Source organism: Crinia signifera, chromosome 3, assembly GCF_055691185.1.
Source record: "Crinia signifera chromosome 3, ASM5569118v1, whole genome shotgun sequence".
Classification (NCBI taxonomy): domain Eukaryota; kingdom Metazoa; phylum Chordata; class Amphibia; order Anura; family Myobatrachidae; genus Crinia; species Crinia signifera.
In genome coordinates, this window is record NC_139219.1 from 280,661,726 (window position 1) to 280,805,904 (window position 144,179).

General features: G+C 46.5%; 2 protein-coding genes across 8 annotated transcripts in view; both read left to right on the forward strand.

The window, feature by feature from the left end:
* The first annotated feature begins 4,659 nt into the window (after window positions 1–4,659).
* YEATS2 (YEATS domain containing 2) lies at window positions 4,660–63,064 on the forward strand. 7 transcript variants are annotated; one of them, XM_083178261.1, is made up of 28 exons: window positions 4,660–4,808; window positions 5,039–5,158; window positions 6,028–6,125; window positions 6,712–6,804; window positions 7,401–7,631; window positions 13,285–13,394; window positions 14,764–14,925; window positions 15,807–15,918; window positions 16,603–16,647; window positions 18,870–19,026; window positions 25,676–25,900; window positions 27,259–27,356; window positions 30,047–30,154; window positions 33,021–33,176; window positions 33,317–33,575; window positions 33,715–33,876; window positions 35,903–36,012; window positions 37,962–38,117; window positions 40,076–40,252; window positions 42,576–42,768; window positions 43,548–43,647; window positions 44,558–44,631; window positions 46,306–46,388; window positions 47,594–47,795; window positions 50,501–50,724; window positions 50,961–51,035; window positions 51,307–51,380; window positions 62,742–63,064. In XM_083178261.1, the coding sequence occupies exons 2-28, from the start codon at window positions 5,059–5,061 to the stop codon at window positions 62,863–62,865; spliced, it is 3,708 nt and encodes a 1,235-aa protein (XP_083034387.1). In that variant the 5' UTR covers window positions 4,660–4,808; window positions 5,039–5,058; the 3' UTR covers window positions 62,866–63,064. The 7 variants fall into 7 exon arrangements, with proteins under 7 accessions (XP_083034387.1, XP_083034392.1, XP_083034388.1 ...); XM_083178262.1 differs by having other exon boundaries at window positions 4,717–4,879; window positions 30,050–30,154; XM_083178260.1 differs by having other exon boundaries at window positions 4,718–4,879.
* A 35,076-nt stretch (window positions 63,065–98,140) lies between these two features.
* LOC146064585 (claudin-19-like) overlaps window positions 98,141–144,179 on the forward strand; it is a 71,637-nt gene continuing 25,598 nt past the window's right edge. Inside the window, exons 1-3 of the mRNA XM_083178267.1 lie at window positions 98,141–98,239; window positions 98,559–98,801; window positions 137,798–137,962. Coding sequence (XP_083034393.1) covers window positions 98,582–98,801; window positions 137,798–137,962 — 385 coding nt within the window. The 5' untranslated portion in view covers window positions 98,141–98,239; window positions 98,559–98,581. The remainder of the gene's footprint in view (window positions 98,240–98,558; window positions 98,802–137,797; window positions 137,963–144,179) is intronic.

The window sequence follows — 144,179 nt, forward strand, 5'->3', positions numbered from 1 at the left end:
TGATGAACTACACATCCCAGCATGCCTTGCATCAGTTTCAGCATGGCCACATAGCAAAACTAATGCAAAGCATCCTGGGATGTGTAGTTCACTAACATCTGGTGGGCCGGTGTTGCCCAGCCCTGCACTAGACGATATGCACGGAAATATTATTAGCGATGGTCAGAATCGTGCACAGGAAGGAAACCAGGATAGCAGTGAGGATGTCTTAGCACATAAATGGCTTCAGTGTCAAAAGATGAAACCACCATGGGACATTTCTGTGACCACTATAATAAGCTACAATACACATCTATAATACAACACATTTTAAATAAAACATGTCTTATTTAAATAACCATCAGCTATGTCATTTCATTTTTCTATGTATCTGTTTTCAGTTTAATGTGTAGTTTCTTTATGCTATATTCTGTTTTATTAAATCCATAACTTCTATTTCCCTCTTATTCTCATTGATCATTCTCTAAGGGACCTATTTATACATTAGTTCTAGCTATTTAAAATTCATTCTGTATGATAAATGTTGCTATTGCCAATAAGCTCTTAAAGGGGCTTGGCCAATCTGTGAAACAAAAGCCATCTGGCCAATCCAGGAGAGTAGGCTAATATACAGGTAACACATTCCATCTGGGATGAGAAAGCCTCTGGACAGATTATGGCATTAATGGACTGTCAGGTGGAATTATGGATGGGTGGTAACCAGTGGGGTTTTTACCCATGGGCTGCATCCCATCTTCAAATTGACCTCCCATCTTAGTACAGTAAATAAACTTCAAATCCTATTGCTATTACCGCCCCCCCCCCCCCCCCAGGTAAAATCCGCCACCTCCTCAGGGTTAGTGAAGCCAGTGACTTCACTGTAACTGGCAGTGACTCCCTATTGGAATTCCTACATTCTAGTCACCCACATGACCGGCAGTCCCATTAGGAGGTATTCCCTTCCTCCAGGGCTGCCAGTCCGGACTGCAATGGACAGAGAGCTGGCTTCCCGCAGGAAGCCACTGCCTGCCTTTCCGTGCAGCCCTAGCCAACTTTTATGGGCTGCAGCTGACGCAGTCCACAGAAGCCAGGCTTTTGCGCATGCGCAGTATCACTGCTGGTAATAGCAATAGGATTTGAAGTTTATTTACTGTACTAAGATGGGAGGTCAATTGAAGATGGGATGTTGCCCATAGAAACCAATCAGAATCGACTTATTTATTTAGCGCCTTATAGAAGATAATAGATAGAATCTGATTGGTTGCCCATAACATTCCATCTTCAATAGAACTCTCATTTATTATTTATTTATTTACTTAGTTTCTTTTATAGCACTGCACATTCGGCTGCTTAACCCCAAAGTGCTGTACATTTGCCTTACCCACATAAAGGGCCTAATTTAGCATGGATTGCTAATTAGAGAATTCACAAATTGAGCGGTTATCGAGCGAATGCTCATGCGTATATCAAGGGTAAATAGGATTTTGCATGCATGAGTGTGTATAGCAATCTGCGATGTATTGACAAGTTTGCACAAGGTGTTTTCTCTTTCGGTCTGGGCAGCGGCTTACTGCTTACCGGCAACTGCAATTTCTCAGATTAAGGACCCATGCAGAATTAGTCCCAAAATACAAAACAAGTTTAACAAGGGACATTAGTGAAATGCATCTGTAAAAAGGTGAGTCTTGATTCTAAGGGTTCTAGTGTGTAGGCTATGGCATTTCTCATGGCATATTCAGAAGTGGCCACAGACACGACTGTCAATGCATGTTTTCACACCCACCCATGTAAGTACTAATGCAATTGCCACTACACATCCTTCTCTATTGTACGCCCTGTATGTGTGAATGTGCAAGGCGTCCACTTTGAAGGTCTTAAGATGCCACCATCAGTTGCAACATGGAGTCTTGCACCAGTCCCATAGCAGGCAATCATTTTTTTTGTCTGAAAATGACATCATATGTAAACGATTAAGCAGCTGTGAATGCAGAGTTCAGTGACATGCTGATGACACGTCCATAAGACGGACCATCTCAGTACCTCTGATTGGCCCCGTTGTATTCACCAGTCAGAAACGTCAGTGCTTTTCCAAGTCCTGTTTCATACCATGCATCTCAATGACTGGGGACCCACTTCACCTGGGCAAGTTCAAAGGCAGGGCGGTACTTGCGTATTGTCAGCGTAGCCAGCGCCGTGATAATACAGGAGGCAGCAGGGTGGTGTGATTTATACATACCCTCCTCTGGCCCGGGCACCGCGTCGATCCCTGCTGACTCTTCGCGATCCACGGTGACTCCTTGGCAGTCGCATTCAGTCCCCCTGCTCCAGCACTCACAGCGGGCGCTGTACGTAATTCAGCGTAGTGCCGCTGGTAGTGCATCACATGGTTTCCCTGCTCCCCCAGCGGCACTACGCTAATTGCGTACAGCGTCCGTGGCGAGTGTCGGAGCAGGGGGGACTGAATGCGACTGCCGGGGAGTCACCGGGGATCGATGCAGTGCCCGGGCCAGAGGAGGGAAAGTATAGACCAGCCATTTTACCCCCACTATCCACGTCATACCCCAGTATCCACGTCGGCGTGGAGTTGATTTTATAAAGTGTGGCGAGCCCGCCATGCTTCGGGCTCGGTGCCACTGCAGCTCATGTCACATATTTAATATACTTATTTATTAAATATACTTATTTAATATGCCAGCAGCCCACCAAACCGCCATGTGACATGAGCTCAGCTGCATCAGGTGCTGGGCCGTGGGGCATGGTGTATATGAAAGGAGACTTTGCCACGCCCCCTTTTCTATTGTGTACAGAATTCTTACCCTCAGATGTTGGAGGGTATGTTATATTATCTCACCATGCAGTAATGCGGGCCTTTCCAACCTTGGGCCCCACCAGCTGTTGTGAAACTACACATCCCAGCATGCCCTGCCAACTATTGCTATTAGAAAATGCTTACGTTAGCTGCTACATGAATCGCGATTGTCCCCTCGCGGGCTCGCTTTGCTCACCACTAGGGTGGCCAATCCCGGGATCGGCGGGATCCCGGGATTTGGCCCTAAAAAGTCCGGGATTTCAATCCCGGGATTGGAGTATCCAATCCCGGGATTTCGGTATTAGACTGCGCATGCGCAGTCTAATACCGGGCAGCGTCTGAGCACTCGCTCAGACACTGCCCAGTGCCCGGCTGTTCCAGACCCCTGCGTGCGGCCTGCGCAGCGTGACGGTCATGCTGCGCAGGCCACGCACGCCGCCCACACTACTGTTAGTGTCGCTCCTCCTGGCCGCCCGCCCCCCCCACCTCTCCTCCTGCGCCGGCCAGCCCGCCCCTTCACCGACGCCGGTCCTGCGCCTTACTCCCGCTGCAGTGCACTGCTGATGAGGAGGTGCACGAGCCCGACGGCACCGTGCACCTCAGAACCCACTCCACTTCCGGCCGCCCGCCCATGTAAGTAAATCTGCGGGTCGGCTGGTGTGGGGGTGGGTATCGGGTACACGCCAGCAAACTAAGGATGCCAATCCCGGGATCCCGGGAATCCCGGGAATGAGCATTTTTCAATCCCGGATCCCGGGATTGAAAAAATGCCCCGGGATTGGCATCCCTACTCACCACGCTTTGGGCTCGGTGGCTCACTCCTCTTCATTAACCACAACATTACTAAACCATACCTGCCAACTTTCGAAGCTCTGTAGGCGGGAAGATGCTCCTGCGCGCCGGAGGCACGGCGGAATTTTCGGGGGCGTGGCCTAATTTGGGGGCATGGCCTATACACGCGGCTCTTCCGCGAGGCCACGCCCCCATTTTGCCGCTATGGGGGCATGACCCAGAGGCTCTGTGAGCCTCTAGCCATGCCCCCAGTCCCCTGGCTGCGGGAATAGACGCTGTGCGCATGCGCACAGCGTTTATTCCCCGCTGCTTAGCAGCTGACAGGGGGGACTCCCAACAGCCCCCCCACACCGCGGGACACTGCCGCCCGCGGGTGGGACATCGGGACAGGCCCTGACAATCGGGACTGTCCCGATAAAATCGGGACTGTTGGGAGGTATGCTAAACGTAAAGGATGGTGGCGTGGACACACAGGAGAGTGGTGGACCCCCCAAAAAACCTTGCGGCTCACCGTACGCTATGTAAGTTCCATAGCATAAGCGGTGGCCCACAAAGATGAGGAAGTACCCAAACAGATTCTGTCATGCAATAGAGAAATGAAAGACAGAGGGCCAGATTCTCTAAGCTTCAAAAGTGATAAAATGGAGAGTGATAAACAGCCAGCCAATCGGCTCCTACCTGCCATGTCATAGACTGTGTTTGAAAAATGTCAGGCAGGCCGCAGGAGCTGATTGGCTGGTTCTTTATCACTCTCCATTTTATCACTTTTGAAGCTGATTGGGTGCTCGGGGAACATCACCTCTTTTCATATCTGTCACTGTGTAAGCTTTAGTAAATTAACCCCCAAGCTAGAGGAGCTCAGGAAGGCGTGTAATGTGTATATACTATTAGCACAGAGCTGAGCTCAGCTGCCCAGGGAGCATCCTGACTCCTGTCTGCCGGGCGCTGGCAGCCGGCACCTACCAAAAAGAATCAGGTGGCGGCCATTTTGGTATCTGGCAGAGCGAGTCACGCCCTTTGGTTACAGCACTAATGTTTCCATTGCCCACGTGGTAATCCGCTGGGGAACGAAGGCGGGGAACTTAGTAGATCGAATAGATCGGCAATCGTCATACTGGCTGGATGTAAACACAAAGCAGGGACTACTGTTGAGCCCAGAGTATCTGTGTGAGTTCGCCAACAGTCACGTGATCTCGACACGCGTGGGCCCTTCCACGCTACAAGCCGGGTGAGCGGCAGCCTGAAGCTCATTAACCCTTTTGAGATACACTCTGAACAGCCTGATGTGCAGCACTGCAAGTAGGCGTTGGTGGCCCTGTAGCAGCATCTCAGTGATGTTCTGTCTTGGTTTATTCAGTGTTTCAGTCACTTATCATTGTATACAGCGTATAGATGCTACTCTTGTGTTGTTATTATGATGTGGGGTTATTCTTTCTGTCTCTGTGTGTCATTATTCAGTCAGCTGTCACTGATTCAGAATGTCTGGATTAAAAAGAACAATTGAAGATAAGGACCCAGATTATGAAGACATATCAGTCGTGCACCAGAATAAGCGACACAAGGCAAATGAGACCTCAGGTACGCAGGAACGTAGGCATTTCATCACGTTGCATACACTGATACGTTCACTTTACTGCTATTTTTTGTTTTAAATGGGTTTGCGCACATTTCAGGCTAGGGGTTATTCAGAGTTGATCGCTGATGTGCAAATTCATAATCCGTTCTATTATTGAATGACTGCGCATGATGTGTATAGTTTGTAGCCTGCATGTGTAAGGCCAAACTGCTACAGAAATAGCAAAAATATCTATTCGCAGTCCCCTGGCGAAGTAACTGACATTAAGTCGGCATTTGGGGATGGACACCTGAAGGTTTCTGGGAGTGTCAGAAAAACCACAAGTGTGCCCAGGCATTTTAAGGGAGGGTCTGTGACATCAGAGCCGGCCTCAATCAGCCGGTCTGTTGCAGAGTTGTGGTAGGGTCAGACTTACTCACATTTGTTCAGTCTGGGAAAAACCATTCGATGGTGAGTGAATTGCGTATGAATGCGTGACCAGATACTGGATAGCGATATTTCTGCAATGCACTCGCAGATTTACACAGGGATTTTCTTTTTTGTGTGGGTGGTGTAGTCATCTGTACCTTTGCAGAAGAGCAATCAGGTCTGAATCAGGCCCCATGTACAAACCTGCTCAAAGGTGCAGGTAGGTTTTATGTTTAAGCCACCTGTAGTGTGTTTCATGGCACAAAGTTTCCAATGTGCATTAATGCTTAGTGAGTAGCGCAATATAACATGTATATAGTAACGTCAGTCTCGCTTGCACAAAATAGCAAAAAAAAAAAAAAAATTCTCCAATTACATAAATGTTTGTACATAATAAAAAAATAATATAAAAAAAGTGTTGTGTGTTTTTTTTTTTTTTTTTTCCTTGTGCTTCGAAATCTAGCTCGTGATGCTGCAATCTCAAAGATTGAGTCCATTGTTAAGGACCAGTTTGCTCTTGAGTTGAAGAACAAAGAACATGAAATTGAAATCATAGATCAGGTATTGTCTCCGGCCAGGAGGTTTGGGTAGGGGGCTTGGAGGAGCATGTTGTAGTATTTGGTAGTGCAGCTCTGATGAAGACCTCTCAGGACAAATGTGGTTCCCCATAAATAAGCTACACTCTCATTAGCAGGACCGTGATGTCCTATATCTGGATTTAAGTGCCAACGTTGCTGTGAAAGCGTCACTGTTATTTTGTTATTTTTTTTTTTGGGGGGGGGGGGGGGGGGTGTAATATTTAATTAACTTGGCTGTATTTGTATTTATTTATACTAAAGAAACAGTCGCTGTGGGTGACGCTGGCATTTTTTGTGTGGATATTTTAAAGATCTCTCACAGCAACTGTTTATATACCATATACAAAAGTATCCTTCCTGTAGCAGGTAAGATGAACGAATGCAAACATTTCCCATCATCCTGTGTCCCTATTGCATGGCCATTTCTGTCAGGTAGATTTACTTTTTGGTTTTCCAAAGATCTTTTGGGCATACAAAAATGTAGAACTCTCTCACCTCAGAATCGGGTCCCTTCTGTTCTGTTGACTAACTTAATTTTTTGTGTTCTCTACTATCTCTTTTTAACACAGCGCCTGAATGAAGCTAGGCGTATGATGGATAAACTTCGAGCATACATTGTGGCCAATTATTATGCATCCGCTGGGTTCAGCAAAGGCCAGGAGGTAAATGTCTTTATTTATCCTTTCCATCTATTTCTATCATTGTGTACGTGGAAAGTAAAGTTGGGTACACACTATACAATGTATTCTTTAACAAAGCATTTCAGCTCTCAACTTAACCCACTGCTCCTTGCTCGCTGCTTCTCCCCTTGAGACTGTAAGCTTTGTCAAGCAGGGCCCTCTTCCCTTGTGTGCTTTTGTTTCCTTCACCTATAACATACTCTCCCTCCTATTGCCTACAACAATGTCTAACCCTTGCATCCTGGCGCCCTGCTGCTTGTTTGACTGTTATGGTTGCTGATGCAGCAATGTTTTTTTTTTGCTCTAGTTCATACTGTACATGCATTTTACTTGATCATGGGGCTTTTTACATGAATCATAGCAAGTTTGTCCCCTGCATGCTTAACGCTTGGCAGCACGGATGGTGTAATGGTTAGCATTACTGCCTCACAGCACTGAGGTCATTTGTTTGATTCCCTCCTTGACCCTAACTCTGTGGAGTTTGTATATTCTCCCTGTGCTTGCATGGGTTTAACCCCTGAAGCCATCATTGTAAATGAACCCCTAAGAGTCATACTACAGTCTCTTTGTGTCTGTAGGGAACTCCTGCATGTGAGCCAACAATTCTAAACCATCCAGCTATTAAGAAGTTTTTGGAATCTCCTTCCCGGGCCTCTTCTCCTGCGAATCACCGCTCGGACACACCTTCTGCCAATAATTCAGAGACTGACTCGGTCTGTGCGCAAAATGAAGTATTGGACAAAGACAGCCATGTTCCGGGCAAAACCGTGCACAAAGGGACCTCTGCCACAAATGAAACCCTTGAGAAGGTATGCTAGAAATATTGTGCTGAAAATAGTTATTAATGGATCAAGCTTTGGACAGGACTAGTGTTACATGTGGTTCTATCTGTGGTACAAAATGTATAATAGTTTTGTTTATAGTATATAAGACATCCTAAGGATTTCCAAGAGAGGGAAGTAAGATTGCACATGATGTTAATTTGTATAAATGTGTTTTCCACGCTGTTTGCAGTGGCACTAGAAGTGGGGTGTGAGCTTCACACAGGTGTCACCTTTGGAAGAGGCGACACCAAAATACCGGCTTCTCCTCAGTGACAGGAGCCAGGTGCAACAGTGTTGCATTCTCCTGCAGCTCCTGTCAATGAGGAAGTGCCGATGGTGCAGGCATTGGTCTCTGGGGGCAGCATCCCCGGAGACGCTTGGCTCACCCATGAGTGATGTGGTACTTGTGTACAATCACGGCTCCCACGATGTCCATCGTATAGTAAAGCATCGCATGCGATTTTTAACAGAAATGCATCCAAAGGCATTGAAATTAGTATCAAACATGTTCAATGGCCCCCAAATGTCATTTTTGAGGCTGTACCACCCCCACTATCAACCCGAAGCGTGGCGAGCCCGCGAGGGGCGGCGGTACGCGTCCTACGACCTTTTCATACCCCCACTATCCACGTCGGCGTGGAGTTGAGAATAGAAAGTGTGGCGAGCGCAGCGAGCCACCGAGCCCGAAGCGCGGCGAGCGGACACGGATACCTTCACAGGTATACGCGTCCCCTCGCGGGCTCCACAGGTGTCTGCGTCCCCTCGCGGGGCTCGCCACGCTTCGGGCTCGGTGGCTCGCCACACTTTCTATTCTCAACTCCACGCCGACGTGGATAGTGGGGGTATGAAAAAGTCGTAGGACGCGTACCGCCGCACCTCGCGGGCTCGCTGCGCTCGCCACGCTTCGGGTTCGCGTTGATAGTGGGGGTGGTACAGCCTCAAAAATGACATTTGGGGGGGCCATTGAACATGTTTGATACTAATTTCAATGCATTTCTGTTATAAATCGCATGCGATTTTTCGAAGAAAAAAAAATGCATAAAAACGGCAAAAATCGCATGCCACTACATTTGGCATGCAATGGGAGCCGTGAAAGTACACAAGTACCAGTGATGTCATTGGAATTCCCGATGAAACCACGCTCCTTAACACTTTGAATTCCAAGTGAATTTGTCAAAATTGGTGTAAATATTTGCAAGCAAACCTCTTTTTTTTTTTTTTTTTTTTTTTTTTTTTTTATGTTGCAATACCAATTTTTGTCAGGCAGAGAAAATAGTATGTAAGATTACTAATTAAAATAAATAATTTAGCGAAGGCTCCACAAGACTCATAGATAAAAAAAAAATAGATTACTTGACTTCAAATATTGAATTAAAATATTGCCTCTTGTTAAGCACTGGAGAGTTCTCCTGTTAAATTGATTTGGAGAATTTTTGTCCTTGCTTCATTATTCAGCATCGGATCACAAAAAAGTAGCAGCTCTGGGACTAGAGAAAGTAGATGTATACACAGTCAAATAAATGAGCAATACAGCTGTTGTTTAAGCCAGAGAAGAGATCTTTAACACTGATGCATTTAAAATAAAGGTATAGAATCACAGTTAACAGAAAAGGCTCTTTACTGTAAGAACAGTGTAACTGGAACATATGCCCACACAAATGAGTACTAGCAGGCAATGTAGACATTTTAGCAAATAAGAAAATATTTAACGTATTAATAATTTTTTGTTCATCAATGGTGACACTGGAAACCATGGGAATTGAGTGGAGCTCTGGAACTGACACCAAAGGGGTCAAAGCTTCTTTTTGGCTGCAGCACAGTCCCTGCCTCCACGCCCGGAAGGTTAGGATTTACTTTGGTGCCCAAGGAGCTGGGCATGGTTTTATGGGGATGCATTTAGCAGCCTGGAGGTTTTATTATATATTTTATTTTCTTCACTTTCTCTATTTTACAACCAGCCGTAAGCATCCTCCACACTCGAGCTGAATTATCCAACACCTGTTCCAGCAGTCTGTACACTAGTGAACTGGTTGGTGTTATAAGCCACCTCCTTCGCTAAGGCGCTGGGAGCAGCTTGGGTGCAGTTAAGTGCTTCTCCGCACTGCAGGGAACTGTGGTCTACAGTGACTTAGCCTTTCACCTAACTTCTGTTCATAGACACATTGTTTGCCTAATATATGTTTGCGTGAGATTTTCATAAATTTAAAAAGCGACATTCAGTAAATGCACAACTAAGAGTCATATTATGGTTTCTTTGTGTCTGTTATGTTTCTTACACTGTGCCTGTTAATTAAGTAGTAACTGCACTGTGGGGCCTCACCGTATTTAAGCCACACAGGACCACTTATTAGTATATTAGTTTCTTATCATTTGGTTCTCTACACCCCATACTACCACTTAGATAGTGTACTGTGGGATTGTGTGTACATTTGGACCGTTTTGTCTTTCAAGGGAACCTTGTCAAAGGATTCCCAGGGGAGGTTCTGCGTGCTATACACTTGCACTTCCTGTAAGGTAAACCTCTACTGTGCGACACAGGACAACACTGGCTTATGTGATCAGTGCTCTGCGGACTCCTGTGCACGTGATTAGTCTGCAGAAGATCCCACTCCTCAGCCTGTCTGGGCAACCTAGAATTCCCAGCGCTTTTTGGGGATAGATGGTATGTCCTCCCAAATGGAACAAGTGGGTGAGCGGGTGGGTTCCTACTCACTCCCAGGTCTCAGATGTTGATAACCTGTAGACGTTAATAGCACTTGGTGATTGAACCAAGTGCTATTAACGTCTACAGGTATCAACATCTGAGACCTGGGAGTGAGTAGGAACCCACCCGCTCACCCACTTGTTCCATTTGGGAGGACATACCATCTATCCCCAAAAAGTGCTGGGAATTCTATCCTTTACTGCGGGACTGAAAATATCTGTCCAATTCTGCGCAATTCGATCATCCAATCAGGACTTGGGCCCTTATTCTGATCGGTGCGGATATTCCCGCTTGCGTACGGGCCGCCGATGTTTATCGTCTGCGCATGTGCAGAGGTCACTCTGCGCATGTGCAGGCGATTTCGCCGCATGGATTCTTTATACGCCGCACAGGGGGCGTAGAGGGGCGTGAGGGGCTACTTATCCTCATTACCCTATGCATACGCCCCGCGTTTCATGGGCGTTCCCATGCAAACGCGGGGCGTATGCATGGTAATGAGGCCGTGACGCGTGGGTACGGGGCGGGCATCTGACATCGCCGGATGTCAGCTGCCCGCCCCCATACAAGATTTCACACGGACAAGTGTCCGTGTGGTCTTGTGTTGCGCGGGACCTGGTGGAGCGTGCGGCCCTGCATTCGATGTTTGGCGACCATCGAATGCAGGGGCTGCTCCCACCATGGAGGAGGCGTATCCCCGTCCACATTCATGCGGACCGCCACATATCCGCATACGGACGGAGGTGGCGATCCGTATGGAAGGCGGGGATTCGCCAAGACGGACATCACCGCATATTTCTGATCGGGCCGCACCGATCAGAATAAGGGCCTTGGTAACTATAGGATACTTTTAAAACGCAATTGCATTGATGTGGTTATTTTAATTGTGCAATTTATTGTTTTATGTCATTTATTAATTAAATTGTTTCTTTTGTGTACATAAGGGGCCTACTGGATCTTCTTTTTGTATTTCTCTTTGTTGAGGGCGGCATCCCTCTACCAGAAGGCAGCCACTTGTACATAGTACATAGCACACAGCACTTGTCCCTAGCGCTCATACCTTGCTATATATGTCCGGGCAACCTCCCTATCTCAAGCTATGCGAGAGCTGGCCTCTTAGTAGGCAGGTTTTCGCTTTTACCACAAGAGTAGGCAGCTTTAGGCTGGCAATCTGCTACAGTGTTTCCTCGGCCACCTCTTTTTTTCATGATTTATCACAATCCGTCAAATCTACCTCTCTACAAAATATACTAGACCCCTTCATCCAGACTAGGGGCAGGATGTAATGATGCCCTAGTTTGGTGGCTGTGCCGAATGGCAGCCGAACTCTGACTAATAAGTGATTGCCACTTTAAAAAATGTCTGAGTTCAGCAGGCATCATTGCAGGTGGACAGGAAAAAGTGGGAACCTCATCCTCCATGGATGCCCACATTGCATGTTTGGTCACATCTACTATACTTCCAAGTGAGACTTTCTTCGGTTTTCAGTCCAGAAATATCCCTTCCAATTTTGTGCTTGACTATCCATGGCACCCAGACTGTTCACAAAGGTCATGACCGTAATGTCTGCAGACTTTCGCCAAAGGGGATCCAAATTCTTCCTTACTTGGACAATCTTTTTCTACAGGCTCAATCTGCAGAGACCCTTCATGACCATCTACGTCTCATAAATGACTTTCTGCGTACACATGGCTGGGGAATCAATTGGTGCAAACCCAGCCTTGCATCGTCTTAGGAAATACACCAGATCCCTTCCCAGGGACAACAGGACTCTTTCTCCAGTCTTTAGTCTGGTCATTCTTCATTGAAAGCAGGGCCTCCACGAAAGTTCTGGGGAAAAATATTTTTCACATTCGACATGTTGGAATACAGTATGTTCAGTTTTATTCCTGCACCCTACAGCTGGAGCTCTTGGATTGGCAGAACCGTCCTTGGCTCCATCTCAAATCTTAGATGATTTTCCTATCACAGGAGATAACGGCTATCCCTACTGTGGTGGTTCCAGTCTTCGCATCGCATCAATGGTCACCCTTCTTGATACTGGGCTGAGTTCTCCTCACAACAGACCCCTGTCTCCGGGGGTGGGGAGCACTTAGCCAAAGTCACACATTGCAGGGTCGATGGTCATTTTGATGCAAACCTGTCCATCATCATTCTGGAACTTTGGCCGGTCTGTTGTGCACTTCGTCATGCTCAGTCCTACCTACAGCACAGACCGGTGAAAGTACAGTCAGACAATATGAGTGCAGTCTCCTACATCATCAGGTATTTCCCACATGCAGCGGAGCCTCCAGTGATCAGAACGCTTCCTTACTGCTGTCACAGTGGTGTACATCATTCTGGTTGTCAAAAAGTAAAGGCGCGCCTTTCCTCCGCAGACCATTATGTACGCTCTGGGGAGTGGCCGCTGCATTGACTGACTGGGCATTGATATCATGGCCTCCAGACAAATTGCAAGCTAAAACGCTACAGTTCCTGCACCAGGGACCCAAATGCCTTCTTGGCAGGTGCTCTCGCAGTCCCATGGACCTTTTACTTTATGTACTCCTGCTCTGTTTTCTGGTCCTTGGTATTTTTTTACCATAAACTGACTTCCCTGATTTGGAGAAAGGGTACTGGGGAGGGGGAGCAGGTGCGCAGCCAAAAAGATGTTTGCCCACCTTTTGGAGCTAGTTCCAGTGCTCCACTCAATACCCATAGATTCCAGTGGCCCCCATGGACTCAGAAAAAAAGGTATTTACAGGTAAATTTCCTTTATGTCTGGATTATTTATTTATTTTTTTATGACAAATTTTATCTGTTCTAGTACCCTAAATGAACATTTTTTTTTTAGTTCAAAGAATTTACTTTTTTTGCAATTATTTTTGAATGTTCTATAATGAAACTTGATACAGTTGTTAGATGCTACTTCGTTAAATAAATCGCTTTTTTCTGTAGGATTTTGTAGCCTCTGAAAATCTAGAGAACAAAACTTCAGGGTTTATCAGATCTGAAGACACATCTCGGCGTTTTGTGAAGAAAACAATTGTGGTTGGAAACGTTTCAAAGTAGGTTTGACATTTGTCATTGATCTGAATGTGTGTAAACATTTGGCTTGTGTTCGTTAGGAAAAACTTTCTGGATTTGGACTGCTGGCATCTTAAGCGCCTGTATCGCTTATCACACCTGTCTTTTCATATACACACATGAATGGATTGTGATGCTGCAGTTGTCCTGTGCTTCCCTGATTTTCTGTGTTTGTCCACAACGACGGGCCTTATTCAGACCTGTTCGCTAGGCTGCGTGTAATCGCAGCCTAGCAAACTGGTAAATGCTGCCCAGCCGCATTCCAATCCCCTCGATAGCATGCGAGGAGATGTGTACGTGAACACACCCCCTCGCATGTGGCCAAACTGGTGAAACTTTTTCTCCCTTTTGATAATAAGTCAGTCTAGACCACCGGTTCTTAAACTCGGTCCTCATGACCCCACACAGTGCATTTTTCCTCACAGAATCACAAGTGAAGTTATTAGCTTTTAAAATGTGTCCGTAATGAGTGCACCTGCAGGGTGACCTGGAAAATGTTAACCGAATTTGAGAACCTCTGGTCTAGACTAACTTTTATTTTGGCTGCTGTCCGCCAAATTCGAGGAGGGTGCTGATGTCATGTGACATCAGCCGCCCGGCCCGAGCAGGCATCACCATGCCTGTGTTCTCAGAGGAGCTCCCAGCATTTTTATGTAGACGCTCCTGGGGCGCCCTGTACCCGCCTCTCCCTTCCCGGAGCGAACGGCTCGGCGAGTGTGGTCGGCAACCATTGAATGATTTCTCCAGTGCTCGCAGATTTGAGACACCTCTGTGGTGTCTCAGATCTGCAAGCTCCCTGTGCGGGAAGCCCCCGCACTGCCAGGTGCAAGCGGGATGGCATACATGTTTGCTGTGCCAGCTCACACCCAGCATATACACATGTGCCGAAAGGTGCATGTGCAAAAAATTGATTCCCCCCCGTGCGATTGTGCGGGGGACCGATTCAATTAGAATAACCCCTAAGGTGCGATTCTGGCTAACCCTGCTTGGTAATTTTGACTGTGTACATGGCTTTTAGGGACAAAAGGAAAAAGGCAATGATCCCGTATGAATCACACAGCACATAGTTATACTAATCTGCTTATTCCTTTGTGGAAAACTACTAATCCTAATTTGAGTATATACTGTACTAGCGACTTAATACACTATTTGGGAATTAAGATGCATCATTGGGGAAATAGTACATGAGTATAGGAATTGATACCTGGGGTGGAGCGTCAGAGCCAGGCCCATATTGCACAGAAAGGTTAGGTATTTAATCACAAGTCTGTATTTTCCCTGTAACTACTAGTATATGATATATGGTATCTGCTCTCTATGTAAATATTGTTCTTATCAATTCTGTTTCAGGTACATTCCTCCAGACAAGAGAGAGGAAAATGATCAGTCTACTCACAAGTGGATGGTTTATGTACGAGGTTCTAGAAAGGAACCAAGCATTAATCACTTTGTGAAAAAGGTCTGGTTCTTTCTTCACCCGAGCTACAAGCCCAATGACCTAGTGGAGGTCAGGTGAGACCTACTGTAGCATTTGAGACACTCTGTAAGTGGAAGCTTGTCTCCAGAGCATGTTTCATATAAAGCTGCTGACAATGAATCGAATCAGGCAATCAAAATGATGAAATACGTTAGGATCAAAACTTTGATATATGGTAATACCTATAGCATTTGCTATGTTGCACTTGACTAGATTTTTTTTTTTTTTTACATTTAATAATTTATGGTGAAAGTACAAATGATGTACAAGAGTTGATGACTGTAGTATCATCCCTGTAGTTAATTACTGCAGCCTAAGAAAGTGTTTTAGATCTGTGAGGAGAATGCTAATACATTTTCTTCTTTCATTTGCTATGTATTTGTACTCTATTCCTTGGTGGTTGCTGTCACTGGGGATTATTGGGTCTAGTTATGATTTAATATTTTGCTGGTAAATTACCTAAAACGCCCAAATGTATGTAGGAGGCACTGCGGCTGCAATCTCCGATCCCTCCTGCCCGCCGCATCCTCCATAGGTTACTATGGGGATGCAAAGCTGCCCGATGTTTCAACATTGGGCAGCATAGTTTCAGGTCTCTAGGGGCTACAGCCATTCTGAGATGGTGGTAGCCCATTGTAGCCTATGGACTACAGAACCAGTGTCTGCGTGGGGCCAGCACTAACTGTGCATGCGCAGACCCATCTAAGAAGCCCCATCATTAATACACCATGACTAGATCTGTTCTGCAGCGAGATAAAACCCTTAAACAAGGTTCGGATAGGTTTCTCCTGCTCCCATTTCCATTCTCCTTTCATACATTGTTAAATTAAAGAACATACACAAGGTCGTATGTATAGGCCTTTGTGCACATGCTCATAGCTCTGGTTATGGGGTGACTGATCATATTCTGTTTCAGGGAGCCTCCTTTCCACTTGACGCGCAGAGGTTGGGGCGAGTTTCCAGTTAGAGTGCAGATTCACTTTAAGGACAGCCAAAACAAGCGGATTGATATCATACATAACTTGAAGGTACTTCCTCTTATGTGAAAAAAGGTTTGATATAATGCGCATTGGAATATTCATCATTTTATACTGCATATAAATACTAGCCGAAACACCCGGCGTTGCCCAGGTTTAATTTTCCGGTTATCAATGAGATGGACAGGCTTCCTGGGGGAACAAGGTTCTGTCTGGTGCATCCCGCCATGAGGTCTGACCGATCCCAACCCCCTAGTATGTCTTCTGTGATCCAGTGTCACCACTCTGAAGTTTTCTTCCAAAAACCATGCAGTGCAAGGCCCAGAACAGGCTCCCTGGTTACAGGTTTCACCAGTGCATTCGGCTGTGAGGATCCTAGCCCCACTAAAGCCTGTCCAGGATCCAACAGGGCCACCTCGTGTTGGTTTCATCACATTCACTGCAGGGGTGTCCATATGCAGAACTTGACAAACAGACCACTGAATTTGCAGGAACTCCATTCCTGAACCTCTAATTAAATTACGTCATCAGGATCTGGGGCAAAATGTACTTTCCATAAGATCAGTTTTATTTTAAAAGTCCCCTGTGATTGCCTTCGTTTCTATATACAATTTATGTCTTTCTTTTCTTTTCCATTGTGTCCAATACCCTTTATAGGGCATACAGTAGGTCCACTATGAATATTTGTTCAATAATCCGTTTCTTTCTCTCTTGTTTTAATCTCTTTTTCTGTAGCTGGACAGAACTTACACTGGTCTGCAGACTCTGGGGGCAGAAACGGTATTTCCTTTTTGTTATTTCTTTTCCTTTTTTTTTTTCTGATGATAAACCAAATTTTTATTTCTTTCAAAGCTCTTATTTTGTGACCTTGAATATATTTTGTCAGTGTGTTGCATCTATGTAATCATCTATCATGTGGTGCAAAATGAAGCCTATCCCGGGATTGGCATCCTTTATATTGATTATTGGCCTTGCTGAAAGTTTCTCTGAAGTCCTGGGGGCTTTAGTGTAAACTCTAAAATAAAAACACCGCTATAGAACAAAACAAAGGCAGGAGCGAGAGCATCAAGGAATCAAGAAATTGTCGAACCTGTGAGTAGACGATAAAGTGGCAACCTTGCAACGTTTCTCTGCCAAGTCCACATGCCAAGCTCCTGACCAATAAAGTTTAGAAAAAGTGTATACAAATGACCTTGTGATTCTAGGGAGATATCGTTGTCTTGGACACAGACCGACTTCTCTTCACCATGGATAGTCTGACCCGCAAAATTCCCATTCCATATAGATGTTGAGCACACACCACATCTAGTGTGGCAACAGAGGACAAGGCATCACTGGTACCATGGAAAGAAGGAACCTCTATCTCCTAGTTGATGTGAATATGAACTTCTGTATAAGCCACTTGATTTTCAACAGATTTAAAACTGCTCAAAGGGATATTTTTGGACACCTTATAGCGCAAGAGCTAAATCTCCATGATCAACTGTGGGGTGCAAAGAGTGGTTGGAGATAGAGAACCCCCTGTAAGAAGATATGAACAGATATAATAGCTGATAGGAGCCTTTGCAAATTAACAGAGCTGAGACTTGGCCCTTAAGTGAAGACAAAGGCTGCCCTAAATTAAAACCTGACTGTAAGTAGGACCAAGATCTTAGCTATCCTTAAAATTTGTTTTTAATGTGACGAGCACACCAGGCAAAACAAGCTTTCTGCACCCTGAAACAGGCTTTCTGACGGCACATCTAGTGCCGATTACTGAAGCTGAAAAACATCTGGCCTTCAGGAAGGCTGTTTCACCATCAACCCTGTCAAAGGCAAATTTTGAGATCTAGGTGGAGGGAAGGCTCATGAGATAAATGGTCTGGTCTGAACAGAAGGCTCCAGTAGGTCGCAATTCAGAGATGCCTGAGATCTTCACACCACGTTTGACTCACACAATCTGGGGCTACCCCTTCAGTTTCAACTTCCACGATACCTGAGGTAGAAAAGACAGTGAAGAAAAATGGCCCATTGCACCAGTAACACATTCACTAGAAATGCGATTAGGTCCCACATTCTGGAACAATACCTAGGGAGCTTGTAATTCAGTCAACATTCCAGTAGGTCTATGCAAGGGCAGCCTTTTTATAGACTCTACCAACTGCTGGAAAACCTCTGGGTGAAGAGACAACTCTCTGTGGGAGCATGTCCTGGCAGCTGAACTAGTCAGCTTACATGTTCTCCACCCTGTAGATCACACACCGCTCCAAGATATGGTAACACAAGATTCCACCATGAAAAGTTGTCAACTGAGTGATCATTCCCCAGCCACTGAAGCTGGCCTCCATAGTCACCAGGACTCATTGGTGGGCCAGAAAAGGGTGGTCCTTGTTCACATTGGAGGTCTGTAGTGGTCAAAAGAGTGACTGGTGACCTGGTGTGAACTGGAAAGCTGTCCCACTTGGAAAGGATCTCTGTCGTGGAGGGGAACTGAGTAAATTCCACTATATAAAGGGGGAAATTTACTAAAGGAAATTTGTAAAAAAATAGGTGTATTTGTATTTAGAAAAACACTTATTTTTGACATTTACTATCCCGAAAATACGGCAATTCGTATTGATAGCACATCAATACGAATACGAATTGCCGTATTTTCGGGATAGTGAATGTCAAAAATAAGTGTTTTTCTAAATACAAATACACCTATTTTTTACAATTTTTTTACAAATTTCCTTTAGTAAATTTCCCCCATAATGTCCAATTTTCTGTCCAATCTTTCTGGCTGGAGTGAAAAATCCAGTACGGTATGGAAGGAAAAGACAATCGGCCATTTGTACCCAATGGCCAGATAACCTCTAATGTGGACTTAAAATGACCCAGTTATAAACCTGTAACTCATTTTATTGCATTGGAAGCACAAATGTTGATCATGTTAGTGTTACTTTTTTCTTTTCTTAATGCAAAATGAGCTGATTATCCTTTGTGTGTGTTTTTTTTTTTTTTGTGTGTGTGTGTGTGTATAGGTTGTTGAAGTTGAACTTCTCAGACATTCCATTGGGGAGGAATTTCTCTACTCACAATCTTCAAATGAATCTAGTCAATCAGAGGGGTGCACGTCTGGACCAGCCATTGTTAAATTATCTTCTCCAGTAAAAGCTGCTCATGAAATAACAGACAAAGGTAAATGCCGCTTTTATGAGAATACTTTTTAGAATAGAATTTAAAACCTTGCAAAACCCATGTTTTTATATGTATCATTGTGTAGCTTCTAGCGGGCATTATAGGGCAGATGTGGTTACCTGAGATGTCTTAAGGCCCCCATACACTAGAAAGATTTGTCTGACCTATAAATTGCATCTGATTTCCCTTGAACTTCCCCGGCAGCTTCCCAGGAAGGCTACATCCAATTTGACACATGATGTGCCATTTTTTACATCCAATTTGCGTCAGATGAATCTCATGTGATTTATCTGATGCAAATTGGATGTACCGTAATTTACCGTATTTTAAAATACGAATTCACCTGTCACTGACTGTGCGCTCTCTGTATATGCTGTAGCAGTGCACACCGGTCTCCACAGCTCGACAGGGGGACACCAGCGTGTCCCGCCCACCAACCCCAGCAACAAGTGAGTTGTTCTCTCAGTACACTGAAATCAGGCTTGCGCTCCATTGCAGCACAATACCTGATTGGTTCTGCGGCTGTCCATGGACTCCTGTGCCGGTAACATCGGTACACTGACATCAGGCTTGAGCTCCGGTGGAGTACGGCGCCTGATTGCCTTTGCGGCTCTCCATGGACTCCTGCGTTATTAAAATGTAAACACAGTCTATGGAGGGCCGCATAAGCAATCAGGCGCCATACTCCGCCGGAGCTCAAGCCTGATGTCGGTGTAATGTATACAGAGAGAACAACTCACTTTCAGCTCAGGACAGTGCAGCAGCGGTGGTTCCTCTCTCCCATCTCCCTGCTTCTTCCGGTGACGTGCTGCGGCTGCTGCGCGGGGGGGGTCAGGCGGAGGAGGGTCTAGAGCTACGGAATAGATATATCTGATCTGACCCATCATGGGTGCTTTTAAGCACCCAAGATGTGCCCAGATTCCGATATATCTTATCTTCAGCAGGTCCGACGCCCTGATCCGATCTGATGCGCATGGGACCGCGCATCAGATCAGATCAGATGCGATTTTCGGCCGATATCACCCGATTTATCGGCCCAAAGTGCCGACATAGGGTGAAATCGGCCGAAAATCGCATAGTGTATGGGGGCCTTTAGTCCCATTTTTTCAGAACCATTTCGATGCCTGTGTATTCCATTACATGGGTGAAAAATTACTGAAAACTTTGACCTAAAAATCGTGAAAATTGCAGCATCAAATGAATACCCCCCAATAGCTGTGTACAGCACATGTACACTTTAGCCAAAAGACAGAGAAGCAGAGGATTCCTTCTGCAAGGAGAAAAAAAAATCACATTTTATGGTTTTTGTTTTTATTAAAAATAATTAATTAATTAAAAGAAAAAAAGTTTGTGCTTTTATCCCTCCTTTACAAATGTTCCCTGTGCGTCAGACTCATCCCCTCTACATCTTCCCCTTTTCAATTAACTTACACACCATAAACTCACACGTTTGTAAAGTTCCCCAAGGACATAGAAACATAGAAATTGATGTCAGATAATAACTACTTAGCCCATCAACTCTATATCTACTGTATTTATATAAAAAGCAGTGCTCTATCACCTCCGGGCTGAGCTGCAGCAGCGTAGGTGTCTGTGCGGCTCTCTGTGGACTCCTGTGTTAAATTCTTACAGAGAGCCGCGCAGGCAATCAGGTGGTGCCGTACACTGCCGGAGCTCAGCACAGAGGCGACGCAGCACTTCTTCTTTTGCCGCTCACTGCGTTCAGCGCTCCCTTCATTTGTGACTGACAGCCTGACAAGACGCTGCGGCGGCTTCTGTCTTCCGGCTTCCGGTGATGTACGCGTGGGGGTGGGAGGAGGGTCCAAACATATGATATATCGGATCTGATACATCATGGGTGCAAAAGCACCCACGATGTGCCCATGATGGGTCAGATGCAGATATATCTTATGTTCTGCAGGTCCGACCACCTGATCAGATCCGATGGGCACGGGACCGCGCATCAGATCAGATCAGATGTCAAACACATCCGATTTTTGGCCGATTTCACCCGATATATCGGCCCAAAGTGCCAACATCGGGTGAAATCGGCCGAAAATCGCATAGTGTATGGGGGCCTTTACACGTTTTTTACTCCCAGGTTAAAATGCCTCCTGCTGTAAGCAATAATGGTGGCCAACTGCTACCTCAGGGCTACTCTCTCGACTTTACCCAGGAGAAGAGACCACAGAACTGTAGCTAATTGAATTTGAGGGTGTATGAGCGCCTTAAGGTGCGTACACATGGGGCAATATGATCGCTGGCCATATATTGCTAGCAATATATTGCTCAGCAATCATATTGCCCTGTGTCCCGTTTTCATCTGCGACCAGAGATGGTCGCAGATGAAAATTTAAACACTGCTGGGCGAAGAGGCAGGGGATGTCGCTGGTCGGAGGAGCATGCACCTTCGACCAGCGACCATTCAGGGGCTGAAAACGGGAGCGCGCACCCGGCGATTTATCGCTGGTGCACACTCCAATGGTCGCTCAGCGACCATATTCCCAGCAATTTCAGCCCCTATCGCCCCCGTGTGTACACAGCATTAATGCTGGCGTCCCAGCTAAACAAAATAAATAAATAGTGAAAATGGGCTCCACCTGGCTGTTCAATTGAAAAGTTAATGGTCAGCGTCTGTTTGCTTGACCAGTTGTTAATTTGGCTTTGTTCTGGGATGGGAAGGGTTAATGGGTTGTTCCTACAGCAGCAGTTCTTCAGATCAACAGACAGAAAAAGAGTGATTGTTAGTAGTGCTGTTAGTTTTTGATTTAATACTGCAGAAGTTTGGAGCATTTGTTTTAGAACAGCAGTCACACAGGTGTTAGTCAAACTTAGCTTGCAGTATGCAGTACTTGTAATACACTCACCTCTCCTGGCAAGGAAGGGAGCGAAGGGGTCCCGCCTCTGTGGGCTGTATTTGCAGTGGAGCAGCAGCATGTGGGTGAAGATGGCTCGTACAAGAGGATGTCTTATTGTGCGGCCTTCAGGCAGGCTCACAGACCAGGTGGGGGCGCAGGACCTCAGCTGGTGACTCAAAGTGGGCGGAAACTCACACCAATGTAGGCAGTTAGAGTTCATCTGTATCTTCCTCCAATTTGTACGTGTATGCCAGGGATGGGGAACCTTCGGCCCTCCAGCTGTTGTTGAACTACACATCCCAGCATGCCCTGCTACAGTTTTGCTCTTTGGCCATGCTTAAACTGTTGCAGGGCATGCTGGGATGTGTAGTTCAACAACAGCTGGAGGGCCGAAGGTTCCCCATCCCTGGTGTATGCCCTCATTGAAGATGATAGTCTGCAAACTATTTTCATTATATAACGAACTTAAATATTTTTTGCAAATGAACTTAAATGTGTGTTTAGAGCCTTGTGGTCTATCCAGTCTTTTCACACAACTATTATGCACATGAAGATCCATGTTCAAATTTTGTTTAAAAAAAAAATGGGGCACTTCTAGCATCTAGGAGAAAACCGTGTCACAGTGGAACGTGGAGCATGTCGATAATTAGGGAGTACTTAGGTCCTCCATCAGGGGGAGTGCGGCTTTCACTCCAGTGTATTCTTCAATGCAAGAATTCCCATAGACCACTCTGGAATCCAGGGCCCCGGCAGTTGATGCCTTGGTGTCGTAATGATCTTTTCAGCTGGCTTAAGAGTGCCGCCATTCCTACTTCTCCCAAGACAATAGGGCAGTAAAAGGTCACCTTCATACTGATGGCTCCACAGTGCCCTCACAGCTTTTTACATGCCAACTGGCTCCTTCTGCTTGCTGAGGAGACTTGGACAATGCCTCTTCACGGTTTCAGTATTGAATCCCGGCGGTCGGGATCCCGGCGTTCAGAATCCCGACGCCGGAATCCCGACAGCCGAAATGCCGACAAGGGGGGGACGTGGATCGCCCCCCCGGTGCCACGCTACGCTCGGCACACTAATTTATTCTCCCTCCAGGGGTGTCGTGGACACCCACGGAGGGAGAATGTGTCGGCATTTCGGCGTCGGGATTCTGAACGCCGGGATCCCGACCGCAGGGATTGTAACTGCATCCCCTCTTCACAAGGATCTACTTTATCAGTACTTTTGTCTATATGGACTTAAGGTGGCTACGTTTAACGGCTTGGCTCGGTATTACATCTGTGTTTTTTTTTTTCTTACTTAGATTTAAGCGAGCAAGCTAGATGTTTCTACAAATTACTACAGATTTTGGAAATTGTTGACCATTTCAGTTCAACGGCCTCTTCACTTTCCTTCAGACTGGTGTGAAGGCTGCATTGTTGCTTACCCTCGCATCCCATAGGCTCTGTCGTGTTCTTCACCTTCTCTCATCTTTCATGAGGAAAGGGCGGAGCTTAGTACTCGTATGTTTTTTATTTTACTGTGAGTGGTTTTGGTTGTTCACAGTAACCAACCTATTGTGGTTCAAGTTTGCCTTAAAATTTCTAATATCGTGCTCCTCCGGAGGCTGTATGGGCCATAAAGAATTTTAAGTGTGCAGTATGGATTTCTACAAGAATTGCTCCTTTCGAGCTTATCACTGCATAAATATGCTGGGAAAACTGGCCACTAGACTCTAGTTAGGTTTTTCTAGAAGTGAAACTTATAGTGCAGCCTTATGACTGATTCGTACTTTGCAGTTTATTCCAAATGTTCGTGGTTTCCTCTTGGGCAGTTGCCCTGGGTGTGTCGTGACATATTTTTTTTGGGTGGGCACGCATACTTTTGTAAAATGATATTGTGTTGACAAGTTTGGCATCTTCCAGTCAGTTTGGCTGCAAAGTTTTGCAGGATTCTCAGTGCTCTTAAGATTCCCAGCGTATCCTATGGATGAAAGAGAACGCAGTATTTGGTACTTACTGATAAATCCCTTGCTCTGATTCCATAGGGTACGCTGGGCACCCACCCTGCGCTGTTCCTTCCTGCAGTTGGTGAATGTGCTTAGTTGTAACTGTATACTTGGTTACAGTTCTTGGCCTGTGGTATAGCTTGTACATGTGTGTTTCTGCTGTTCATATTTCCTATGGTATCTCCTCCTCCGTTGTTCATATTACCATCTCTATTCGGGCACAGCTTCTTAATTGGTCTGAGGGGGAGGAGCAGGTTACACACTAAAAAATTTGTTAAGACTCCCGGTGTACCCTATGGAATCAGAGAAAGGGATTTATTGCTAAGTACCAAAATCCTATTTTTTGTTTTATAAGTACAGTCCCCTGTTTTCCAGGGCTCACCTGATTGGAAAAATAAAATGTTCGCTTTGTCAAGGATCCTTTAGACATCATCAAATGCTGGCTTTTCGGTACTTGTTTCCTAGCACGGCGCCAGCGATTTTAATTGTATCCATCGGGTCCTAAAAAATCGCATCCATCGCATGCAACCAAATCACATGCGATGCGATCGACGTGATTTTTACATTGGAACCAATGTAAAATGGTCCCTGAGACCCGATTTTACATTGGGCCCAATGTTAAATGCCCCCCAGACCCCAATTTGCATTGTATACCCACCCTGATGGGTCAAACCCCCCCCCCCCCCCCCATTGTTAACGCCACCCCACGATGAACGCCAACCCGAAGCGTGGCGAGCGCAGCGGTACGCGTCCTCAGACCTTTTCAACCCCCCACTATCCACGTCGACGTGGAGTTGATTTTATATAGTGTGGCGAGCCACCGAGCCTGAAGCGTGGCGAGCGGAGGACGCTCATTACTTCACATGTATTACGTGTCCCCACGCAGGGCTCGCTGCGCTCGCCAAGCTTCGTGCTCGCTGCGCTCGCCACACTTTATAAAATCAACTCCACGCCGACGTGGATAGTGGGGGTATGAAAAGGTCGGAGGACGAGTACCACCGCCCCTCGTTGACTCACTGCGCTCGCCACGCTTTGGGTTCACGTTCATAGTGGGGTGGCGTTAACAATGGGGGGGGGGGGGGCATTTGACATACAAATTATGTATTTCAACAAGGAAAAATGCGTGCTTGATCAGGTTGAGAACAGGTGATTGACTCGGCCATTGCAGAATAATCCTCTTCTTTCACTTAAAAAAAAAATATATTCGCACCACTCTATTGAGCTACTTTTAGTCATTGTACTTGCCTATGCTTCATCTTCCGGTGGAGGCCATTAGATCCTGATGCAACGGCAGTTATTTGCCAACATTGGGTTCCTGGTCAAAGATTGGTGGTAGTGGTAGTGACCAGATAACCACTCGTAAAGCCCCCACTACAAAAAGCCTGTGGATGATTTGTGTTTTTAAGCATTCTCAAAAAGCCACAAATGAATCAAAATAAAAGTTATTAAAATTAAATTAACAATAAATGGCAACTCTTGCTGCTAAAGGAGCAGATAACTGAAGCACCCTATTGCATGGACACTTACATAAAAATGATTGAATGTTGGAAAGGGGATAGAGAGGAGGATATTCAAATCTTTTATAGAGTCAACAAAGTGCCTTCCCTAGCACAAGCCATCTAAAGATTGTCCTTCACAATGGAAGTCACAGAAATATAATGTGTGGAATTATCCTTTTTAATGTTTCTATGGCACAGTTGTGGCTGTTTTTTTATTTTATTTTTTATTTTAATTTGTCATTTTAGTATCCATTTAATTTGATGTGTTATTACTGATCTTGCTTTTTTTTTTCCCCCTCATTTAATATAAGGTTTTAACATGACTTCAGAACCCACATTATACACTCAGCCCTCATCACTTGAACGCACACCTACAAAAATGACCCAGAGGTTCACTATTGGAGCTCATGGCAGCACCGCTTTCCAGCCCATCACTACCAGCTGCAAGATTGTCCCCCAAGGCCAGGCAACAAGCTTTGCTGAATCCCCTGGGAAATCTTTCCAGCCAATCACAATGAGCTGCAAAATTGTGTCTGGTATGGCTTCCTTCCATGTCTTTGTTGCCTTACACTGGTGGGAATATTGCTCTTAAATTCTCCAGTTGCTTTCCTGCTTTGTTATGTCTTTTGCTTATTCTTCTATTTTCCAACTATCAAAATGACTCTGTAATGCAAATCTATTTAAAGGGCTTGGGACCAGCTGTTACCAGGGCTTTCATATTATGCCATACTGTAAATAAAATATTAGATTTTTTACAATTTTCAGACCCATTTCAGCCTAGCCATTACATTTACGTGCCACAAATACAGTAGAACTATTTTTGTATGAAGACAAAATAACTGACCAGTGGTGTTGAGTGTGGGTGGAAAGTGGAGCACCTTGAGTGGCAGCCCAGTTGATGCCTTGCTAAACTACCAGTGTTTTAGGCATCTGTGCCATTTAATGGTTCCGGCACTGTTCCTGTCAGGTCAACTTCTTCCCATTGCCCTCTCATCCCTCTTCAGGATGCCTGCCAAGGAAACACTCCTCACACAGAGGAAGCCATCTTGTACAGCCACACAAGCTACTGCAGTGAATACTGGCAGCCAGGCTATGTGTTGAATCCTTCTCTGTACCTGCATCAGGCCAAGAAATCGGGCAAACCACATGTGTTTTTGATCCGCTCCAATCTTATGTGTGGTCCCGTGCCCATCGGATTGGTGCTCCTAGATCGTAACGACCTGTTGGAGTTACACAAGTGTCAAACATTTTTTTTTAAAGCGGCAATCATTTACACTGCAAAATCAAACTGGTTTTGCCGTGTAAATGATTGGCGCTTTAAAAAAAACTGGAGATTTCTTACCAAATCTCTCACTTTCTGGTTCTCTCACCAATTACATTTCACCCCAGGTGGTTCACACTTTTTCCTTTTTTATTTTTTTTATGGAGCTATCCATTATGGAGCACCCTATAAAAATCACAGGTTCTCCCGAAAACATGGTTTTATGAACATTCGTGACCGCTACTTAGTACTAACCTCTGCTGAGCAGGCTGCACTGTGTATGTGCGATGGATAAATTAAAGCATATTGGAGAACCGTTACAATATTAACAAACCTTATTTAGTTCAGTTTTAAAACGCATTCTTCCAGAGTTTATCTGCTTGAACAAATGAATGTGTGTGTGTGTGTGGGGGTGAGATGCCTTTTTTTCCCCTTTCATTTCTACATTTGGACTTTTGTTGTCATGCTGTTAAAAATGCTATCTCTTACATGTGCTGGTATCCATTTTTCTATTTTTCTTTCTCCCAAAAATTATATTTTATATCGATCTTATATTACAGAATGTACTTAATATGTCTGGCAATGGCATTGAAATGGGTTTTTGTTTTGTTTTTTTGCCTTTTAAACATACAGGTAGCCCTACAAGCAAGCACTCCAGTACCTCCCAGGCGGGAACCCGCTCCCCACTGCCCAAGATACATGGTAGCAGTTTCATAACTCAAAATATAAAGGTGACTATTCATATATGTACAGTATCGCTCTTCCCAGTGCAAATAGTATACATGAATCTGGTTCTTATATTCGCCTTATATATTAGTGTATGTTGGATCTGTGTACCAGGGTGGTCTGGTTCTTATATATTAGGGTGTGTGGGATCTGTGTACCAGGGCGGTCTGGTTCTTATATATTAGGGTATGTGGGATCTGTGTACCAGGGTGGTCTGGTTCTTATATATTAGGGTATGTGGGATCTGTGTACCAGGGTGGTCTGGTTCTTATATATTAGGGTATGTGGGATCTGTGTACCAGGGTGGTCTGGTTCTTATATGTTAGTGTATGTTGGATCTGTGTACCAGGGTGGTCTGGTTCTTATATATTAGTGTATGTTGGATCTGTGTACCAGGGTGGTCTGGTTCTTATATATTAGTGTATGTGGGATCAGTGTACCAGGGTGGTCTGGTTCTTATATATTAGGGTATGTGGGATCTGTGTACCAGGGTGGTCTGGTTCTTATATGTTAGGGTATGTTGGATCAGTGTACCAGGGTGGTCTGGTTCTTATATATTAGGGTATGTTGGATCTGTGTACCAGGGTGGTCTGGTTCTTATATGTTAGGGTATGTGGGATCTGTGTACCAGGGTGGTCTGGTTCTTATATATTAGTGTATGTGGGATCAGTGTACCAGGGTGGTCTGGTTCTTATATATTAGGGTATGTTGGATCTGTGTACCAGGGTGGTCTGGTTCTTATATGTTAGGGTATGTTGGATCAGTGTACCAGGGTGGTCTGGTTCTTATATATTAGGGTATGTTGGATCTGTGTACCAGGGTGGTCTGGTTCTTATATGTTAGGGTATGTGGGATCTGTGTACCAGGGTGGTCTGGTTCTTATATATTAGGGTATGTGGGATCTGTGTACCAGGGTGGTCTGGTTCTTATATATTAGGGTATGTGGGATCTGTGTACCAGGGTGGTCTGGTTCTTATATATTAGGGTATGGGGTATCTGTGTACCAGGGTGGTCTGGTTCTTGTATTAGTCTATGGTAGATCAGTGTACCAGGGTGGTCTGGTTCTTGTATTAGCCTATGTGGGATCTGTGTACCAGGGTGGTCTGGTTCTTCTATTAGCGTCTGGCTGACATAGATATGGTTGACGTTATCAAAAGAGTGGCATGGCTATGATTGACATGAGTTTTTGGGGGGTTTTCTTTCATTTTTATTTTTACCTTTTTTATACTTGACCATCCACACGGACTCTGTCTGGGAATGGTAATGTGTGCTGAGCCCAGCAGTAGTATGGAGTACCAAAGTATGGCAATTGAAGAGCTACAGGTAGAGCCATGCTTATCTGTCTCTTTAATAGGATTAAGTGAGCCAGGGCTGTCGGACTTAATCCCCTGCTGTATTGTTCTATGTGTTGTATTGCAGCTGAGAACAGTATATGATAATAAGCCTTGGTTGAGCCATGTCTCACCAGAGAAGGCTAGTTGAAGAAGGCTCCATCTGTACACTAATTAGGGTCCACATGTTTAGGGTGTCAACATTGACACCAAAGAGTTTTTAAAAAAGCTCATGTCAACATGTTCATGTGTTGATCTTATTGCAGTGTCGGTTGCATGCATATTTATTTATTTACAGTTTCTTATATAGTGCAGCAGATTCCGTTGCGCTTTACAATAATAGACAGAGATAAAACAAAGTGGGTAACAACAGACAGACTTGGGGGTTAGAGGGCCCTGCTGCAAGCTTACAATCTATAGGGCTATAGGAGGGAAACACAAGGACAGGCACCAGTAATAGCATAGCTTGTAGGTCCAGAAGGGAAGCTATATACATCAGTGCCTCAGAGGGTTATGCGTGTAGAACTTATATATGATTGGCCTGCCTGAAGAGGTGAATTTTCAGGGAACACTTGAAAGTTTGGAGGCTAGTGGAGAGTCTTATTGTGAGTGGAAGGACATTCCATAGGGTGGGAGCAGCACAATGAAAGTCCTGTAATAGTGAATGGGAGCTAGGGATCCGCTCAGATGAGACGCAGATCTTGTGCAGAGCGCAGTGGTCGAGATGGGAGATATTTTTTGATCAGTAAAGAGATATATGCTGGTGCAGTATGGTTAATAGCTTTATATGCTAGCAGAAGGGTTTTATATTGCATATGGTAAAACACAGGTAACCAATGGAGGGACTGGCAGAGCGGATCAGCAGACGATGAGCGTCTTGCTAGGAAGATCAGCCTAGCAGCAGCATTTTGAATGGATTGTAGTGGTGAGTCTGTTCTCGGGAAGACCAGTTAGGGGACTATTGCAATAATCATTGCGTGATATAATGTGTTGAACTAGACATTGTAAATGTTCTGTACCAGATCCTGGATGCACAGTGTGGGTGTCCATCTTGGTTTTCTGGCACAATTTCATATTGTTTTCTTTGTGCTTCTCTAACTGAAATGATTGCATTTGCTACATATACTTCTTGTGCTGTATTATGCAGAGTAAGATGGAAAGCAGTCATAAGAATGTATGTGAACAGGTGTTCAGAGCAATGTGGTTACCATAGCAACAACTCTATTTCAATTGATTATTTTATAGAAGTTTAATACTTAACTGATTTTGTGCTTACCTTTGATTGGAGTTTAGTATTCCAGCCGTTACTATGGGGCTTACTCAGCCCTGATCTCAGGTAATTGCAATGTCTGTGTTCTTCTTAGCAGGAAGAGTCTCTGTTTGCAGCAATGCCTCCGCTATGTCCTATTGGAAGTCATTCCAAATCCCAGAGCCCAAAAGCTACGGCAGGAGGACTTGGCGCATTCACAAAGGTAACGGGTGATGTATTTAAGTTTCACAGACCCTCTCTAATTAGTTAATTGATGCAAAGAGTATGTTGATGTAATGGCTTTACTCTGACCTCAGAGAAGAGGACACTTGTAAAGGAAAGCTACACGGTGGGAGAATGATGTTAAATTAATTATTTATTTATGAAAAGAATACTATGTCAGGCATGTCCAAACTATGGCCCTCCAGCTGTTGTGAAACTACAAGTCCCATCATGCCTTGCCACAGTTTTGCTATTAGATAATGCTAAAGCTATGGTAAGGCATGCTGGGGTGTGTAGTTTCACAACAGCTGGAGGGCCATAGTTTGGATATGCCTGCTATAAGTGTTGTATAGATCAATTATGTATTCTTCCATCCACTAGGGCAGTGGTTCCCAACCCTGGTCCTCAAGTACCCGCAATAGTGCACGCTTTCCAGGTCTCCACACAGAATGACAAGTGCTATAATTAGCTCCACCTGTGGATCTTTTCAAATGTGTCTGAATAATGAGTGCACCTGCTGGGTGACCTAGAATACGTGCACTGTTGGGGGTACTTGAAAACCAGGGTTGGGAACCACTGCACTAGGGACATACGGAAAACTGGGTATAGCCTGGAGAAGAGTCTGGGCACCAAATGTTTTCAAATTCTTTTTTTTTTTCTCAGCCGCCCCAGACTCCCTCTCTGCTTATACCAAGCCACCAACCAGCAAGTTTAAGCTTGGCAATGGCAGGAGCGGGTATTTTTTTTTTAGTGGCGGCTATTAAGTGGCTCCCCAGCTACTTTTTCATTTATTGTTTATTTAGCTGTGTTAGTGGCTCATTCCAGCCAGTTGGAGGGGCCTTCTTTGCTCCACATGGCACTTCTTCTGCAGTACAGTTTTGTACAGTGCAAACGTGATCTTCCGTCTACACTTTTATTTGGGGCATAGAGGCACAGGAGGAATAGTTCCTATAGTACCAGTCCCCTGAACGCCTTTCCTGGGAGTATGTTTGCATGTATGCCTGGTTTTCTTCTCCTGCTGTGGGCTTGCTAATACCCCTTTTACACCAAAAACCCTGGTCCGACCCTGGTCTTTGAACGCTGGAGTTTCAAGGGTCTGACCCTGCTTTATACTGCATTTACACAGCACTTCGACCTGGGTCGGACCTGGGTCTGCACCATTTACACTGAACCTGGGTCAGCCCTGCCTTTCCTTGTTGATATATATATATATATATATAGATATATATAGATATCTATAGATATCTATATATATAGATATATATATATATATCTATATAGATATATATATATCTATATAGATATATATATATCTATATAGATATATATATATATATCTATATAGATATACATATCTATATAGATATATCTATATATAGATCTATATATATATATATATATATATATATATATATATATATAGATCTATAGATCTATATATATATATATATATATATATATATATATATATATATATATATATATATATATATATATATATATATATATATATATATATATATATATATATATATATATATATAGATCTATCTATATAGCTTGGAGGGGGTAGAGGGGGGAAGCTGTCCCCGGGTGCTGTGGGGGTAGAGGGGGGAAACTGTCCCCAGGTGCTGCGGGAGGAGGGGGGTCCCTGCGGCTACTACGTGGAGATGGGGTACCTGTCAGCGGCCAGCCTGACACGGCGCTGCCACTGCTGTATCTCCCCCGCTGCTGTATCTCTTGCGGCGGATGGCGGTGTCGGCAGTCCCTCGGCGGTCAGTGTCGGCGGTCAGTGTCGGCGGTCCCTCTGGCGCAGGGGAAAAGACCCTATGATTGCCGGCGCTTCTGTATCTCCCCCCGGCGGCCGGTCCTTGCGGCGGATGGACAGTCAGTGTCGGAGGTCCCTCTGGCGCAGGGGAAATAGTACTATTTCCCCTGCGCCAGAGGGACCGCCGACACTGACTGTCCATCCGCCGCAAGGACCGGCCGCCGGGGGGAGATACAGCAGCGGCAGCGCCGGCAATCATAGGGTCTTTTCTCCTGCGCCAGAGGGACCGCCGACACTGACCGCCGACACTGACCGCCGAGGGACTGCCGACACCGCCATCCGCCGCAAGAGATACAGCAGCGGGGGAGATACAGCAGTGGCAGCGCCGTGTCAGGCTGGCCGCTGACAGGTACCCCATCTCCACGTAGTAGCCGCAGGGACCCCCCTCCTCCCGCAGCACCTGGGGACAGTTTCCCCAGCGCTGCACGCTGTGGACCCGCTGCGGGTGCCTGGACCCGCAGCGGGACCATTTACACCGCCATTTACACGGGTCCCATCCGTGTTCTACCAAGGTCAGGACCTGGGTAGAGGACCCGTGTAAATGGACACGGATACCCCCCATTTACACCGCCGAGGATCCGGGTCTGACCCGCCGCTGACCCGGATTTTTCGGCGGTGTAAAAGGGGTATAACTAACCTGGCTGTCTGGGAGCAGGGAATAGTGGAGGGGGGAGTCTGGGGCTGCTGGGAAAAAAATTAACCATTTAGTGCCAAGTCTATACACCATATTCCCTATACCCCCATTGACTCCTAGAAAAGGCATTAACAAGGTAATAATATAAATACTCTTATTGCTAGGCAACCTGTGGCTTTTGTGGACTCCCAGCACGTTACGGTGTTGAAATCAAACACCCGATCCCAGATGACATTATCAGTAAACTCATTGAGCATCGTTTTATTAGGCTCACTTCTGAAGTGCTGTAAAACCTTGCCACCTATAACAGAAGTCTACTAAAATGTTGATGTGTGATCATTTTGGGGCTACTGGCATTTGCTTATTTATAGTAACTTTGCTGATGTATGTATTTTGTTATTACAGGTGATCATCAAACAGGAGCCTGTGGAAGGTTCTCAACTACAGCCAGAAACTCCTTCAACATCGCAGCCATCTCTACAGCAAATTGTCACCATGAAGGGGAACCAAATGATTTCCGTGTCTCCCCAAAAGAGCGTAAATGCTGCAGAGGGCTCTAAGGTATTTCATCACGTACAGTATATAATCAAAAGCTAAATGCGCAAGAGCTTTATGTAGGTCATACATTTTTCATATAGTCTAGCACATGGTTCATTTAACTGTATTTGCTGCCATATTCTAGCTTTCTCCTTTTGTTGCAGGTTGTTGGACTTCCTGTTGGATCTACTGTCCAGCCATCTATTAAACCTTCTGTAACGATTAGTGGTGGCCAGATCCTTGTAACCAAACCCAGCTCCTCAGCTGCCAAAGCAGTGGGGGCAAAGCAGATGGTTGCACAGGGTGTGGCAAAAGCCGTAGTAAGCAGCGGAGGAGCGAGTGTGTTACCGCAGTCCTCCCAGAGCTTATCCAAAGCACAAGTTGCATCTGCTATAACAACAAAAACCGGATCACAAGGCTCCGGTATGGACAAAGCGTTTTCTGTTATTGGTTTGGATGTATATAAAAGGGTATATTGATACTAAGGGATTGAGGGCGGCTATTGAAGAGGCTGGGGGCAGAAGTTTTTTAATAGAAAAAAGTATTTTTTTTTTTCTTGCAGTTATGGCAACTCTTCAGCTGCCATCAACAAACCTAGGAAACCTGGCAAATCTACCTCCTGGCACCAAACTCTACCTCACTACCAACAGCAAGAGTACATCCGGCAAAGGGAAGCTGCTGCTTATACCCCAAGGAGCGATACTGAGGGCTGCAAATACAGCCAGTAAGTGAAATGCCGTCCCTCCCTGTGTTGTCAGAGCTGCTGTTCAGTTCACACATTTTGTGATTGTAATGAGAACACACACCAGTAACTGCAATAGCTGTTTCTATTGTTCCTTTGTTTTCTTGGCACACTGTTCACCTGTCAAATTGTTGGTTACCAACAAGTTGTTAGACAGTCATTAGGTCGACATGTGTCTAGGTCAACAGGGTCATTAATTCGACAGGAGTAAGGTCAACAGTGAAAAAGTCGGCATGGTTGCTTTAAAAAAATGTTCACCCTTATGTCGACACAGTCATTCTAAACACTAAAACGTACCACTGCGTCCCCTCGCATCGCTCACTGCGCTCGCCATACTTCGGACACACTATTCTCCCACCACGCCCTAGTGGATGGTAGGGCATCAAATACCGCCTGTTGGCACATGTTGTGTCCACATGGACAACGAAACGTACCACCGCATCCCCTTGCATGGCTCGCTACGCTCGGCACACTATTTTATTCTCCCACCACGCCCTAGTGGATGGTATGAAATACGGCATGTCGGCTCAAAAAACAGTAAAAAAACAACCATGTTGACCTATCTGCATGTCACCCTAATGCTTGTCGACCTACTTGATGGTGACCCAATGACCGTATCCCCGTTACTCAGGTGTCTCAAACACAGCACTCACTGTCTAAGGCTTAGTACATCTGCCCCACAATAATGATACATGGGGGTAGATTTAATAATGTGGGCTTAAGGTTCTTTATGGTCGCAGGATCGCTTCACCACTTTTTCGTGGTGAGACTCACCTGCAGTTCGCCCAAATTTATGTACAGAGTTGGCTTCGTTATGGGAGTGTGTTATCCCCTGTTGCCAGGGATACGCTGCCTCCCATAACGTATGTGCACTGCCGTCCGCCTGTCTTATCTGCGCATGCGGGAGATACTTTTAGATACGTACCCGCCGGTGCATGCGCAGTTTTCCATGTTAGGCGCCGCTTGTTGGTCTCCGACGGCTTCAGATTATAACTGCGCATGTGCCGGGTAATGTTCGCAGGGGATGCTAGGAGGCTGTGTACCTGGAGCATCCGCAGTTTTAATCTGAAGCCACCGGAGACCAACAAGCGGCGCCTTTTAAGGAGTGGGGTTTACGGGAAGTTTGCGCCGTGGACAATAGGGGGTTTCCTTTCTGCAGAAGTGTAAGGTACACTACCTGTACCTATTGTAGTAGAAAGGGGGGGGGGGGGGGGTTTACACCTTGCGGTGTCACTCTGCGCTGGGAGACCTCTGTGGATGTTACCTGTATTCTTGAGCCGTAATTACAGCCAGCATAAATGGATATCAGACGCTTGATTTCAAATTTTATATGACATTTATTTAGCGATGTAGAGAAACACAAACAATACAGTCAAATTGGTGATGGTAAAAAACAAATTCATATACTGATTAACTACTAGTTACTCAGTATATGAATTTGTTTTTTACCATCACCAATTTGACTGTATTGTTTGTGTTTTTCTACATCGCTAAATAAATGTCATATAAAATTTGAAATAAAGCATCTGATATCCATTTATGCTGGCTGTAATTACGGCTCAAGAATACAGGTAACATCCACAGAGGTCCCCCAGCGCAGAGTGACACCGCAAGGTTTAAACCTTCCCCCTTTTCTACAACAAGCGGCTCCTAACTTCATACACAGGAGACCCGCAGCGCCATGCACTGCATGTTAATGGAGGAGCACGTGGCCACCCGGACCCTTAAATAAGGTATGAGCCAAGAGCTCATTTAAAATACCAAATATACGTTAGCCCTCCTCCCCATAGCGCTGCACGCTCAACACCCGCATCGCGGGTGTGATAGATCAGGGGAAGCGCTATCCCCTGCCTTAGCACATGGGGATACCGCATATGCCCCTGATCAAATGTTAATAAATCTACCCCTCAGTGTGATAATGGATATAATGTAAGGTCTACTCTATTTACATCTGCTGGTTTTGTATGTTATGTACACAATAGTGAATATTACTGATCATTTATTCCAGATCTCCAGTCAGGGGTGTCTACCAGTGGGGGCTCCAGTGCAGCCAGTTCTGCTAGTGGGTTGCCCCAACATCTCACCTACACATCCTATATTCTGAAACAGACTCCTCAGGTGCGTACGTCATTGATTGCACAAAGTATTAAAGGGACGTTTGCATTAAATCTGCTGTGTACATTTTCCTGTGAAAGGGGAATATTATTATTATTATTATTATTTTATTTATAAGGCGCCACAAGTGTTTCGCAGCGCCGTACAAAGGAACAATACAGGGAGACAAAACTTGGCATAACATTGAATAAATAACAAAAATACAGTACAAATAAAGAGCACCACAGTTCAATACACATTACAGCTTAAATGTAAGTAGTGAGGACCCAATCAACCTACAACTAGAGGCTTGAGGCCAATGATGGAGATGAGTATGCAGACGAAGATGGTCACTGAGTGTTGTAATAAAGGAGAGCTGTGAGTGAAATGTGAAGAGAAGTGGGCTTTGACAACAGGAGGGAAGAGGGCCCTACTCGGAGGAGCTTACAATCTAGTAGAATATATATGATGCAGGCTTTGGGCAGATTTAGGATGTTGGGAGTGTCGGCTATTTTGCCTCTGGCCGGATCTGATTCGCCCATATATTGTGGCAAAGTAGGCCCTGTATCAGCAGCATGTATTATTATGTATACAACAGAAGAGGAACAGTGTTAGCTGACCTTTCTTACGAATCCACTCCCACGCTTATGACTGCTGTGACTGGTGCTTGTATGGAGTCTGTAAAAGGGCTGGTCAGAAATCCCCCAGCAGCACCTTCATCTAATTTGGGGGGGTTCTGCATTGGTTTTGTCTGCACTATCCCTGGCTGTAGGATCCAACAGAGGGACAGTGCTCTGTGGTGGCGAAATGACACGGATCATTCATTCGTTGCATGGCATATCAGCGCCATCTAAAATCTAGAAAAGCGCAGACACTATACATACAACGCCGGAATGTTCCATACAGGGATGAGATATCTGCTGCAACAGTGTTAATTTCATCAATGAAAATTAGGACTAAAAATTTTTTTTCGGTCTAAAATGTGACGATAACGAAAATAGGAATGTTTAAATAACGAAATTGTTGACGAAATTCGTCCATGTTGTCATGACTAAAATTGACTAGATGAAAATTCTGTATAATTTTCGTCAGGGCACCACATTTTTCGAGTGATTGATTTTTTGGATTCTTTAATGAATAATACTGTATTTTATACAGTTTTATCCATCCTCTCTGGTCCTAGATTTTCTTACTTGCGATACGGCCACGCAACAACTCTTTGTCATGAAAATCACTCAGTCAGGTTATGTAGCTAGCTAATTAGTAACCTTTAGCTAAATAGCTATATATTATAATATGCATCCTTGCAGCTTCATTTTTTTTTGCAGTAGACTAGTACTGCACTACTTACTTGTATCAGACAGGTTGTATTTTTATATGGTTATTAAAATTTAACATTTTTAATAAAAAAAAAAAAAATGTATTCTTGAATTGATATTTGCCGAAAAAGAAATGACCTGCTGTGAAGGAAATAGTATTTTTATTGCTCTTGTTTGGTACCTAGATTACTAAACACATAGTGAAAGGTATACAAAGCATTCAGCGGCATGATTACATCCATTAATTACAGTATCAATAAACTGCACAGCTGTGACTAAATGAATGACTAAAATTAGACGAAAATGTTTGTCAAGATCCACTGACTAAAACTTGTCTAAGACCAAATTATAAAATAAATTTTCGTCAAATGTTAGGAAAGTGACTAAGACTAAAATTAAATAGAAAATTCCTGACAAAATGAACACTGTGCTGCACATAACGTCCTGAGATACCCCAATACTCCTTAATGGCAGGTAATACCATCTGCCCAACACTTACTTGCAGTTTGCTTTAATCCGACTCAGAATCAGGGATAATTCTGTACAATCATCACCTAATAATGAGAAAAATACAAAGTGCAGCATAAACTGGTATTTCTAACCGCTTATAGCTGTGTCTGATCTCGCATACTTGTTTTGGTGTTTACTGTATAGGGCACTTTTTTAGTTGGACAGCCATCCCCACAGACATCTGGGAAACAAGCTACCACAAACGTGGCTGCTCAGGGCAGCTCCGGATCCACCGCACAGGGACAACAGACATTGAAAGTAACTGCAGGACAGAAAAGTGCTATAATTGCACAGGTAAAGGTTGGTCTCTTCTTATGGTCTGTTTTATACGTCTACTAAACTTCTGTCTGTGTAGTACTAATCATAGCAAGCTCTTGTATATCACTGCTCTGATCTACATAAACACGTATACTATTCCTGGGATAATATCATTGGTATTGCGCTATCTAAGGATAGCGGCTGTTGTGCTCAATGATCACAATAGGGCCACAGGCTAATTTTTTGAAGGTCATTGCTACACAACATGTGTACCCAGCGATATCGGTAGGAGGGGTGGAGCGGAGGCCATGCTGCATTCTTGTTAACTATGTCCTCTGTCATCTGCACATGCAGGACAATGGATGACATTGTAAACGATCCAAGGGAACGCAGGTCATTTACAATATAGGCCCTTATTCTGGTTCACTCCCAAAGGCAAATTCCTTCTCAAATGGACAAAACCCTGTGCACTGCAGGGGGTGGGGGGCAGATGTAACGTGTGCAGAGAGAATTAGATTTGGGTGGAGTTTTACTTCAAAGTGAGATCTATATTTCAGTGTAAAAATAAAGCAGTCTGTATTTTCCCTGCACAGAAACAAAATAACTCACCCAAATCTAATTCTCTCTGCACAAGTTACATCTGCATGTCTCCCAATATGCATAACCTTAAAGTTATCCACATTGAACCTCAATTTCCATTTTTCTGCCAACTCATGTAGTTTATTTAAATCCCTCTGTAGCATGGAAAATCTTTATCTGTTCTAATTACTTTGCACAGTGTTGTGTAATCCGCAAAGAGGGATACTTTTCTTAGTATTCTGTCCTCTATATCATTAATGAATGTTAAATAGAAGCGGCCCTAACACCGATCACTGTGGTATGCCACTTAGGACTGGTATCCAACCTGAAAATGCAACGTTTACCACTACTCTGTTCTCTATCCTGCAGCCAGTTTCTTACCCATCTAAAAAATTTTTACCCCTAGACCCAAATTCTCTATTTTGTTTACCAACTTCTTATGTGGCACAGTATCAAAGGCTTTTACGAAGTCCATGTAGACCATGTCTACAGTATACCCCATATCTAGGTTCTTGCTGACTTACTCGTATAAACTTAATAGGTTATTTTGGCAGGAACGATTTTTTACAAACCCATACTGGTTTCTACTGATTGTACTCTGCCCCTCAAAATAATTCAGGATACCATGCCTTTTAAAATTCCCTCAAATTTCCCCACAATTGATGTTAAGCTAAAAGGTCTCTAAAATTGGCTGGGTCATCTTTTTCCTTTTTGAATATTGGTACTACTTCCACTCTTCTCCAGTCCTTTGTCAACATAACAGATAAAAATAATTTATCAAAAAGTGTAATATAGAGGATTTGCTAACTCCTCCCTCTGTTCCATTAGAACCCTCGGATGATTACCATCTGGAGCTGGTTATTTATTTGGCTTGATTTTGCAAAGCCTCTTGTGGATCGCTTCTGTAGTGAAATCTATAATTGGTTCTAGTGAGCACCTCCCATATGTGCCTGTCGATTCCACTGCCTGCTCCTCCCTAGCAAATGAAAAAAATGTATTTAACATTTCAGCTTTATCCTCAGTAATGCCATTTCAGTTAACGATGGTTAAGGGACCTATGTTCTATTTTCTTAATCTTTCTCTATTTATATATTTTTTTAATTGTTTTGCTTTAAGTACTATTAGCTTTTCATTTTCCTTTTTTAGCTGCTTTAATTTCCCTTTTACAAACTTTATTTAATTATTTGTACTTTGTGAATGCCTCCTCCTCCCGTTAGCCTTTTTTTTTTTTTAGCCTTTTTATACTTTAAAATGCTCTCCTCTTATTGTTTCCCTAACTTTTTTGTTCAACCATGACTGGTTTGTTCTGTTGATGTTACTCTTATTTCCCTTTTGTGATACATTTTATTTGTTAGTGTATCATTATGCTGGATCTATTGTTTGTTTTATTAATGTTTGTTTTGGTTAAAATCACTTTTTAGGCAAACAGCAGTTCGTCTGGATTGGTAAAAATATCTGAGAGTGTACTGAAGTCCTTACCAGCAACATCTCCTGCACAGAAGCCTGGGACCACACTAGTAAGGGTTGCAGGGGGTGTTATAACAGCTGCCAGTACATCATCACTACCATCTGTGTCTGCAAATGGAGCTGCTCAGCCGGTAATCACAACAAGAGCTATTCAACTTTTTGCATTTTGTGTTTGGTTTCTATAGGACACACCTATGGTGGCTGCTGCTAGCCATTACATAGATACAGGCGCTTTGTTCTTTGTGGTTGTGCTTGCTACTCTCCTCTGTTTCATAATGCACATGTGCATAGCCCATTCTAGGACATAGGGCCTGATTCAGGCCTGATCGCACCGCTGTGAATTTGCACAGCGGGCGCTTATTTGCACAGCGGGCGCAGGCACAACCTGGGCTAGTGACGGCTACTTTTTACCTTTGATTGATAAGAAGTACAGATGGAGCACCTCTCCTTCAGCGCCGGGAATCGTTAGATTGCCCCTGCTGGCGATCGCCGGCGGAGAGGCTCTACATCTGACGGAGACACGTATGCGCGTCCCAGTAATTTGGCGGCGGGGACTGGAAACCCTGCCCATCTCCACTTCAGGGAAACGGGCAGGGTTAGGGGCGCCTGATGAGAGGTGGAGAGCTCCGTCGGAAAGGGGATTTCTGGTGGTTGGCGATTCAATCGCCAGCCGCCGGCAAGGAGAGGCGCTCAATCTGTAGGCGTCTAGGGCTGGTAACCAGCCGCTAATACCCCTTTCACACTCGCAAAAATATCCCGGGTTTTTGAGCATCCCGTGTTGATTCCGGAATCTACCCAGGTCAGGACCTGGGTAGAAATCCTGGAATGCTCATCCCGGGATATTCTTTCTAGACCCTTTCACACTGAGCTAAATCGCGGGTTGACGCGCGTTCATGTGCATCAAACCTGGGATATTTTTGCGAGTGTGAAAGGGGTATAAGTGGTAGTGTCAGGGAAAACGCTGGGCTTGTGCAAAAAAAAAAAACTTTCGGTGTGCCTCGGACAAACACTTGTGTGCCAAATCGTTTTAGGGGAGGGTGAGTGACATCCCGTACCAGCCCGGATGTGCCAAGTAAGCACTGGACTAGGTGGCAGCTGCGATGACTTGTGACCAGTGTAAAATTATTCAGGCATCTATCGAATAATTTCAGAGCCTTTTCCGTGGCTATTGTAGCTGTCCACATCCAGTCGCACAGTGTCCACACTCATTCGCAAGGCAGGCATTTTATCTGGCGGGGAAGTGTGTAACTGACCGCTGGCCTCTGAACATTTGCAGCACTGCGATCTGGTCTGAATCAGGCCCATAGCGTAACGCCCCCACCAACACATTCAACATTCAGCAATTACTGTAGCGGCCTTGCACAGAGCAAGTGGCTCTCTATTGGGTGTTGCCTACAGAGCAAGTGACTGCTGGACCTGCACACACATACTTGAACACACACACACACACACAACCTAACAGTTCGTGGAGCATAATTATACACAACAAAGGAGGGATACAAATTACCCAAGAAATAGTGGGGGAACCGGTTTTGTGTAACGTCTGGAGCGGTTTCTATAAAAGGTGGTTAATTTGTATTTATTTTTAGCAGCTAAACCAGCTAATTTACTGCATACTATTAATAGGAGGAGCATGTTGTTCACCAGTGATACGGCTCATGTACATACAATGAGAAATAGATGACTGTTATTTGTGGATCTTGCACGCAATGCGGATAGATCATACATTTCTAATTGCCTCTATCTACTTTAATGTCAGCTAAAACATTATTATATACCATAAGTACTGAGTATCATCTCCAGTAATGTATGCATTACATGTGTACAGAGTCGGTATCATCGCCTGCTATTGGAAATACTTTTCAGCGTCTTGTTGTAATTGACAGTGATTGGTTGAAAACAGGGATCTGGAGTGTCCGGGCCAAAGCGTCAGCATATGATTGTATAGGATTGGTGGCTAAAGCTGGGTACAGATTAGATTATCTTTTGAACAATGGGGCAAATATAGTGAGTTTACAATCCATCACAAGGTCCCAGTGTGTCCAGCGCTCCCGTGCGTCATTCATCGTGTCTTCAGGTTGGCCTTGCATGTGATCTTGCCAGCGATTTTCAGCACATACTACCTACATATATACCTGATGTATCGTTAGGTGTGTATGCACTATATTGTTGTTCCAGGTATTAAATGGAAATCTTTGACAATATTGCGTCACTTGTGCATCGTCTAATGTGTACCCAGCTTGATGTCTCCAGTCTCTTTCACCAGCGCCGTTCTATTTTTAAGTTGTTTTGTTTCTCCTTCCATCCCTGGGTGACATTAGAACACTGCTTTAGAAAGGCTATGAGGAGCCCTTTAAATTACAGCTGAAAAATCTGTATCCTAAAACCTCCATCTCCTGGTTGGTTACGGCTGGACTTCACTTTTTCTGTTCTTCACTTCTTTGTATTGTACAGGTGGCAGAAGGGACCAGCAGCTCTGCATCCTCTGCTGCATCAGTAAGTAAGGTTTATGTACAGCAACATTCCACTGCACCTAGTACCAGCCACGTGAAGGCCCTGGGGAGCAGTAAATGCAGCTCGTTATCTATATCGGCCCTGTCATCAAGAGCCACTCTGAGCCCAGCTCCTGGCAGCTCGCCACTAGCAGGTACTGAGAACACTACTAATTTCATTATTATCCTAACACAATGTTGTCTGTGGATGGCTTTATAGAGTTTGCTGATTTATTGCAGAACTTGGTGGGCTATAGTCCCTAATACAAAGAACACAGTTTTTCCCAGGTGGTCCTGTCCGATTTTATGACCACATAAATAAGTATTTTTGTGTTTTGCTCAGTAGTGGTGGCATGGAGTGTTACATAGAGCCATAGGGGATTAGTCCATGTGTGCTGATGGTTCCGACACATCTATTCAATGCGGCCGTTTCTGACCGCATCGAGGCATGCAGATTAGATTTTAAAAGTAGCATGTGCATTGTGGAAAACAGCCACTGGATTGAAGAATGTGCAGCTGTTTTCGTCAATCCACGGTCGTTACGATGTTGTAACATTTCCGACAGTTGGAAGATTGAAGTCGGAAACAGACTATATTGACATCCGACAATCCAAATCAGCATTGAATACCCCCCTTAGGGTTCATAAGCAAAGCCTGTTAGCTTTACCTTATAACAGTGTTGTTGCTTCAGAGTTTGACCCAAAGTTATACAAAAGAGTTCCCCATAGGAATAGTAATACGTTTGTTTGTGTGTGTGTGTATGTACAGCCTTAGGCTGCACTGTTATGTCAGAAGTTTCAGAAACAATGGGGAAGCTGTTATGTATCTGCACAGTACAATCTATTGCTCTTCTGCTACTCCCTAAATAATTTGCAACCCATAATCACATTTAATTTTGTAAACTAATCTATTGGCTATTGTTTTGGTCTTGCAGTTAAAGCAGATCCGGACCCCAGCAGCACGCTGTCTTTCCACACTGCTCTTCCATCAGTGAAGTTGGAGGATAATTTAGACCTGGAATCCAGCTCTGTGAAGTAATCACCTCTGTTCATTCCTCCTTCAGCCCCTTATTCCCTCACCCCATAGAACAATAACTGGTAGCGAATCACTGGGGAGTTTTAGTGATTACGTTTTGCATTACATGATCAGTGATCTCTGGTAGGGTTTCCATCTCTCCGCTGTTCTCCTGCCAGAGTTCGGAACATGGGGAAGGTGGATATTTTAAATGGAAGTATACTTATGGGAATGGTTCTTTAATATTGGAGCAGGTCAGAAAATTGCTGCCCCTGGCAGTGGCTTGTTACACTGTGGGAAATAGAACCACTTTTCTCACAAACAATTGTGAGTCTTTAAGTGAAGGATTTGCTTGTTTTTAAGTAATGTTGTACCTAAGCAATTGTTACCCAGGAAAGGCACTTGCTGTGCCTGTAACATGCCATGTTTATGTACATAACTTGTCTAGGATAGAGGGTGGAGAGATGTAGCAAACCTCCTCCTAACTAGATCGCTTAGAAAATACCCCTACACTGTGTGTAGGGGGCGATAGCGATGCCCACCAGAGAACACTGGCCCTGACAGATCGCTCAGCACACAACGCTGACACCGCTGTGTGCTGGGCGATCTAGCATCGCTCAGAACGCTCTACAAATCTCCCAGTGTGTAGGATGAGAAGGGTGAGCTCTTGAGCAAAGTCTTTAATGCCTCCGGGGTTTAGCTCATAAGTGTTATTGCTATAATATGGCAGTTAGTAAAAGTGGAGAAGTTGCCCGTAGCAACGAATTGGCTTCTGTTTCGGAGGTTTGATACATTTCCCACGAGTGAGCAGATTATCTCACAATACATTGTTCTCTTACACTACCAGCTTTTGGAAACTCCGTACAAAATAACTTTGCAATTTAAAATCTAAAAAGAGTCTGTTGAATACATCCCTGAATATAATTGCAGGACAGAACATCTGCAGAGCTTCAAGCAGCTGCTCACTGCAACCGTAAAGAAGTTTCCGCTCATAGGAGAAAGAGGTAGGATGCGCACAATGAGACGTTTTTTAAAATTCATAAATTTTACATTATAGTTTTTTTTTTTTTTTTTTATTATGTGTGTTCCCACTTATGTGTGACCTATCACTGAGAATATAGGATGAATGTTTTAACGTATCAGTTCCAATTATGACTCAAGCAAATCTCTTGCAGTTTATAATAAAAATAAATACCCTTGTCTCTTCTAATGGACACACTCAATTGCTCAGCAACATATACAGGGCCAGATTTACTAAGCTTGAAAAGTGATAAAACAGCTAGTCAGCTCCTTACTGCCATGTTATAGACTGGGTTTGAAAAATTACAGTTAGGAACGGATTGGTTGGTGGTTTATCACTCTCCATTTTATCAACATTTCAAGGCATTGACTAATAGCACAGTCCTATAGTCCTTCTCCAGTGTCCACAATTGTCCCAAGTGGAGAGGCCTAGACTGGTCTGGTATCTAAGACCCAGGTTGTTTGGGAGGGTAGTACCCAGGTACAGGCTTGTTCGAGGGGCTCAGCAGGTGTCCTCAGCTTCTGTGGGAAGGAATGCATAGTGCTTTTATATAAGATAAGGTATGGTAACGTCCCCTGAGCCTACTGTAAAGACTACATTTAAAGAAGTGTGTATTTTTAGAAGTGAAAGATGTTGCCCATAGTAACCAGCCATATTCTAGCTATTCTCTTATAGGACAGGGTTGGCCAAACCGGTCATCAAGATCTACCAACAGTTTATGTTTTTTTCAGGCCACCTGTGGATGTATAGTAGGAATGAATGCAGCAGGTTTGATAATGTGACAGTTAGTAATGACTACAGCTGTGCACCAGCTAGGTGATTTTGGTCATGTGACAGTAATGACTACAGCTGTGCACCAGCTAGGTGATTTGGAAAACATGGACCGTTGGTAGATCTCGAGGACCGGTTTGGCCACCCCTGTTCTGGAAGGTGTTGGATAAATTATACGTAAAATCTGATTGGTTGTTATGAGCAACATCTCTAACATCTAAAAACTCACACTTTAGTAAATTTAGTCCTAACTCTCAGCAGCCCTGTCAAAAAGCAGGGTACCTACTACCCGATAAAGTGTGCCGATGTGACGGAGCGATGACCTGTATTTATACAGGGGGCTGTAACCGAGGTGTACCAAATAACACTATTCATAGTCCACAAGTGCTTCCAGGGGACACAGATCGCCTACCAAACCAGAAGTTAGGTTTTTAAGAAGTACAGACTGCCAATAGGAGATTCAGAAGATCTGCCACTTGCCATAGTCAATACGTATAAGCCCCTGGACATCTACAGCTGCTTGCTGTGGACCAAAACTAATTCCTTCCGTTCACGGTACCACAAGACTTCCGGTATTTATGTATATAAAGCCCTTGGGCTCACTACACACAAGCACTGCCTTCTGAAGAGCTTACTGCTTGACATGCATCAGGCCATTCTAGCAAGTAGTACAGCAGTAGTGCAGTTCTGATTGGATGATGGGAGTGTTTGTTACACACTGAGGGGGTTACCCTCAGGTAATACCACAGGCTGACTTCCTGCTTGCATTCAAAGCAGTTTATAGGCTTCTAACAATACTGTACGCACACTATCCAGTTAGCAGGTTTGTTTTATGACTGGATGTTTGTGTGATAAGAGAAATGTCTGTGTTGGCTTCTTTCTATAGATGAAGATGGCAGCAACCCCTTCTGTGCAAATTCACTGGAGCAATATTATAGCTGGAACATAGGGAAAAGGAGAGCATCAGAGGTACCCTCTCTTCTTCCCCTCATTTTTCTTGCCTTTTGATTAAGAAATAATATGCTCTAACATTGTTGATTACTGTGGTAAACACTGTAAATCGAGATAATTCAAAGAGACCAAACTTAAACATTTTAGTAAGTTACCACTTTAGGAGGGGTTTATAGGACAACTTTGGATAAAAGTACCTTTTCCTAATCATTAATTTGGAATCTCAAGGTGCCCATACACAGTACAATTGCTGGGTGAGATGAGATGCCGCTCTCATCGTACAGCTCAAAAGTATGTGCTGCACAGCAGACCCTATCCTACAAACAGGACCCCTCCCCAAGAGCAAGATGTCTAACGCCACCACCCACACACAAAACCCACCCAACAGCTTAGTGGACATGACCGGAAAGAGTGGGGATATAACAACAAAGGATGGGCGAAAAAATAGGGATACAGAGTAGAGTGATAGATTGAAGTGAGACATAGTGGGAAAATGAGGCGTTAAAAGAGGCTGGGGGGATGTGAAAAAGATGGGCCGGAGGATAGGTGAAAAGTGTCAGACGTGGCGAAAGATCAATATGGGATAAGAGGAGGAATATGGGATAAGAGGAGGAAAAAGGATGGGAGGTGGATGAAGAGTGGGAAATCATAACCCAGCAGCACTGGACTGAAGTGCTAGCAACTCTGCAAGTGACTAAGAAAACCTTAGTTTGCCTCAATGGCATCCATGAACCTTGCACACTATATTGATGGGCCCTTCATAATGTTGTGTAATAAGTACACCGCTGTCACTATATAAGTCATAAGTGAGCAATATATGACATTTAAAAATGTAAAGGTTACAATTAATTAATGAACTTATTCCTGCAATTCCAAAGCGTTCTATTCTCTGAAGTGTTGTCTACAGAGGAAAGAGGTGTATGTGCTGTGCCAGTGGCTTCCACACGCGGCCCTCAAGGAGCACTGAGTATATCCATGCTTGGCCACAGATGACTTCATTAGGACCTCACTATTTATACATTAATCATCCGTGCTAAGCCATGGATAGCTTTGCCACCTGGACTGCTAGTGTTCCCTGAGGACCGAGTTTGGGAACCCCTACAATAGGCTGGGAGGTGCTACAGATCATAGTATAGGCATATATTGTAGTTACAGGTCATCTTTAAGTAGTGTGATTATGAACGCATTTGTTCACCCATTGACTTTGTATACATATTGTTTAGTGGCAACGAGCAGTGGCCATGAAGAAAATGCTACACGAAATTATAGCGAAACAGCCCAAATTTAGCAACATTACCCAGCTGAAAACCAAGGAAATTGTACATTGGTGCCGTAATTACGGGTATACCCCCCCTGATCCGGAGAGTGGCAGCGATGACCGGGAATCTATTGAAGACGTACTTACTCGTATAGACAATGAGGCGGGTAAGCACAGTACAGTGGGGCTTTCTATGGGAATGTGATACTTCTGTGTCCTGGCTGTATTAAAAGTAAATGCATAAATCATAATGAACTGAACTACTGACAGAGCAAATGTGGATTTCTTTATTAGCATTATACCATCGGAATAGGTTAAATGTCTTCTGTTTCCCATGTATCGTACAGTTGGTATTGATGCCACTTTCAGTGTATAGACTGCAATTGCATTGGGTCGTTCAATGCCAAATCAACTTTTCAACTCAACCGTCTCAGATTTTTGTGAAGTTTGGTAGGATACTAGACGACTGTATCTGTCCTGTTTTAGCCCTCCATGATACACAGTGTTCATGCAACAGTTTTGCAAACATTACAGAAAATTTAAAATTTATGCTTGTGAGGTCAGTTAAAACAAATACTGTTCGAAGCAAAGGCACCCTAGTTTACATAAAACAGTGTGTTTTTTTTCCTTTTCAGGGTTCCTGGTCCCACAGGGTAGACATCGGGGTTGTAGGTGGATCCAGAGGATCAGGCACCAATCTCCGAAGCTTTGGAGCTTCCCAGCATGCCTGACTCCTCTCCCCTTATAACCCCGCCTCCATGTAGAGGACATCAGTTTTTTTGTTGGTGCCTGCAGGAGCACAATTTTATTTATTTATTTTTTTCCCCAAGGATTGCCTCAAGCAATCCCCAGCTTTTGTTTTCTTTTTTCACTGGGCGGTCAGCGCTGACAGAGCGACTTCCTGCAGTCATCCACTGCTGTCACCTGCTTTCAGGCATTACTCACTGCTGTCACGATCTTTTTACCACCCATTGATATTCCCCTTTCCCTGGCGAATTTCTCATGAAGTGCTGTCACCCTCTCCCTGTCACTCGCTGTGATCATTTTCTCCCTGCTGTTACCCATTGCCTTTGTCATGAGGCATATTATTAACTTGGAGGGGAGCCCAAGACATAGTTTTGGGCCTAGTACCCAACACTAATAAGTTCTGCAACTGCCGAGAATGCATCGTGTATCCGGCCTAAACGTTCGTTTTGATTTTATTTGTATTTATTTTACATGTTACTACTTTAGGAGGTTAATGCTCCCACTCTGGAATCTGGCGGTAGCTATGCATTAAGGATCCTTAGGGATTCTGCATTGCTGTACCACTGGAACTGCTGAATAGTGAACGCACATTCTCTTACTTGGGTGACTACCTGGACACTCAGCTGTCCGCCTCTGTCACACTGTTAGAGAGTGGCAGTAGCCAGGCCAGCCAAGAATGGCTGCACTGTCTTATGGGTCTATCCCAAGGCTCTCCCCTTTTATAGGAAAATAAGGTTGTGCTGAAAGATAAATACAGTGCTGATTCACACTCTAATAATTTATAGTATTCCCTGCCAGCTTACATTAAGGTTCTTGGTATATTTATTGGCCAAGAACTACCAGCCCACCAAACAGCATCTGGGTGACCTCGTCTCTAGTGGGTCCCTAACACTAAAGGCCCCCATACACTATGCGATATGGGAACGATTTCACCCGATTCGGATGAATCGGGCAGTGAAATCGGCCCAAATCGCACTTGTAGACATCCCCTCCGATCCGATGCGCGGTCCCGTGTGCATCGGATCGGGTCGAGAGGCCTGACGGGCTGCACATAAGATTTGCCAAATATTATGTGCAGCCCAGCCCCGGAGCCGTGCGGGGGACAGCAGCGGGGGGGGATGCCGGCTATAGAGAGCCAAGCAGGGGGAGGCTGCATATGGCGCCTGGCTGGAGGAAGCTGTTGCGGTGGGGTGACAGCGGGCTGCGGGAGGCGAGCAGGGAGAACTTGATGACATGACGCTGGCTGCCGGGCAGCGCCGCAGCGGCGGGAGCCGGGAGGAACAGATAACTTGAAAAAAAAATGCCCATAGAGATGACTAGCAAGCCATTGATTGGCTGAGACCTCTCTTGCTAGTCATCTCTATGGGCGTTTTTTTTTTCCAAGTTATCTGTTCCTCCCGGCTCCCGCCGCTGCGGCGCTGCCTGGCAGCCAGCGTCATCAAGTTCTCCCTGCTCGTCTCCCGCTGTCACCCCACCGCAACAGCTTCCTCCTGCCTCTCCCTGCTCGGCTCTCAATTAGCCGGCATCCCCCGCCCGCTGCCGTCCCCCGCACGGCTCCCTCCTCCTGCAGCTCCCCGGGGACTGCATATGATAAATCCATGTGATTTATCATATGCAAACCTTGGCACATCAAGTGCCTAATCGTGTGTCCCCCTCCCGGGGAGCTGCAGGGGAAATCAGGTCCGACTTGTCCCTAGGACAAGTCGGACTAATGTATGGGGGCCTTAAGTTTGAACCCGGGAAACCAAAAAGCTGGATAAAGAACATCAAGTCCCAAGATTATAAAAACTCCTGCAGGTCAAATGATTGAGTCAACAGATGTATTCCTGTAAATTCAGATCATATCCAGAGATAAAACTTTAGTAAATTAATAGTTGTACACTGTGGTTCGTCACTAGTATCTATTGCTTCACAGTCCGAATCCGGGTTATACAACTTTATTCTCTAGAGACAGGTGCCGGTTCTCAACAGTCGGTGAATAACCTCTCCAGATGGAATAGTTTTTATTGTGGCCACATTTATTGACTTCAATGTAATATAACTTGTTACATGACAATGCTTTGCCGTTTGGTGGACAGTTTTAGATGATGATCGGGCATGAAGATGTGTTTTATGTGTTCTCCAGCTTTACCCCCCTCCTACTCCACTCCTGAGGCTCTTTGTAGAAAAGTGGAGGGATTAGAGAAGATCCTTAAGAAGCAGAAAGAAGTGGACGAGGACGTGGATATCTTGAGCACAGCTGAAATACAGAAACCTCTGATCAAACAGGAAAGTGAAGAAGGCGAAGACATGAAGTTTTACCTGACGCCAAATCTGTCCTGTGAGTTCATCAGAGACACCGCACAGGAGGTATGGATCCCTCAGGACTACTTTACGTGTTCACCTAGAACTTCATGGGCTATTTGTGTGATTAAAATCAGTGTACCAAGATATTTTGATATTATGAATTGGACTGACAGATTCACCCCCAAATTCAACATTCATTTATATGCAGCATGAATAATAAATTGTTACAGATAATAAGTTGTGATTGCTAAATGGAAATGCTGAAGTTTTAAAATCGTGTTCTTTTTTTTTTTCTATAGATAGGAGTTTCCTTACAACCAATAGAAGTTCAGAAAAATGTGTATGCCTCCCCAGTAGAAGAGATGATATTAAAGGTAAGGGGGCTAAATGTGAGTACAATAGCACATGTGAGTCTGTGCAGGTTTTTAAAGCGGCAACCCTTTACACGGCATAACCAGGTTGTTTTTGCTGTGTAAATGATGGCCACTTTAAAAATCCGTCCCCGACTTGCACGAAATCCTGCACAGCCGTTATTTTGAGCCCAAGATGTCTGGCCATGTAACAAAATGCTAATATCTTTGTCTCTTGAATATCGATTCCCACCTGATTAGACTGTAGCTCAAGTTTTCTGCTCTTTATTTTTAGGCCACTGAACAGTTTGTCAGTGACTTAATGAGAGACGCTTTAGCTGTGGGATACCAGATGACGTCACGTAAAAGGTATGTTGATCATTATCATTGAATTGCGTTGTGCCCATGGTATTTCAAAGCCTTGTAGGCTTACGCTGCCTTTTAGGTAACCTGTCTCATGAACCATACATGTGTTTCGTAGAGTTTGACCCCTTTCTCTTTCAATGGTCCTGGTGACACAGCTCAACACTGGGATGTAGGAGGGTCCGAAGGAGCCAGGCACCTATCCTAAAGTTTTAGAGGGTAGGCTCCTCCCCTACTGCATCCCTGGACTCTTCAGTTCGTGTTAGGTGCCCACTGGAGTGGGTGCTATTCTAAAGGGCTGCAGGAGCAGCCGAAGAATTAGAGTAGTTAGGGGATTTTTATTGTTTTATTAACTTTTACCCTAGCTAGGTAGGCACAGTGTGAGGATTCTCATAGTGAATCCTCACACTGCTAGCGCAGCAGGAGCTGACAGAAGCGCGTCCTGTCAGCTCACTGTGCACAGGGGAGACACTGTCTGCTCTCCCTGTGCAGCGCTTATAGCCTTTTCTAAAAGGCTGCCTGGGCTCCGGAGTACCCTGAAACCGGCTCCACATTTAGGTGGGGATCATGGGGGACAGGCGCTCCGTGATGGCGGCGGCCATTTTATGCGGAGCTTACACGCTGAGCTCCTAGATGAGAGGACAGCAGCGTTGTGACAGGCATGTTCCAAGTGATCCCCAGTTGAGGGGGAGACACTGGAACTAGGAAATCCTACCTGAGGAGCGGCTTGCTGGGGGTGGTTGGCGCCAAAAGGTCACGGACCCCGCAGCAGCAGGGACCTGTGGTCTCTTCCTTCACTCTGACTTTGGCGCCTTTCAGAACGCTTGCAGCGGAGCTGAGCTGGCTTACTGATCCTGGCAGAGTGACTTGGATTTCCTGGGCATCGCTTCCCCGCAGTTGAAACCAACAGACAGATAAGTGACTGGGTGCATTGCCTCTGTATAAACGCTTGTACATTGTTTACACTGTGTATACTGATAGATATACATTTATCACTTGCATCATGTCTGAGCATCAGGCTGTGGTTTTGGGGGAGGGAGCCCTTAGTGCACTGAGCGCGTGCAATGTTTGCACACAAAAGTTTGTCCCTGAGCAGATGGCCAAGGGGGGCTTATGTATTACTTGCGCTGATGTGAGACCCATGGGCAGTGAACCCCATAGGGCAGAGCAGATGGAACCTGCGTGGGCCAGGGCCCTAGGCAGGTCAGTTAACGCTTTGGTGCAGCTTTTGGACAGGCAGAGTGATGGGCTGGTAGAATCACAGAGACCTATGCCATCATCTCAGCAGTCGTCTGGCTCCTTGCCTCTTACCCAGGCAGATCCTGCGCTGATTCAGGTGATGCAGGATACTGCTAAGGGGATCAACAGGTTCAGTGAAATGCTGGACAAAATGGATGATGTGGCAGGGACCCCTAGAAGGTCTTATGCTTTGACTACTGTGGTAGATGAGGAGGAAGGAGAGTATACTGACATCCCCTGGGATCAGGGTGATGATTTGGAAGAGAACTCTGCTGCTGGTATAGAGGATCTCATTGTAGCTGTGAAGCAGGCTTTAAAGCTGTCTGTGGAGGATAAGACTCCTGTTAAAGGTGTTTTTAAGCGACAGCGTAAGGAGGCTGTTACTTTTCCTTCAGATGAGGGGTTACAGGAATTGTTAGAAGGGGCTTGGAAAACTCCTGATAAGAGGCTTCAGATGCCTAAGCGATTCCTTAATCTGTACCCCATGCCAGAGTCTCATGCGGAGCTCTGGGAAAAGGTCCCAGTGGTGGACGTTTCAGTGGCACGGTTGTCCAAGGCTACTGTATTACCAGTACAAGGCGGTGCAGCTTTTAAAGATTCTGTGGATAAAAAGCTGGAGGGAAACCTCAAGGCTATCTTTGAAGGGGTGGGGTTTACCTTACGGCCCCTTATTGCTTCAGCCTGGGTCTCTAAGGCCATGATAGAGTGGGCTGGTGAATTATGCACCATGCTGCAGGCTGACCCTGGTGCGTTACTCCTTGCAGAAAAGATTAAGGCAGCTGCAGAATATGCAGTGGAAGCAGAGGAGGAAGCTATTAAAATGGCAACCAGAGTGTCCACAGTCTCCATTAATGCCAGGAGAGTGCTTTGGCTTAAAGCCTGGGAAGCAGACAATGAGTCCAAGAAGGCTCTGGAAACATTAGCCTTCAAAGGAAAGGTACTCTTTGGTACCGAATTAGAGGAGATTATAAAACAGGCCACGGGCGGCAAAAGTACATTCCTGCCGGCCTCCTCAGCAAAGCAGACGTCCAGATTTTCTGCTTTCAAGCCGTCCTTTCGGCCCTCCCCTAGAGGTGGTGCGTCCTTTCGAGGACAGTCTTTCAGGGGAAGGTTTCAGTCCTCTAGAGGCAAGACACAAAAGTCAAAATTTGGCTCTTTTCACAAGAAGCCTGCCACAAAAGGAGAGGATAAACCCTCTGCATGACTGTCAGGGGCTTCGCCCGACAGTGACAAAAGTGGGGGGGCGTCTCACACTCTTCAGGGACGCTTGGGCTTCTCTAGGCCAGGATGCCTGGGTGTTAAATATTATAACACAGGGTTACAAAATCCCTTTCAGAGGGCCGCCTCCGAAGAGGTTCATTCCCACATCCTTACCAAAGGAGGCACGGCTTCGTACAGCTCTTGTGAGAGCAGCTCACTCCCTTTTGGAAAAAGGGGTGGTTACACCAGTCCCCAGGGCAGAGTGGAAGAAAGGCTTTTACTCCACGCTGTTCCTGGTGCCCAAACCAGACGGGTCTTTCAGACCAATACTAAATTTGAAGTCTCTAAATGTTCATTTATGGGTAGACCATTTCAAAATGGAGTCCCTATGGTCAGTACTCCTGAGTCTGGACCAGGGAGAATTTTTGGCGTCCATGGATGTCCAGGACGCATATTTGCACGTCCCTATACACCCAGAGCATCAGACCTTGTTGAGGTTTGCCATAGGAGACCTGCATTTACAATTCCGGGCGTTACCCTTTGGGCTAGCAACCGCGCCAAGGGTATTCACAAAGATAATGTCAGTGATGGCGGCGGTGCTGAGGCTCAGGGGAATCACAGTAATACCCTATTTGGACGATCTCCTGTTCAAAGCAGAGTCAGCAGCCATGCTGCAGAGTCACTTGGCAGAGGCCATCAGTTTTTTGCAGGCTCACGGCTGGATTTTAAATTTGCAAAAATCTCAGTTGGTACCGTCACAAAGGCTCCAATTCTTGGGAGTCATACTGGACACCCATCTTCATCGGGTATTCCTCCCGGAGGTAAAGGCCAGGGATCTGGTCACCCTAGTCCAGGAGATTCTCAGGGCTCAGAGCATTTCAGTATGGAGGTGCCTCAAGCTCCTGGGGAAAATGGTGGCGTCATTCGAGACGCTTCAATTTGCCAGGTTCCACTCTCGGAGGTTCCAATGGAACATTTTGTCAGCCTGGTCAGGAAACACTTTGACCATGAAATCCGAGATGATAGTGCTGTCTTCGGACACTCGGGAATCCTTGAAATGGTGGACAGAAGTAGATTCCCTTCAGTGGGGTCGGTCATTACAGACCTGGGACTGGTTGGTAGTAACTACCGACGCCAGTCTCAGGGGCTGGGGGGCAGTAGTCCTGGATCTCAGGCTTCAGGGCCTGTGGACGGCAGAGGAATCAGCGTTACCAATCAACATCTTGGAGCTAAGAGCTGTCTGGAAAGTGATTTCCTTGGCGGGAGACAGGTTACAGAACCTCCCTTTGAGGATTCAGACCGACAATGCCACAGCTGTGGCGTATCTGAATCACCAGGGAGGTACACGCAGCAAATTGGCCATGTGGGAGGTGTCCAGAATCTTCCTATGGGCGGAACAGAATGTTCCAGCTGTATCGGCTATATTCATTCCAGGAATAGAGAATATAGAAGCCGACTTCCTGAGCAGGGAGGAGCTCAAGGAAGGGGAATGGAGCTTACACCCTCAGGTGTTTCACCAGATCACTTCGATGTGGGGAACTCCGGATGTGGACCTGATGGCATCCAGGGTCAACCGTCAAGTGCCCAGGTTCTATGCCAGAACGAGGGATCCACTAGCGGAGGCAGTGGATGCCATGACTATTCACTGGCAGGGAGATCTCCTTTATGCATTCCCACCAGTACCAATGTTACCGAGACTTCTGAAGAAAATACAGGGGCAGAAGGTTCCAGTGATCTTAGTGGCCCCAGATTGGCCAAGGAGGTCCTGGTACTCGAGGCTTCAGAGGTTGTCTGTGGACTCATGGCGTCTACCTCTGAGACCAGACCTTCTAAGACAAGGCCCATTCAATCACCTGGATTCCGATCGATTGATTTTGACGGCCTGGCTATTGAAACCACCATTTTGAAAAGGAAAGGGTTTTCTGAGGCAGTAGTACAGACGATGATAAAAGCCAGAAAAGCTGTATCTTCGGCAAATTATTATAGAGTCTGGAAGACTTACATTCGATGGTGTGAGAGAAGAAAGGCTCATACATCTCATTTTAAGCTATCAAGAATGATGGAATTCTTACAAGATGGTTTTTCATCGGGTCTAAGCCTTCAGTCACTGAAGGTGCAGGTTTCGGCCTTGTCCATCTATTTCCAGAAAAAGATAGCCATTTTGCCGGAAATTCAAACCTTTTTACAAGGAGTATCCAGGTTGAAGCCATACCAGTAGCACCTTGGGATCTATCGCTGGTTTTGGAATGCCTTCAGAAGGCACCATTTGAACCTTTAAGGTCGGCTGACTTTAAGTTTCTCACGGGGAAGCTAGTGTTTTTGTTAGCAGTAGCATCTGCTAAAAGAGTTTCAGAGTTGGGAGCCTTGTCATGTAAATCTCCCTTCTTAATTTTTCATGATGACAGGGCTGTTTTGAGAACAGTGCCTCAGTTTTTACCGAAGGTGGTATCTACCTTCCATTTAAATCAGGAGATAGTTCTACCTGTGTTTCAACCCCCAGAGGGTTCTAAGAAAAGGGACAAGTTGAGAACTTTGGATGTTGTGCGTGCTTTACGCATATATGTGGACAGAATGAAGAGTGTCAGGAAGACTGACACATTGTTGGTATTGTATGACGTACACAAGATTGGTTGGCCTGCATCTAAGCAGACTATTGCTAGGTGGTTGCGGTCTGTGATAGCCTTTGCATACACCAAAGTGGGTAGACCGGTACCGGCCAAAATAAATGCGCATACCACCAGGTCAGTTGCCACCTCTTGGGCGGTTCGACATGGGGCCACAGCTGAGCAGGTTTGCAGAGCTGCCACTTGGTCATCTGTTCACACATTTGCCAAATTCTATAGATTCCATGAGTTCGCGTCGGAGGACGCATCATTCGGGCGAGCAGTGCTGAGAGCTGCAGACCTGAGCGTACCCACCCAAAGGACCGGCTCTGGAACGTCCCAGTGTTGAGCTGTGTCACCAGGACCATTGAAAGAGAAAAAGGGATTTTTGTAAGAACTTACCGTTCGAATCCCTTTCTCTGATATGGTCCTGGTGACACAGCGATCCCTCCCTTACGCTCAGTAAGTATGCCAGAAGTTTCATGATGTTCATGTTAAAATGGTTAAAAGTTAACAGTTTCTGTTATAAAATGTGCATATAATATGTGCAGGCGTGTGTACTGAGGTAATGTATTCCAGTGGCTTTGAAAGATTGAACTGAAGAGTCCAGGGATGCAGTAGGGGAGGAGCCTACCCTCTAAAACTTTAGGATAGGTGCCTGGCTCCTTCGGACCCTCCTACATCCCAGTGTTGAGCTGTGTCACCAGGACCATATCAGAGAAAGGGATTCGAACGGTAAGTTCTTACAAAAATCCCTTTATTGTTGGGAAGCTTTCAAAGCTCAGCATACTGACCCTGTCCTGTCAAAACTATCCATACAGTACATGAGGGTTATATTGCATGGGATAGTTTCCATTAAACAATGTCTTAAGAAGACCCAAAAGCACACTGGGAAAGACTTGGAGTGTGGCTTCGGTGGGTGCACAATAGCTTATGTACTTTCCATATGAGATATACATATACATGAAATAATTTATCCAAATCAGAACAATATTAGGTTAGCAAGATCATCAGGCATGGTGTCAATGCAAAAACAAGTCTGTATAAATAATGTGGAGCCGGAACCACATCCTCCACCATCCTTCTGTCCATTTGTAAGCAAAAATGGATTCACCAAAGTGTTTAATCCACCCTCTTCTAATTCTCAATAAAATAAATTGGGGTATCTTCAGAGTATACCTGTATTTCATGCCAAAAGGTGTTCCAAAAACACTTCCACGTCTGTTTTCGGAGAGAATGGGACAGGTCCTATATATAACTTTCCCATCGAAAGATTTCTCAGTATACCTCTCCTTCTGTTGCAAGGCCTTCAACTGCTCCATTCTGAAAATAACAAAAGGCTTTCTAAAGCGAGAGAAACCTGGGGGGTCACAGGTTATATCTGGAGATGCAGAACACAATTTTAGCTTTGTTAATAGAAAGTTTGAACAATCCAAATAACAAGTCGCAGAATATGACAAAATTGAAAAAAAGTCTTTGATCTAATATACAAGTGGTACTCAGGTTCCAGTCACTCGGGCAGGGTAGCAGTATTATTTCAATAATCTTGGATATGTATGAAGCAGTGCCAAGTTTGGAAAAGTTGCCTATATAGACCAATCCACTTAGAAGTATCATTTATTAAGTGCATTCCATAAAATGATGCGTAGAAGCCGGTTCATTTCTCCACTCGTCTTCACTGCTTCATACATCTACCCTTAAGGTTCCCAGATTTCCTCATCCACTCCTCTTCATGTAATACTCTATTATTATATCACTACTATAAACCTTTTCTTAATATAAATTTGTGGTTTGGGTTTGGAAAAAGTGTGGCGCTCCTTGGGTTCTGCTGCCTTTTTCTCGATATCCTGGGATCAATCCCTATTGATCCTATCATAGGTTGGAAGAAGGGGGAAATTTATATAGAAAAGTGGCGCTGAAAGGAAATACTTATTTTTTTATTTTTTTCTCTTTTTTTTCTTCGCTGATTCTTAAATGATATTAGTGATCCTCTCCCATGTCACCGAAAATATTCGTATGAAAAAGATGGGATAACAGAAAGGGGATGTATGACCTATATAACGGTATCTTTTGAAGGTTGGGTGCGTACCCGTACTCACGATGTGTTTTGTTCTTTCACTCCCATAAAGGTTTCTTTTTTGTGTTCTCTGTCTGTTTTATGCAAAACTTGTATCCAAGTGCTTCTCTCCAGCCTGCACCTCAGAGACACCTCCTGATGGAAAAAAACACCTTCCTCCTGCCAACGCGTTTCGAGCTGTTGCTCTTTATCAAGGCATGCAGCTTTATAAAGAGCAACAGCTCGAAACACGTTGGCAGGAGGAAGGTGTTTTTTTCCATCAGGAGGTGTCTCTGAGGTGCAGGCTGGAGAGAAGCACTTGGATACAAGTTTTGCATAAAACAGACAGAGAACACAAAAAAGAAACCTTTATGGGAGTGAAAGAACAAAACACATCGTGAGTACGGGTACGCACCCAACCTTCAAAAGATACCGTTATATATGTCATACATCCCCTTTCTGTTATCCCATCTTTTTCATACGAATATTTTCGGTGACATGGGAGAGGATCACTAATATCATTTAAGAATCAGCGAAGAGAAAAAAAGAAAAGTATTTCCTTTCAGCGCCACTTTTCTATATTCATTTCCCCCTTTTCTTAATATAGTATATATTAGCTCCTATCAATGCCTATCCTGTTAATGGCAGGTCAGCTTTTCATTGTCCAGTTAACCCCTTGACTGGTGGGCTTTGCTGGGGCAGGACAAACCTACCCCAGCAAAACCCACCACACAACTTAGCCCCCCCCCCCCACCTCCGCTTCGGCGTTTGTATGCCCCTGCCCTTGCCCCAGCCGCCAATCACAGGCGGCAGGCTCGGAGGACTCGGGCGCATGAACTCCTGAGCGCTCCCGAGCCACCCTGCTTCGTCACTGCTTTAGCTGGTGGCTGGGGATGCGGCAGGGGAGCTCCGGCAATCGTACGCCGGAACGGACATGTTGGGGGGTGGCAGAAGAGGAGGGATAATGGGGGGTGGGGGTTCCTAGAAGTGGTGCGCCAATGGTGCACAGCTGGAGGGACTACTGGCGCGCACCTACTGGCACTGGTTAATCTCAGTTAGAAGGCCCTACAGTACATAAAACATGTGAACCTCCATGTGAACTTTATGTGCTCTACAGTTCTCATCCAGAAGCTGATTAGGTACTTGTGTAATAGCACGGCTACGCTACGTTTTCAGCGTAGGGTAAGCTACTTTGTCAGCGTAGCCCAACGGCTGCCTAGTGTAGTTAGCATAGTGACTCAAGCCTAGTGAGCGTCTCCCGCACAACGCCGGTAACCACCAGATCCCCTGCGCTGGAGGAAGCCGGCAGAGACAGGATCATGCGGGCTCCAGCGGAGAGGCGCTCTAGCTGTCTGAGACACAGGTGTGTCTCAGTAATTATTGAGGCAGGGTACGGCAACCCTGGCCGTGTCCGCTTCAGGGTTAGGGGGTTCGGTAGCACGTGCGTCTCATGCACAAAGGGGGTATGCATAAGACACACTTTTGGCAGTGCTCCATGTTACATATTGGAAAATGCCTCCTTTTCACGTTACGCGTCCCCCCGACCTGTTCATAGCCCCACTATCCACGTCGGCATGGAGTTGACTTTATAAAGTGTGGCGAGTGGACGCGGAATACATGTAAAGTAATCCATGGCCCCTCGCGGGGCTCGCTGCGCTGACCACGCTACGGGCTCGGTGGCTCGCTGTGCTCGCCACACTTTATAAAATCAACTCCACGCCGATGTGGATAGTGGGGGTATGAACAGGTCGGGGGACGCGTAACGTGTTCCCGCGCGTGGTTAGTGGGGGTGTTTCGGGAACACATTCACACCTGGCATATCCAGCATCTCAGACAGTAATGACGACATGTGTTAACAGGTAACTGGATTTTAGTTAATAATAAAGAAGAAAAAAAAAAACACTTAAAGTACAATAATATGAAATAACAAGACCAAAACACTTCGCTACCTCTGACAGGGAAGCTGACTACGCTAACTATGCTAAGCGGCCGCCGGAAAACGACACTACTTCTGACTGACTATGCTGGCCGCGCGAACACTACGCTGATTCTGACAGGAACGCTATGCTAACTACGTAACGGGCGCCGTGATAATACACAAGTACCGCTGATTAGTATGTCCTTTCTGCCTTATCTGATGGACAGTGTCATGGTTGCTATACATTCCAATCTTCAGTGCTTAAAGGGAGTGACATTTCAACCTTTTGCAGTCCAATTCTTGGTACTTGTGGATTATCACGGCTCCCATCGCATGCCATATATAGTGGCATGCGATGTGATTTTTGCTGTTTTGGTACTCTTTACCTAGAACGGCGCCCGCGATTGAAATCGCGGGCGTCGGGGGTAAAAATCGCGGTCATCGCGGGTAAATCGGGATGGCCGCGATGACCGCGATGACCGCGATCACCGCGATTTTCCCATAGGAAACAATGTTAAAACGGCAGATTGACCGCGATTTTACTATTAAATGCCTCAATGGACCCGATTTGGGGCCAAATAGGCCAAATTAACCCTTAAATGGCCCCCCAAATTTTTAACGCCACCCCACGATCCACGCCAACCCGAAGCGTGGCGAGCGCAGCGAGCCCGCGAGGGGCGGCGGTACGCGTCCTCCGACCTTTTCATGCCCTACTATCCACTAGGGCGTGGTGTGAGAATATAATAGTGTGGCGAGCGCAGCGAGCCACCGAGCCCGAAGCGTGGCGAGCGCAGCGGATACCTTCACAGGTAGACGCGTCCCCTCGCGGGCTTCACAGGTGTCCGCGTCGCCACGGACACCTGTGAAGCCCGCAAAGGGACGCGCATACCTGTGAAGGTATCCGCGTCCCCTCGCGGGGCTCGCCACGCTTCGGGCTCGGTGGCTCGCTGCGCTCGCCACACTATTATATTCTCACACCACGCCCTAGTGGATAGTAGGGCATGAAAAGGTCGGAGGACGCGTACCGCCGCCCCTCGCGGGCTCGCTGCGCTCGCCACGCTTCGGGTTGGCGTGGATCGTGGGGTGGCGTTAAAAATTTGGGGGGGCATTTAAGGGTTAATGGGCTCTGTGGCCCATTTAACATTGATTCCTATGGCCAAATCGGGTGGATTGAGCCATTTAACAGCAAAATCGGGTCCATCGCGCCTTTTAACATTGATTTCTATGGGAAATCGGGAGCATCGCGTCGCGGGCATCGCGGGTACATTTATGTGCGGCCGCGACGCGACCGACACGATTTCCATGTTTAACATGGGTTTCAATGGGAAATCGCGGGCATCGCGTCGGTCGCGTCGCGGCCGCACATAAATGTACCCGCGATGCCCGCGACGGGCGCCGTTCTAGGTAAAGAGTACCGCTGTTTTTTGTCAAAATCGTATGCAATCGCATCGCATGCGATCGCATACGATTTTGCACTGAAAAGCATCCAAATGCATTGGAATTAGTATTAAACATGTTCAATGGCCCCCAAATGGCATTTTTGAGGCTGTACCACCCCCACTATCAACGCGAACCCGAAGCGTGGCGAGCGCAGCGGTACGCGTCCTATGACCTTTTCATACCCCCACTATCCACGTCGGCGTGGAGTTGAGAATAGAAAGTGTGGCGAGCGCAACGAGCCACCGAGCCCGAAGCGTGGCGAGCGCACACGGACACCTGTGAAGCCCGTGAGGGGACGCGGATACCTGTGAAGGTATCCGCGTTCCCTCGCGGGGCTCGCTGCGCTCGCCACGCTTCGGGCCCGGTGGCTTGCTGCGCTCGCCACACTTTCTATTCTAAGCTCCACGCCGACGTGGCTAGTGGGGGTATGAAAAGGTCGTAGGACGCGTACCGCCACCCCTCGCGGACTCGCTGCGCTCGCCACGCTTCGGGTTCGCGTTGATAGTGGGGGTGGTACAGCCTCAAAAATGCCATTTGGGGGCCATTGAACATGTTTAATACTAATTCCAATGCATTTGGATGCTTTTCATCGCAAAATCGTATGCGCAGCATACGATGGCCATCGTGGGAGCCGTGATAATCCACAAGTACCCAATTCTTTTTTTTTTTTTTACAGTTCACACGGTCTGGTTTCAATTAATTGTATGTTTTTTTTATTATTCAGAAATGGTCTACATTGAATGTTGAACAATGTTAATGTTCTTCTTTTAAAGTGGCTCACCATTGAATCTGCTACTAGCGCTAGGGCTGTTGAGCCTGACTAGACGTTGGACTTGAAAGGGTTAATGGATCTGTACTTTTAATATATACTATTTTACATTGTAGTAACTTATGTTTCTCCCTGCAAACAGAGCTCCAAGAGAAATCTCCATTGCCAACATCCATCAGGCGATATGCAACATTCCTTTGTTTGACTTCCTGACAAACAGGCATATGGGTGCTGTAAATGTGGAGGATGAATTGCCCATAAAATAGAAAATAAAAAACACTACAACTTGAAAAAAAGGCTTCATCCTAACCATCGGAATGTGACTATCTCCTCTGTTGTAGCTAGAGACGTTCCTTCCTGTTTGTTGACTTGTGCTAGTTGGTCTGCTGCACGCGGTCTTCTATTTGTACTAAAACTCAGTGTATGTATGTACATATGTTCGTCCACTTTAGTCAGAATAATAAATGGCCCATTTTGCCAACTCTTTGTCTTATTTCAATTCTATGAATGGAGCGGATAACCATGTGTTCATTCTAGCAATTCTGCATTCTTAAAAACCCTTTCAGGTCCTCTTTCTGCCTGGGGTGTCACTCTTTGTGCTAGAAGCACTACAGTAATGTGGTCTGTGTTTCAGTAGTGATATGCAGACCAGACCAATGAGCACTGCATCAGTGGATGACACCCCAGGCAGGGAAGAGCACAGGTTTTCTAAGATGCGAGAATGGCCACTATTAAGGCTGGTCATCTATTACCTCTGCCTTTCCCATTAAGTCAGGTGTGCTTGCCAGTACATAGATGCCAGCATAACTTTAGTTTGGGTAGGCGTGGCTTATCCATGGTTGGTATCTTTTAAGGGACACAAATCTGGTCCAACAAATGGGGGAAAAATGAAAGATAAACAGACCCACAGACGAGTTTCAATGTTCTGCAATTGGAAGAAGAGACAGACCGTATATAGGAGAACCTGCGGAAAGAGGTACCGCAGCTGCACTACAATAAATCATATATATTATTTCCAAAAGGTGATTGTTGGTGAGGATCCCCTTTTCTCCTTTCTTACGTAACCAAAATCTATACATTAGGTACCGTTTTAAATATAAAATTCTTTACTTCTGATCAATTGTTAATTTAGAATTGCAGATTGTATTGTTTGTTTAAAATTGACCCTGGAGATATCGATACGCCACAGCTAATGGGTCTTACACAAGTAACGATTTAGGGGCATTTTCTAAGTCATGTCACCAGATCGCTTAAAAAATACTCCTACATTGCTACGTGTGTAGGGGCCATCGTGATGCGTGACCCCGCTTGTCGCTATCGCCCGGCAATTAATATCCAGCATGCTGGATATTAATCGGGTAGGGGCAGTGTTCTCACCGGAGAACACTGGCCCTGACAGATCGCTCAGCACACAGCGCTGACACATCGCTGTGTGCTGAGCGATCTTGCTGAAGTATTCGGAGTGATCTAGCATTGCTCAGTACACTTCAGCATCTCCCCATGTAGACCCCTTATATGATCAGATTTGCTCGGCTACTCGAAATGGCTAAAAATTAATGGGTTCTTCTTTCATCCTACTACAGATCACCAACCTCTCTATAAAATGAATTGTATTTTATTTACATGCAAAGTTTTCACATGGGCCACCTAGTAATAGCAATTATCAAAATAGTACTGGGCAATATAGTAACCAACCAACCAACCAACCAATGACAAGAAGTGCGGGGGGGGGGGGGGGCGGACAACTTTGCATAGCGCAGCACTGTGTAAAATCGTCCACAATGCTGCTCATCTAATACCAGCCGATTAACTGCTTTTCCGGCGGTGATGCGGGAGCACACATCTCTGCTCATCGCCCGGCCGTACACACTGGGCGGCTTTGAGCGACTTTGAGCTGAAAGACTACAAGTACATCTGTAGGGGTGGCCCAGTTGGTGGTCCAGGACCAATTCGAATCATTTATGGTCAGTGTAATCGACCATACCAGTGCTAGTGGCTGCCAGTCCTAACAAACAGAAGCAAATCCTGTCCTTCACCACATAACTGACCCTAAGGATGACCTAGAATCACAATATACTTAATTTGATAGATTTTTCTCTAGATTTATATAGGCGTAGGGGTTCTGTGAGAAAATTCTGATGATCTAGGATGCTGGGATTTAAAAAAGTGGCCACAGTGGCAAGGTTCTTTTATATTTCAAGGAACTAATATAGTAACAGCAAATACAACACCACAACAGTTACTCAATACAATATTGATTTATTATACTCCACTTCGTAAGTTCAATTCAGAAGTAATCAGTTATCACATCCACTGTCATTACAACACCTGTGTGCTTAGGGAGAGGTCAGTTGAACGCCAGCGTCCGTCAATGGGTTCCAGGATGAGGCCAATGAACTGCCCTTGTATACACACTTGTAGTTGTTGGCTCCCAAAACAATAAAACCATAACACACATTGGGGGCAGTACAGCACAGCAGTAGTATATATGTATATATATATCCTTCAAAGGATGTAAATAAAATAAAATCCATACCATGTTATGTTAGGACTATGGCATTGGGTTTTGAATAGTTTAATCATTTGTCACCTGATGATCACTATGGGGGAAATATTGGTCATGTTCATGTAGCTGAGCACCGGTAATTCTTGGGCAGTTTGTCTACATAGTTACATAGTAGGTAAGGCTGAAAAAAGACTTGCGTCCATCTAGTTCAACCTGGTATAGATATCCATTGCTGATTTGGTAGGTTCTAGTATTTTACAGACAAATTATATTTCTTATTTGAACCCATGGATGTTTTTCTTCAGTAAATGTTTGTCCAACTTTGCCTTGAACGCATTTAATGAGCCAGCCGTTACCACCTCTCTGGGAAGAGAGTTCCAGAGTTTGACTGTTCTGACCGTAAAAATTCTTTCTACTAGCTGAATGAAATCTTTTTTTCTTCTAATCTATACTCATGCCCTTGTGTCCTAGATTCCTTTCTAGTAGAAAAGAGGGTGTGTGACAGTTCCTTTATATTGGCCCTTGATATACTTGTACATGTTGAGCATAAACGTCTCTTTCTCCTTCATCCACTAGGTGTCACTGGAGTTACACTGGGGAATAGAAGGCGACCACAGGGAGCATGGGCACTTTAAAATAATTAATCAGTGTGACCAACTCCTCCCCTTCTACTTCCCCTCCCAGGCAGTCTTAGATCGTGCCCAAAAGGGAGCAGGTCACATTTGGCTCATCTCCTGGGCTTTTTGATAATTAGGGCATAAAGCAGCAAGTTTTGCCTTTGAGGACAGGCAGATAGTTGCTGCTACTATCTGCCTGCGACGTGGGAGCCTGCCGGAGGGAGCCGGCTGCTGCTTCAGGGTTTGCGCCCGGCTCCCTGGCTGACAGAGACCACCGTCTCTGGAGCTGTAACGGGCGCCGCTCTCACGCAGCGTGCACCCGATCCTCCCCCAGCCCCACCGCCGACGGCATGGCCGCAGCACTGTGAGTATTACCCTGCCTTCCTATTAGAGGAAGGTCAGGGACACAAACGGCGGTGCAGCAGAGGGTTTTTTAAACCTGGCGCCATTATGGGTGACGGAGCTGCCAGGCGGGGGGCGGAGTTACCGCGTGGTACTTCCCAGCAGGCCTTGGCATACCCCAGCGTTCCTGCAAGTCGCGGCGGCCATCTTGGACATTTGGCGCCGTTTGAACACGCTGCTGGAGGCTCCACAGTTGCGCTGCAGATCTATCCTGACTGCAGTTGGGCGATTCCTGTCCCCTGGTGACCGTCCTGCTGAACGCTCTATCCGGTCTGTGAGTTACAGTGGGGATTAGAGCTAGGTGGAGACAGTTTGGGCTGTGTCTCAAACTTAGAGCTATAGCGCTCCTAGGTATATGCCATAGCGTTGTACAAAGCTCTGTGACAGCTCTTTTACTTTCACTGTCTCTCCCTTCCAGCATAATATTTTGCTGCCTATCCTATACCTACTATCTGTGATCAGTCTGGTAGTGTGTGGTGATTGCTGGGTGTTCTGTTGAACCATGGCAGGGGGTAGCTCCAAGAGGGTTACTTGCAAGAAGTGTGCTGTTAAATTTACACCTTCTAAGGAGGGAGACTCTGTATGTGATAAATGCGCTGCTTTACCCCCAGCTCCAGAGTCCCCCGTTCATACCCCTGTTTGGGCATCACAATTAGCTGATGTGATGTCTCATTTAGCTTGCGAGCTCTCTGCAGCTCAAAAGGACAGAGAAACTTCCAGAACTCAACAGGCTTCCTTGACTTCTGCTGTGCAGAGCTTAACAAAGGCCTTGACACCAGCAGAGGGCGCCATTGCTTCATCTTCTAGGCAAAATCCCCCTACCTTACTCAGGAAAAGGGTATTACAGCCCTCTGGGGATTCTGGGGAGTATGACGATATGCCTGATCTGGAGGAGGGCGAATTTGCCCTTCCAGATAATTATGATGATGATGATGATGAGGTGGAACCTGAGGCTCAGGCGTTAGTTGCGCAAGAGCCGGTCCCAGCCACTCCAGGTCTGGAGGACCTTATACATATGGTAAAAGTTGCCTGCAAGGTGTCAGATGACACAGACATTCCTGCTCGTCCTTCTTTCTTTGGAAAGAGACAAAGGCAGTCACCCACCTTCCCCCCAGCGGAGGAGTTGGATGAACATATATTGCAGGCTTGGAATCATCCTGATAAAAAATTCCAGGTACCTCAGAGGTTTCTGGCTGCTTATCCTCTTCCACCAGAGGGTAGAAAGAGGGTCGAGATTCCTCCAGTAGTGGACTCTTCAGTCTCACGACTGTCCAAAAAGACGGTTCTCCCGGTGCCGGGTGCAACCACTCTTAAGGATACTTCTGACCGTAAGTTGGAGGTAACCCTTAAGAACATTTTTTCAGCAGCTGGAATTATTCAGCGTCCGGCCCAGGTCGGGTGCTGGGTAAATAAAGCCATAGGGGTATGGGCTTCTCAGATCCTAACAGAGGTCCGTGAGGGCTCTGACCCTGCTTCTATTGTTCAGTTGGCTGAACAGATCCAGGAGGCATCCAATTATCTAATAGACGCCTCTTCTGACGTCTGCATGGTTGCAGCCAAGGTTTCGGCCTTATCTATATCAGCTCGCAGAGCTCTCTGGTTACGCCAATGGCAGGCTGACGCAGAGTCCAAGCGTGCTGTGGAGGCCCTGGCGTTCAATGGGGAGGTTCTTTTCGGGCCAGAGCTCGACAAGTGGATCTCCCAAGCAACGGGGGGTAAGTCCCACTTCCTTCCCTCAGCGGCTCCTCCAGCTACACGCAGGACCCCTCAAAGGCCCTCCTTTCGGTCCTTTCGGCCTATGACCAGATTCAGAGGTCGTTCCAGAGGCGGAGCTCCATCTAGAGGCTCCAGAGGACGAGGCAGAGGCGCCTCGGCAGCTGTCCAGGAGCCCAAGTCCTCAAAGCCAGCCGCATGACTGTCCACGGTCCCATCTGGGGGATCCCAGAGTCGGGGCCCGACTGCTGTCCTTCTGTCACATCTGGCTGCAGTCTTGTCAGGACTCGTGGGTAAGGGATCTCGTGACCCAGGGTTACAAAATCCATTTCAGGTTAGTCCCTCCAAACAGGTTTTTCAAGACCGGTCTCCCAGTCTCAGGAGACAAGGCGCAACTTCGGTTGTCAGCAATCAACAAGCTGCGGACAACGGGAGTTGTGATACCAGTACCCGATGATCAGCGTACTCAGGGATACTACTCCAGTCTGTTCCTTGTGCCGAAGCCGGATGGCTCGGTAAGGCCCATACTAAATCTAAAGGATTTGAATCCGTTTCTACAAGCGGTCAAATTCAAGATGGAGTCCCTGCAGTCGGTGATTCAGGGACTGGAACAGGGAGAGTTCCTGGTATCCTTGGATATCAGGGACGCATACCTGCACATCCCCATCTGGCCTCCTCACCAGGCCTTCCTCCGGTTCGCTATACAGGAACAACACTGGCAGTTCCAGGCCCTGCCGTTCGGTCTCTCATCGGCCCCCAGGGTCTTCACCAAGGTGATGGCGGTGATGATGGAGGTCCTCAGGGCACAGGGGATTACCATCATCCCCTACTTGGACGATCTTCTTCTGAAGAATCGTTCGAGGGAGGCCCTGTTGTCCAACATACGACTCACCCAGGAGACTCTATCAGTCATGGGTGGATTCTGAACTTTGCAAAGTCTCAGCTACAGCCGTCCCAACGTCTTCTCTTTTTGGGGATGATTCTGGACACCCAGCAGATGAAGGTTTTTCTACCGCCCGACAAAGTTCAGTCCCTGCAGGTCCTGGTCAGGTCGGTCTTGCGACGGCCACAGGTAACGGTGCACCTTTGCACCAGACTCTTGGGGAAGATGGTGTCCTCCTTCGAGGCGGTACAATATGGCCGCTTCCACTCGCGCCAATTCCAGTTGTCTCTCCTTCACCAGTGGTCAGGGTCCCACCTGCATCTTCAGCAGCGGGTGACCCTGTCTCCTCGAGCCCGTCTGTCTCTGCTGTGGTGGCTCAACTCCGAAAACCTGCAAAGGGGCAGGAGGTTCGGCATATGGGAGTGGACTCTCCTCACCACAGACACCAGCCTTCGAGGCTGGGGGGCGGTAACGCTGGAACACCAGTTCCAGGGTTTATGGACGAGGCAGGAGAGCTTACTCTCCATCAATGTGCTGGAACTCAGAGCAGTCTACTATGCTCTTCTGCAGGCGGGACACCTGCTGCGGAGCAGAGCAATCAGAGTTCAGTCCGACAACGCCACAGCCGTCGCCTACATAAACAAACAGGGCGGCACTCGGAGCAAGGCGGCGATGAAGGAAGTAAGCAGGATCATCCTCTGGGCTCAGAATCATGCTCAGGCCTTGTCAGCGGTGTTCATCCCCGGAGTGGACAATTGGGAGGCCGACTTTTTAAGTCGGCAACATGCCCACCAGGGGGAGTGGTGCCTCAACCCTCAGGTATTTCAGTCCCTAGTACATCGTTGGGGGTGTCCGCAGGCGGATCTGATGGCGTCCCGCCACAACTTCCAGCTCCCAACATACTTCGCGCGGACTCGAGATCCTCAGGCCGCAGGAGTGGACGCTCTGGTCGCCCCTTGGCCGTTCCAGTTCATTTACCTCTTTCCTCCCTTTCCGCTGATACCTCGGGTATTACAGCGCATTCGCAGGGAGGGGGTAACAGCGCTTCTGATAGCGCCGGATTGGCCCCGGCGCTCGTGGTACACCAACCTGACGGATCTTCTAATCGACGAGCCGTGTCCGCTACCTCTTCAAGAGGACCTCCTCAGTCAGGGTCCCTTCATCTACCCAGATTTAGGACGTCTACATTTGACGGCGTGGCTGCTGAGAGGTCCATCTTGAGACATGCAGGTATCCCTAGGGCGGTGATACCTACAATGATGAGGGCCAGGAAGGAAGTCACCTCCAGACACTATCATCGTATTTGGAGATCCTATGTGGCGTGGTGCGAAAGACGCAGAGTGTCCTCTACTCTGTTCAAGAAGGCTCGGTTGCTCCTGTTTTTACAGGAGGGGTTAAACTCTGGACTTAGACTGAATACACTTAAGGTGCAGGTTTCAGCACTTTCAGTTTTTTTCCAGAAACGTATAGCTCTCATTCCGGAAGTCCACACGTTTTTCCAGGGGGTGCTGAGGCTTCAGCCCCCTATTCGTCCGCCTACGGCTCCCTCGGACCTAGAGCTAGTCCTCAGGTACTTGAGGTCATCGATTTTTGAGCCGTTAGAAGAGGTGGATCTTCGATATCTCACTTGGAAGGTGGTTCTTCTTTTGGCTCTGGCCTCGGCCAGGCGCGTTTCGGAACTGGGGGCGCTTTCTTGTCGCTCACCGTTCCTCCAGTTTCACCCGGACAGAGCAGAGGTCCGTACCAGTCTCTCCTTCCTTCCAAAGGTGGTCTCAGCGTTCCACGTGAACCAACCCATAGTGGTTCCAGCATTCACAGAGGCTTCACCTGAGGATAGGACTTTGGATGTGGTGAGGGCCCTGCGGATTTATGTCTCTCGCACGGCCTCTCTTCGCAAGACGGATGTCTTGTTTGTTACTTACGACCCAGTGCGTCGTGGATGGCCAGCTTCAAAGCAAACGCTGGCCAGATGGATCCGTCTGACTATTCGTCAGGCATACCTTGCTGAGGCTCAGACACCTCCTACTAACATAGGTGCGCACTCCACCAGATCAGTGGGTCCTTCATGGGCGGCTGCCCGTGGGGTCTCCTTGCAACAGCTCTGTCGTGCTGCGACATGGTCGGGTCGGCACACCTTTGTGCGCTTTTATAGGTTTGATACCTTTGCGGCACCAGCTTCTCAGTTTGGCCGCTCTGTTTTAAGGGGATCTCAGCGCTCACCCACCCGGGTTGAAAGCTCTGGGACGTCCCCAGTGTAACTCCAGTGACACCTAGTGGATGAAGGAGAAACAGGGATTTTGTACTTACCGTAAATCCTTTTCTCCGAGTCCACAGGTGTCACTGGACGCCCACCTCAGCGCTGTTCTCCACCTGTTACGTTCAGTGTTAGGTTCCTATTGGGTAACCTCTGGAGTTTTCCCTTGTCAGGGTTATTTAAACATGGTTATTACACACCTGTCTCGTCTGGTTTGACTCTGTGTGTGTTTGTTTTTTCATATATATATATATCTTTTCCTACTATACGTATTGAATGATGTTATGTTGTGATGAACCTCCTCTCGGATGTGTGTTATATCTTTCTGCTCCCTTTCGGGCACGATCTTTATGACTGCCTGGGAGGGGAAGTAGAAGGGGAGGAGTTGGTCACACTGATTAATTATTTTAAAGTGCCCATGCTCCCTGTGGTCGCCTTCTATTCCCCAGTGTAACTCCAGTGACACCTGTGGACTCGGAGAAAAGGATTTACGGTAAGTACAAAATCCCTGTTTTCTAATGTAAATAGTCCCAAATTGCTTAATCTCTCCCCGTAGCTTAATTTCTCCATTCCCCTAATAAGCTTTGTTGCTTGCCTTTGGACTTTTACTAATTTTACGATGTCCTTTTTATAGTGTGGGGCCCAGAACTGTACTCCGTACTCGAGGTGAGGTCTCACCAATGCTTTATATAGTGGCATAATTACCCTTGAGTCCCTAGTTTCCATTCCCCTCTTAATACATGCCAGAATTTTGTTGGCCTTTTTTGTAGCTACATTACAATGGGCACTACATCCCAGTTTGCTGTCTATTTGGACTCCTAGATCCTTTTCAAGTATGGAATTACCCAGTTCCTCTCCGCTAAGGTTGTAACTTGCACACTGGTTGTGTCTCCCAAGGTGCATAACCTTACATTTATCTACATTGAACCTCATCTTCCATTTTTTTGCCCACTCATCTAGAATTGCAAGATCATTTTGAAGCATGGTGACATCTTCTGATGATTTGATGACTTTGCTAAGTTTTGTATCGTCCGCAAAGATGGATACATTGCTGAGTAACCCTATCCCAATATCGTTAATAAAAATGTTAAACAAAATGGGCCCCAAAACCGAACCCTGGGGCACTCCACTTAGTACCGGTATCATATCTGATACGGCACCATTCACAACCACTCTTTGTTCTCTATTACATAGCCAATTCCCTACCCATGTGCAGATATTTTCACCCAATCCTAGGTTCTCCATTTTATTAATCAATCTCTTGTGTGGGACAGTATCATATGCTTTAGCGAAATCTAGGAAAATCACATCTACAGCATTTCCATTATCGAGGTTTTTGCTAACCTCTTCATAGAACCCTAGTAGATTAGTTTGGCATGAACGATTTTTCACGAACCCATGTTGGTTAGTACTGAGTAGACGGTAATGATCTAAATATTCCTGGATACCATCCCTTAAAAATCCTTCAAATAGTTTACCCACAATTGATGTTAAACTAACGGGTCTGTAATTAGCGGGATCTTCCTTTTTTGAATATTGGCACTACCTCTGCTATTCTCCAATCTTTTGGTACTATACCTGACGATAGTGACTTGCTAAAGATATAATGTAGGGGGGTAGCTAGTTCATCCCTTAATTCCATTAATACCCTCGGATGAATCCCATCTGGCCCTGGTGATTTATTTGTTTTGAGATTGCTTAGCCTCAGTATTATTTCCTTCGGCGTGAAATCCACAATGAGATCTGGCTTATTTGTCCCGTTTGTGGTAAATGTTCGTTCCATAGTCTGCTCTCCCTTAGTAAATACTGATGAGAAGAACTCATTTAACAGTTTTGCTTTTCCCTTGTCCTCAGTAACACTTTTTCCACTAGTATCAGTTAGTGGGCCTATGTTTTCCTTAATTAAAACATTTCCCCAAATAATACCATCCAGGGGAGCACCTCGTGTTGCAGTTGCTGACATATCTATCGCCATCGCCAGGACCCACCATACAGTACATCTAAGTGACTACAGCAAATAAATAATTTTGTAACCTACTGTAAACCTTACACTTATACCACTTACCGGTAGAAAAACACAGGATTTGATGAAAAATGTACCTTGAATGTTTATTTGGCACAAATTCTCCCTATTCCTGGGGAACTTACCTGACTCTCCCTGGAGTCCTGACACTATAGCTACAGAGCTATTTCCAACACATTGCAGCAACGGAGTACATTACTCTTCAGGAACCACTAGGTGCAAGGAATAAATCTAAATAAAAGGCATTGGATGCTTACAACACCTATGACACGACAGGCATCCTGATCAAGAATCAAGTAGTAAACTGAAATCTAAATTGCAGTGTAAACTAAAACTGTCCAGCATTTGGGTACACGGCCATTAGGTCGACACTATTAATGTCAACATACATTGGGTCAACCACTGAAGTTCAACAGGCCTTAGGTCAACACATGAATGGTCAACATGCATAAGGTTGACAGGGTCAAAAGGTTGACGTAAACATTAGGTCAATATTTCCAAACGGAATTACTTCTATTCCCACCAGCAAAGAACAGTTATCATCTTGATATCTCCATCACTATTGACAACTATACAGTCTACCCTACCCCAAAAGCTCATTGGCCAGGGTGTAACATAGCGGGTACGTGCGTACGGTGGTGGTGGGCAGAGCCCTTAGCCGGGACTGCTGTTTAGGACGGCCACGGCGCATCCTACACTGACTCTATTGACCTTCTCGGGCAGGTGACCATAGACTGCGGACTGCTAGGCTTCTCCTGTAGTCGCCGCATTTGAAGGAGCGAGTTAAGCCTGCTCCAACCTCGATGCAACCAGGTCTTACGTAATGACAAATCTACGGCGACCGCCAGAGACAGAGCCAAGAGGAGATCTAAACTAACTGGCTCTATATAGGAGGAACCCCCTACCTGACGGCACCAGGCCAAGGGCGGCGAGCGTGACCCAGTCACAGACACCAGATACCAATGGACTAGGGTTCCACCAAACAAAAACACGCCAACACAAATACAGGATACACCAAAACAGACAGTACCCCAAAACCGGTGTAAACCCACAACTGTGGGCCTCACAGTACCTAGGAGAGCTGGACCAAGACAAAAACTAGAACGAAGCTTGCCCACTGTACTCAAGAAAGAAAGCAACAGAACCAGGCTCCACTTGGAGCTCTTACGTGACCAGACTGCGAACCCCGGCATCACGGGATGGAATAGCACAGGCCGGGAACGACTGGCAGGACTGGACGAAAGCAACGCTGACCAGGACTGGACCAAACCAGGACCGGACCAGGATGTTACCAGTACAGGACTGGGACAGACAGGACCAGGACGTGACCCAGACTGGACCAAGACGTGACAGGACCGGGAAAAGACCAAGACAGGACCTAGAATGCAGGGTGCTCCAAACACACTGCATGGAACAATATCACCTTAAAATGGATCCTCTGGCCAATCAGCCCCTGCCATGAGTCCGGCCCCCTGTAATTAGAATTGCTTGCAGGTGGGCAGGCGTGCGCCTGTATTTTCCCTGCATCAGCGTCCCCCAGCCGGGTGGAAGTGACACCGCGGGACCCAGCACTGCCGGGTGGAAGTACCCGGGCCGCCCTTCTCAAGGCGCCGAACTCTGCTTAACTCTAAACTGTCCTTTGTTCCCCACATTCAATCTGTCGCAAAATCATGTTACATGCATCTAAAAAACATATCCAAAATACAACCCTTTCACACAACACACTACTAAGGGTGACATTCTATGGGATGAGATGTGTGTTTTTTGGTGATTATTAGTAAAAAAAATAGCGACATCGCATTTTTCCTTGAAATCGCATATTTAATATGATGCGCTAAGGGCCGGATATCGCATATTCTGTGCGATAACTCATGCGTACTGAAAGTGTGGTAAAAAATCGCACTTTATCGCATCCAGATGTTTTCGTACAAAAGAGTATACAAATCTCTTATTTAATGGGATGCGTTTTCGTAAATCGCACTTTTAAGGTGTCTAATAATCGCACTTTTTTCAGACCAGGTTCTGTTGGGCGATTTGGCCCAGAACTCACTTTGGTCAAGTGCACAAATGGTTAATTTCAACACAGGTGCCCTCAATTTCACTCAGAAACACCCCTACATATACCCCAACATCATTAAGGACACCTGTGAGGGTTTGAGACATGGAGATTTTGCAGAGTGGCTTGGAGTTGCTGATTTGTGATGTGGCCCATTTGGAGGAGCTGCGCAGGAGGGAGGAAGTTGCGCACCAGATCCAGGTAGCCCCCCGACTACTGCGTACCCCACATATGTATCGTGCTCGGCTGTACCTGTACTCCCTCTCGGATCAACAGGTTGTGGGGATGTTTAGGCTGAACCGCAATAACCTGTTGGACTTACAGTATATGAGCAGGTGAGAGATGATTTGGACCCTTTCGGGAGAGGCAACTATGCAGTGTCTGGGCTGCAGAAATTAATGTGTGCCCTCTACTATTTGGCCACAGGCTCCACTCAGTCTGTGACCTCATGCTCCTTGGGGGTATCACAACCCACTTTCTCTAAGCATTTTACTCAAGTGTTAGTTGCTTTAAAGAAGTTGTGGCGGACATACATCAGATTCCCACGTTCTGAGTTGGAGTGGCAGGACCACAAGGTGGCTTTCTATAGACTCTCAGCATTCCCTCACGTGCTGGGAGCTATAGACTGCACACACATTGGGATTAGGGCACCGCACGTGCGGGGATACGTCTATGTCAATCGGCGTGGGCGGCACTCTTTGAACATACAGGTGGTATGTGATGCTCATCTCAAAATCCTAAGTGTAGTAGCAGGCTTCCTTGGGAACAGCCATGACGCCTATATTCTGAGGCACTCAGCCCTCTGCAACTGATTCAACCAACAACAAATGCCAGAGGGCTTGCTATTTGGTAAGTACAATTTTACATATTACCCTCTCTGTCCTTATTTGTACCTGCTCAAATGTGTGTGTTTCTAGTTTCACAAGCATATTGCTCTTGTCTCAGTGACTCCTGTTTGCACAATGCACAGACCTTACCATATAAGGCAATAACTTCCTATCTTTGTTTTAGGTGACTCAGGATATGGGTGTGTTTTTTTCTGGCTCATGACACCTTTGCGCTCCCCAGAGGGCCCTGCACAGCACCGGTATAATGAATCCCATATTGCAACCCGCAATGTGGTGGAGCGTACGTTTGGAGTATTGAAAAGTAGATTCCGGTGTTTGGACCGGTCATCGGGTATGCTGCTTTACCACCCAGCAAAAGTAGTGATGATCGTCCAGGCTTGCTGCATATTACACAACATAGCCCTGTCCCAACCAGCCTATGTGGAGGAGGAACATGCAGCAGTCGTGCAGGAAGCCCAACCTACCACATCTCTGGTATTGAGGGGTACGCAGAGGGGGAATCTGGTGCGTACAGAAATTATCAGGCGTTACTTTTCTGGTAAGCACATGTGCCCTGTATTCCAACATGTACAGTACCTTTGCTGTAAGTGTACTCACAAACAAAAGATTTAGCAATACCATCTGTTTCCACCCACATTTAGCCTAATACACAGAGCCCAACTGATGCAGCTGGTGGTGCAGACCTATCCCTTGCTGTAATCAACCTTGTAAGTACATTTGCAACATGTATGAACAAATTTTGCTCTAAAACATGGCTCACCTGGTGTTGTGGAACTACACGTCCCAGTATGCCCTGACGCACTATAACCAGTACAGTCCAAACAATGAGTGCCAGAGCTTGCTGGAATATGTAGCTCCACAACCTTTGACGGGCCAGGAGTTACACAACACTACTTTTCAGCAATCTCATGCCCATATACCATTACACTGTCATATTTCACACAACAATTGATTTAAAAATAATACACAGACAAAATGTTATGCGTTTAGACATTTTTAATGCGGTATAGTACAGTATGTCATAAACAACCTGCATTTTTGTCACTCAAACATTTGTACTGTCGGGGTATGTAACGAGATCTATTGCATATTAGATGCAAATAAACAATGTAAAAAACAAAGAAATTATTTTTTCCCACCATCAGCCCACGCTAAACCAACTTTTGAAGCTGCACCCAGGCCACCCGGGTCTTAATACTCCGACGGGGTGGGGAAGTGGGCGAGCCACTTACTGGGGTGCTAGATACACTACTCAGTGTAGATGCTGCTGCACCTATGACATTGACCTCCATCTGCTGAAGTTGGGCCTGCATACCTATTAAGGCATTGGTCTGCGCTGTACACGATTGGCTAAGTGCAGCTATACTTTGCGCAAGGCTGCCAATACTAACGGGTGTCAATGCTATTAGCCATGCGCACATGAGTACCTACACCAACCCGTACACTCCTTGAAATTTTTCTTAATTGCAGAAAAGTGTGACGCATGTACCCCTGGATGTTGCCTATTTGCAGGCTTTGGGAGGCCATAAACTCAATTTGTTTCTCCTTGAAATTTACCAAGGAGTTAGCTACTTGTGCAGCAGAAGCTTCTGTATGGGGTGTCTTTGTGGGTGGGGGTGGGTTGGGAGTCACCCCACTTGGGGGAAGATCACTCTGTGATGACGTCTGTATTTCCTCCTCAGCCGCAAAGGTCTCCACGGGTTCTAGAATGATGTTCATTTCGTCCAGCATCATATCAGAGGATTCTGTTGGTTGTGTTTCTAGTTGTACAGTACCTGTGGATACAGATGAAGAGGTAAGTACTGATGCATATATAGGCCATTCTCTCGTCAGTACTGTTTTTGAAAGGGCTTGAGATGCTGAACTCACATACCTAGGAGTATTATGTACTTACACATGTACCCCGATACTGCATGTAACATAGACATTAATACTAAGTGAGATGGCTAGGTCAGATTACATTCATTTCCGTTGCAATGTAGCAGCAGGAGATGAATGTAGTGTGAGATATTGTTGATGTGACATGGGTGTGTGTACTGTATGTGTAATGGCCCGTTTTTTGTTCCTTTACCTGCTTCCACAGATTCTGCTCCAACGGGCCTTCTTTTCTGTGATGCGTGAGCACTTCGGGACGGACAATCTGTGAAAGAAAAGATGGGCAGCCATTATCTACCTTGCAATTGATAAGCATTTATGCCAAATATGCATTGAAATGACATTACTGGACACAACTTCCTTTGGTTAAGGACTACATTATTTAGTCCCCACATTATTTGACATATGTTTTACACCTGAAATTGGCTTAAATTATTATTAAACTATTTGACACATTACAACTGGTGCAAAACCTGTGGTATGTGGGCGTGGCAGCTAAACCACCAGTACACCAATGTTTTTGGGCCACATACATGTTAAGCTGCTAGAAAGAATGTTAAAGTGTTGATCAATATCAGCAGTTGTGGAACTACAAGGCCCAGCATTATGAGCAATTTAAAAGTAGGAGCAGGCATTTTTTTTGCCTGACCTTGCTGGGCTATGTAGTTCCACACCAGCACTTTACTTAGCATAACAATACAAGTGAACATTATAGTTTAAAAACATTGCCATGTATGTTTAAGATTGCATGTGGTCACACTTACCAGCTCTGGGTGGCATCGCTGGCCTATCGGTATCCGCGACGTGCATGCCAGGCAGGACCTCAGGGGGTATGATTCGTTTTAACTTGACCTCATAGGACGCGTAGCAGACAGTGGTGGGGCTTCCTCCGCCAGTCTTTGTGGCCTCCTCCAACTCCATGGCCATTTTACTTTTCTGGTGTCTCTTTATATCGTTGAACCTCTTCTTCACGTTTCTGACCAGGCGCTTGTGCTGACTTACAGCGTTCACCGCCTGGGTGATGTCCTTCCACATAGCCCTTTTCCACTGTGCAGTGGTCTTGTGGTGACTTTTCCCTAGTAACCGGTCAAACAGGGGTATGATAGCCCGGACAAGCGCAGCATTTTCCTTGTAGGAGAATCTCACCTTTCTGCCACTTTTTGTGCGGCCAGCTTCTAACTCCTCCTCCTCCTTAATTTCAAGTCCAGCCATGTACCCCTCCTCCTCCATGCCAGTGTCTTCTTCCTCCTCCTCCTCCTCCTCCTCCTCACCTCCATCTTCCTCCACCTCTGACATGTGGCCCTCCTGCAGCTGCTCTGGGGTATGGAATAGGTCCTGGGTATAGGATGGGGATGCCAGTGGATCCTCCACCTCCTCCTGCTGGGGCTGGTCCGCAAGGGCCTGGTATGGGACTGGCCTTGCTGTGGCCATGCTGCCTGCCACACTGCTGCCACTCCCTGTAATGGAGGACGACCTCAGCAGTCCTCTGCTGCCTCTCCCACTGGCTCCTCTTGGCTGGCTGCTGCCACTGCCTCCTCTGCCACTGCTCCCTCTGCCACTCCTCCCTCTGCCACTCCTCACTCTGCCACCAACACCTCTTCCTCTGCTCACACTGCCACTGCTCCTCTCCATGCTCCTTACTTCCTATCAAAGAGTGAAATGGCGCCAGTGCCCCTTTATATAGGGGGTGTGATGCATAATGGAGGGGACAGAGGTGGGCCAATAGGTTAGGGTGTTCTTAGTCATGCGGAGACAGTCTTGTAAATCCCACTCCGGTTGGTCCAAAACTCGCACATGACCAGCGGAAGAAATCACACTTTTATGTGTCATAAAATCGCACCACTTCGCCGCAAATCACACTACATCGCACTTTTCAGCCTCCAAAACGCATCCCATTAAATATGTGATTTATTACTAAAAAATGCGATTTCAGAAAGTGCGAAGAGCGGCGATGTGGAGCGAGATAAAAAAATGCGATTTTATCTCATACCATAGAATGTCACCCTAAATCTCTTATCCATGCACTTGTAACACCCTGACATTAGGTGATATCAGTCACCAGGTGCCACAGTTAGTAAGGGGTTAATGCCCCAGCATAATGTATGCTGCCGGCCCAGCCAGGGTTAATTGCAGCAGGGGGCGGGAGTGATCCCCTGATGGACAGGAAGAGGAAGTAGAGAGAAGCCTGCAGGGAAAGACTCATGTGGAGTGCATGGGAGAGAGAAGCCTGCAGGGAAAGACTCATGTGGAGCATGCTTGCCTACTTTTGAAAACTAGTTTCAGGGAGATTATAGTTCGTAGCAGAATTTTGCACAGGGCCCCATTGAGGGGGCGTTTCATGCTCCACTTAAAGGGCGTGTCTAGTTCCATATATGGAAAAAAGATTGTGAAAGTGGCACCTAGAACTATTGGTGTGTACTGCTACATCTGAGAAGAATTTTTTAAATGACTTATATACAAATGTAGATGAGCCCCAAAGCAGTTAATAAGAGATACTATACTTGGTAAAGTGCTGGGAAATGGTGCTGATGATTCAATGTAAATGTATCTATCTCTCATTCCTTTTTACCCCCAAAAAATATATCAGTGTTATGTGGGCTAGGTGAAATGAGGGAGATTGGTAGACTAATGAGGGAGAGAGGGAGATTGCTGCTATTTCAGGGAGTCTCCTGCAGAATGCAGGAGGGTAGGCAACTATGATGTGGAGTGCATGGGAGAGAGAAGCCTGCAGGGAAAGACTCATGTGGAGTGCATGGGAGAGAGAAGCCTGCAGGGAAAGACTCATGTGGAGTGCATGGGAGAGAGAAGCCTGCAGGGAAGGACTCATGTGGAGTGCATGGGAGAGAGAGAGGAGCCCCAGCATCACAGAGCACAGGTGGCAAGCAAGGGGTGCAGCAGCAGCAGCAGCAGCAGAGCCCAGTCTCAGAGTAAAGCAGCAGCAACAGAGCCCAGCAACATGGTGAGCCCAGCTGAACCCTGCCTGCTAATAGTGAGTGTGTCATTGTGATTTATGGGCTGCTGTGTCAAAGCAAATGGCCAGAGGGTGAGGGCATAGTTGGAGTTAATCCTTGGCAGACCGTCTGGTGATAGGTGATAGCATGTCCCCAGTAACATACCGAGGTGTAGCTGAGTGTGGCAATGCATAAGCACCCACACTAGTGTGAGATGGGTGTAGGGGCGGTGCGGTGTGGTGCCTGCTGCCGTGCAGGTGTCGTCGGACCACTTACCTGGCGCCGCACCCTCTCACCTTCAGGCCGTGCCAAATCACGGTCCTGGAATTCTCCGGCACCCGGACACGAACACCTAGGAGGAAGGAGAGTAGTTGAGAGCTGTTCCTCCTGGACGAAGACCGATGTGCCCTCCGTCCCGCGACGTCTCTACAGTGGCACTCTCCGGGCTCCGGGAAACATCATCATCGGCGCACTGCCTCAGAGCCCGGAGTGTCACCTATTGGCACTTGCGCACCTAGGTGAGGCCTTGACCTTACACGGGGTACAAGGTCCGCGTACGCCCTGGATGGAGGAAGGAAGGGAGATAGGCAGGAACACACAAACAAACAAGACGACACTCACCGTCCTTACTCTTGTACTGCGTCCGCACTCTTGTACTTTAACCCACGGTTCTCCTCACAGGTCCCTGTAAGGAGACAAACACCAGACCCGTGCAGAGCCTAACAAACCTAAACGTGGCACGACTACATAACTACAACACAAAGCCCTAGAACTGACTAAGTGTGTGTGGTGCAACACAACTATGAGAATCTAAACAACTTTGCTCTGCACGGACAACATACAATACAGTACAAGACCTTACCAACCAACTGCTCCTTTAACCTCTGCCTGTATTCAGATGTACTCCCTTCCTGGCTAGAGCTGGCCAGCGTATGCTCACTCTAAATCAGTACCAGTTAGCTACTTCAATCCCTCCTAACTGACGGCTCAGGCCTAGTGCCTGTCTGGGTCCACAGGCCTAGTGCCTGACTGGGGCACAGGCCTAGGGGCCTGATTCAATTAGCCCCCCGAACTATGGGGGCCTCGGGCCTTACGCCCGGCTACTGTGCAACGGGCCTAGTGCCCGGCTATCTGGGTCACGGGCCTGATGCCCGGCCTATCGGGCCAGGGGCCACGGGGAGGAGGCCCAGCACAATACCAAAGGGCCAGGAGGGCCCAACAATCAAGTGGCCACGGGCCAAGAGGGCCCGACTACAATTCCCACAGGCCGGAGGGGCCTGAAAATACCCACGGGCCTAGTGCCCGACTCCCGGTGGTCAAGGGTAGGGGGTAGGTGGCCTGGGACCGCCTACCTGGGGTTGGGAGAGGCCGCGGGGGGGAGCTTCCTCAGCTCTGATGCTTTCCACCCCCGCTGGCCTCTCCGTGGGCGGCAGCCATCTTCTTTCTTCTGCCGCTGGCCTGTCCTGGCCAGCGGCGTCGCCGTTTCCGTTCTTCTCCCAGGAGGCGCCGGAGATCTTCTTTCTTGATCCCGGCGTCTTCTCTCTGCAGCGGCCGCCGGAGCTCTTCAATCCGTCGCCGCTGTGTCCTCTCTCCTCCGGCGTCTTCTCGCTTCAGCCGGGGCGCTCCTGCGCTCCGCCGGCGTGGGACCTTCCTCCTCGTTCGCCTCCCGGCGGCGTCTGACGTCAGACGCCGGGGGCGGGCTTTTGGACGGCGCGGCGAGCGCTGATTGGCTCGCCGCGGCCGTCTGTCATTGGCCGCCGATTCGGGAGCCATGATTGGCTCCCGAACGGCGGGAGATTTAAACTGCCGCGAGCGGCGCTTCGCCGCCCGCACTGTCAGCGCTGGGATCGGTGCTTTGATCCCAGCGCTGTTCCTCCTTGTTGCCGCCTGCACTATTGGCACAGGGATCAAACAGCTGATCCCTGCGCCGGGGAAGGTGGTGTCCCGTGTGGGACCCAGCCCTCTCTCTCCTCGTCTCTGCTGCTGCTCCGGTGCTGGGAGCAGGGGAGCTGTCCCAGCACCGGGGCATATCATTACATTTCCCCCCCCTTTTTCCTTTGTAGTCCCTACAAAGTCCTCACTCATCAATATCCGGGGGTCAGGGCATTCTGAAGTCCTCTCAGGGAAGTTGTCTTCGGGAGCCCAGTCTGGACCGACTGTGACCCCACTTTCTTCCACTGGCTCCGGACCAATCTCCGTCCCTCCTGACACTACTCTCCGGATCCTCTGGGGAAGTGGCTGCTTGTTATGGCCATTCACCATAGGCCACCAGGGAGAATCCTCTTCAATGGGTGCAGCGTTCACCCATGCTTCTTCCTCCACCTGGTCTGGGTCGTCATCGCGGGCTCCATGGGGTGGAGCTGACCACCAACCTATGGCAAATTCCTCCGGGGCATCTCTTTCCTCCCGGGCAATCGTCACCATCGGACAAGCTTCTTCATGGGGCACTTCCAACGGTTCCATATCTCTGGGAACGGTCCCTCCCATGGCATCACCATCCTCTCCTTCCTCCATCGAAGTCCATCCTTTCAGCAGGGGGTCTTGCGCCAGGATCTTCTCTTCCTCTTCCCCGAAGGCGATCGACTGCGAACACTGCTCCACATCCTGCAAATCTGGTTCTTCAGGCATGGCTAACACTTCAGAGTCTGGATTCTTCTCCACAGACTCCGGCGCCAGGTGCCGACTTTCTTCCTCAGCGTACTCCCTCTTTTCCGCTGGCACTTCACGATACCCAGGGCACTCCTGTTCCAACCGTCTAGGTTGAGGACTCTGCCAACCTCGGGAACTTCTGGGCTTCTTTGCCACTGGGTCTTCACGCTCTTCCTCAATGCGTGGTTGCTTCACCTCCTGGTCATTCACGTCCGCCTTCAACGGGAACGAATCTTTTCCAGAGGACTTCTTCTCTGGGCACAACATCGCCATGGTATCTTCACAGGTGCACTCATGAGTCCAGCGTCCCTGCCGCCAACATTCCAAGCAGGGGGGCTTCCACGTGAACTCCGCTGGTGTTACCATGACCACCTTCTTCACACGAGCGCCTCTCTTCTTCGGGGCTGGCACCGACGAAATAGGCACCTGTGAACTCGCTTCAAACAGGCTCTTCCGCTCCATTTCTCTGGCTTCTATCTGTCGTTTCTGGACTCCGCCATCAGGGGTCATCCACTCTTCATCCATCAGGTCTGAGTCCCCGTATTTCCGTCGTGGTTTAGTCTGTGGCCTCTCTGTCCACTTGGTCTTCGGCGGCCAGTCCCCAAAAGGACAGTCCGGTCGCAGATGTCTCGGATCTTCACATAACTCACACCGGCCAATGTCATCTTCACTATACGGCTCCTCCCATGGGCAGCTATTATCCTTGTGTCCATACTCCCCACAGAGCTTACAACGGGGCTGCTTCTTCACCGGGACCTTCTGTCGACGCGCTGGAACGACATCCTGGACCTTCTGGATCGCCTGCCGGCGGACTTCTTCTAGTCTCGTCAGCCATCTGTCGTAGGGACAATCACTGGTGAAGTGTCCGACCTGTTGGCACATCCTACAGGGGGTGACGGCAGCCTTCTTGCGCCCCTTCTCCCGGCGCTCTTCTTTGGCTCTCTGTATCGACCGTTCCACCATCGTCCTAAATTCTTCTCCTGTCACAGTCGCCCATCCGTCGTCGTCAACCACAGGGGCTTGGATCGGTTCCGACGCAATCCGCTGGGGGGTCTTCCTGGGGACGTTCCACATCGTGTCCGCGGTGCGTATCCTGCCGACTACGCCAAATGTGAGATGGGTGTAGGGGCGGTGCGGTGTGGTGCCTGCTGCCGTGCAGGTGTCGTCGGACCACTTACCTGGCGCCGCACCCTCTCACCTTCAGGCCGTGCCAAATCACGGTCCTGGAATTCTCCGGCACCCGGACACGAACACCTAGGAGGAAGGAGAGTAGTTGAGAGCTGTTCCTCCTGGACGAAGACCGATGTGCCCTCCGTCCCGCGACGTCTCTACAGTGGCACTCTCCGGGCTCCGGGAAACATCATCATCGGCGCACTGCCTCAGAGCCCGGAGTGTCACCTATTGGCACTTGCGCACCTAGGTGAGGCCTTGACCTTACACGGGGTACAAGGTCCGCGTACGCCCTGGATGGAGGAAGGAAGGGAGATAGGCAGGAACACACAAACAAACAAGACGACACTCACCGTCCTTACTCTTGTACTGCGTCCGCACTCTTGTACTTTAACCCACGGTTCTCCTCACAGGTCCCTGTAAGGAGACAAACACCAGACCCGTGCAGAGCCTAACAAACCTAAACGTGGCACGACTACATAACTACAACACAAAGCCCTAGAACTGACTAAGTGTGTGTGGTGCAACACAACTATGAGAATCTAAACAACTTTGCTCTGCACGGACAACATACAATACAGTACAAGACCTTACCAACCAACTGCTCCTTTAACCTCTGCCTGTATTCAGATGTACTCCCTTCCTGGCTAGAGCTGGCCAGCGTATGCTCACTCTAAATCAGTACCAGTTAGCTACTTCAATCCCTCCTAACTGACGGCTCAGGCCTAGTGCCTGTCTGGGTCCACAGGCCTAGTGCCTGACTGGGGCACAGGCCTAGGGGCCTGATTCAATTAGCCCCCCGAACTATGGGGGCCTCGGGCCTTACGCCCGGCTACTGTGCAACGGGCCTAGTGCCCGGCTATCTGGGTCACGGGCCTGATGCCCGGCCTATCGGGCCAGGGGCCACGGGGAGGAGGCCCAGCACAATACCAAAGGGCCAGGAGGGCCCAACAATCAAGTGGCCACGGGCCAAGAGGGCCCGACTACAATTCCCACAGGCCGGAGGGGCCTGAAAATACCCACGGGCCTAGTGCCCGACTCCCGGTGGTCAAGGGTAGGGGGTAGGTGGCCTGGGACCGCCTACCTGGGGTTGGGAGAGGCCGCGGGGGGGAGCTTCCTCAGCTCTGATGCTTTCCACCCCCGCTGGCCTCTCCGTGGGCGGCAGCCATCTTCTTTCTTCTGCCGCTGGCCTGTCCTGGCCAGCGGCGTCGCCGTTTCCGTTCTTCTCCCAGGAGGCGCCGGAGATCTTCTTTCTTGATCCCGGCGTCTTCTCTCTGCAGCGGCCGCCGGAGCTCTTCAATCCGTCGCCGCTGTGTCCTCTCTCCTCCGGCGTCTTCTCGCTTCAGCCGGGGCGCTCCTGCGCTCCGCCGGCGTGGGACCTTCCTCCTCGTTCGCCTCCCGGCGGCGTCTGACGTCAGACGCCGGGGGCGGGCTTTTGGACGGCGCGGCGAGCGCTGATTGGCTCGCCGCGGCCGTCTGTCATTGGCCGCCGATTCGGGAGCCATGATTGGCTCCCGAACGGCGGGAGATTTAAACTGCCGCGAGCGGCGCTTCGCCGCCCGCACTGTCAGCGCTGGGATCGGTGCTTTGATCCCAGCGCTGTTCCTCCTTGTTGCCGCCTGCACTATTGGCACAGGGATCAAACAGCTGATCCCTGCGCCGGGGAAGGTGGTGTCCCGTGTGGGACCCAGCCCTCTCTCTCCTCGTCTCTGCTGCTGCTCCGGTGCTGGGAGCAGGGGAGCTGTCCCAGCACCGGGGCATATCATTACACTAGCGTGACCTGGAGGTTGAATTGCCAAGGCCTCATCCATATAGAGACCTGCCTTTGAGGTTCCCAGAAAATACATTAAGGACCAGTTTACTGTTTAAGGGTCTACATCAGAATCCCTGAAGTAATAGTGCCACCCGGTGGCCCAAGAGTGAAAGTACAGCCTTTGTTATAACTTGAAGAGAAGACCCTTATTAGTCAAAGTGTGATTTTCTCCCTGGACGCTAACACGGTGCACCGGTTCCGTTCAAGACTGGCCGGCCCTAGTAATAGAGAGTACCCGGGTACTGCAGGTTAGCATGTATTGTGATTATTGTTCATTATTGCTGAATTATTGTTGGATTTCTGCATTGTGATTATTGTGTGCTGTTGAAGTGCTTATTTTGTGCTGAATACTGGAAGGTTGGTGCCCCTTGTTACAGACCACAGAATAAAAGGGTCAAAATTGATATTTGTTGTCCATCTTTCCTTGGTGTCCATTACGTGGAAGTGAGAAGACTCCTGACCAAATAGGAAGAAGACTGGGTGTGAATTGGTTTCGGCACCTGCAAGCCAAGGTAATTGTGTTCCCATTGCCGGTGGTTACACACTCATTATATCCCACATTGATTATTGCAATAGTTTCCTAACTGGTCTTCCCAAGAACAGACTCTCGCCACTGCAATCCTTTTTAAATGCTGCTGCTAGGCAGATCTTCCTAGAAGATCTGCTCTGCCAGTCCCTCCATTGGTTACCTGTGTTTACTTCTACTCACATATAAAGCTATTAACCATACTGCACCAGCTTATATCTCTTTACTTATCACAAAATATCTCCCATCTCGACCACTCCACTCTGCACAAGATCTGCGTCTCTCTTCTGCACGGATCATCAGCTCCCATTCACTATTACTGGACTTTCATCGGGCTGCTCCCATCCTATGGAATGCCCTTCCACGCACAATAAGGCTCTCCACTAGCCTCCAAACTTTCAAGTGTTCCCTGAAAACTCACCTCTTCAGGCAAGCCTATCATATTTAAGTTCCATATGCATAACCCTCTGAGGCACTTATGTACCTTCCCTTCTGGACCTACAAGCTATGCTATTACTGGTGCCTGTCCTTGTATATACGCCTATATCCCTATAGATTGTAAGCTTGCAGCAGGGCCCTCCTACCTCCAAGTCTGTCTATTGTTACCCAGTTTTTTTTATCTCTGTTTACAATTGTAAAGCGCAACGGAATCTGGTGAGCTATATAAGACACTGTAAATAAATAAATAAAAATAGGTCAACAGTCAAAAAGTTGATATGGGGTTTTCAGGGTTTTTTTTGAGCCGACATGTGCCGACAGGCGGTATTTCATGCCCTACCATCTACTAGGGCATGGAAGGAGAATAGAATAGTGTGCCGAACCCGAAGCATGACGAGCGCACTTTTTTCCATGACGGACAAAAAAAGCCAGTGAAAATCCCATGTTGACCTTTAGACTATCAACTTTCCCAATGTCGACATAATGCTTGTGTCGACCTTTTGACCCTGTCGACCTTAGTTATGTCAACATTTTTCATGTGTCGACCTTCAGTGGTCGACCCATTGTATGTCTACCCTAATTTGGTTGACCCAATAACCCATACCCCATCATTTGTGGTCTATAAGCAAAAGCAGCTAGTATTTACCCTGCATACAACGGTCGCAAAGTCATTGTTTGCACCAGCTCCGGGCCACCAGAATTAATTGTAAGTAGAAATTCAAAGATAATAATGAGACAAAAATCTGCCTTTTTATCTTCAGAGGCATCATACCTATGCAGTAATTACTGGTAAGTAACCATGCAGAAAGAACCACGTGCCCATTGTTGCACAATATTAATGTTGATTTTGGGTAGACTTAATTAGAGATGTGCGGCGGCCACTTTTTCGGGTTTTGGTTTTGGATCTGGATCTCCCTTCGTGTTTTGGATCTGGATTGGTTTTGGCAAAACCACCTTTGTGGGTTTTGGTTTTGGATCTGGATTTTTATGAAAAAATGCTAAAAATGGCTAAAATAACAGAATTAGGGCCTGCTTTTGCCCCTAAAGTATTATTAACCTCAATAACATTAGTTTCCACTCATTTCTAGTCAATTTTGATCACTTCAGACCTTACAAAATTGTTTTCATTTACTGTAGTTGGGCCAAAAGGGTATACCGAGGTAGCTGGATGACTAAGCTAAGCGACAGCAGTGGGCATCACATACATGTGGACCTTACACTTCCAACCTGGCACATCTTGGAAGCAGTGCGGCACTGCAGGGGCAGACAGGGTGGCAGTTTAATAAACTATCCCAAAAAAAGAGAAATGCTCTAAAGAGCAAAAAATACAAAGAGGTATCGGCCTTGTCATGACTGGTGGTAGCAGCTTCAGCACTTCTATCAGGTTGCTGATCTCCCGCTATTTCCTCCTCCATCATCCTCCAAAAATGTGTTTTTTATTTTTTTTATTTTTTTTTTAATTGCGTTTTTATTTACTTTTTTCCATACGTACATAAACAAACAGACAAAAAGAAAAATACATTACAGTCACAAACATACATCACAGCAGAAAATTATTATCACAAAACATTTTTCACGACCCACTCTTTTGGGATCGACTTCCCCAATTTATCAACTCGCCCTTTACAGAGCCATAATATTAACACAGACCCCGCACCCTGTCCCTCGTCCTTTCCCGAAAGGAATATCAATCCCTCCTCACACCGCCCTCTCCTCTTGTTACGCCTGGCCCTTTCTACATCCCGATCCCCTTTCTAGACTTGCAGCCTCCTATTCCCGATCCCCCCCACTCACCACGATCACCCGCATTGCCCAATTCCGTACTTCCCCAATTTTATTTATTACTTTTATTTATTTTTCTTACTTTACACTGGACACAGTCTGTCACACTGGACACAGCCCCTTGGACACTGGACACTGCCCCTGGACACAGCCCCTGGACACTGGACACAGCCTGTCACCCTGGACACAGCCCCTGGACAATGGACACAGCCTCTGGACACAGCTCCTGTACACTGGACACAGCCGTCACACTGGACACAGCCCCTGGACAATGGACACAGCCTCTGGACACAGCTCCTGTACACTGGACACAGCCATCACACTGGACACAGCCTCTGGACACCGCCCCTGGACACAGCTCCTGTACACTGCACACAGCCGTCACACTGGACACTGCCCCTGGACACTGGACACAGCCCGTCACCCTGGACACAGCCCCTGGACAATGGACAAAGCCCGTCACCCTGGACACAGCCTCTGGACAATGGACACAGCCTCTGGACACCCCCCCTGGACACAGCTCCTGGACACTGCCCCTGGACACTGGACACAGCCCCTGGACAATGGACACAGGCCGTTACCCTGGACACAGCCCCTGGACAATGGACACAGCCTCTGGACACCGCCCTGGGACACAGCTCCTGTACACTGGACACAGCCGTCACACTGGACACTGCCCCTGGACACAGCCCCTGTACAAAGCTCCTGTACACTGGACACAACCCCTGTACACAGCCCTGTACACTGGACACAGCCCCTGTACACTGGACACAGCCCCTGTACACTGGACACAAACCCTGTACACAGGCTCTGTCACACTGGACACAGGCCCTGTCACACTGGACACAAGCCCTGTCACACTGAACACAAGCCCTGTCACACTGAACACAGCCCCTGTACAGCCCCTTGTACACTGGCCACTGCAGCCCCTGTACACTGGACTTGTGTACAGGTGCCCCTGCAGACCCTAATCGAGTGAGCAGCAGCAAAATAATATATTATTATTATAGCACAGCACAGAGCACAACCACCCTCTTCCCTCTCCTATGCTGGAGTAAAGATGGCGGGGCGCGCATGCGTCTTATATAGAATCCAGATCCCGCGAGAATCCGACAGCGCGATGATGACGTTTTGCCTCGTTTTCGGTCTAGAATTTAGGCGTGAACTCCCGAGCCGGCTCGGATCCAGACTCGGATCGCGATATTCGGATCTGTCGGATCCCGGAGATCCGGACCCGCTCATCTCTAGACTTAATATAAGAAACAAATAATCTAGCAAAGGTTTAACTGTCTATTAACCTGCAATACTATACGGAACCATTTGGGGGCAGCACCATTTCACATTTCTGGACATCAACAATATTTAAAGAGGCAAATGAAGTACTTTCTCCTTGTCATATATAGCTAAATACTGCTATAATATTACCTTTTGAGAGTTTTACTTGCACATTCGCAGCTATGTAGATGTTCATTGATTTCCAAAAATTAGCTACTTTTTGAGCATGCACTGCAAAATGAAAAGCAAAACACCTTTCCAGGAAAGCCTACATCTGTCATCCTTACGGAAGGAAGTTCTACAGAGACAGTATGGATCCTGAAAAAAGCATTGATAAGAGCACAAGAAATTTCTGAAATGATCTCCCTGATCCTAAATACTAAATTGTCAGGGCTGCCTCATTCCTCTCATCCACTGATACAGATAAGGCAGAATGGAGTTTAAGGCTGAGGCCGGTATCCTATCAGTTCTGATCCTTTTCTAGCTGATGAAACTGAAAAATGACCCACAATCATGCAATAACACTTGGCATACAGTAGGTTCCCGATCCCATGTGTTATCACGGCTCAAAGGGCGGTTGAACGCAGATTATTGCTGCAGCTAATTGGATACTGGCCTAATTTTTTGCAGTAAAATTGTTTCTCCATGCTAGAAATGGCCATCGTTGCCATTGCCATCGATGGCAATTCTGCAACAGGCCATCGATAGTGCTAAACTATGCAATGGATGACCATCCATATTTTTACATATCTATGGTCATCCATTGTGTTTGATTGATAGGCATGTAGGCCAATCAAAACACGGGGGCGGGGCTTCAAGGGAGTCAGGGGGCGGAGCTATGCTCAGTGTCCCGGCACTTTGAAAAAAATAAAAAGCAAAACATCGTTTGTCTGTTCCATCGATGGAGGGAAACCATCTGGTTCTCCCCCATCGATGGCAAAAGTATTGGACATCGGCCATGAACCATCGATGATTTCAAATCTCTATTAGAATCAACATTTTTAGAATTGTTGACTAAATCACATGCAGAGTTGTCAGTACAGAGATGGCACCAATACACAGATCCAGTCATGTTTGAATAAGTGCACACAATAGGTCCAGAGAACCAGATACCAGAGACCTTCCGCAGTCATAATGAGGATCATAATGACCCTAACATGGTAAAATGGATGGACTCCTGCTGCAAACACAAGAGATCAAGGAGTCAAAATTAATTTTCACCGATTTAAAAAGAATTATGTAATACAATTTACTCACTGTATTTGGCAGGAGTGAGAATATTCATTATCTCTTAAGAGCCTGTTTCAGATTTGTAAATACTGGTTTACATGTTTCTGTAACAGTCTCATTCATTATTTGGGGCCTGATGGGGCTGCTTAGTATTAAACAAACTTGTGAACGGCTTGCAAAGAGGAATCTGATCAGTCTCTGGCTGTTCTGCTATCATTAGAGTGAGTGGCAAGAAAATAACCTAAAATCTTGTCAATGAAACTGTGTCATTGTTGCCTACCCTCCTGCAGGAGACTCCCTGAAATAGCAGTAATCTCCCTCTCTCCCTCATTAGTCTAGCAATCTCCCTCATGTTACCTAGCCCACATTATGTAGCTGTTACATTTTTGGGGAAAAAAAGGAATGAGAGATAGACACAGTGGCGTAACTAACATTTTTGCACCCCCCCCCCCCTCCGACGAGCCCTACCCGCCCTCCCGCCCAAGTAAAGTTAAGCACCCCCTTACCCCTCTGCATGCCGCCCCCGCATTCCAAGTCCTGCGGCGCAGATATCCTCCTGGCTCCGTCTCCTGTAGTTCTAATGAAAAATGACAGCACAAAATGGCTGCCCCCTAATAGCAGACAGTTTTTAAGGATGCTAGAGGAGGCCGCCGCCTGCTCTTACATTCCTAAAGAAACTGTCTGCTGTATGGGGGCAGCCATTTTGTGGTGTAATTCTTCATTAGAACTGCAGGAGACGGAGCCAGGAGGATATCTGAGCCGCGGGACCTGGAATGCGGCGGCGGCATGCGGAGGGGTAAGGGGGGTGCTCCACACAGAGACACGTAACTATAGCCCCGCAGACCGGTCCCCACAGTTACTCAGCGCCTCCCCGCCACAGCGGTGGCTGCGGGGCTATAGTTACGCCACTGGATAGACACATTTACATTGAATCAACAGCACCATTTCCCAGCATTGGTGATAAAACACAATGATACCTATGGCTACATGCAGGCCTTGTGGCCATTTATATGGAATCACATGTAATACACAATAGATGAACAATCCCTGACACGTATCATTGACTTTTCATTACCAAGTACAGTAGCTCTTACTAACTGCTTTGGGGCTCATCTACATTTGTATATAAGTAATTTTAAAAGATTCCTCCCAGATGTAGCAGTACACGCCCACGTTTCTAGGGGCCACATTCACAATCTCTTTTCACAATGTCTCCATATGTGGAATTAGACATACCCCTCAATCGGGCGCTGTGAAAAAAATTCTACTACCAACTATAATCTCCCTGAAACTAGTTTTCAAAAGTAGGCAAGTATGCACTGAGTGCCAGCATGCTGTTGCATGAATGGGCATGCTGGCTTTTATAGTTGACCACAGATAGGGGAAGGGCCCTATTGGTGTCAGTAGAGGGGTTGTTTTCCAAGGAAACCACATTTTTGTAGGCCCAGTTCTTCTGAACAGGGTTAGTGTGGTTGACCTTATGGAATGGTGTCCCTTGCCTAGACTGTGTTTTGTTTAGCTAATTTTTTTAAATAATCTCTTTCAATCCAATTTGAGCCAATTTTTTTTGATAGTGTTGATAATATTTGAACTTTTGATACTTGTGTAATAACACGGCACCCATTAAGTATTTAATGTACTGTCCTATTCAGCTTAGTAGGATTGCATTGCATCGCATTCGATTTGCGTGCAATGCGATTTGCGTGCAATGCAATGGTACTTGTGCAGTTTCACGGCACTCCTGCCCGCGGATCGTATCTGACGCAAATCGCATGCGATTTGATCGCGTGCATTGCGATGCAATTTAGGACACCCCCACTGTCCACGTTTAGCACACCCCCTACTATCCACGTCACCCCGAAGCTTGGCCAGTGGACGCAATACGCGTCCTTCCGACCTGTTCATACCCCCACTATCCACGTCGGCTTGGAGTTGATTTTATAAAGTGTGGCGAGCCACCGAGCCCGAAGCGTGGCAGGCGGATGCGGAAAATTAGCCTGAAGCGTGGTGAGCACAGTGCGCTCCAAAGATTACTTGATGTGTATTCCAAGTCCCCCTCGCGGGGCTCGCTGTGCTTGCCACACTTTATAAAATTAACTCCACGCCGATGTGGATAGTGGGGGTATGAACAGGTCGGGAGGACGTGTACCGCGTGCGCTCGCCACGATTCGGGGTGACGTGGATAGTGGGGGGGTGCTAAGTAATAGTGGGGGGGTGCTAAATCGCATCCACGCAATCAAATCACATTCGATTTGCGCGCGATGCGATCCACGGGCAGTGGCACCGTGAAACTACACAAGTACCATCACATTGCACGCAAATGCGATGCGATGCAATCCGACTATGCCTACTACGTTGCGCAGACGGGCGCCATGATAATACACAAGTACCAAACTTTTTTATCAAGTGAAATATAAGGGGCAAAACAATTGTAAGCTGCTTGGCCACAATGTGCTGATCCAGAACTGTGCAACACATCCAGCAACATCACTAGCTTCTCCTCGCATCCCGTGGCAAGACCTCCATAATAGACACAAATGTGTTCATGTCTTCTGATTAAATCAGCTCCATAGTTGTCACACTCAATGCAGGCACTGGCTCTAAGGAGAATGACCAAGCTTGGTATTCATCTGGGAATAGCAAAGGTAAGCAAACTGAATAGAAAAGAATAGACTGGTCAGGGGCTCTCTATTCAACAGAGATATATGCTAGAAATGCAAGTAACTGTCCTTTTTTATTAAATATATACAATATTATGCAAGTTTTTGTTTTCCTTTTTAAAGGATCTGTCTATCTATTTATCTATCTTATAAAAATTATGTTTTATTTATTATCAGTTTCTTATATAGCGCACACATATTCCGCAGCGCTTTACAGAGACTACTTGAACATTCAAATCAGTCCCTGCCCCCGTGGAGCTTACAATCTATATTCCCTACCACATGTACACACACAGACATTCACTCTAGGGTTAATTTTGGTTGGAAGCCAATTAACCTACCAGAATATTTTTGGATTGTGGGAGGAAACCAGAGTACCCAGAGGAAACCCATGCAAGTACGGGGAGAATATACAAACTCAACACAGGGCCATGGTGGGCAGTACGGATGGTGTAATGGTTAGCATTACTGCCTAACAGCACTGAGGTCATGGGTTCTATTCCCACCATGGCTCTAGCTGTGCGGAGTTTGTATATTCTCCCTGTGCTTGTGTGGGTTTCCTCCGGGTACTCCGGTTTCCTCCCACAATCCAAAAATATACAGGTAGGCTAATTGGCTCCCAACAAATTAACCCTACAATGTCTGTGTGTGAGTGTACATGTGGTAGGGAATATAGATTGTAAGCTCCACTGGGGCAGGGACTGATGTGGACGGTCATATATTCTCTGTAAAGCGCTGCGGAATATGTGTGCGCTATATAATTAACTGGAAATAAATAATGGTGGGAATGGAACCCATGACCTCAGTGCTGTGAGGCAGTAATGCTAACCATTACACCGTCCGTGCTGCCCCAACTGTTTTAGGGCAGCATATACAGTATCTCTGTTGAATACAGTGCCCCTATCAGAGTCTCTTTTCTCTTTAGTTTTTTTTACTACTATTAACATTGTTTGCCAGTTATTCCAGAGATTTTCAATTTCTACATACATACCTTTACCTAATTCCATATCATGTGCAGTTTTCCCTACATCTTTTGTTTAATAACAAAGGTAAATCACATTCATATTCAAATGCTAATGATGACTTATTTGACAATGTGCAGTTACAGTATGCTGCTAACTAAGCTGTACTAAATGCCAGAATCCCTTACAAATAGCAGATAATATGAACAGACAATGGGCAGTATTCAATGAGGCTGATTCGCCATGTTTTATGGCGATTTTGTGCTATTTTCGTGCTGTACGGCGATTTTTTGACTAAAACGGTGAATCACCCTATTCAATGACCAGATGGCGAATACATTTCAAGGTTTTTATCGCCATGATTCACCGAGTAGCAATCGCTATCTTTTTATGATGAAGTTGAATGTGAACTTTTAAAATAAAGTGTTTTGTTTTTTATATTTGGTGTCAAAAAATCAGGAATTTTATTCTGAGGAGGGGCATGCTATTTTTATTCATGTGCTGTAAGCACATGAATATATATTTAATAAAAAAAAAAAATATATATATATATATTTTTTTTTTTTTTTTACACAGCAGCCAGCAGGGGGCCGGGAGCCGAGCCGCTCATTAGATATTCATATAGTCACTGCACCCGATCATTACATATGCACGATCGGGTGTAGTGAATACCCGGTCCCCTGTTGGCCATCCCGGGGGGGCTGCCTGGCTCCCGGGGAGCCCACCTCCCCCCCACAAACGTTCTGGGGCAGGCAGAGAGACTTCCATCTCCATGCCTGCCGCCGTCCTCAGGCTCCCTGCGGCATCACCGCAGTAGTTAAAATTCGCCGGTCAGGGGCAGTGAGCCCCTGACTCGTTGAATACTGGAGCCGGCGAGGTTCCGGAACGCGGCAGGCAGTGGCGAATGTGCAGCGAATCCTAAACAGGATTCGCTGCACATCGTCAAAATTCCCATTGAATACTGCCCAATGTTTCCAATGTACTAGTAAATATATTGCCAATACAAATGTATGTACTGCAGCATATAGAATTAGTTTTAGTTTTATAGATTGGCTGCTATAAGTGTAATTACGTGTCTGTTTTCCTCCAATTATCTGATTTATTGGGATGTACTGTACAGTACACACAGACTATTTTGGTGTCCCAAAATAAATGGTGCAGAGTCATAAAATACTGAGACGTGAGTGTGGTATGGTTCCTCAACCAGCAGCTGGCTGACAACTTTTAGACTGGGGGCAAATGCATAAGTTTCCCTGACATTTCTACCTGCGCGTAGCAAGGGAAAACGCAGGATTATTAGAGGGGGGATTCCAAATGTAATAAAAAAATCTCCCATTGGAATAAGTACGGGAGTCTGGGGGAGTGGTAACAGCCCTGAAAATTGGTCTTTTTATACATTGGATACTTTATGGAATACAGTATTAATATTTAACAGTACATATGGTCTATAATATGGGCTGTTTTAAACATTTAAATAAGATAAGCGGTCAGGAAAAGGTTAAACATATCATAATAAATACTTAAACATAATAGAACCAGTACTGTACTTTTTAAGCACACAATCTCCCACTTCATGGTAAGGCTCCTGTCTCTTCCTCCTGGCAGATACTCTCTTGTTTAGACATCAGATCCGCACATACAGTAAATGTGGTAGAAGAAGCTGGTACACTGGGCATGTGCAGAAGCTCTGCTCTGTCTCTTACACTGCTTGATGTGGTGGTAGCTCTATTGATCGTATTATATACCAGTGCTATTGTTCTCATAATTTAAGGCATTTGCCAAGAGGAGGGGGTTTCCAGGCAACCAGAAATTGTGCATTAATGATGATTGTGATTAGTAGAACCTTTGGATAGGGCATGGGTGTGGCACAAATTGTAGAAGATCTTGCATACATACACACCAGGGCTGCACTGAAATATGGCACATTAATCCATTCCCTTTACTATTGTGCATTTTGGTTAACTTTGAATGTGGCGACATTCTGTGTTAAGAGTTGTTTAACTTTGCACAACCATCAGGAATCCATCATAACTTTTAGATATTACATTTTCTTTCTTTTTTCCATGTATGAGGCATATACTTAATGTTCCTTTATATCAAAGCCTGGAGAGAAATTGAGATTGAGTTTTAGCAATTTTAAACTGGTTTACAATAAATGGTGCTCCAACCAATCAAAATCCAAACTTTTGTGTGAAAAATAATAGTGAGGAGCTGATTGGCTGAAGCACCATTTATCATACACAATGAGTTTTAAGGAGCTCCTGGCCATGTCTATGCCTGCCCTAGCACAGGACAACTTAGGGATCCTGCTAGACAATTTTAAGATCACTTTGCCAATGAGGGAATTCACCCCTGGCTTGTCCCAGCGCAGCACACAGCAGCGTGTGATGGGCTTAGAAGGGGACTGCTGCATCTGAGCAGGATAGAAGTGTTACTGGTGGGTAGAGAGGAATTGCCCTGATCGCCTGGATCCACCCTAAGCAGCGGGAACTTTAACCAATTCATTGGTGTGGTTGATATATGACTGGCAACACTTAAAAGATACATTCTTTAAGCAACACACGCTACGTTTTGTGTCCCAAAGTAAACATTCCATGGAACAGTTTGAAAATAATGGTCATCTACTGAGATTATACTAAAATAATGTCTTCCCTCATTAGCCCATGATGTAGAACATATAAACATGGTTCAGAACCCAAGTAAGTAGAGACAAATGTATATGTTCTATAAACCATGCAGAGGAAGAGGTTAGGAGGACATACGGAGAATGAGATAAACGAAATGGTATTTTGCGACATAGGCCTCCGTATATGTTTTTCTAGTTGGTATGTGCAGTGAAACAGTAAAGTAAACTGACATTGAGGTCTTTGATGTTTAACCCTGGACGATGTTCTTATGCAAAACCAATTGTGACCAGAGTTTGTACAGCAGAATTTCTCTTGGACGGTAGCAAAGTCCTGGTGCGTCCATAGAGAAGGAGTTCTAGGATACAAGTGGAACTGAGGAGGTGAGCTTACATTTCACACATGACCTGTTCTACTACCATGAGAACAACTTTTTAAGTATATTATGGCCACTACCAATACATAACTATGTAGCCACCTCTATTTGTATAATGCTGAAGCAATTTTCTTCTCTCGCCATTTTACATTCTGCATTTTAAATACATCCACAGGCATTCTAGATTCCAAATACATAAATATGGGTTCTACAGTTTATCTTGGGGGAAAATAAGGAATTTGTTAGGAATATTCGGTTTCTGTGTGATCATACATTGAGCGTATTATTGGATAATGTCTCTGTCATTTCTCCGTGTGTTGGTCTAGGCTCCAGGGTGAACGTGTTAATCATGAGTAAGTCGCCTTTCCAAGTCTGTGCCTTGGTCCTTGCCGTGGTTGGAACTATTTGCACCATTGTGTCCACTGTCTCCAGTAAATGGAAAACTTCCAGCAGCACTAGTTCTATCATCACCTCTGCCTCGATATTTGAAGGGCTGTGGATGAATTGTGTGGGCACCTCGGTGGGATCTGTGCAATGTAAGAGGTTTTCGTCTATCTTCAGTCTGGCCAGTAAGTGTTGTATCTGTTGTTTCTAACATTATAGTAATATGTAAATCATGGTATTGTATGCAACATATATATTTTCATTTATGCTATTTATGTATGCTAGTACATGCTAGTATGCTAGTTGTAGTATATATCAAGGTTATAAACCCAACATTTTTAGTGGCTATTTATTTTTTATGTGATTTTTTTTAAAACTTAACATGAAAATGTTTTAAATACCCAGTATCAGCATAGAGATTATGGGGATCAGATATTGGAAATGTGGGCTTCACAGCTAACGGAGTTTAGCTTCCCACACATTACTATTATATTACTGTTGTTGGCAACCAGTGTTTATTAGATCCAGTGCTACGATATGTGGTCTTTAGGTTGGGATACGGTCAATAGGTCTAGCAGCATTAGGTCGACACCACTAGGTCAACATGCATGAAGGTCTACATGACTGATGGTTGACATGCAGGAAGGTTGACAGTCAAAAGGTCGACATGGGGTTTTTCAGGGTTTTTTTGAGCCGACTTGTGCCGACAGGTGATATTTCATACCCTACCGTCCATTAGGGTGTGAAGGGAAAATAAATAGTGCAGAGCGCAGCGAGCCATGCGAGGGGACGCTGTGCTACGTTTCAGTGTCCATGTTGACTGTGTTGACATTTGGGTAAAAAAAGGTGAAAAACAACCATGTCGACCTTTATACTGTTGGCACATGTCAGCTCAAAAAAAAGTTGGAAACCCATGTTGACTTTTTTACTGTCGACAAAGCTATTGTCAATGCTTGTGTCGACCTTCCAACCCTGTCGACCTATTGAATGTGTCGACCTAAACCACATCGGCATTCAATAGTTGACCCAATGCACGTCAATAGTTGACCCAATGCATATGTGTCAACCTAAAGGGTATGGATCATTGGATAGACAACAACTAGGTCGACAAGCTTTAGGTCAACACCACTAGGTCGACATGCATGAAGGTTGACATGACTGAAGGTCGACATGCAGGAATGTCGACATGACTGAAGGTCAAAAGGTCAACATGGGTTTCTCACTTTTTTTTTGGGTGCCGAAAGGCGGTATTTCATACCCTACCATCCACTAGGACGTGGCATGAGCAATGCGAGGGGACGCTACACATTGACGATGTCCAGGTCGACAAAAGATGAAAAACCCATGTCTTAGCCATGTCGATCTATTCCATGTGTCGACCTAAGCCATGTTGACCTTCAGTGGTCGACCCAATGCATGTCGACCTGATATGGGTAGCCAGGCCCTATGACCCATACCCAGTGCTACAGCTGTATTTGCTACAACAATGGGCCCGATTCATACCCGATCGCACAGTCGCTAATTAGCACTGAGTTAATGTGATCGCTGTGTGACTGGATATGTACGGCTACACGTCTATTCGCAGCCATGCGAATATGTCCAATACCCCTCGTACCAGGCTCACCATCTAATGAGTTTTATCTGGGTCCTGGACTTACAGTACTTGGCGGTACAATGGAAAAACGACGGACGTCACACACCCTCGCCTTAAATGCTCGGACATGCCTAGCATTTCCCCGGAAACTCGCAGCGGTTTCCGTGACACACCTGCATTTTTCTTAGCACTCCTACTAAGGGACGGTATCCACCCCTAGACTCAAACTTCCTGTCAACAGCCTGGCAAATGGCGTGCGTATAGAAAAAGTTTTCGTCGCAGGATGACGCATTAACCATAACCATGAGTAGTGTATCGTTAATCGTTCGTCATGCAAATTCCCAGCTGTGCAATCCGGTCTGAATTGGGCCCAATATTTGGAATTAGAATTATAAGGCTTTTATGGAAAAAACTACTGTTTCATATTAGTATTAATATTATTTTAAAACAGAACCTTTATTGAATATTATTCTGAGCTTCATGTATCAAATCTTCCGATCACAGAAAAGAAAAAAAAATTACGTTCTAGGCCATGAATATAGAAAGCTAATAGCTGGCACCCAGATACAATATTACATTTGTTTTCATGAACCTTTCAAGTAAATAGAGAGAAAGGGTGACTGTATCATTACCTATTGGTACTTTTCTAAAAGCCTATAGAGGCATACACACGGTTCGATGCGGGGCCGTCTATATCGACTCGATATTGACAGCCGCGGGAACCCAGCAGATGCCGGCATCAAAGAGGAGGGAGGGATGGACAGACGGACGGTGCAAGGATGGCGCATGGGGGGAGGGGATGCTGCATAGAGCAGATGCTTCATTGTCAGTCAGTGTCACGTGCCCACAATGTGCCAATGATTCCAGAAGCTAGCTGCTTCATTGGCTTATACTCAGGGCCGGTGTAAGGTTTAAGGTTTATTGGCACCCTAGGCAAAACTTCTAACAAGTGCCCCCCCCCCCATATGCCACCAATACCCACTTTCCAACCCCTTAAGGCAGGGGTGGGGAACATTTTTGTTCCAAGGGCCATTTGTATGGGGAAAAAATCCTTCGGGGGCCATCTCTTACAAATTTTCCTGCAGCCACCCCACGCGCTGGCGGCTACCGCTGAATAGGCCTTACATAGGTCTCCGGCTGCTGTTGATTATGAGGAATCTCGCCAGAACTACCGACCTCTCGCGAGAATTCTCCTGCACTTGACTCCCGGCAAAGCCGCCGGGCGGGTGGTCGGGCCACTCAGACCGGCTACGGGGGCCACATATGGCCCCCGTGCCTGAGGTTCCCCACCCCTGCCTTAAGGCATACCTGCCTAACATTCCAGAATGGCAGGTAGGCTAAACAATTGTGAGGTCCTCCCAGCCCCCTGGTGAGGTGTGCAAGTGCCCTGCTTTCCCTGGAGGCCCCCCACACCCTCCCCTTTGCCACCCACAACAGAGTACAAGGAGGAGGGGGCAGCAAGTAGGGAAGTATGCCTCAAGGCAAGGTATAGGGGTGAGATCTTAGAAGTTCCACAGCCGCCACCTGCATTAAGTACAACAAGGATCCTTATAGACATCCTTAATTTTTTGATAGGCAGACTTGGTGGCGCCTTCCCGGGCACTGTAGGCAGCTGCCTAATAGTAGAGCCGGCCCTGCTTATACTAGCAGTTTGCCTAAGGAAATCATTGTTAGGGGGCACCCAAAACACTTAAAAAATGTCTTAATATCACTTATACAAAGTCTAATTTTTACGTCCCAATGGTACAAGCACATATTGAGCTACAGTCACTGATATGGTGGAGAAGCAGACAGCTGTGCCTCAGTGCCTTAATAACAGAGATGCATTGTGATGTGTGCGATGAGCTCTGACATCACATCTCGCCTCACAATCTGGGGATAAAAGAAGACGGTGTCCCCACTTTACATCTGCAACAGTAAGACGATTTGGGGTTGTGGGAAAAATACCTCAGGGTGGACGACTACCACCTCTCCGATGGAGGGGCATTGTACCTACAGGGGAAAAACTCATGTTGACCTTTTGACTGTCAACCTTCCCATTGTCAACTTAATGCTTGTATCAACATTCTGACCCTGTCGACCTTAACCATGTCAACCTATTTCAGGTGTCGACCTAACTCCTCTCTACCTAAATAGGATCGTCCTAATGACTGTATCCCATTCCTATGAAGGTCAACATACATTGAGTTGACCTCTGAAGGTCGTCAGGGCTTATGTCAACATCTGACATTGGTCGACATGGCTAAGATCGACAGTGTCGGAAGGTCAATACAAGCATTATGTCGACAATGGGAAGGTCAACAGTCAAAAGGTTGACATGAGTTTTTCATGTATTTTCGAGCCGACTTGTGCCGACAGGCGGTATTTTATACCCTACCATCCACTACGGCCTGGTGGGAGAATATAATAGTGTGCACCGTGCCCGAACCATGGCGAGTCATGCGAGGGTGGAGGAATACCACCTCTTCGATGGAGGGGCATTGTATCCAAAGGTGTAAGGGTGCCACAGAAGCTGCTGTTGCACCTGCAGAACATAAATAGGTGTCCTGTGCCTGTGTACAATCTCTGGGTGACCCTTCTCCCCCAAAACAGTGACTGCTGCACCTGTCCATGTCTCCAGGAAAATGGCCCCAGTTCCATCATTATTACCAGTGCGCCTACCCTGGCATCATTTGTGTTGCGGGAGCGGAGCAGGGTGGTGGTGGTGGTGGTGGTGGTGTGTTGTGGGAGCGGAGGGAATGGGGGGGTGTGTTGTTTTGCGGGTGCGGAGCCGGAGGGGGGGGGCCCGGACTGAGGGTCAGTCCAGGGCCCCAAAATTACTAGTGGAAGCCCTGGCCGCCAGCATTGCAGATTTGCCTCACAACATACAGAGATATACAGAAAATCAATGTTGTGTGCAAATGTACTAATCACATAGTTAATGCATAAACACTGAAAATGTCATTTACGGTAACTGTATGGCCAGAACCTCAGCTGTACGTAACACTGGACAATTTTGTAGAGTGGTGTGTCATAAGTGCCCGACAGTGGGGATTCCGATGGTCAGTATCCCGACATCGGAATCCGACTGCCGGTGTCCCGACAGGGGGGCGAGTGCAAGGAAGCCCCTTGCGGGCTCACTTCGCTCGCCGCGATTCGGGCTCGGTGGCTCGCTTCACTCGCCACAGGTTCTATTCTCCCTCTATGGGGGTTGTGGACCCCCAAGAGGGAGACTAGCCCCTGTAAGTCGGGATCCTGACTGTCGGCAGTTTAACAGTCGGGATTCCGACATCGGAGTACTGTCGGAATCCCAACTGTCGGCAGGTCATCCGGCACCCTTTCTAGAGAGGGCATCCAGCTAGGACGGAAGCTGTATTTCTAAATTTATCCTTTTACTTCTACTTTATTTTACATTTGAGCAACACTCAGTAATAATTGACTTGATTATCTTGTCAGGAAGGAAAACTAACAAAGACAAATGTTTAAAAGTTGCTAAATGTTTTAAATTGTGAGTGCTTTAGATTCTACCATAGAATCTTTAGTTTTAATTTGAACTTTTACACATTATAAAGATAAAATACTGTATATTGTATAGCATATGTTTTGAAACTTGCATAAAATATGTTTTTTAAAACTATGAATATATTACAAGCATCTTAAATATGTCAGGCTCAAATCTAGGTAGCAAAAATTAATTTAATATTACAGATTTACTGTTTCTTTCTGCTAAATGTATCTCGGGGGGAGCAGGGAATGCAGAAAACATCTGCAAATAAGGATTTTAAATTGCACGTTTCCTCCAACTGATGAATAGAAATTGTTTTTAAACAGTCTGAGACCCACGGGAATCACACAGATAAAACTGTGATGGGAGAAATTGAAACATGGGAATATATGGGGAATAGATAAATGATGTTTGCATTAACATTGTAAAAGCTAAAAGTATTGAGTAAGAAAAAAAATAATGGTGAATTTGAAACTCATTAGTAGGTATGCAAGGACATGATAATTTAACACAGAGCAAGAAGCCTGTTTGTCATAGTCATTACTGGTGAAGCTTAGCTTTATACTTTGTGTTATAACGGCACACAAGCCAGAGAGACACCAAAAGACTTACCACTCAGGTAAATAACATTTTTACTGCATTAAAGTGAAACAACTACGTTACACAGTGGGAGTCGGGGCCAGATTAACAATAGGGCTCCATTCATCCAAATAAAAATAGTCCCATCGTCACGGTGGCATGCCTTCCTGGCCACACTCAACCACAAATCATAATGATTAAAATTGTTTTTCTAATTTTCCCTCAAAATAATGCATTTTTATGTATTTAAGGAGAAGGTGGGGATCAGAGGCGTAACTCTGGGAGGCAATGGAGTCATCTGCCGCCAGGCTCCTGCTCCCAAAGGGGAAACCTCTCCTACCCTGCAAGTTTGAATCAGTTAATTAAAAGCTGTTGATATCGCTTCTGTGGCTGTTTCCCCATCCTAATTCATTTTTGCAAGTGTCCCACCCTGTATTAGAACCCATGGCCTGTCTAACTGGAGACAGACACCTTACTGATTGAGCTATATGGGGGGGCACCAATATTTATCTTACCTCCGGGCAACTGGGACGAACTTACGCCACTGGTGGGGATGATGGTGTAGGGTGTAGTACATGCCCATGTACTGTAGCTCTGGCCAAACCTACACAACACTGGCCACACCCATACAGCACTGGTCACAGCTCCTCCCCCTCCTGCTCCTGCTCCTTACTCCGGCCATGGTGGTTATGCACAGGTGCAGCATCTCCCCCCATTCTCCTTGAATAGATTTGTGTTTAAAACATAACATGTCATATGTGTGCCTCAGAAATGGAATCAAGATACAAATTCAGTGTAGCCTGATGTGCCCCTACACCCTAGAGATTCCAGGCATCATCATCAACACCATAATGAATGATGGTTTAATGTATTGTTTAGAAATGTTGGGGGCGTGGCTTGGCAGCCATCGAGAACGGCCGCATAAGCACTGAGCTCCTGCTCCATCGCCGGCCTGGACGTCTCCCACGCCGGTCACAGCACCCCAGTACCGGACCCAGACTCTCCTCTGATCCCCCCCAGTGCTCCGGTCACCTGCTGCCCCGTCCGCGGAGCCGGGAAGCGCTTTTAAGCGCTTCTGCAGGTTGCGGCCTAGGCGAGAGGCCGGAGCCGGGACCTCGATTTCGGACCAGACGCGGGCGCGCACCTCTGGAGCGTCCGCGGCGGCCGAGAAACAACACCCATCCACGGGTGACAGCCCGCCTAGACCCACGGACAGCCCGGGGAGACCCTGGACCCCCGACCAGACCCGCTCTCAGCACACAGACGGCGGCAGCCAGCTCAAGGCCGGAGGCGCCGCCATCTTGCCCAGCGCAGCACAGGGGAGAACCCCTGCACTAGCTCCAGCAGCACCCTCCGCCACAACAGTGAGTACCAGCTGGGCTCACCCCAGCAGCCTGGACCTCCCAGACAACCAGGGACTGCCCCACTGTACAGCCATATATCATAGAGGGGACCCCTATCCCCCCCGAGGGGAACCTGTACACTCCAGACCGGGACAAAACCCCCCCAGCACCCTGCCCCCCAGCTGAATCTCCTCACCAGCAACTACTTGTTCTGCAAACCCCAGAACCCCCTCCCTGCTGCACAAACTTACAGCCTCCTAACTGGGGGACTCCCCATCCCCCCCTCTCCACCTACAGCCCACGTCACCCAGCACTCCTAACTCCAGGAAGAGCCTCCTGATTCTATTCTAACATCTCAGCCACAGGCCCAGATGTGAACCTACAATACATTGGCTGCCACTCATCAACAGAATGGCCCTGAGGATACCATGACTCAGTAACCAGCTATAATCTCCTCCCCCCCCCCGGTACCACCACCATCTATCCATAGCAGCCTACTATCCTAGCAAGTGCTCTCAGACATCACCATGCCCGCCAAAAGGGGCAAACAAATAGTCCCCTCCAAAATCCAACTGCCCCACAAGAAAATCTCCCCATCACCCCCAGCCCAGGGGAACCCTCCCGCTCTGTCCCCCCACGCCAGGGAAGTACCGAAAGACCCAACCGCAACTCCTGGGATGGGTGGAGTAGACTTTGACTCAGACGCTCCTGTGACAATGAGATCCCTCTGTCAAGTCTTCTCGGCATTTCAAGCAGAGCTGACCAAAGACCTGAAGTCCGCAATCCGAGAAGTGAAGACGGAGCTGGTAGCCATAGGGGATAGGACAGACCAACTTGAACGCAGACTGGATGAACTAGTAGAGTCACACAACGACCTGATTGCCTCCTACGACAGTCAACAGAAAGACCTCGAACAGTTCAAGACCAAGATGGCGGACCTGGAGGACAGGTCCCGTCGCAATAATATAAAAATTAGAGGCATCCCCGACTCAGTAGCCAACTCAGAACTTGAAGACTTCGCCACTACCCTGTTCCGCAAACTCCTCCCCTCCGCAGACCCTAAAGACTTGCTGATTGACCGCATACACCGCCTCCCTCGCCCCAAAACGGTCTCCTCGGATCTCCCGAGAGACACACTCCTCCGAGTGCACTTCTTCCCCATAAAAGAGCAGATCCTGAGGGCAACCAGAGAGTCCAAGAATGCAGATAACCTGGGCGGCCTGCAGATCTTCCAGGACCTCTCTCCCGCGACGATAGCCAACAGGAGAGCACTTGCCCCCATCACAATTGCACTTCGAAACCACGACATACGGTACCGGTGGGGATTCCCAGTTAAGCTGCTAGTCTACCACGAAGACTCCACCTACGTGATCTCATCCCTAGACGCCGGGGTTAGACTCCTAATGGACTGGGATATCACAGTCACCAGCCCCAAGGAACCAAGACGTCAGAATCCACCGCAACAAGACTGGTCCACCACCTGAACCCCCCTGATATGTATACCCCGTATTCTCCATGGGTGAACCGGTTGCCTGCATCCCTGTGGTCCTCGCCACCGGGCCGGGACTTGACTGTTAAGTATCTAACCATGTTGACTTTCTTCATTCACAGGATGCACATCAACCCGGTTGTTCTGTTTTGAATTGTTTGGTTACGTTTTGCTAAGATACAAATGCTAGGTCCCTCCTTGTTGGACCCCGTATTTAGGTTTAAACTGTAGGTCTAGTTGCTGACCAGGTTACAGTGTTATATCTCCTCTTTATCGTTCACACTAGGTTTACATGTGAGTGGCGGCTGCCCGTTGCGCGACCCAAGCCACCACCCCGATGTTACCCATACTACTGCACCCCCCTCCGTTCTCCCCACTCTCCTCTGCAGTAGTCATGCAGGTCCAATCTACCGGACCTTTCTCCCCCCCTGCCCCCCCCCCTCCCCAAGCCCTTCTTGCCTCTCCTCCACATGCTCACCTTTTTCAAACTCCCGTTCTCCCCCCCCTACCTCCAATGGACGGTCTAGAATTCCCTCCTAGAGACGAACCCTCTCAACCACCTAACAACAGTCCCTATCGCAACCCCCCTTAAGCTGCTATGCCTAACTTTATGTCCCTAAACGTGAAGGGGTTGAACTCCCCCACCAAGAGACGTTTGGCCTTATCTTTTTTCCACAAACAAAGGGCAGACGTGGTTGCTGTCCAGGAGACCCACTTTAACTCTTCGAACCCCCCACTACTTAGAGACGCAAACTACCCCACAGCATATTACGCTAACGGCCCAACTAAACGGAACGGAGTGGCCATCCTGTTCAGCAAGCACGTTTCCTTCACCCTACAAACCCAGGTGCAGGATAAGAGTGGCAGATATATCATCCTAACAGGTCTACTGGATGACACGCTGGTCACCATAGTCTGCCTGTACGCCCCCAATTCCAACCAAGTCTCTTTCCTGCGCAAACTCCTCCTCTTAACTCAGAGAATCAGGAAAGGCCCCCTGATAACCCTGGGCGACTTCAACTTAGCTCTCGACCCAAAATTAGATAAATCCCGCCCCCCCCCCTCTAGCTCCACGCGCGAATCCGGCCCATCCCTTGCCTTCCGTAATCTCCTCCTGGAGTTCGATCTATACGATATATGGAGATCCAAATACCCCTCTGGCCGCGAATATACCTTTTTCTCGCCAGTCCATAACTCATATTCCAGGATAGATTATATAATTTGTGATAAGTGGACCCTGCAACACGTGAAAGACATAGACATCTTACCCATTACCTGGTCAGACCACGCCCCGGTTACTTGCCAATGGAATGTCCGCTCCTCTAAAAACCCCCCGAGGCCATGGAGACTCTTCCCCCATCTTCTCAAAGACCCCGCTTCCAGACTCTCTATTCTAACCGCCATCGACAACTACCTCTCAACCAATTCCCCCCTAGACACCTCCACCATAAACCACTGGTGTGCCTTAAAAGCAGTTACCAGGGGGGCAGCAATCCAAGCAGGAACTGCCCTGAAACGACGCTCAGCTCAGATCCAACAGGAGCTAGAGACCAGACTGAAGGAACTAGAGGCGCAAAACAAAACATCCCCATCCAGAGACCTCAAAAAGGAGATCTCTAACATTCGTAGTCAGATCCAAAAACACCTCCTAGCCCGCACACAACTGGCACTGAACAGATTGCGCCATAAATTCTATCTGTTCAGCAACAGAGCAGGTAGAATGCTAGCCAGAAAGTTGAGGGCCCAACAAGCTAGGAATAAAATTAAACATCTTACCACACCAGAGAACACTAAAATCACCAACCCTAAGGACATAGCTAATCATTTTGCCCAATACTACTCCAAACTCTACAACTTGTCCTCCGACCCCTCCACCCCCCAACCTTCTGCTGAAACGATATCGACATTCTTAGACAAAATCTCTATCCCTTCTATCACCCCTGAGCAGTTAGACGCCCTTAATGCCCCTTGGTCCCAAACGGAAATCCAGACAGCCATAAAATCCCTCCCACGGAATAAAGCCCCCGGCCCAGACGGATTCATTACCGACTTCTACATAACATACAAGGACTTACTGACACCAACACTGACAAACCTATTCAACGAACTCTCCTCCCTCGGGTCGGCCCCCCCAGAACTTCTGGAAGCACGCATAGTCACGATTCCCAAACCTGGGAAAGACGCCTCCCTCTGCCAGAACTACAGACCCATAGCCCTATTAAATTGCGACATCAAACTGTTCGCCAAGCTGATGGCTATGCGCATCAACCAAGTTCTACCGCTCTTGATCCACCCGGATCAAACCGGGTTTGTACCGGGCAGACAGGCCTCCGATAACACCAGGCGGGTATTCGACTTACTCGACTCCCTAACCAGCGAGCAGGACCTCCTTCTATTGTCCCTTGACGCAGAAAAAGCGTTCGACAGACTGAACTGGCACTATATGCGGGAGGTCCTGCGCCGCTTCGGCTTCTCAGGCCATATCCTTCAGTCCATGCTGACTCTATATAGCTCGCCCTCAGCCCGGGTGCTTAGCAACGGATTTCTCTCTGATCCCTTTCTAATCACAAACGGTACCAGACAGGGATGCCCCCTCTCCCCACTCATATTTGTCCTCTCAATAGAACCCCTGGCCATCACCATACGGAACAACACCAAAATAGAGGGCCTTCAGAAAGGCCCTGATCGACATAAAATTAGCCTCTTCGCAGATGATGTACTATTGTTTATAACCGACCCCATCACCACACTGCCCCACCTCCATTGCATCTTAGACTCATACAGCAGGGCCTCGTACTACAAACTCAACACGACCAAGACCGACGCACTCCCCATCAACCTCTCCCCCCACATCCACCAATTACAAACGTCACACCAATACAACTGGCAAAGGAACTCCATAAAATACCTAGGGATTAATATTCCCTCCACCACTACCAAAGTTTTCGACGCTAACCTTACCCCCCTATTAGACACCCTGACCACCATCTCCAACTCCTGGTCCGCATTCGACATCTCTTGGATGGGTCGAATGGCGGCCTTCAAAATGTCCCTTCTACCAAAATTAATGTATCTGTTCAGGACCATCCCCTATAAATTTCCGGAGAAAGCCCTAAAGACGGCCACAACCATTATGTCAAAGTACATTTGGGCATCTAAACCCCCCAAGATAGCTCGAACCAGACTCCACCTCCCAAGAGCGTTTGGGGGACTCGACCTCCCAGATCTCTGCCTCTACCAGTTGGCGTCCCTCCTAGCCCCAATCAAACGCTTCTCAGAACCCGGCGCACCGACAAACTGGGTCTCCATCGAGCAATCCCTCTCCCCCACCATCCCACTAGCTGACCTCTTCAGAATCCCCCGACAACTCAGGCCGACCTTATCATCCCTTCTCCCGTCCACCAGGGCCTCCCTCCTCGCTTGGGATAGGCTCCTCGCCACCTTAGACTCCCCCACAAATAATCTCCCCTCCCTCCCGATCTCGACCGTAGCTAAATTAATCCCGAACCTTAACCTCAACTCATGGAAAGCCCGAGGCATTAACACCCTAGGGGACATACTTGACTCACACGCTCCACTCTCATTTACCTACCTACAGCACACTTTCCACCTACCCGCATCAGAGTATCTCCACCACTCCCAAGTGTCACACTGGTGGACCTCCTCCATCGCAAAGCTTCCCCGCCCACAGCCCACTCTCCATCATATCCTTTCCAGACCCTTCAACCCCTACACTAAACGGGATATTTCTTTTTGGTACAAGATCCTAATAACACCCCACTCCTTTGTGAAAGCCCCAGCACACCTGAAGTGGGAAGCCGACCTAGGAAGAACCTTCTCCCCAGATGAATGGCGACAAATCTTCACCACATCTTTTGACATGTCCCGCTGCTTGAACCACACAGAAATGCATATAAAACTAATAAATAGAATTTATATGACTCCAGAGCGACTGCACTCCTTCTGGCCTTCCTGCCCCAATAAATGCTGGAGACTGTGTGGCCAAGCGGGGAACATATTCCATATATTCTGGACCTGCCCCCAAATCCTCAAATTCTGGTCAGAAGTATTCGAATTAATCTCCACAATTCTTAAGACCCAAGTAGCCCCAGACCCCTCCCTAGCCCTACTCCACGTCTACCCACAAGAAATACCTAAAGAGAAGAGGCTGGTTCTAGGACACGTCCTCATAGCCGCGCGCGCCACCTTGGTGCAACACTGGAAACAACCGGACCCCCCATCCCTACTACAGGTGATCAAGAAGACAAACCATCACTTCCTGATGGAGTCCGGCCCTTCCCTTAGCACACCCCCGGCTTCCTATGTATCCCCACGGTGGCAACCTTGGCATACATACATAACAGAGGGGGAGGGATCCATACTCCTTTCCCCCCCGACTACCTCAGACCCCCGACAATTTAGCCTCAACGAACCAGAGGAGCCGTGAGATCAGGAGGCCCACCTATGCCCAACCCGTGGGATATATAACTCCCCTCATTGTTTTGATGCTGTTTTTTTTTTTTATTATTATTTTTATTATTATTCTTATTATTACCTTGTTTTACTGTTTGTGTTATCTCCATTGAGCTTAACTCTGAACGTTACCAATACTACTTGTATAGCTCCTACTGTCCTCACTGAGAACCTACCCTATATGTATAATGGCTCACACTAATCCACCCGCTCTGCGCAGCGAGGTGCATGTTTGACTGTTTGACCGTCAGTCCCCCCCCCCTGATCCCTTGCTTCCCTCCACCCCCCCCCCCACCCCATGTTATTGTCCTCCCTACTACCATATTTGTATATTCTGTAATGCAAAACCCTTTTCAATAAAAATTTATTGAAGTTAAAAAAAGAAATGTTAACGTAATGTTAATGTTAAAAAAAGCTTTGACATATTTGGGTCCTGTCAATGACAAAGGGTGTCGTCAACATACAAAAAGAATAATGGGCATTCAACTTGATGTGGATGATTTCCAAGAAGAAGGTATTCTTGAGAAAGTGAGAGTTAGATTACAAGTCACGAAGGTTGACATTCCATTCACTCCTTCATTTTTTCTTTATTCCCTCAAAATATTCCAAAAAATAACAAAGCCAACTATGAAACTTATCTGGCATATTATTAATGCAATGAAGTGTAAAATAGCCCGTGACTGGAAATCCCAAACAGCTCCCTCAGTGGCTGCAGTTATCGCGGCTATTTGGGACACATACCATATGGAATTTCTGTGTAGAATAGTGGAAAGCAATGCACTCTCCTTCTCTGATACATGGTCCCCCTGGCTGGCTTATTATAAAGCCCCTCCACCCCTGACATTTGGTTTTGATGCTCTATTCATGTACAGTATTGAGTCTTCCTCGAAAGTGTATTACAATGAGTTTACTACAATGTGATATCTGTTTGTTATTATGTTATGACTGACTCAACATATTCTTCACTACTGTATGAGCAATTGTAATACTGCCTATTACCCATTCCCCCCTTTTTCCTTCTGTCTTCCCTCCCCCTCCCAATGTCTATCTGTTGTATTATTTCAAAAATCCTTCAATAAACAGTTGAAAAAAACAAAGTGACAGTTAGATAAGGCTTCAGGTGTTGGTGTAGTGATAAGCATTGCTGCCTCACTATTTCTGGGATGCAGTCGGCAGGTCTACAATAAATAGGTCAACCACTATTCGTTCAACAGGTCATAGGTCGACACATGAAAAATGTCATAATGGTCAAAAGGTGTACATGAGTTTTTCAAAAAATTTCCACCAGAACAGGTGTTTTTTCATACTTAATTATCTAAGTGGACATAGAGGGAAGCATGGTGAGTGAATGCAGTACACTTTTACAATGTCTATATTGACAAAAGCTGACATAGACACCCAAAACCATGGGAAACTCATGTTGACCTTTTTGAGGTCCACTACAGTTTCCATTACAACTTATTGCTTGTGTCGACCTTTCCGACCTATACCATGTCAATCTTTTTATCGTGTTGACCTGTGGCCTGTCGACCATTAGTGGTGAACCTATTGACTGTCTACCTTAATTGGGTCGACCCTATGACCCATACACTTATTTCTGATCAAGGCACAATCACAGAGGAGTTTCCATGTTCCCTCCATTATTGCCACCATGATTACATGACTTTCCTCAGTTGGTATCTTTCTGGTTTCTTCCCATACTTCCCAAGTCTCTTGCCTTTCTGTCTGTCATCTATTCCCTGCAATCTACATCGCACTAGTGTTGCCTTGTTCATAATTCAACCAAAAATCAAGTTTGTCAGGCGTTTGAAATCCCAGGATTACAGAGGAAAGTCGAATGACTGAACTCCAAAAGGCCGCAATCCTGGGGAAGTCCCACCATATATGAATCAAAGTTACCTTTTGGGAGTTGCAGCGCCAGCAGAGAGGAGACACTGAGGGGAAGAATTTGTGTGATTATAAAGGATTAATGTGTATGCGGGTGTCATTATTGGCTGGAAGTAAGCCTGCCTAAATTAGGAAGCAAACTGCTCTATTATTCACTACAGTGCACCCCATCACTAATAGACTATGCCCCCTGCATCTGTATAATACATTGGGGCTGCTGTATTTGGTACTTATGTAGTATCTGGGCTGCCGATTTTGTGATTGTATGCCTTACCTTAATGCATACAATCAGATGCGATGCGATTCGATGCGATTTTGCATAGGATTCAATGTTAAGAAGGTCCTGTTCATTTCCCCACTATCCAAGTGGGCATAGAGTTGATTTTATATAGCGTGGCGAGCGCAGCGAGCCACCGAGCCCGAAGCGTGGCGAGCGAAGCGAGCCCCGCGAGGGGACGCATATTTCTTAAAAAGTATTCTGTGTCCCCTCGCGGGGCTCGCTACGCTCGCCACGCTACGGGCTCGGTGGCTCGCTACGCTCGCCACAGGTTTATATCCAACTCCATGCCCACTTGGATAGTGGAGAAAGGAAAAGGACCCCTTTTTCCCATTGAATTCTATGTTAAAATGGACTCACACCATTTTAACATTGAATCCTATGGAAAAATCTTGACCATCGCATCGCATACGATTTGGTCGCATGCGATGCGATACGATGCGATGCGATCCGATTTCTAAATCGGCAGCCCAGATACTACATAAGTACCCTGTATTTTATTTATTTTTATTGCCATATTTTTAAAGAATGAAATGGCTACATTCACCATACTTGTTCTCGGTGCGACAGTTGGTTTGAGCAAAGTGATATTGTGGCATTACTGTACAGTTGTACTGTATGAGATAAAGCATGTGCCATGCCCACTTAGAATGAATGCTGGGAACCTATAAATAACTGAGGTGAGCAGATAGAAGTTTCTGCTTGGAAATCACCTCGGTGTCTCTAGGCTCATGCACCTGGGAAAGGAGATACCTGTACTTTTAAATGTTGTTTCCTATGTGGTGTGGCCACAGAGCAGCAATGACTAATCTGGCTCAACAGACTTTGAACACTTTAAAGTCAAAGCTCCTCCTTAATAATTCACAATCACTAATTAACTGGTAACTGAGGAACAATGGAAGCCCAGGATAGAAACTAGCATCATTTCATAGTCCAATACAATGGCAAGTGCAGGATTTTTAGAGGGGGGTTTCCAAATGTAGTCCAAAATCTACCACTCTATAAAGGTCCATACACACTGGGCGACTATGCCCAGCGTGTATGGACAGTGATGATGACATCATCGCTGTGGGGAAAGCTGAGCGGCTTTCCCACTGCCCGGGGCCGACGGAGGGGGGGAGGACGGCTTTGCATAGCACAGCGCTATGCAAAGCCGCCCTGAAAGCCGCTCATCTGCTGGTATAACCAGCAGATGAACAGCTTTTCCGGTGATGTTGCGGGAGCGTGGAGTCATGACCCAATGCTGAGAAGGTCAGGACCCATAGTTTGAGAACCGCTGGTCTATAGTATAGGCTCAAACATTTAAATAAGATAAGTGATCAGGAAAAGGTTAAACATATAATAAATAAATACGCCAATATAATAGAACCAGTGCTGCACTTTCTAATGCTGTGTACACAGATTTGACATTAGATTTTGACTATATAGTCAAAATTGCATGCAGATCACACAGGTTTTTACCTTGCGATCCCGATGCACGCTCCCGTGACAGCACAAATCGAAACCCAGATAGACAGGGCAGCAATGACTATATAGTGCAAATCTAATGTAGATTGTATGAATCATACTTGCCTACCCTCCCGGAATGGCCGGAAGGATCCCGCAAATTGGGTCCCCCTCCTGGCCCCCCAGGAAGGTGGGTTAGTCTCCCGCATTTTGACCACAGCCCCTGCTCCCCCCTTCCCCGCTGTATAAAATGCTAATTTTCACGGGTCCGCGGGAGGGGGCGGGGCTAAAATGACGCAATCGCATAATTTCACTTAATTTAGCCCCTCTTCCCATCCTCAGACCCGCAAATTAATGCGGCTGCTTATCGTGGGGGCGGGGCTAGGTGACGTCAGCAATTGTGCTTGTTTTTAAGTAAAATATACAATAATGTGAAAAAAAATTTGGGAAGGATTATTCCAATAATATAATCCATGAAGCTAAATTAGCAAAACAAATACGCCTACTAGAGTTTTAGGGCCAGATTCCCTAAGCTTCAAAAGTGATAAAATGGAGAGTGATAAACAGCCAGCCAATCAGCTCCTACCTGCCATGTCACAGACTGTGTTTGAAAAATGTCAGACAGGAGCTGATTGGCTGGCTGTTTATCACTTTCCATTTTATCACTTTTGAAGCTTAGGGAATCTGGCTCTTAGTCACAAATCATTCTACATTGATAATTGCAACGTACTGCATGTGACCAGGCCAAGACACTGCCTGACAATAATAATTCTCAGTGTGGGCCTTATTCTAGTTCACTCTTAGAGGCAAATTCCTTCTCAGATGGACAAAACCATGTGCACTGCAGGGGGGCAGCTGTAAAATGTACAGAGAGAATTCAATTTGGGTGAGTTATTTTGTTTCTGTGCAGGTAAATACTGGATGCTTTATTTTTACACTGCAATATAGATCTCACTTTGAAGTAAAACCCCACCCAAATCTAATTCTCTCTGCACAAGTTACATCTGCCCCACCTGCAGTGCACATGGTTTTGTCCAGATAAGAAGGAATTTGCCTCTAAGAGTGAACTAGAATAAGGCCCAATGTGTCAATACTGTTTTTTCATTATTTTGAATTTGGAGTAAATGAAAGTGTCAGTCATGAGAAGGTCCTGGACAACCTATGAGATAACTAACTCCGATTGATGCCCAGTGTGCACTTTATATCTCCTATGAATCACACCGCTAGATAGAGGCATGGCAATATGTTTGTGTTGTAGACGTAATGAAGTAAGAGCGGTATCGGTGGGTGCGTTGTTTCTGCGCTCAATATGGCATAATGAATCCATTCGCTGAACCTTTGGTCGATCTCCAGGCTGTAGTCACGTGACGCTATGATAACGTACACTGTGACAGAGACTGTTTACTCTGGGATTAGATCAGTCCCACTGAGCATCAATATTCTGTCAAACATTAATTGCTTTTTGCGCTGTTTGTTCTAAGAGATTAGAGAAAAGAGTATTTTCCACATACGGTCGCGTGCAGCCGTTGCGCACCTGCTAATGGAACATTTCATCTTGTATTTATGTGTTATGCTTGAAAGTTGGCTTTAACTTAACTAATCCATTTATACATAACATTGCTAGAAAGGACACCAATCAATACAATATACAGGGTGCGGCAAAACAAAAACACTCAGGGCGGGATGTACTAAAGCAGGGCTGGGCTTTACCACCCACATGGACGCCGAATGGAAATGGGAAATTGTGATGAGGCAGCTGGCCCGAAGGATGGCGAGGAAAGTGTTATACTAATTAGCGGCCCATGTGCTGATGTGTCATTAACACAAAAAAAAACTCATGTTGACCTTTTCAAGTGCCGGCATTTTGTCAATGTCAACCTTTTGTTATTGACAACTTTTTGACTGTCTACCTGGACATTGTCTGTGGGCTGTACCACACCCCCTCATAAGTAGCACATGAATTTCAGGAAAGTTAAATAAAAATGCTGATGTTCTCCTGACAATAAGAATGACCCCTTGGAGGTTTATCACAACCTGATAATTGATCAGTTCTCAGTGATCGATGAAGTAATTGTCACAGAAGCAAGGAATGATCTGGCTTTACAAAGATTTTGACTTGACTCTCAAGAGCCGGCTCATGTTTGAAAATCCTATATCTCACAGATTGTCTGGCAGTAAAGTCACACTGGCAGTATGGCCGGGAAGTTATGTGTTGAACTATCCAACCAAACTCCAAAGCAAATCATTGCATAAAGGCAACTTGTGAACTGCTAAAATGAGGAATGGTTAGAAGCTAGGTGTGGTGGCTGGGAATGGATAATGAAATTGATAGCTTGACATAAATAGTCTTCCAGTAGCATGGAGGAATAAAACTCTCCTCCAGTTTAGGACGATGGGAATATCCACCTTCCTCATGGCAGAGAATGCTCATTGAATTTGCAGGATAGTTGTTGGACTCAGGATAGCCTGGTGTGTAAAACTGGAACCCACTAATCAGATAGGATTATCTTTGCCAGGAACATGCTGCCAGAACAGATCTGAAGTTCATGTCTGCTGAGTTCCAGAGATTCATGAAAAGAAAGGGAATTGAAAATTTTAGTTCACCGTCCACCCAGGCTAAAAGATGTGTACAGACCTTTGTAAGAGTGGTGTATCCATGAGTAAATTGTTGCTTTTTCAACACAAAATATTGTACCCAAATTACCCACTACTTTGTTTTTATCTGAGGTCTGAGTGGACTTAGTGAAGCCAATGTGAGTTTGATACAGTGCACAATGTAACATACCAGAGTTATTTCTGGAGGTTCCCGTTGCCTGCTGGTCTGTGTCCTGTCCCAGGTATTCAAAGAGTCTTGTAGTCCTTGGGCATAGCCATAACCATAACCAATGACAAACCAGGAATGCAGCAACTGACTTTAACAACCAATCCCTGACTATCTACTGCTATAAAGGGACTTCCCTGAGCAGCCAGTGCAATGTTGTCCATAGTGCATGCTGTGTTCATAGTTGCTGTGCTTCTCTGAGTAATTCTGTTGTATCTGCCACTGAAAGTTCACCTCCTTAGTTATCGTAACTAGCACTCTGTATCAGAGCAAGTCCTGTTCCAGTCCAGTTGAATTATAGCAAACCCATTCCAGCTGGTTCTGAAATAAACCTATCCAGCTTCCACTTTACTTCGGGCTTCAGCTGATTCTGAATACCAAAAGTTCTACTCTACAATTGTATTCTTCAGTTTCCAGGTCTTTGTAATGACTGTTCTCTTGGACGAGCTTTCTTCCATCTGCAATTTCCTTTGCACAAACTAGAGTCATCCATTGTGATTCACATCAGCTCAGCATTCCTATCAAGCCACCCAGTCTCCAGCTTAAACCCGTCTTTGATAACCGCTCCCAATCCGGGAACCGAAACTCAAATTTTTGTGACACAGTATAAACAGTTATATTGCTGAGCCACACAAGATTTTGCTGTTGGCCAAGATGTGCGGTTTCTTGATTTCAGACCACATCACAAGTTCAGGTGGGAGGAGAATTGTGGTGATCTGATCATTGAGCCCAGTGTGTTTAAATCTCTGCATTGACCATCATCTGTGATTCGCTACTAAATATATAATAGCAATAAATACATGTTATTAAATATTTTAGCGCTTTATGATATTATTTGGTTATCTCAAAGTCTGGTAAAATACAAGCAGATGTCTTTTACTGGCTTTTTATTACCATTAATATCATTAGAATTAAATGCTGCCACAAGATTACAAGGCTACACCCACACTGATCACGTCAGACACAGGCAAGCTCCTGCCTGTCAGGTTACTATGGTTTTAGTGCAGGATTGCACCTTTGAGCTCTGCTGGTAAATAGCCATCATTGTATATTTAAGTAATCAGTAGCTAAACAATATTGCAACTAATTCATTGATCTAGTTACAAAGTAAAGGGTATAGACATGGAAAGGAAAACAATTATATCAGTTTTGGACTCATTAAGCTTGAGAAAGTATTGAAACATCAAAGAGAAGATAGTTAATAGAAAGCTAGAAATATGAGAACTTTAGGGGGACAGATCAGAGGACGACAGGTAGTTTTGGATCTCCTCAATATTCAGATGGAACTGAAGACTGAAAGAAGACGTGTAAAGTAAAAAGAGAAGAGGACCTAGGACATAGCCTTGAGGGAACCCTATGAGGAGCAGGAGAGAGAGGGAATAGGGGGTGGATGTTGTGATGGGGAAGGATTGGTTGGAGACAGAGGATGAATACCAAGAAAGTACCATGTTGCTGGGACCGAGTGAGTGAAGAATGCAAAGAAGCGCCGGTCAGTTGTGTCACAGGATGAGGACCAAAAAGTGACCAAGGGATTTAGCAGCAAGTTCATTGGTGACTAGGGTTAGGGCAGTTTCAGTGGAATAGAGATAGCAAAAGCTAGATGCGAAGGAGTTAGCTGAGAGAAGGGTGGACAGGTCGGTACAGACAAGCCCGTCAAGGGGAGAGATGTACTAAGCATTTGTGGTACATCACGCCACTTACCCCAACTATACTAAATCACATATATACCAACAAAGAGCAATTTACCTGATAAGATCTGTCCTTTCGGATCAGCGCCAGCCATTCTTCTGGATCTAACCAGGAGTCTGTCAGCCCATGCGCAGAGTGATGCCGGGGGGGGGGGGGGGGGGGGGTTTGCTTGCAGGGATCTGATTGGATACCTTTCAGAGCACAAATCAGAAAGAAGCCCATAGGCTCCTGTAGGGTAAAGCCTGGTATTACTCTCCATAACAACGGCCAGCATTGCCAGGCTTAGTACATATGGGTAATGCATTTTCCATTTAATGCATCCCACCCAAAAATTATAGAGGTGAAGGGAAGAGACTGAACAGTAGGTTGACAGAGAGATCGAATCTTGAGATTTGTTTTTTGAGGTCATGTTGGAAGGCAGAGGGAAAAATGAAAGGTTGAACATTTGGTGAGTTGTAAGCAGACACTAGATACCGGATAGGTAGGCAGAGGATTTGGGAGGAATGGGATGAACTGGGGCTGCCAGATCGCCCATTTAATAAGGATCACACATGCATTATACAGGTAGCCAGACACAGAATCTGTGCATCCACAGTAATTCACATGTAATTCATATATGGTGGAAATTTACTGAGATGGGCGTTCTGTTTCACATGATATGTTGCAATGGCCAACCAATATGATACTATCATCTTCTAGAAGGTGCTAAATAAATAAGGAGATCAAAGAGACTAAACCCTGTAGACCAGGCATGGCCAAACTATGGCCCTCCAGCTGTTGTGAAACTACATATTCCAACATGCCTTGCCACAGTTTTAGCATTCCCTAATAGCAAAACTCTGGCAAAGAATGCTGGGATATGTAGTTTCACAACATTTGGAGGGCCATAGTTTGGACATGCCTGTTGTAGACAATTGGGTTGCCTCTCTGAACGCAAACATCAAGTAAGGTAGGAGCAGGTCCCAATCTCGTTTTCCTTGTGACACTGCCCTCTTTATCATTTGCAAGGCAGTGGTTCCCAAACTGTGTGCCTAGGCACCCTGGGGTGCCTCAGGACACTTACAGGGGTGTCTTGGGTTGGTGGACCAGGATCAATTCATATTAGTTATGTGCAATGTAACAGGCAAAACCAGTACTGGTGGCTGCCAATCATAACATATGTGGACAAACAGGAGCAAATCCTGTCCCTCACCACATAAATGTGACATATAAACTCAGTGAACTTACTTTTATATTGTTTCCCGAATTTTCAATAAGAAACAGACCTAGGGGTGCCTTGAAAATATTTTGATGCTCTAGGGTGCCGTGATTCAAAAAAGTTTGGGAACCCCTGGCTTAAGGGTTTGATTAAACCTTTCTACCAGGCCATCTGTTTGTGGGTGGTACACTGAGGTGGTGATCCTGTCTACTCGAGCAGACTTTTCCACTGGCCCTATCAGATCCATACCAATCTGCTCAAAAGGCAATGATAGGGAGGGGTACCAGTGAAGCCCTAAACTCTGGTGGGGGGGGGGTCTGTCTTCTGATACACAGGGCATTCTTGACAATACCTCTTTATGCAAGCATAGATGCCGAACCAAAAGAACCTTAACTGAATGCGTTTGAGTGTTTTCTCCTCCCCCAAATAGCTACCTCACAAATGCGTATGTGCTGCTTAAAATACTAACCGCTCCAGTTTTCAGGGAACTAAGAGCTGATCTACCCTTTTCCCTTGTAATGTAGCAACACAATATAGCAAATAATTTTTCAAAACAAAATATGGCACACCCATTGATGGTAAAGCATCAATTACCCTGCCATTAACCACTTTAACAACCTCAAATGCGTGTACCAAATTACTGTCATCATGTTGATCTCACCAACTGGGTTCCATTGGGCCTCAGACTCTTGGGGTGATTCCGGACCGGCAGCAGCTCTCCTGGATGCCAAACTTTGTTAGTCTCTGTTCTCTAGCTCCTGAGTTGTTTCAGTAGCTGAGGTTTGTTGGTGTCATGCCAGGTAACCAGCTCATGCAGCAATGGAAAGTCACGGCACATGATCAATGAATAAGGTGGTCAGGAGGTTACCACTGCCACCACCTTTAATGGCCGGCATTGAAACATAGAATTTGAATTTGACAGCAGATAAGAACCACTTGGCCCATCTAGTCTGCCCCTTTTTTAAACATGTTACCTTAAACCATATTTGATCCTTATTTTTTTGTAAGGATATCAATATGCCTATCCCAAGCATGTTTAAATTGTACTACTGTATTTGCCTCTACCACCTCTGATGGGAGGCTATTCCACTTATCTACTACTCTTTCTGTGAAGTAATTCTTCCTCACATTTCCCCTGAATCTTCCTCCTTCTAGTTTCAGTGCATGTCCTCGTGTTCTGCTGCTCCTCTTCCTGTGAAGAATGTCTCCCACCTGTACCTTGTTAAAACCCTTGATATATTTGAAAATTTCTATCATGTCCCCCCTTTCCCTTCTCTGCTCTAAAGTATACATATTAATATCTTTTAGTCTTTCCTGGTACGTTTTGTGATATAGGCCATGCACCATTTTAGTTGCCCTTCTTTGTACAGTCTCTAATGTATTTATATCCTTCTGGAGATATGGCCTCCAGAACTGAACACAATACTCTAGATGAGGTCGTACCAATGACCTATACAGTGGCATTATTACTTCTTTCTTTCTACTGCTGATACCTCTCCCTATGCAACCAAGCATCTGACTTGCCTTCTTCATTGCTTTGTTACATTGCCTAGACACCTAGATCCCTCTCTTCCTCAGTAGTTTCCATTATAGTGCCATTTATACTATATTTAATCTTTGGATTTTTGCAACCCAAGTGCATGATTTTGCATTTTTTGGCATTAAACTGTAGTTGCCATGCTCTTGACCATTCCTCTAATCTACCTAGATCATCAATCATTTGTTTTACCCCTCCTGGTGTGTCTACCCTGTTGCATAACTTTGTGTCTACCCTCAATTCCATTTGCAATATCACCAATAAAGATATTAAAAAGCACTGGTCCAAGTACAGATCCCTGGGGTACTCCACTTGTAACCTTTCCCTCCTTTGACTGTACTCCGTTTACTACAACTCTCTGTTTTCTGTCCTGCAACCATGCTCTTATCCATTCAACTATCTTAGAATCCAATCCCAAGCTTTCAAGTTTATTTAACAGTCTGCGATGTGGGAAAGTGTCAAAAGCCTTACTAAAGTCTAGATAAGCTACATCTACAGCCCCACCTTGATCTATTACTTTAGTCACCCAGTCAAAAAAGTCAATAAGATTTGTTTGACATGATCTTCCCCCAGTAAACCCATGCTGTTTGGGATCCTGTAAATTGTGTTTCCATCAATTTCCCTACTACTGATGTAAGGCTCACTGGTCGATAGTTGCTTACCTCTTCCTTGCTTCCACTTTTGTGCAGTGGGACTACATTCGCTGTTTTCCAGTCCTCTGGGATTACTCCAGTACCAGTCAGGGGTACTCCAGTACCGATCAGGGGTAATTATACACATGGACACTCCGCCACACTCCAGGCAGGACTTTGTCAGCTCCTGGAGGAACCATGTTGGCAGCGACAATGGTGAGCTGACTGCTGGTATTTTTTAGCGCTTTTAGCTCATTACACAATATTTGAATTTGAGTCTGCTGGCTTTGCATCTAAGCTTGCGGTCTTTCACCAATATTCTGCTGCCCAGATGCCAGTTCATCAAATTTTCCCAGTAATTCCTCCATCTGACCCTGTGCTTCCCCTTTAAGGGCAAACTTAGGAGGCTTAATATAATGTTCTAGGCTTATCAAATGGACCAAGTCAAAACCTGCCTGTTATGCTGGCTATCTAACACACAACAGCAAACAGTCTCCCTATATTGCAATGGCCCTTTAAGGCAATTGCACTGGATATCCAGAGAGAAAGTGGAAAAAAACTTGCAGTTTAAACATCGGTAGCTTACCAATGGTTTCTGCTGTACACAGTGTCCTTGCTCGCCTTCTCCACCAATTGTGACACGGATCCCAAACATGGGGATTCAGATAAAGACTTTGTTGTTTATTTTGAACAGCAGGTCACAGCATAGCAGCTTAAATCAATGTTCATTCGGTATTACAGGCAGTAGCATACAGGCACTCTCAGCATAACAGACTCTTGAAAGGCTCCAGTGGTCCCTACAATAGAACACCCCCAGCCTATCGCTTGGGTAGCTAATCCACCATCAAGAGCAAGGTGACTCTGCCCTGGAAACCCTTATATCAGGAAATCTCATGAGCTGCTGGTTACACATCTGGGATTCCGCTACTGCTACCAAAACCTGGTAATCCTCCATATTACTCTCTTGGAGGGGAATGCTGACTCATCCACAGTACATTCTGATTCGTTGCCCATAGCAACATCCCATGTAAAATAGAACTCCCATCTTAGTAAATTTCCCCCATATACTGTATCTCTTAGTGAAGGAATTATCTGTCAACCCTACGATCAAGGGTCCAGTAGATGGGAGAGAAGCACAGAGAAAAGACTAAGGCAGTGATTGCCAAACTTTATTTAATAACAGCGCCCTAGAGCATATAAAATGTTGATGATCTAGGTAGATTAGAGGAATGGTCAACCACCCATTAGCATTTTGTAGCTGAGGGATGGGGCTTTCCAACGAGCTCAGCCCCGTGTCTCTAGCCCTCTGGGAACCAGAGATACGGCCAGGCAAAGCTGGAACGTTTTCCCTATAGGATAACATGGGGCCCGCTAATTCCGACCCCCACGCAGTTCAACGGCTGCCAGTTCCCCCTTCGGCATCACTGAAACTCGAGGTTGATCTCAGTCGAACCCAAATCGCTGGGCCTTCAATCTGATACCAGGCTGGATCCATATGGGTTAATTGGTTCCAGGGATATTGAGGTTAAACCGTTGTTTTTTTTTCATTTCTAAAATGTAATTTCATGACTGTTTATGTTCTTTGAGGGCAGATTTCTCTGGAACCAAACAGCCCAGTTTCACTGGACCAAAATCATTCGAAGCCAACTCAAAAGTTCTTCAATATGATACTGGTCTCATGTAAATGGGTCAGTTGGTTCCGAAGATATAGCTGGTAGGTTAAAGGGATGTAGGGAGAGGGGAGTGGTTTTCTCTCCCCCTCACACCAGAAAATGCAGGGACTAGGCTGGTGTATAAGGGGTCAGCTTGGGAATGTCCCTGCATGATCCTGGGACCATATTCCCGGGTAAATCCCTGCATTTTCTGTTGTGAAAGGGGTATTATTTCAGCACTTATGTGGCAAATATGTAATGGGCATTATGGTTTGTTATATAGTATGTAATGGGCATCATGATGTGTGGCACAATGTGTAATGGGCATTATGGTGTGTGGCCTTATGTGTAATTGGCATTACGGCGTGTGGCTTTATGTGTAATGGGTAATACGGAGTTTGCTAAAATGTGTAATGGGCATTACTGTGTATGGTCTAAAGTGTAATACTACACCCCTTTTTGTAAGGCCACGCCTCCTTCCCATGAGGCCCCGCCCCCTTTGCCGCGCGGCTATGCCGCGCAAAGGTCCCCCTGCTATTGTGTCTAGATCTGGGACCACCCATTACCATAATTCTAGATTCGCCTATGCAAGGAACTTCTGCAAGTGCCATGAGGCATGCCAGAGGCTGCTACACAGTTTGGGAACCGCTGGACTAAGGGCGTGATTCTAGTCCATTCGGTCCCCGACGTATTTGCACCGGGGACCGATGTTTGTGCTCTGCGCATATTCGGATGTATGGTATGGAAGCGGGCAGGGGCGTTCGGATGGGGACGCCCAGCATTTCCTGGGCATACCCACAGAAATGGTGGGTGCTATCGGGAAAACTCTGGGCATCCCCATGCGAACTCAGGCGGGCAGCAAATGCAAACACATTTTTGGAGGATGATGGAGTAGGAAATAGTGGGAGATCAGCAACCTGATAGAAGTGCTGAAGCTGCTACCACCAGCCATGACAAGGCAGATACCTCTTTGTATTTTTTGCTCTTTGGAGCATTTCTCTTTTTTTGGGATAGTTTATTAAACTGCCACCCTGTCTGCCCCTGCAGTGCCGCTCTGCTTCCAAGATGTGCCAGGTTGGAAGTGTAAGGTCCACATGTATGTGATGCCCACTGCTGTCGCTTAGCTCAGTCATCCAGCTACCTCCGTATACCCTTTTGGCCCAACTACAGTAAATGAAAACAATTTTGTAAGCTGTGAAGTGATCAAAATTGACTAGAAATGAGTGGAAACTAATGTTATTGAGGCTAATAATACTTTAGGGGCAAAAACAGGCCCAAATTCTGTTATTTTAGCCATTTTTAGCATTTTTTCATAAAAATCCAGATCCAAAACCAAAACCAAAACCCACAAGGGTGGTTTTGCCAAAACCAATCCAGATCCAAAACACGAAGGGAGATCCAGATCCAAAACCAAAACCCGAAAACGTGGCCGCCGCACATCTCTAATTATTTCCTGTAGATCTTTTGCTAAATCTTCTGTTCTGATCTTTCATGCAGCATGTAAGACCAGAAGATGTAGCAAAAGATCCGAGTGATCGTTTCAAATTCCGAACGATTTGTGCTACTGTAAAATGGTCCAATCGGTCGAAAATTGGTAGATCAGTAAAATAATCTCTGTAGTTTGTGGACACCTTTATTAAATCTATCCCAGCATTCTGTATCAGTTTCTGTCTAGTCAGTAGGAACAGAACTGCTCATTAATTATAAATCCCAGGGATAACAGTATATTGTGGTATATGTGGTTTCTTCCTTATCCTTCTATCCAGGGGGAGACCTATTTCTGGAGCACTGTTTTGATGCATTCAGCATTCTGGCACTGACTGGCATCATTACTACACACACTATGATCATATAAAAAAAAAGAATATATATCACCGAATCTGATTTGTTTGTATATGTGTTACACACGCACCTAAATTTGTATTGAAATGACTGTATCTATTTCATGGAGATGCAGTTGTTATCTATTGATCCCCATGAAGTTTGAGACTTGTCACATTCCATGGTAGTACTTCTATGATAGATATCAGAGATGATGTATTTGCTGACAGTGTTGTCTGCAGCCTATTTTATATGAGGCGGCCTAATTGAGTGCATAGAGAAACCATGGGTGAGATTGAATAGGATGAGATCAAAACCAGTTAGATTTGTGTAAAGTGTAAATGATTGCTGCTTTAAAAAAAAAAATGTAGATTTCTTACCAAATCTCTCACTTTCTGAATCTTTATCCTATTAGGTACTTATGTATTAGCAGGGCGCCCAGCTACACTACGCTGACAACGTACCTTAGGGTATGTTGTCGGCATAGCCTAGCCGGGCGCCTCGCTAATATGTGTGGACTTACTTAGGGCGGGCGGCTGGGCTTGCGGTGTGGTCGGAGGGATGAAGGGCGGGCGGCGGGGCTTGAGTGTCGGCCGGGCGGAGGGGGGAGATACAGCCGGCGGAGGGGGGGGGGGACGCGTCCTGGGGCGACAGCAATGGACGTCATTCAGCGTACTGCTGCTGGGGGAGCATCACATGGTTTCCCTGCTCCCCCCGCGGCACTACGCTAATTGCGTACATTGCTGTGTACACATTACCAGCTCACTCACAGATCCTTCCATAGTCGAGTGAGTGACACCACTATTCGATGGCTATTCATTAATTAGTCTATTGTTTGTCAATTTTACAATTGACTGTTAGTAAATCTCCAATTTCATTGAATCTTGCATGACAAAATTTCCCATTGCCATTTACCTGCGATTTTTGGGCAATTTCACATGATTCCCTCTTTAGGAAATCTGTGATTTCTGATATGAAAAAAGTAGAAAAGAATAAAAAAAAAATGGTCAAAATCTACTATACTGTGTATGGCATGTTGATGGCATATACTAGTCGATGCCTTGAGTCAGTGAACAGCCCATTACCTAACTAGTGGGGTGGTTTATTCAGTGGTGATGTGATATGTACAGCTGTACTCACAGTTATGCATACATAGACTTTCTGCATAGAGCGGAGCGTACAGGTCACCAGCCAGTTACTGTATTTGGGTAGCAGTGCAGGATGCAATCAGTAATAGTAGTTGTATAGCACGATGGATAGCGGTAATCGCAGAGTCTCTCTGCACTAAGTGGAGCACATCCACTGTGGCACTTTATCACAGTAACAAAATGTGCAGAAGTACAGACAGTGGCCATCTTGGGTAAGGGTTAAAGCCTCCCTCTATATTCATATGGATTATGCGCAATTGTGCTCTCCTGCTTGCACAATCTCCAGCACTTCCCGGGAGCATGTGCACAGCGTCTATTCACCGGCTTTTAACGGGATTGTTCTGTGAAAACGATGACAGCCGGAAGCAGTGGCTCCAGGACTACAGCCCCCCAGGTAAAATCCACCACCCTGCTCAAAGTTATTGAAGGCAGATGCAGTCCGTGAGACTGCACTTACTTTATTGTGACCCGCAGTGACTTCCTATTGGAAGTCCTGCCTGCCAGTCACCCACCCACATCACAGGCAGTTCCATTGTAAGGTGTTCCCTTCCTCCGGGAGTGCCAGCACCGGCTGCGATAAGCAGAGAGCTGGATTACTCTATCAACCCCTTCCCTGCCTTACTGTGCAGCCTTAGCTGGCTGCTATGGGCTGCAGTGCATGCAACCCATTGAAGCCAGCCTTTTGCGCATGCACAGTACAGGCTCCGGTATCAACTTTTTTGTGCAGGTGCTGGACCCTGGACTGCAGTGGAGACTTAGCAGCGGGGTGAGGACCCTGGACGGTGGAGACAATGGCAGCCTCCCTCCGCCACCCAGGTCGGAGCCGCTGCCGGTTGGGAGGTGAGCCTAATCCTCAGCTTTCCTTTCTGCTCAGTTTTGTAATCACTTTTCCATTGCAAGATGGGTTTTCCTTCTGTACTCAGTGTTGCTATTCCAAGGCATTTGGGTTAACAACATTTTTTGGTTCCCCACTTCCATTTCTGTCAGTTATTTCAGATAATTAAATGATGGTTATTTCAGTCAGTTATTTCAGGTCATTGAATTAATTGGTTGTTTCTTTCAATTATTACAGTTCATTAAAGTTTTCATCCAAATCCATCCAGTGGGAGGCCCATGACTAACCCCGCAGGTCAAATTTCTGCCCAACGTACACCAATGGGAGGTTCCGTCTGGGACACGAATCACCCAGTATGTTTCTGGGATCCATTGTTACCACTGTTAAGTTTTCTTCCAAATCCCTCCAATGGCAGGTCCAGAACATGCTTTCCGTGCCAAAGTTCTGCCCATCTAACACCATCAGGAAGTCCAACCGGGAATCCAACCCCCTGGTATGTCTTCTGGGATCCAATGTTATCACTCTGTGAAGTTTTGTTCCAAATCCATGCAGTGGAAGTACTACTGAGAGTCAGACTGGTCCACAGGGGAAACCCCCCAGTGGGCCCCACAGCCTGAAGGCCCCACTTCCTTCTCTAGGGATCAGTTCCCAGACTGCGCACATGAATTATACATTATATATAAGTTACTTTATGCTGCACAGGACTATGGTGTATTTCCTACAGTATTTATTATATATATATATATATAGATATATCTATATCTATATATATATATATATATTTATCAAGGGGCCCAGATAATGCAACCTCTAATGATTAACCAAGCCTCTATATTGGCTTCTTCCTGATGGGCCCTTCATGCCCCAGTCCAACACTGTATTACTGTATTACTGATGTGCTCTAGCTATGAGAGTTGTTACACCACTGGCTAATAACCCAACAATGTGACTTACACATTCCATTATCTCCACCGTGTGAGAGGTGCTCAAAGCCAGATAACACAGTCTGTGTGGGAATGTGGAGCACTAATGATGTGCAGGTAACTCCTTATCACTCATTGTAGTGTCAGTGCAAAGAGCAAAGGTGCAATGATTTTATCTAACCGGGAAATCCGTAATGGGAAGTCACTTCTTTCATTCAGGAGACTCCATACTTAATACGTTTGCTTAAATCCTTCATTTTGGGTCAATTTCATTGTTTGCCACCATGTCTACTGCCTTGGAACTGGCTGGATTTTTATTGGGTCTGGCTGGATGTTTAATGTCTGGAGTCACCTTGTCAAGTGAGAAGTGGAAAACATCCACTGTGAGCGGCAGCGTGATTACTTCGTCCATCTTGTATGAGAACTTGTGGAAGAGCTGTGCAACGGACAGCACCGGCATCTCCAACTGCAAGACCTTCGATTCAATGCTGAATCTACATTGTGAGTTCATTATTGATTGTAGAATTAGCACATATTCACAGCCTGAGAACTTATATATTCCTGTGTAGTTTCTTGTGTGCTCGTCACTTATCTCCGTATTGTTTTACTGCCAGTGTTTGGCTGTCATATAGGAGGGAATAAAGTGGAGAGAGACAAATTCTGCAAAATGACAGAAGCTGATTGGTTGGTGCTTTAGGGCCGCATTTATCAATCAATATTTGCGGCTAAATCGGGTGTCTTTGGGGGTTAGCCACAAATATTAAGTATCACCCAATGTATGTAGGAGGGACCGCAGCAGGAATCTCCGATCCCTGCTCCAATCCCTCCTGCACCGCCTCTGGCCGCATCCCCCATAGGTTTCTGTGGGAGATGCGAAGCTGCCCGATGTATCAACATCCGCGCTTTGCATCCCTGGGCTACCGCCATTCTGAGATGGCGGTAGTCCATTGTAGCCTATGGGCTACGGATCGCACTGCCCTGTGTGGTCAGCGGGGTCGGCGTGAGTAGGGAAGCCAATCCCGGGGCATTTTTTCAAGCCCGGAATTCGGGATTGAAAAATGCCCAATCCCGGGATCCCGGGATTGGCTTCCCTAATATAAAAAACATGCCTCGGCCGCCCCGCATATGTACTTACTGCGTGGTGCGGCCGGGAGCCGGGTGGGTGGGCGAGCAGAGGAGATGGAGCCGGGTGGGAGGACGAGCTGTGTTGATGATGGGGAGCGGGTTGGTCTGCTGCTGGGCGGGTGGGCGCCGGCGGTCTGGTCTGTGGCTGGGCGGGTGTTCGTGCCCGGGGTCAGTCACAGCTCACAGACAACATGGAGAAATCCTATGCGGCCTGCGCAGCGTGACCTCTGACGTTGGCACGCTGCGCAGAGCCGCGCTGCCCAGGACGGGAGAAGCCGGGCAGCTGCTGAGCACCCGCTCAGACGCTGCCCGGCATTAGACTGCGCATGCGCAATCTAATCCCGAAATCCCGGGATTGGAAACTCCAATCCCGGGATTGAAATCCCGGCGTTTTGGGGGCCAAATCCCGGGATCCCGCCGATCCCGGGATTGGCCACCCTAGGCGTGAGGTCATCGCTAACCACGCATGCGGCTCAGCACATCGCAGGGACGGGCTCTTTTCAGAGCCCTGTCCCTTCACCTCAGGTATGATACATCCCGCTGATGGGATCGCATTGTAAATGCGATCGATGACAAATGAGCCCCTTAATCTCCAAGGTTTAATACATCTCCACCATAGTATTTTATTTCTGGCCATTTGGACGCTAGGTGTTGTGAACGCCAGTTGCTGTTGTGTATATAAGTAAAGGACAGCTACAGACACAGACTGTTCAGTATTTTAAATATAGTAAATTTCAAATGTTATTTCAAGGTGGATGAATTTCCTTTGCACACTCAATGCCTAATGCACCTTGTAAGGACGTTTCAGCTGGCAAACTTATATTATGGCTATATTCGCTAAGTAGCAGGTTCTCTGTCTGCATAATGGGAGCTGGAAGCCACATCATATAAGCGTGTGCTCTCTGCTAATGACCACCACTGCAATGTCATATCCCAGGGGCACTCCCTCCAATATCACTCTTTTTTCCAGGGGCTCTGTGCAGGGCTCTATTAAGGGGCTAATTAATGCTGCATTCTCATTGCCGCCCCTGCAAAATGGCACAGGGCTTCTCAGCTCAACATACCCCCTTCATACTGCACCTCAGACCCGGGAATTTCCAGTGTCTGCCCCTTTCACACTGCTTTTCATGGTCTGCCTTCCAACAAGTGTGTGGAATTTGACTGAGTGTTGGGAAATTTGTACAAATTGCTGTGATTGGCTGTTTAAAAAACAGCTTGTATTGGCTGGCTGTCACATATCACATGATTACATACACCAATGAGCTTGTTTTTTGGCATCATGTGTGAAAAATGGGTCTGTGCTGTTCACACTGCCGAACACCCGTGTATTACCCAGGAAAAACCCTGCAAAAACCCCGTGTCTAATTCACGGGGCATAACACCCAGGAATTTCACAAAGACCCTTTCACACAGTGCCGCGACACAGGAAATTACTGCTCACCCTGGCAAATACCCAGGTTTTTGCGACAGTGAGAACGGAGTATGACTGCTAAAATGCAAAAACCGCTATTCAATGATTTTTGAACTTCTGCGTATGCGTGAGCCCTTAAACTGCGGCCCTATTCAGGAAGGTGTTGGGAGGTTTGCAATGCGGCATTAGGTGGAAGCAGTCCGGACAGTGCAAGCGTGTCCAGACCGTTTGGGGAATGGGTCCAGGCAGCTGCTGCATCCCTATACATGGCAGCCTTGGGCCTGCCGTCGCAGCTAGGCTGAGCAGACAGAGGGCTACCATAGAAATGCAAGTGATACATTACTCTATTTAGCGAATCGTTCTTATTTCTCCAATTTGACAGCATCATTTTGCAATTGCGGGGAGGGACCCAACATGTAGAGCAACTTGCCCTGTGCTGGCGGTCCCATCTATGCTAGTGACATCAGTTGTAGTTTTGCAATTTCTCACAAAACTACAACTGAACCTGTGTCACACTTTAAGGGCCAGATGTATTAACCAGCCAATCAGCTCCTACCTGTCATTTTTCAAATCCAGCCTGCAATATGACAGGTAGGAGCTGATTGGCTGGCTGTTTAACACTCTCCATTTTATCACTTTTTGAAGCTTGATACGTCTGGCCCTAAGACCTCTGTGTGCAGTCTTCACCTGGATCCACATCCTTTTTCTCACCAGCAGCAAACAATGGCAGCAGCAGTACTTCCTGTAATAACCAAAACTTCCTGTATAACAAAACACTTCCTGTGGGATACGTGTATACTGCAGCATTAGCAATGATGCAATCCACATACAGCATACATCTACATATCCTCCAACATCTGAAGGGCAGACACCTGTACAAATTATAAAAGGGGTGTGGTCATGCTCCCTTTCCTATACTTTCAATGGATAGTCGGAGACGCAAAAAAACAGTTCAAATCCCCTTTTTTTTGCAGGTACAGGCCATAAAAACCGGTACTGTACTGGCCAAAAAGGTACATTGTGGAGGGTATGCAGCTGCCCAGCCTGGGGATGTGCCCCAAAGCGGTAGAATTATAATGTCCCAGGGGACAGATATTACCATGCTCCATGAATGGGAGCAGTAGCCTCTGTCCTGCGTGATATGGATTTCTCCATATGCTTGTGGTCTGCAGGATCCAGTCTCCTGGTCGACGATTACCATGTTGACGTTCATAATGTAAACACCACAATGTTACGTAATGCTGACATAGTTCAAACTGTTGACATGCACCATGTTTATATCCTCAGAATGTCAACAGGTTCACAATGTTGACAACTGAAATTTCGCCATGTGAAATGTCAACATTCTGAGAATGCAGAATGGGAAGGGTTAGGTCAAAGGATCAGGTTAGGGTAAGGCAATAGGGGGAGGGCACAGGATTAAGAAAAGGTGGAAGAATACTCATCAGAATGACACTGTTTAGACGTCTCCGCTGGAATTGATTCTTGTGTAACCGCTGGGACCCACAAGAAGACGGTACTGTCACTGCTAGTAGAAGGTAAGGCACCATTTGACCACCAGGGACGGTTTGTTGGCAGGTTGTGATGTCAACATACCCATGGGTACTCTTTACCTAGAACGGCGCCCGTCGCGGGCATCGCGGGTACATTTATGTGCGTCCGCGACGCGACCGACGCGATGCCCGCGATTTCCCATTGAAACCCATGTTAAACATGGAAATCGTGTCGGTCGCGTCGCGGACGCACATAAATGTACCCGCGATGCCCGCGACGCGATGCTCCCGATTTCCCATAGGAATCAATGTTAAAAGGCGCGATGGACCCGATTTTACTGTTAAATGGCTCAATCCACCCGATTTGGCCATAGGAATCAATGTTAAATGGGCCACAGAGCCCATTAACCCTTAAATGCCCCCCCAAATTTTTAACGCCACCCCACGATCCACGCCAACCCGAAGCGTGGCGAGCGCAGCGAGCCCGCGAGGGGCGGCGGTACGCGTCCTCCGACCTTTTCATGCCCTACTATCCACTAGGGCGTGGTGTGAGAATATAATAGTGTGGCGAGCGCAGCGAGCCACCGAGCCCGAAGCGTGGCGAGCGCAGCGAGCCCCGCGAGGGGACGCGGATACCTTCACAGTTATGCGCGTCCCCTCGCGGGCTTCACAGGTGTCCGTGGCGATGCGGACACCTGTGAAGCCCGCGAGGGGACGCGTCTACCTGTGAAGGTATCCGCGTCCCCTCGCGGGGCTCGCTGCGCTCGCCACGCTTCGGGCTCGGTGGCTCGCTGCGCTCGCCACACTATTATATTCTCACACCACGCCCTAGTGGATAGTAGGGCATGAAAAGGTCGGAGGACGCGTACCGCCGCCCCTCGCGGGCTCGCTGCGCTCGCCACGCTTCGGGTTGGCGTGGATCGTGGGGTGGCGTTAAAAATTTGGGGGGCCATTTAAGGGTTAATTTGGCCCCAAATCGGGTCCATTGAGGCATTTAATAGTAAAATCGCGGTCAATCTGCCGTTTTAACATTGTTCCCTATGGGAAAATCGCGGCCATCGCGGCCATCCCGATTTACCCGCGATGACCGCGATTTTTACCCCCGACGCCCGCGATTTCAATCGCGGGCGCCGTTCTAGGTAAAGAGTACCTACCCATGTAGATATGAATGCCAACATTTTCACTGTCAATATGATAAGCCTGTTGGCATGCTGCACATGAATAGTACAACCATGTTGCCCTGATGCATGTTGACTGTCCTATATCAATCTGATGCATACTTGCCTACAGTACGGCCACGGTGACACGACTGCGCCCCAAACAATGCATTCCCCTCATAGCTCCGCACCCACCATTGTCACTTTTTCATCAAGCCGGCGCCCCTACCCCCCTGCCTCATGGAGCTGGGAGAGGGCAGCCAGAAAGTAGGCAACCCTGAACTAAGGATGTCTATGATGAAGACATCCTTGTTGTACTTAATGCATCTTTCGGCTGTGGAACTTCTAAGATGCCTTTCACTTGAGGGGAATGAGAGTGGGTAACGGTGGCAGTGGGTTGAAGTTTTGCCTAGAGTGCTGGGAAGTGGGAAGTCTAACACTAGCCCTGGGTGTAAGTGTCTGTGATGTGTACCTGGTGCAAACTTGCCTACTCCTGGCATTATATAACAAGGGGCCCACACCGCCCCCTTATGCCATGTCTTTCCCTCTCACTCTTCTGGCACTCTGTGCTGACCTGGCTGCCCCCACCCGGAGGTGGCACCCAGAATGTTGGCAGGTTGGACCTGGTGTAAAGCGATCACTTATATTACTCCTGCCGACCAGAAGGCGCCCTGGCTCTGTATATGGGCAGACACATGCATGCTATGTCATTCATTACACGGTTCCTGATTAGTCGGACAGACAGGTGGCCATCGTTGTGTCTTTTGCCTTCTGTCGCACCAGTGACTTTATGCTAATGCTGCTACAAAGCCTTCCCTGGGGGTAGATTTACTAAAGCTTTTAAAACAGATAAGTGGTGTTGCCCATAGCAACCAAACAATTCTGTCTATAACTTTCTTAAATACAAGAGAAATGATTGGTCGAATCTGACTTCGCTATGGGCAACACCGCCACTGATCTGTTTTAGTAGCTTTAGTAAATCTCACTGGTCTGAATGTGCTCGGACCACTTGCAGCATCTTTAGACATGAAATACTTCTTGGTGCGTCATTAGACGCATGCCTCCTACCTTTCTGGTGGCCACAGGAGGGACATTCACGGAATAGGTGTGCCTGATATTAGGGGGTGCTACGTCATAAGTGCTGCGATCACCAGCCACAACCCTATTTTTGGCACTATGGGGGCACGCGCCAGTGCTCTGCTGTGAACTGATGGCATACCCTCTGTTTTTCTATCTCCTGGTGAGAGTCCCTTGATCCTTTCCAGCTCCAGGGTGATGTGGCCCTTAACCGGGCCTGCTGATACTTTGCATCCAAATCTATACTACAACTCTGTACGGCCCTGCACATGCTATCTGGACAAGGGTTAAAGTGGGGGGAACAGGGTGGAACTGAATAATGGTGGTTGATTGCGCTAGGACGATTTATACGTGAGTATTCTATACAATTAAATAAAGATATGAATAAATATAAAATGGTCAGGTGTGGATATATAAAATTGGAAATACATTTATTATAACATAATGCAAAAAATATACCCTTGAACCGTGAAAAAGCTGCCACATGACAGCGAAACGCGTAGGTGCAACCAAAATGGGACTCTGATCACCAGCACCCCTCTTACACTACTTGGAGTTGGAAACCAGCAAATATATTTCCTATTTGGGACACTCGCTTACAAATCTAAGTTGACCGGCCCTCAACCACCATCCGAGGCAAAGTTTCATCTTGGAGGCACGCCACCTCCTAAAAGAAGCCCGGTAACCATTCTGTGGATTACAAGCGGCAACGGCACCCGAGATTACAAAATTAAAACCTATCCAGGACTGCAACATCAATTTGGGATAACTCCCTAAAAAGTCTGGCATACACCTCTCCAAGGATTTGGGTGACTATTGTATCATTGTCCTTATTTTAAATCCTACCTTTTTTATCTAATTTTATATATTTTTTGCATTATGTTATAATAAATGTATTTCCAATTTTATATATCCACACCTGACCATTTTATATTTATTCATATCTTTATTTAATTGTATAGAATACTCACGTATAAATCGTCCTAGCGCAATCAACCACCCTTGTTTTCTTGTCTATTGTATTGGAGGTGACTCCCCCAATTTTAGATTGCTGCTGTAAGCCAAGCACACTCATATTGAAGCGCCTTTAAAAATTGATATAGATTTCTATATCTCCTCCTCTTTTTGGAACTGAATAATACCACCTGTAGTGGCAGAGGGATATGAGTTCCACCACTACTCTACCGGACCATTGTAAGCCCTGTATCAGGAAGCATGTGCAGGGCGGCTTAGAGAAATGTGCATCCTATAGATTGTATGCTTGCAGCAGGGCTCTCCTAACTCCAAGTCTGTCTGTTGTTACCCAGTTTGTTTTATCACTGTCTCTACTATTGTAAAGTGCAACAGAATCTGCTGCGCTATATAAGAAACTGTAAATAAATAAATACAAAAATAATCAGTCCGATGCATCAGACATTGCTGCTGCGTCCAACTCCAAATCAATCACTTTATAAACGACAGCCTGTAACATGGTAGCTCTCTCCAAGTCTTAGTATACATTAGTCCAGTCCATTTTATAAAGATGCGTCAGTCTAGGCAGCATTTAAGGATATTCTTAAAATCTGGCATGTTTTCAGACATGAGATCAGCTGTACATGGAATAAGGCGTTTTATTTTATACTTGGAGAACTGCATCACTTGAGTCTTACACCCTGAGGACGGGGAACTGTACCCGAAAATGTTTGGTGTTGTAATGAAAATATAACGATCAGATTTATAACTTTTATAAATATCTTCTTTGTATTATTCTAACTAATTTATAATCAAAACTTTTCTCCGAGGCCCACCCTGACTGTGGGGTAGATGTATGAAGCAGTGATAAGGGAGGAGAAGTCATAAAGTGCCTGGTACTTTATCACTGGCCAATCGGCTCCTGACTGCTAAGTTACAGGCTGGGTTTAAAAGGACAGTCAGGAGCTGATTGGCCGGTGATAAAATACCATGCACTTTATCACTTCTACTCCAATAAGCAGGCAGCAGATGGAAGAGGTCATGCTGGAATATGGATTTATTGTTCCCCCCATGGGTCATCTATGTTCTGTTATTTGATGAATGGTTTGAGTGATCCGAGGTCTTGTCTATCTCCCCAGCTTATATCCAGGCATGCCGTGCTCTGATGATCATCTCCCTCATCCTGGGACTCTTCGCCTGCATAATCTCCCTGTTTGGACTGAAGTGCACCAAATTCGGAAGCAGTGATGAAAACACCAAGGGGAAGATTGCACTCTCCGGGGGACTAGTTTTCATTTTTTCAGGTACCGGATTTTGATACAGTAGCTACAGTAGTGCGGAGATGATGTGAGGTGTTACTAAGCCTAGGACAAGAATCTAACTGTGGTCCCCATTGCATTTTTTTAACCCACTAAGAACCATTGTTATCAGACCTAAAGCAATTTTATTCTTTAAAACAATCCGTGTACATAACTGAACATGGCTGAAAACAAAAGGTGGGAGTATCCATTAGTAACTAATGCAGGCAGGTTTATTCAGATTACAAGTTCTACTATTTGGATAATAGAAAAATCCCTTATTCATTTGTTAAATTACGGGCCTGGTAGCTGTGTGATACCGGCCTGGTAGCTGTGCGATACCGGCCTGGTAGCTGTGCGATAATGGCCTGGTTGGGTAAGGGTGCACTTACCGCTTCGCTAGACCAGTCCCAGTATAGTATGTGTGACCCAGCTTTGAAAAACAATAGGTTATATACTGTGTCCAGACCAGTTGCAGATGGGATGGATCTAAGCTATAAATCAGCATATAAGGGGATATCATTTTAGTAGTGGTGCTTCTCCGCTGCTAAAAGGTCAGTTGGAGGCTATCCCATTAGCCCAGATGCCGGCATCCCTTAGAACCCTAGAAGGGTTTTATGCATAATCCCCAATAAGCAGGAAAATACACCTAAAAAATGTGTATTCGAAAATACGAATATTTTAGGCATATTCATATTTTTGGCATATACTATGCCAAAAATACAACAATTCTTATTCATATTCATGGCCCATTCGTATTTGTATTTACGAATGCATACACCATCAACAGAATACAAATAGGAATCACCATTCAAAATAATGGTTACATACAGTAGTTACACAGTTACATAGTAGGTACTGTAAGGCTGAAAAAAGATTTGCGTCCATCTAGTTCAACCTAGTTTATTATAATAGATTATCCATTGCTGTATAGTATGTTCTGATATTTTAATGACAGATTATGGGGGAAATGTACTAAATCTAATTTGTAAAATATAGGTGTATTTGTATCCAGAAATACACTTATTTTTTATATTTACTATCCCGAAAATATGGCAATTCGTATTCGTATTGATAGCACATCAATACGAATACGAATTGACGTATTTTCGGGATAGTAAATGTCAAAAATAAGTGTATTTCTGGATACAAATACACCTATTTTTTTTACAAATTTCCGTTCGTAAATTTCCCCCTATATTTCTTATTTGTACCCATGGATGTTTTTAAGCAATAAGTGTTTGTCCAACCCTATTTTGAATGTATTAATTGAGTCAGCCGACACCAGCTCTCCAGGAAGAGAGTTCCAGAGTTTGACTGCTCTGACCGTAAAGAATTTTTTTCTTCTAGCTAAATGGTGATTCCTAATTTACTAAGTGGCCGTATTGAAAATACGACCAGAAATTAGTGGCAATTAGTGGGATACAGCAGCTCATTGCCGGTAAAATACACCTGGAAAATACACTTCATTTTTAAAGAGTATTCGGCTTATACTAGGGATGCCAATCCTGGGGCATTTTTTAAATCCCGGGATTCGGGATTGAAAAATGCTCAATCCCGGGATTCCCGGGATTGGCCTCCCTAATTAAAAAAAACCGGCCCCTCCCCCAGATGACAATATAAATTTATCCTAAAGCTGCCCCCCGCACTTACGGCGGCGGGGGTTGTGGTGACAGGGCCGCAGCAGGATGACTATCTCCGGCGGGTGGGCGGAAGGCTGGAGTGATGTCAGGGGTCACGCTGCGCAGCCTGGGCGCCGCTATGCTTGTCAGCACAGCACTCAGTCCCTCCCAACTCCCCACAGCAGCACCGGGGGTAAGAAACAGTCAGCCGGGCAGAGTCTGAGCCATATTCTGGTGCTCAGCGCTGCCCGGCTTTAAACAAAAACTAATGGGGTTACTAATCCCGGAATCCCGGGATTGGAAGCTTCAATCCCGGGATTCAAATCCCAGCAATTTTAGGCCAAAATCCCGGGATCCCGACAATCCCGATCTCAGCATTGGCCTCCCTAGCTTATACTAATTGCCCCCCCCCCCCCCCCCCCCCACACACACACAGCTGTAACCAACCCCAGACTCAAAGAGCCGGTCCTGGTTTTAAAAAATCAAGTAACAAATTAAATGGGGTCCGCAGGAGCCAGGCACCTATGCTTCTAATTATTTGGGAGCAGGCTCCTCCCTACTGCATCCCATAATGCTTCAGTTAGTTTTAGGTGCCCACAGGAGTGGGTGCTATGCTGTGCAGCTGCGCTGCAGCTGCGTTTTTTCTTTGGATTTTTTTTTTTTCAGATTAGTTAGGCTTTTTATTATTTTCTTAAAGCACTAGCAAGAGCAGGTTTGCCAGTGTGTCGCTTCTCACAGAAGTGTACACACACTGAGAGCGCAGCAGAGGCTGACAGAAGCGTGTCCTGTCAGCTCTCTGTGTGCAGAGGGACACCTTTTTATTCCCTCTGCACAGCGCTTAGTCTCTTTAGGATAGAGACTTTCCTGGGCCCCGGGGGTGTCCTAACCAGCTCCTTGAAGAAGGGGATCGTGGGGGACGGACCCCCGCGATGGTGCCCGCCATCTTGAAGGGTTTAGGGACGGAAATCCCGCCTGGGAAGTGAAGTCCCTAACAGGAGTCCGGCGCTGCTGGACAACTCCATTGTGGTCCCACTGAGGGAGGTACAAGGAGGTGAGAGAGACAACTGCAGGAGCGGCCGAGGGGGGAGAAATGCACCAGATGGGCTGGTCTCCCTGCTGAGGCAGAGACTTGGTCTCTTCCTGCTCTGTTTTTGGCGCCTTTTTCACTGTGCTGCGGAGCGGACAGGGTGATTTTACACAGACTCCAGTCTCTTCACAGAAGCGCTTCCCTCGCTGATCGCTGACAGGATTACCAGCTCAGATAAGTACTCTGATACATTGCTCTGTGCGGTGCCTGTTCATTTTGCATGGGGGGATCTCTTACCCCGGCTCAGGAGGACCCCATTTTGCTGCAGGCTATGCAGGATACTGCTCAGGAAATTCATAAAATGACTGCCCTGATGGAGCAGTTTACAAAATCCTCTAATGAGAGTGTGCTTAGGCACCCTGTGTCTACACCACCAATTATTCAGGATTTGGATGATGATGGTGGGTGTGATGAGAACTGGAGTTGGGACATCAGTGATGAAGCTGAGGCTTTAACTTCAGGCACTGAGGATTTGATTGTGGCTGTTAAGCAGACCTTGAATCTTGCAGAGGAGGAAAAGACTCCTGTCTCTTTTGTGTTTAAAAAGAGTCGCATGGTCCCTGTGTGTTTCCCCTCTGATGAGGGAATGTCATCTCTTTTAAATGAAGCAGGAAAGACTCCTGATAAGAGATTGTTGATGGCAAAGAGGTATGCAAATATGTACCCTATGCCAGAGGAGCATACCAAATTATGGGAAAAAGCCCCATTAGTGGATGCATCAGTTGCTAGACTGTCTAAAGCCACTGCCTTGCCGGTCCAGGGGGGTGCTGCCTTTAAGGACCCGGTGGATAAAAAAGTGGAAGGCTGTTTGAAGGCTATTTTTGAAGGTGTGGGTTATATATACCTTGAGACCCATTATTGCGTCTGCTTGGGTCACAAAAGCCATGATTAAGTGGGCGGAGGAGCTGTCTGGGCTACTCCACCAAAATTCAGAGGCTTTTATTCTGGCAGAAAAATTGAGATCTGGCGCAGAGTATGTGTGTGAGGCTGTGAGGAAGGAGCTAAGATGGCGTCCAGAGTGTCTGTGACTTCAGTGTCTGCGAGAAGGGCTCTTTGGCTCAAGGCTTGGGAAGCTGATACTGAGTCTAAGAAGTGCCTTAAAAAACTTGCTTTTTAAGGGGGAGTTATTGTTTGGCTCGGAGCTGGAAGCCATTATCAAGCAGGCTACTGGGGGCAAGAGTACGTTTCTTCCCACCACTTCCAAAAGTTCAGGCTCCAAGTTTGGAGTTTTCAAGCCGTCCTTTCGGCTGCCATTTCGGAGCGGGGCGTCTAACAGAGGACAGTCCGGCCGTGGCAGATTTCAGGCCGGCAGAGGAAAGGTTTCCAGAGGCCGCTTTGGTGCCTTTACAAAAAAGCATGCAGCCAAAGGGGATGACAAGTCCTCTGCATGACGGGGCGGGGACTCCCCTTTCTGGGCTCAGAGTGGGGGGTCGCCTCCTACATTTTCGGGACAGGTGGGGAGAATCCATAGTGGATTCTTGGGTCCTTTCCATCATTTCCGAAGGTTACCAGATAAATCTCAGGGGCACGCCACCCAAGAGATTTCTCCCTACACCCTTGCCGCGGTCAGCGTCACTGAGGTCCACTCTGTTGGGAGCAGCTGTGGCTCTCAAAGAAAAGGGAGTGGTGATTCCGGTTCCCCAGGAAGAGAGAAAAACAAGGGTTTTATTCAATTCTGTTCCTTGTCCCCAAGCCAGACGGGTCTTTCAGGCCCATACTAAATTTAAAATCTTTAAATCTTCACTTGAGGGTAGATCACTTCCCGAATGGAGTCCCTGCGTTCTGTGCTCCTGAGCATAGAACCGGGAGAGTTCCTGGCATCGGTCGATATTCAGGATGCATATCTCCATGTGCCCATCTTCAAGGGTCACCAAACTCTCCTAAGGTTTGCAATTGGAGGAGACCATTGGCAGTTTCAGGCACTGCCGTTTGGTTTGGCAACGGCTCCGAGAGTTTTCACGAAGGTGATGGCGGTCATGGCTGCAGCTCTCCGTCTAAGGGGAATAGTAATTATTCCTTATTTGGACGACCTTTTATTCAAGGCGGAGTCGGCTGGAAAACTTCAGGGACACCTGAGTGTTGCGACGCAGTTCTTGCAGGAACAGGGTTGGGTGCTAAACCTTCCCAAGTCACATCTAATACCCACACAGAGTCTGCAGTTCCTAGGGGTTATCTTGGACACACACCTTCACAGGGTGTTCTTGCCTCACCCCAAAGCGGTGGAGATTCGGCAGATGGTACTGACAATTCTCCGGGCCCCTGCACCGACGGTGTGGCAGGGAGTAAGGCTGCTGGGCAAAATGGTAGCGACCTTCGAGACACTGCAGTTTGCCAGATTCCATTCAAGGTCCTTCCAATGGAACATACTAGCATGCTGGTCCGGCAATGCCAAGACAATGAAACAGGAGAGGCAGATCTTGTCTCAGGAAGCAAGAATATCCCTGGAATGGTGGACGGATATAGAGACCCTGCAGATGGGGCGGTCCCTTTGCTCATGGGATTGGTTGGTCATCACGACGGATGCCAGTCTCAGGGGCTGGGGGGCAGTAGTGCTTCACCTGAGATTGCAGGGCCTTTGGTCAGTGGAGGAATCCAGTCTTCCCATAAATATACTGGAACTGAGAGCAGTATGGAATGCCTTGTGCCAAGCAGAGGAATTTCTGAAGGGATTACCAGTACGAGTACAATCAGACAATGCCACTACAGTGGCATACTTAAATCACCAGGGCGGTACTCGGAGCAAGATGGCGATGGCAGAGATTGTGAAGATCTTCACCTGGGCGGAGGTTCAGGTTCCAGCACTGTCAGCTGTTTTCATTCCGGGGATCCGGAATGTGGAGGCGGACTACCTCAGCAGGGCGGACCTGCTGGAGGGGGAGTGGTCACTCCATCGGTACGTGTTTCAGAAGATGGTAGACAGATGGGAACTGCCAGACATAGATCTTATGGCGTCCAGGACCAATTGTCAAGTACCGAGATTTTGTTCTCGGTCGAGGGATCCGTTGGCTTGGGCAGTGGATGCCATGACAGTTCCTTGGTCTTTCCGCCTGGTATACATTTCCCCCCCGTTCCCAATGATCTCGAGGGTGTTGAAGAGGATAAAGAACCAGAGGGTACCGGCCATTCTGGTTGCACCAGATTGGCCCAGGAGGTCATGGTACTCAGACATACTGAGATTATCGACAGAATTGTGGCGACTTCCTCTTCAGCCGGACTTGTTAAGCCAAGGGCCGTTTCTGCACCAGGAAATTTTGAGGGCGTGGCGTATGAATCCTCCTTATTAAGAAAGAAGGGGTTTTCAGAAGAGGTCATACAGACCATGCTAAGGGCCAGAAAACCGGTGTCTGCGGCCAATTACCACAGGGTGTGGAGGATCTACATCAGGTGGTGCGAAAGGCAGAGAGTTCATACCTCCAGGTTTAAGGTAGCAAGGCTACTGGAGTTTTTACAGGATGGATTGTCGTCTGGGTTAAGTTTGCAGTCTCTGAAGGTGCAAATTTCGGTACTTTCCATT

What these genes read in the sequence shown, in the direction of transcription:
- YEATS2 (XM_083178261.1), top strand. Translation starts at nt 5,059, where the DNA reads ATGTCTGGATTAAAAAGAACAATTGAAGATAAGGACCCAGATTATGAA. An exon ending in ATGCTGCAGAGGGCTCTAAG is followed by an intron (nt 33,177 to 33,316) that starts GTATTTCATCAC and finishes CTTTTGTTGCAG; the next exon opens with GTTGTTGGACTTCCTGTTGG. An exon ending in CTGGAATCCAGCTCTGTGAA is followed by an intron (nt 43,648 to 44,557) that starts GTAATCACCTCT and finishes ATATAATTGCAG; the next exon opens with GACAGAACATCTGCAGAGCT.